Source organism: Triticum urartu, chromosome 1A (genome assembly GCF_056163025.1).
Source record: "Triticum urartu cultivar PI428250 chromosome 1A, HENAU_Tu73, whole genome shotgun sequence".
NCBI classification, from domain to species: Eukaryota; Viridiplantae; Streptophyta; class Magnoliopsida; order Poales; family Poaceae; genus Triticum; species Triticum urartu.
In genome coordinates this window covers 545,722,185-545,848,493 of record NC_141873.1, presented here as the reverse complement: position 1 = coordinate 545,848,493, position 126,309 = coordinate 545,722,185, and the positions used below count along the sequence as shown (strand labels likewise).

General features: G+C 44.8%; 6 protein-coding genes, 1 long non-coding RNA gene and 1 pseudogene across 12 annotated transcripts; 5 read left to right on the top strand and 3 right to left on the bottom strand.

The window, feature by feature from the left end:
- Positions 1–19,623: 19,623 nt before the first annotated feature.
- Positions 19,624–20,678, top strand: LOC125538403 (NDR1/HIN1-like protein 10). Its single transcript, XM_048701660.2, has one exon. It carries the CDS (start codon positions 19,757–19,759, stop codon positions 20,378–20,380), a length of 624 nt encoding a protein of 207 aa, XP_048557617.1. The 5' UTR covers positions 19,624–19,756; the 3' UTR covers positions 20,381–20,678.
- Positions 20,679–26,057: 5,379 nt separating this feature from the next.
- On the top strand, positions 26,058–29,673 carry LOC125528228 (nucleolar protein 56). The gene is made up of 8 exons (XM_048692727.2): positions 26,058–26,361; positions 26,459–26,673; positions 27,081–27,238; positions 27,987–28,174; positions 28,258–28,510; positions 28,680–28,828; positions 28,913–29,062; positions 29,166–29,673. Exons 1-8 carry the CDS (start codon positions 26,157–26,159, stop codon positions 29,492–29,494), a joined length of 1,647 nt encoding a protein of 548 aa, XP_048548684.2. The 5' UTR covers positions 26,058–26,156; the 3' UTR covers positions 29,495–29,673.
- Positions 29,674–31,378: 1,705 nt separating this feature from the next.
- LOC125528237 (pre-rRNA-processing protein ESF2) lies at positions 31,379–44,399 on the top strand. Of its 3 annotated transcripts, none has more exons than XM_048692743.2 (8): positions 31,379–31,678; positions 31,918–32,209; positions 32,845–32,896; positions 33,134–33,201; positions 33,428–33,517; positions 33,605–33,735; positions 40,158–40,236; positions 43,911–44,048. In XM_048692743.2, coding segments are annotated over exons 2-8 (687 nt in total). In that variant the 5' UTR covers positions 31,379–31,678; positions 31,918–31,944; the 3' UTR covers positions 43,913–44,048. The 3 variants fall into 3 exon arrangements, with proteins under 3 accessions (XP_048548700.1, XP_048548707.1, XP_048548693.1); XM_048692736.2 differs by lacking the exon at positions 40,158–40,236 and adding an exon at positions 44,140–44,399 and having other exon boundaries at positions 31,386–31,678; XM_048692750.2 differs by lacking the exons at positions 40,158–40,236; positions 43,911–44,048 and adding an exon at positions 44,140–44,399 and having other exon boundaries at positions 31,380–31,678.
- LOC147992471 (uncharacterized) lies at positions 35,783–39,770 on the bottom strand. Of its 2 annotated transcripts, none has more exons than XR_015609275.1 (2): positions 39,435–39,770; positions 35,783–35,919 (listed from the first exon to the last, which is right to left on the bottom strand). XR_015609275.1 is itself a non-coding variant. In XM_087530545.1 (2 exons), the coding sequence occupies exon 1, from the start codon at positions 36,901–36,903 to the stop codon at positions 36,016–36,018; it is 888 nt and encodes a 295-aa protein (XP_087386671.1). In that variant the 3' UTR covers positions 35,784–35,919; positions 36,010–36,015. The 2 variants fall into 2 exon arrangements, 1 of the variants encoding a protein (XP_087386671.1); XM_087530545.1 differs by lacking the exon at positions 39,435–39,770 and adding an exon at positions 36,010–36,903 and having other exon boundaries at positions 35,784–35,919.
- On the bottom strand, positions 41,727–42,753 carry LOC147992470 (uncharacterized). Of its 2 annotated transcripts, none has more exons than XR_015609276.1 (3): positions 42,617–42,753; positions 42,077–42,152; positions 41,727–41,758 (listed from the first exon to the last, which is right to left on the bottom strand). It is a non-coding gene; the product is annotated as an uncharacterized LOC147992470 (long non-coding RNA). The 2 variants fall into 2 exon arrangements; XR_015609277.1 differs by having other exon boundaries at positions 41,732–41,761.
- A 133-nt stretch (positions 44,400–44,532) lies between the features above and the next one.
- LOC125528216 (disease resistance protein RGA2-like) lies at positions 44,533–51,920 on the top strand (annotated as a pseudogene). Its single transcript, XR_015609273.1, has 3 exons — positions 44,533–45,482; positions 45,720–45,881; positions 46,057–51,920. The product of XR_015609273.1 is annotated as a disease resistance protein RGA2-like (transcript).
- Positions 51,921–85,948: 34,028 nt separating this feature from the next.
- Positions 85,949–86,724, bottom strand: LOC147992469 (uncharacterized). Its single transcript, XM_087539031.1, has 2 exons — positions 86,011–86,724; positions 85,949–85,957 (listed from the first exon to the last, which is right to left on the bottom strand). The coding sequence occupies exons 1-2, from the start codon at positions 86,722–86,724 to the stop codon at positions 85,949–85,951; spliced, it is 723 nt and encodes a 240-aa protein (XP_087395157.1).
- A 2,149-nt stretch (positions 86,725–88,873) lies between these two features.
- LOC147992468 (uncharacterized) lies at positions 88,874–89,843 on the top strand. Its single transcript, XM_087539030.1, has 3 exons — positions 88,874–88,975; positions 89,059–89,261; positions 89,354–89,843. Exons 1-3 carry the CDS (start codon positions 88,874–88,876, stop codon positions 89,841–89,843), a joined length of 795 nt encoding a protein of 264 aa, XP_087395156.1.
- Positions 89,844–126,309: the final 36,466 nt, after the last annotated feature.

The following is a 126,309-nucleotide window of genomic DNA, read 5'->3' as shown; positions in this document are numbered from 1 at the left end:
AGTCCTCCCAAAAGTAACTTGCGGTGAGCTGGGAGCGCACCAAGCGCGCTCTCAGCCGCCACCACGTATCATGCTCTCGGCGCTTCATTTGGATTTTTACGCCTTTTCAGTTTTTAGATGATTTTTTATTTTTTTTTCAGCTTCTCGCCCCCTTCCCCCCTCCCTCGCGTTTTTTCTTAGCTTTTGGAAAAAAGAATTAAAAAATTATGAAAAATGCATTTTCTTTTTTATTTTCCTTCTACGAAAGGCACGGCTTTACTTCTGCTGGAGGCACGGATAAATGCGTTTTCATTTTTTTTCTTTGAAGAGAGGTATAGATTTACTTCTCGTGCGGGCACTGATCTGCTTCCGTGATCATGCCTCTTGAAAAGGGAAAAACACTTTTTTTTTCCTTTTTTCCTTCCACGAGAGGCATGGATTTACTTTCGCGAGAGGCACGGGTTTACTTCTCATGGAGGCACGGCCGTGCTTCTCGGGAAAGGGGGAAAAGTGTATTTTCATTTTTTGTTATTCCGCGAGAGGCACGGATTTACTTCTCATGGAGGCACAGATTTACTTCGGCAATACGTACGGTCGTAACTCTCAGAAAGGGAAAAATGTGCTTCCGGTTTGGGGTTTTTCATTCGATTTTTTCGTGATTTTTGTTTGTCGAAACCTATCAACATGGGATCTAGTTTTGAAGACCTCGACGTGAGGAATCCAATAATGAAAACGGTTCAAAATTCGGACACGCGATTTGAAAGATAAAACGTTTGAATAGACGAATCTAGAAAAAACGAAAACTCCTAGGTTGCGACAAGTGATGCACATGCAGCGTGATACTTGTCGCAACCTGAAAAGGTGGGAGTGACCTTTGCAAAGAGTTCTTTTTAATTAGTGATTTCGAATATATTGGCATTGACTGAGGCCTAGATGGTTGTTTGGACGGGATCCAATTTAATGTCGTGAAAGGGTAGGTGGAAACAACTAAGGTGTGTTTGGGCACCTTATAAAAATATTTCTTTGTGAAAAAGTATTTCTTCGAGAGGTGGGCTTGGAAACACTACAAATTAACCAGCGAATTGACGTAAAAATATTTCTCTGTAGAAAATAAAAAATCGGTTGAACTGTGCACGGGTGGTGTGGTGCGCTTGCTATGCAGAAATATCTCTACTATTAAAGAAGAGTTGATAGTCCGGTGCGCATGATTTATTTTTGCCTCTCCTCCCACCCCTCCCACTGTTGCTACCATGTCCCACTGGTTTACTAGTTTTCTCTCTGTTACCTATTGATCTCGCACCACATGAGTCACAAATCTTCCTCATATCTCTTCGGAAGCTAATTCCCTTCCACCTAGGGTTTCTACAGACTGAGGTTAAGCAGCTGCCGCTCGATTCCTTCTCCGCCTAGGGTTTCCATGCACGTTCCTAGCGTCATCACTCATCTTCCTTATCCGTCACAACCGCAGCCACAACCGAGTCTCCACCCCTTTCCCAGATTCCCTCCCTCCATACTCCGGCCCTTGTCATCCAACAAATATTTTCTAGATGATCTATAGGAGGGGGAACAATTGAAGTAATCCTTTCTATCTCGTTTACACAAGGTAAAAGTTTAGAATGGTGTTGTTTAGTAAACTTAGAGAAATTAAAGGAAACATCATATCCTCCAAAATTAACATAAACTTTTTCCTTTTGCCAATCGACAATAGCGCCACAAGTATTCAAGTAAGGCCTACCAAAGATAATGGGAAAAAATTATCCTGATCAGATCCAAGTATTAAGAAATATGTAGGATACTTAGTGTTACCACACAAAACTTCAACACTCTAAGAATTCCCACATGTGGAATACTATATATATCTGCCAGTTTAATAGACAATCCTTTTCTTCTGTTGAGCACGGTGAAATATATCCAACAATTTCTTGATAAAGAGATAAATGAATAACACTTATACCTCCAATATCACACAAAACATGATAACAATGATTACCAATCTTAATAGAAATAACAGGCGCACCAACAAAATTAAGAAGACTTCTATGCATAATAATATGAGTAGCTTCTTCACATAGATAACATGCCCATTAAGTCCATCAATTAACAAGTATTTAATCATAGCTATTTGAGGTTGTATTTCAATTTGATCATAAGTTTTATTAGACTTATCTTTACTTTTATTAGCCATTGTACTTTCAAATCACACTCTTTAATCCTAACAGTGAACAGAGGTTTATCAATGTAAACAAAAGGTAACATAGGATTAATAGTGTGAACAAGAATATGTTCCTCGGCTATAACATTCTCTTTAAATATCCTTAAAAGGATCATGATACGTTTCCCACTTTTCTTTATGAACATCAATCTAAGCAGCAAAAAATTATATAGTGATAAATATTTCAAAATCGCTTGCCCCGTGCGCAGCGTGTTTCGGCATCGATCCTGGCGGCTCCCCGTCCCTGATGACCTAGTGGTCGTCGGTGGGTGAGGGCCACCGGGATCCTCATGCGGATCTATGTAGCAGTAGGCTTTAGATGTAGGTTCTAGTAGCTAGTGTTTCCCCGTCAGTTCTATCGGCTCCGGCGGTTATGACGGCGGAGGTGAATACCTCTGATCTTCTTCCGGCACGCTGATCTTCTACGTTGCTGGTAATGGATCTAGGATTTTTTGTTTTTGTCGCCCGGTTCCTCTTGGATCTGGGTGAACGATTTGGTGTTCTGGGCGGTGGCGTTGAGGAAGTGACAATGGCCAAGTTTATGACGGCGCAAGTAATATGTATGGTGAGTTTAATGGTTTGCAAGCTAAAATTATGAGTGAGAACCATTCAGCATATTATATACATTGTTTTGCTCATAAACTCAACCTGGTTGTTGTGGCTATTACAAAAAAGATATTCGACGTAGGAGATTTCTTTGATATGGTTTCAGTTTTGCTGAATGTCGTGGGAGCATCTTGCAAGAGAAAAGACCAACTTCGTGAGCATCATCAAGAAGAAGTGAGGAAAGCAATTGGTTGTGGAGAGATCTCTACAGGAACGGGACTAAATCAAGAACTATCACTTCAGAGACCAGGTGGCACTCGATGGAACTCCCATTATAAAACATTGTTGGGTTTGTCAAAGATGTTCTCGTCGGTGGTTAAAGTTCTAGAATATGTTGAGAAAGATGGCATAGATACTGGAAAGAGGCGTCAAGCTAGAGGTTTTCTCAAATATTTCCAGACTTTTGATTCTGCATTTTTCTTACATATGATGATGATGATATTAGCTTTAACAAATGGACTGTCAAAAACCTTACAGAGAAAGGATAAAGACATTGTAAATGCTATTTCAGATGTGGAATCGACTAAACGGGAGTTAGAAAAGCTCAGAACCAATGAAGGGTGGGATTCTCTTATGAGGAAGGTATACTGTTTCTGTGAGAAACATGACATTCCAGTACTGGACATGGAAGATGCCTATGTTAACCTAAAGAAGCCAAGACAAAAGACCGGTATTAACAATGAACATTATTACTGCGTTGACTGTTTCTTTGCTGTTCTAGATTTGTTAGGAGAAGAGTTTAATGACAGATTTAATGAGGTAAATTCTGAGTTGCTTCTATGCATGTCTGCTTTGAGCCCAAGTGATTTATTTTGTCGTTTTGACAAGGCGAAGTTGCTGAAATTAGCTAAGCATTATCCTGATGACTTTAATCACAAAGATATGGTGACTCTTGAGCATGAACTTGGTCTCTACATAGATAATATACTCCATGATACAAGGTTTTCTAGCTTGGAAAAAATAGGTGATCTAGCTAAGGGCCAGTTCTTTTGGTGGCTTCCAAAATAAGCTGCAATAAGCTGCCCCCTACCTAGGTTATTCTAGAAGCTGAACCAAACTTATTTTTTTAGAAGCCTAGTAGTTAAGACTTGACTAGTAGGCTTTTAAAAAGAAAATTTTGGTTGGGCTTCTAGAATAAGCTGGGTAGGGGGCAGCTTATTCTGGAAGCCCAAAAAAGCTAGCAAAAGAACTGGCCCTAAACTGATGGTGGATACAAGGAAGCACCTCTCCTATCCTTTGGTATATCGGCTTTTGAAGCTAGCTTTGACTCTTCCTGTTGCCACTTCCACTGTTGAGAGATGTTTTTCAGCTATGAAGATTGTGAAGAATGCTTTGCGTAACAAAATTGGTGATGATTATTTGAGCCATAGCCTAATTTGCTTTGTGGAAAAGGGACTGCTGGACGAAATTACTAATGAAGTGATTGTTGATCGTTTTCATAAGATGAAAGATCGTCGTGGGAAGAACGAAATGAAATGATCCAATGCCATACACCTTTTGTGTGTTTACCATCTCCATTTGTATTTTAATGGCTAATACTAATATGTGTTTTTTCTTTGCAGATAACGGCATTTATATTAGAAATGAATATTCTCTTTTGCAAAGCATGAACTATTGGGATATGAAGTCTTTTTGTAGGCTCTGATCACCTTAGTGTTAACTTGTTGTGTTACTATTGTCTATTGGATAATGTATCTTTTTTCGAACTTGGATGAAATATGTTATTACTTGCAAGAAAATTGCTAAATATAACATATTTACATGTTTATAAGCCTATGTGTAAACATGTTCGAGAGTTTTCTATCGTTGTGTGCCCCCAGTCGGTTTTTCTCCTGGGTCCGCCCCTTATCCTCGTGATGGATTCCAGCAGAATCCCGCGTGCTTCGGACAGCTTGACGAGGGCGCGGAGAAGGCTTGGGAGCACGCGCTTGCCGTCGGTCAGTGCTCCGCCCAGCGCCGCCGCCTCCCTGACGTGGCGGAGGTTGAGCACCCGCCAGTCGTGGTGCTCGACGAGGTGGAGCAGGACCTCCAGCGCCGTCAGAGCGTGTCGGAGGCAGTCGACGCGGAGGAGCACGGCGTCCCGCCCGGGCGCGTCCACGTCCTGGGCGATCTCCGCGAGGTCGGAGAGGAGGGTCAGCATCTTCGCCCGTGAGCTCTCGACTCCCTTCCCCCTCTCTCTCTGCCTGGGATCTCGATCCAAGGGGATCCGCCCGATTCGCCGCCGCCGCCGCCCGCCGCCTCGCTCGAATCGAGGTGGGGAAAGGTGGAAACGTGTTGGGTAACGTAGTAATTTCAAAAAAATTCCTAGGCACACGCAAGATCATGGTGATGCATAGCAACGAGAGGGGAGAGTGTGATCTACGTACCCTTGTAGACCGACAGCGGAAGCGTTAGCACAATGCGGTTGATGTAGTCGTACGTCTTCACGGCCCGACCGATCAAGCACCGAAACTACGGCACCTCCGAGTTTTAGCACACGTTCAGCCCGATGACGATCCCCGGACTCCGATCCAGCAAAGTGTCGGGGAAGAGTTCCGTCAGCACGACGGCGTGGTGACGATCTTGATGTACTACCGTCGCAGGGCTTCGCCTAAGCACCGCTACAATATAATCGAGGACTATGGTGGAAGGGGGCACCGCACACGGCTAAGAATATGATCACGTGGATCAACTTGTGTCTATGGGGTGCCCCCTGCCTCCGTATATAAAGGATCAAAGGGGGGGGGTGCGGCCGGCCAGGAGGAGGGCGCGCCAGGAGGAGTCCTACTCCCACCGGGAGTAGGATTCCCCCCTTTCCTAGTTGGAATAGGATTCACGAAGTGGGGAAAGAGGAGAGAGAGAAGGAAGGGGGGGGGGCGCCGCCCCCCTCTCCTTGTCCTATTCGGACTAGGGGGGGAGGGGCGCGCGGTCCAGCCCTGGCCACCTCTCCTCTCTTCCACTAAGGCCCACTAAGGCCCATATATCTCCCGAGGGGTTCCGATAACCTCCCGGTACTCTGGTAAAATCCCAATTTCACCCGGAACACTTCCGATATCCAAATATAGGCTTCCAATATATCAATCTTTATGTCTCAACCATTTCGAGACTCCTCGTCATGTCCGTGATCACATCCGGGACTCCGAACAAACTTCGGTACATCAAAATGCATAAACTCATAATATAACTGTCATCAAAACCTTAAGCGTGCGGACCCTACGGGTTCGAGAACAATGTAGACATGACCGAGACACGTCTCCGGTCAATAACCAATAGCGGAACCTGGATGCTCATATTGGCTCCCACATATTCTACGAAGATCTTTATCGGTCAGACCGCATAACAACATACGTTGTTCCCTTTGTCATCGGTATGTTACTTGCCCGAGATTCGATCGTCGGTATCTCAATACCTAGTTCAATCTCGTTACCGGCAAGTCTCTTTACTCGTTTCATAATACATCATCTTGCAACTAACTCATTAGTTGTAATGCTTGCAAGGCTTATGTGATGTGCATTACCGAGAGGGCCCAGAGATACCTCTCCGACATTCGGAGTGACAAATCCTAATATCGGAATACGCCAACCCAACATGTACCTTTGGAGACACCTGTACAACACCTTTATAATCACCCATTTACGTTGTGATGTTTGGTAGCACACAAAGTGTTCCTCCGGCAAACGGGAGTTGCATAATCTCATAGTCATAGGAACATGTATAAGTCATGAAGAAAGCAATAGCAACATACTAAACAATCGGGTGCTAAGCTAATGGAATGGGTCATGTCAATCAGATCATTCACCTAATGATGTGATCCCATTAATCAAATAACAACTCTTTGTCCATGGTTAGGAAACATAACCATCTTTGATTAACGAGCTAGTCAAGTAGAGGCATACTAGTGACACTCTGTTTGTCTATGTATTCACACATGTATTATGTTTCCGGTTAATACAATTCTAGCATGAATAATAAACATTTATCATGATATAAGGAAATAAATAATAACTTTATTATTGCCTCTAGGGCATATTTCCTTCAGTCTCCCACTTGCACTAGAGTCAATAATCTAGATTACACAATAATGATTCTAACACCCATGGAGCCTTGGTGCTGATCATGTTTTGCTCGTGGAAGAGGCTTAGTCAACGGGTCTGCAACATTCAGATCCGTATGTATCTTGCAAATCTCTATGTCTCCCACCTGGACTAGATCCCGGATGGAATTGAAGCGTCTCTTGATGTGCTTGGTTCTCTTGTGAAATCTGGATTCCTTTGCCAAGCAATTGCACCAGTATTGTCACAAAAGATTTTCATTGGACCCGATGCACTAGGTATGACACCTAGATCGGATATGAACTCCTTCATCCAGACTCCTTCATTTGCTGCTTCCGAAGCAGCTATGTACTCCGCTTCACATGTAGATCCCGCCACAACGCTTTGTTTAGAACTGCACCAACTGACAGCTCCACCGTTTAATGTAAACACGTATCCGGTTTGCGATATAGAATTGTCCGTATCAGTGTCAAAGCTTGCATCAACGTAACATTTTACGATGAGCTCTTTGTCACCTCCATATATGAGAAACATATCCTTAGTCCTTTTCAGGTATTTCAGGATGTTCTTGACCGTTGTCCAGTGATCCACTCCTGGATCACTTTGGTACCTCCCTGCTAGACTAATAGCAAGGCACACATCAGGTCTGGTACACAACATTGCATACATGATAGAGCCTATGGCTGAAGCATAGGGAACATCTTTCATTTTCTCTCTATCTTCTGCAGTGGTCGGGCATTGAGTCTTACTCAACTTCACACCTTGTAACACAGGCAAGAACCCTTTCTTTGCTTGATCTATCTTGAACTTCTTCAAAACTTTGTCAAGGTATGTGCTTTGTGAAAGTCCAATTAAGCGTCTTGATCTATCTCTATAGATCTTAATGCCTAATATGTAAGCAGCTTCACCGAGGTCTTTCATTGAAAAACTCTTATTCAAGTATCCCTTTATGCTATCCAGAAATTCTATATCATTTCCAATTAGTAATATGTCATCCACATATAATATCAGAAATGCTACAGAGCTCCCACTCACTTTCTTGTAAATACAGACTTCTCCAAAAGTCTGTATAAAACCAAATGCTTTGATCACACTATCAAAGCGTTTATTCCAACTCCGAGATGCTTGCACCAGTCCATATATGGATCGCTGGAGCTTGCACACTTTGTTAGCTCCCTTCGGATCGACAAAACCTTCTGGTTGCATCATATACAACTCTTCTTCCAGAAATCCATTCAGGAATGCAGTTTTGACATACATCTGCCAAATTTCATAATCATAAAATGCGGCAATTGCTAACATGATTCGTACATACTTAAGCATCACTACGGGTGAGAAGGTCTCATTGTAGTCAATCCCTTGAACTTGCCGAAAACCTTTTGCGACAAGTCGAGCTTTGTAGACAGTAATATTACCGTCAGCGTCAGTCTTTTTCTTGAAGATCCATTTATTCTCAATTGCTTGCCGATCATGGGGCAAGTCAACCAAAGTCCATACTTTGTTCTCATACATGGATCCCATCTCAGATTTCATGGCTTCAAGCCATTTTGCGGAATCTGGGCTCACCATCGCTTCTTCATAGTTCGTAGGTTCATCATGATCTAGTAGCATGACTTCCAGAACAGGATTACCGTACCACTCTGGCGCGGATCTCACTCTGGTTGATCTACGAGGTTCAGTAGTATCTTGTTCTGAAGTTTCATGATCATCATCATTAGCTTCCTCACTAACTGGTGTAGTTGTCACAGAAACAGGTTTCTGTGATGTACTACTTTCCAATAAGGGAGTAGGTACAGTTACCTCGTCAAGTTCTACTTTCCTCCCACTCACTTCTTTCGAGAGAAACTCCTTCTCCACAAAGTTTCTGAATTTAGCAACAAAAGTCTTGCCTTCAGATCTGTGATAGAAGGTGTATCCAATAGTTTCCTTTGGATATCCTATGAAGACACATTTCTCCGATTTGGGTTCGAGCTTATCAGGTTGAAGCTTTTTCACATAAGCATTGCAGCCCCATACTTTCAGAAACGACAACTTTGGTTTCTTGCCAAACCATAGTTCATAAGGCGTCGTCTCAACGGATTTTGATGGTGCCCTATTTAACGTGAATGCGGCCGTCTCTAGAGCATATCCCCAAAACGATAGTGGTAAATCAGTAAGAGACATCATAGATCGCACCATATCTAGTAAAGTACGATTACGACGTTCGGACACACCATTACGCTGTGGTGTTCCGGGTGGCGTGAGTTGCGAAACTATTCCACATTGTTTCAAATGTACACCAAACTCGTAACTCAAATATTCTCCTCCACGATCAGATCGTAGGAATTTTATTTTCTTGTTACGATGATTTTCAACTTCACTCTGAAATTCTTTGAACTTTTCAAACGTTTAAGACTTATGTTTCATTAAGTAGACATACCCATATCTGCTTAAGTCATCTGTGAAGGTGAGAAAATAACGATATCTGCCACGAGCCTCAATATTCATCGGACCACATACATCTGTATGTATGATTTCCAATAAATCCGTTGCTCTCTCCATAGTACCGGAGAACAGTGTTTTTGTCATCTTACCCATAAGGCACGGTTCGCAAGTACCAAGTGATTCATAATCAAGTGGTTTCAAAAGCCCATCAGTATGGAGTTTCTTCATGCGCTTTATACCGATATGACCTAAACGGCAGTGCCACAAATAAGTTGCACTATCATTATCAACTCTGCATCTTTTGGCTTCAACACTATGAATATGTGTGTCACTACTATCGAGATTCAATAAGAATAGACCACTCTTTAAGGGTGCATGACCATAAAAGATATTACTCATATAAATAGAACAACCATTATTCTCAGATTTAAATGAATAACCGTCTCGCATCAAACAAGATCCAGATATAATGTTCATGCTTAACGCTGGCACCAAATAACAATTATTTAGGTCTAATATTAATCCCGAAGGTAGATGTAGAGGTAGCGTGCCGACTGCGATCACATCGACTTTGGAACTGTTTCCCACGCGCATCGTCACCTCGTCCTTAGCCAATCTTCGCTTAATCCGTAGTCCCTGTTTTGAGTTGCAAATATTAGCAATAGAACCAGTATCAAATACCCAGGTGCTACTGCGAGCATTAGTAAGGTACACATCAATAACATGTATATCACATATACCTTTGTTCACCTTGCCATCCTTCTTATCCGCCAAATACTTGGGGCAGTTCCGCTTCCAGTGACCAGTCTGCTTGCAGTAGAAGCACTCAGTTTCAGGCTTAGGTCCAGGTTTGGGTTTCTTCTCTTGAGTGGCAACTTGCTTGCTGTTCTTTTTTAAGTTCCCCTTCTTCTTTCCTTTGCCCTTTTTCTTGAAACTAGTGGTCTTGTTGACCATCAACACTTGATGCTCCTTCTTGATTTCTACCTCCGCAGCTTTCAGCATTGCGAAGAGCTCGGGAATAGTCTTATTCATCCCTTGCATATTATAGTTCATCACGAAGCTCTTGTAGCTTGGTGGCAGTGATTAGAGAATTCTGTCAATGACGCAATCATCTGGAAGATTAACTCCTAATTGAATCAAGTGATTATTATACCCAGACATTTTGAGTATATGCTCACTGACAGAACTGTTCTCCTCCATCTTGCAGCTATAGAACTTATTGGAGACTTCATATCTCTCAATCCGGGCATTTGCTTGAAATATTAACTTCAACTCCTGGAACATCTCATATGCTCCATGATGTTCAAAACGTCGTTGAAGTCCCGATTCTAAGCCGTAAAGCATGGCACACTGAACTATCGATTAGTCATCAGCTTTGCTCTGCCAGACGTTCATAACATCTGGTGTTGCTCCAGCAGCAGGCCTGGCACCCAGCGGTGCTTCCAGGATGTAATTCTTCTATGCAGCAATGAGGATAATCCTCAAGTTACGGACCCAGTCCGTGTAATTGCTACCATCATCTTTCAACTTTGCTTTCTCAAGGAACGCATTAAAATTCAACGAAACAACAGCACGAGCCATCTATCTACAATCAAGCATAAACAAGCAAGATACTATCAGGTACTAAGTTTCATGATAAATTTAGGTTCAATTAATTTACTTAAAGAACTCCCACTTAGATAGACATCCCTCTAATCCTCTAAGTGATTACGTGATCCAAATCAACTAAACCATGTCCGATCATCACGTGAGATGGAGTAGTTTCATTGGTGAACATCACTATGTTGACCATATCTACTATATGATTCACGCTCGACCTTTCGGTCTCCGTTTTCCGAGGCCATATCTGTATATGCTTGGCTCGTCAAGTATAACCTGAGTATTCCGCGTGTGCAACTGTTTTGCACCCGTTGTATTTGAACGTAGAGCCTATCACACCCGATCATCACGTGGTGTCTCAGCACGAAGAACTTTCGCAACGGTGCATACTCAGGGAGAACACTTCTTGATAATTAGTGAGAGATCATCTTATAATGCTACCGTCAATCAAAGCAAGATAAGATGCATAAAAGATAAACATCACATGCAATCAATATAAGTGATATGATATGGCCATCATCATCTTGTGCTTGTGATCTCCACCTTCGAAGCACTGTCGTGATCACCATCGTCACCGGCGCGACACCTTGATCTCCATCGTAGAATCGTTGTCGTCTAGCCAATCTTATGCTTCCACGACTATCGCTACCGCTTAGTGATAAAGTAAAGCATTACAGCGCGATTGCATTGCATACAATAAAGCGACAACCATATGGCTCCTGCCAGTTGCCGATAACTCGGTTACAAAACATGATCATCTCATACAATAAAATTTAGCATCATGTCTTGACCATATCACATCACAACATGCCCTGCAAAAACAAGTTAGACGTCCTCTACTTTGTTGTTGCAAGTTTTACGTGGCTGCTACGGGCTTAAGCAAGAACCAATCTTACCTACGCATCAAAACCACAACGATAGTTTGTCAAGTTGGTGTTGTTTTAACCTTCGCAAGGACCGGGCGTAGCCACACTCGGTTCAACTAAAGTTGGAGAAACTGTCACCCGCAAGCCACCTATGTGCAAAGCACGTCGGGAGAACCGGTCTCGCGTAAGCGTACGCGTAATGTCGGTCCGGGCCGCTTCGTCCAACAATACCGCCGAACTAAAGTATGACATGCTGGTAAGCAGTATGACTTATATCGCCCACAACTCACTTGTGTTCTACTCGTGCATATAACATCAACATATAAAACCTAGGCTCGGATACCACTGTTGGGGAACATAGTAATTTCAAAAAAATTCCTACGCACACGCAAGATCATGGTGATGCATAGCAACGAGAGGGGAGAGTGTGATCTACGTACCCTTGTAGACCGACAGCGGAAGCGTTAGCACAACGCGGTTGATGTAGTCGTACGTCTTCACGGCCCGACCGATCAAGCACCGAAACTACGGCACCTCCGAGTTTTGGCACACGTTCAGCCCGATGACGATCCCCGGACTCCGATCCAGCAAAGTGTCGGGGAAGAGTTCCGTCAGCACGACGGCGTGGTGACGATCTTGATGTACTACTGTCGCAGGGCTTCGCCTAAGCACCGCTACAATATAATCGAGGACTATGGTGGAAGGGGGCACCGCACACGGCTAAGAATATGATCACGTGGATCAACTTGTGTCTATGGGGTGCCCCCTGCCTCCGTATATAAAGTATCAAAGGGGGGGTGCGGCCGGCCAGGAGGAGGGCGCGCCAGGAGGAGTCCTACTCCCATCGGGAGTAGGATTCCCCCCCTTTCCTAGTTGGAATAGGATTCGCGAAGTGGGGAAAGAGGAGAGAGAGAAGGAAGGGGGGAGCGCCGCCCCCCTCTCCTTGTCCTATTCGGACTAGGGGGGGAGGGGCGCGCGGCCCAGCCCTGGCCACCTCTCCTCTCTCCCACTAAGGCCCACTAAGGCCCATATATCTCCCGGGGGGTTCCGGTAACCTCCCGGTACTCCGGTAAAATCCCGATTTCACCCGGAACACTTCCGATATCCAAATATAGGCTTCCAATATATCAATCTTTATGTCTCGACCATTTAGAGACTCCTCGTCATGTCCGTGATCACATTCGGGACTCCGAACAAACTTCGGTACATCAAAATGCATAAACTCATAATATAACTGTCATCAAAACCTTAAGCGTGCGGACCCTACGGGTTCGAGAACAATGTAGACATGACCGAGACACGTATCCGGTCAATAACCAATAGCGGAACCTGGATGCTCATATTGGCTCCCACATATTCTACGAAGATCTTTATCGGTCAGACCGCATAACAACATATGTTGTTCCCTTTGTCATCGGTATGTTACTTGCCCGAGATTTGATCATCGGTATCTCAATACCTAGTTCAATCTCGTTACCGGCAAGTCTCTTTACTCATTTCATAATACATCATCTTGCAACTAACTCATTAGTTGCAATGCTTGCAAGGCTTATGTGATGTGCATTACCGAGAGGGCCCAGAGATACCTCTCCGACATTCGGATTGACAAATCCTAATATCGAAATACGCCAACCCAACATGTACCTTTGGAGACACCTGTAGAGCACCTTTATAATCACCCATTTACGTTGTGATGTTTGGTAGCACACAAAGTGTTCCTCCGGCAAATGGGAGTTGCATAATCTCATAGTCATAGGAACATGTATAAGTCATGAAGAAAGCAATAGCAACATACTAAACGATCGGGTGCTAAGCTAATGGAATGGGTCATGTCAATCAGATCATTCACCTAATGATGTGATCCCGTTAATCAAATAACAACTCTTTGTCCATGGTTAGAAAACATAACCATCTTTGATTAACGAGCTAGTCAAGTAGAGGCATACTAGTGACACTCTGTTTGTCTATGTATTCACACATGTATTATGTTTCCGGTTAATACAATTCTAGCATGAATAATAAACATTTATCATGATATAAGGAAATAAATAATAACTTTATTATTGCCTCTAGGGCATATTTCCTTCAAAACGCTTGCGACCCAATTGACAATTCTACCCCCAGGACAAATTTCGAACGAAGCAACCACTATGCTCCCGAATACCCTCCGCGTCTATAGCTGGCCAAATGGGCCGGTTTTTTCAGGCCGACCCGTGAGCACGCCGGCACGGCTCGCCTTGGGCCAGGCACGACACGGGCTAAACGGGCCGGGCCCGGCACGCGGCACACCCTGGGCCGTGCCCGGGCCTGGAGGCTGGGCACCCGAGCCGGCACGGCACGGCCCGATTAAGTTTTTTTATATACATCTATATATGGCCCAACATGTAAAAATAGACTAAAAATGCTCAGTGCGTCAAATAATAGGCTGAAAATATGCGGCCCACCATGCTAAACGGGCCAACGTGCCGGCCCGTTTACTAACTGGGCCGTGCCTGGGCCTGGGGCGCAGCACGTGGGCCGGCACGGCCCGTATAGTAATCGTACCCTGGCGAGCCGTGCCGGGCCAGGCACGATTAGGATGGGCCGGGCAGTGCCATGCCGGGCCGGCCCGTTTGGCCAGGTATGTCCGCGTCTATGAGCCAACCCTGGGTTACATTTAACGTGCTAAATACCGAGTTATATTCATTTTCTTTCGAAACACTGCTCAAGCGCAATGGTCACAACGATACCACTGTTAAATCCGTGGACGGCTTACCTTTAAAAAAAGAAAATCACTCTCTCCTTTTTCTTTTCACTTAGCAACCTAGTACAGATTCCCCCCCTCCATCTTTACATCTTAAACGACTTTTCTCCTTCTTAATTTCTCTCTCCTTTTAGTAACATTTTTTCCTTCCTCTTGTCTATATTAACACCATTTTGTAAGTTTATCAAAACCGAAACTATGACCATCGGTCGACTGCACCCCCTCGCCCCCCTCCACGCACACACACATACTTTGTGGACATAGTCGGGTGCCACCTCCATGTGCAGCTCATTGTATTTATTTAGTTCTTGATGATTTTGGAAAGAAGATTCAGATGCATTGTCAACAATTACAGAGGGCTAGAAAATTGCTACGTACTCTCTCTCTCTCTCCAATTCATATTAATTGTCGCTGATTTAATAGGTCATAGGGAGTACATATATTTGGTTCTTACTTTATTGAGAGAATCCACAAATGGGAAGGATTTAATCAGACCATCAGTGACAATATTTGCTACACCTATTTGACTTTTGGTTGTCTACATGAGCACAAGGGCACACTGATCACCGCGGTTAGTTCCGTCTCCCACGAACTAGGAGAAAAAGGCAACCGCTTGCCCCATGCGTAGCGCATTCCGGCATCGATCCTGGTGGCTCCCTGTCCCTGATGACCTAGTGGTTGTTGGTGGGTGAGGGCCACCGGGATCCTCGTGTAGATCTTTGTAGCAGTAGGCTTTAGGTGTAGGTTCTAGTAGCTAGTGTTTCCTCATCAGTTCTATCGGACTGGCAGTTACGACGGGGGCGGTGAATACCTCTGATCTTCTCCTGACATGGTGATCCTCTCCGTTGGTGGTAATGGATCTAGGATTTTTCGTTTTTGCTGCCCGGTTCCTCTTGGATCTGGGTGAACGACTTGGTGTTCTGGGCGGTGGCGTTGAGGTAGCGGCAGCAGCGCCGTTGTGGAATAATTTTCCTCTAGTCCGCTCCTTCCTAGGTGATGCCTGCTTCGACTTAGCCAGGGTGTCTGGACGAGATGAGTTTAGGTGTCTGACAGCATCCACTACTCCATCAGACCGTGGTGTTGTCGATGTTCAGGAGATGCTTGTTCAGGTGCAAGGTTTGTGCTTGATAGAGGGAAGACCTTATTCGCCTCTCCAATGATGTTGGCCGAGCAAACAAGATCTGCGGTCTAAGGAACAGGGGGGAAACCCCGCCCGACGCGCCACATCGACATTAGCTTTACCATTCATCGCACGCCACTTCTTCGGCTCATAAAGCTACTTCAGCGATGGTGTTTCCTGTTGGGGAACGTTGCAGAAAACAAAAATTTTCCTACGGTTTCATCAAGATCCATCTATGAGTTCATCTAGCAACGAGTGATCGGATTGCATCTACATACCTTTGTAGATCACGCGCGGAAGCGTTCAAAGAACGGGGATGAGGAAGTCGTACTCGACGTGATCCAAATCACCGGAGATCCTAGCGCCGAACGGATGGCACCTCCGTGTTCAACACACGTACGGTCAGCGTGACGTCTCCTCCTTCTTGATCCAGCAAGGGGGAAGGAGAGGTTGATGAAGATCCAGCAGCACGAGGGCGTGGTGGTGGATGCAGGGGGTCACCGTAGCAGGGCTTCGTCGTTATACTGCGAGAGGGAGAGGTGTAGCAGGGGAGAGGGAGGCGCCAAGACTCAAGGGTGTGGCTGCCCCCTCCCCCCCTTTATATAGGCCCCCTAGGGGGTGCGTTGGCCCTAGGAGATGGAATCTCCTAGGGGGGGGGGGCGGCGGCCAAGGGGTGGAGTGCCCCCCAAGCCAGGTGGGGCGCCCCCCCACCCTAGGGTTCCCAACCCTAGGCGCATGGGGTGGGCCAAGGGGGCGCACCAGCCCACTATGGGCTGGTTCCCCTCCCCACTTTGGCCCATGGGGCCCTCCGGGATGGGTGGCCCCACCCGGTGGACCCCCGGGACCCTTCCGGTGGTCCCGGTACAATACCGGTGACCCCCGAAACTCTCCCGATGGCCGAAACTGCACTTCCTATATATAATTCTTCACCTCCGGACCATTCCGGAACTCCTCGTGACGTCCAAGATCTCATCCGGGACTCCGAACAACTTTCGGTTTACTGCATATTCATATCTCTACAATCCTAGCGTCACCGAACCTTAAGTGTGTAGACCCTACGGGTTCGGGAGACATGTAGACATGACCGAGATGGCTCTCCGGTCAATAACCAACAGCGGGATCTGGATACCCATGTTGGCTCCCACATGCTCCTCGATGATCTTATCGGATGAACCACGATGTCGAGGATTCAAGTAACCTCGTATACAATTCCCTTTGTCAATCGGTACGTTACTTGCCCGAGATTCGATCGTCGGTATCCCAATACCTCGTTCAATCTCGTTACCGGCAAGTCACTTTACTCGTACCGTAATGCATGATCCCGTGACCAGACACTTGGTCACTTTGAGCTCATTATGATGATGCATTACCGAGTGGGCCCAGAGATACATTTCCGTCATACGGAGTGACAAATCCCAGTCTTGATCCGTGTCAACCCAACAGACACTTTCGGAGATACCCGTAGTATACCTTTATAGTCACCCAGTTACGTTGTGACGTTTGGTACACCCAGAGCACTCCTACGGTATCCGGGAGTTACACGATCTCATGGTCTAAGGAAAAGATACTTGACATTGGAAAAACTCTAGCAAACGAACTATACGATCTTGTACTATGTTTAGAATTGGGTCTTGTCCATCACATCATTCTCCTAATGATGTGATCCGTTATCAATGACATCCCCATGTCCATAGCCAGGAAACCATGACTATCTGTTGATCAACGAGCTAGTCAACTAGAGGCTCACTAGGGACACATTGTGGTCTATATATTCACACATGTATTACGATTTCCGGATAATACAATTATAGCATGAATAATAGACAATTATCATGAACAAGGAAATATAATAATCATTTTATTATTGCCTCTAGGGCATATTTCCAACACTTGGTCCTAGATTCAATTGCTCCTCACTTTGTTCTCTTCCGGAGGTCGCCCTAGCGATGACGATGAACGGTGGTGGGCAACGGTATGGCTATGCACAGAGGCCCCAACAAGTTCAGGTTACCTCTGATTTTCTTTGGGTTATGTGTCCTTCCTGGATATTTCTTTTCAGTCCAATGTGAGTTGTATTTGCTTTATTATGTTTAATGGAAATGCAGCAAATTAAAAAAAGGGCAGACTAATCAATATGTTCACTTCGACAGATAAGAGGGTTAGTGGATATAATTCTACAAAAGAAGGGAATATTGTTCCAGGAATTGTTTTGGATAGCCGTAGGTTTTGCGAATAATGCCTTTGGAGCACAGACACATTGAGCCCGACTTTTGAAGTTAAAAAATGGATTCTACGGTATGAAAGTTTCCAAAAAAAACGTGTACATGCAGGTATATTAGTGTACTATAACTGTAAATTTTCATCCATATACATGCTTGCATGTGAGACAAAAAAAACAACTACATGCAAAAAATTAGGTTTGTTTTTTGTTAATTTTGGGGCCGGATTTTCTATTGTGTAGCGTACAGTACAATGTATTATTGAACAAAAATTAAGGTGTACTTAGGCCAAAAAGAAAACGAAATTTTTAAGCACCATTTTTGAGTGGTTAAGAAAAATGTACCCCAATCACTTGTTGAAAAAATCTTCAGATTCAACGATTTATCGTTCGAATTATAGCTACTCATGAGGTGGCTGATAAGATTATGTCTTATCTTCACCGTTTATCGTTTGGATCGATTTATCACCTTGACAAGCGATTTATCAGGAATATACCGATAAATTCGGGCCTCTTCCTAACATTATGTTTGAAAAAACTATGTTTGTTTGTGTCTTGTGGACCTTTTTATGCAATATGTACTATCGTGCTATTTTGTTTGTCACTAGAAAAAGGCTTATCCCCAATATCTCTACTAGTGGCGCACCATGTTGGTGGTGCGCCACTGCTATATAGCAGTGGCGCATCAAAATTAGGTGCGCCATTGCTATGTTTTTACTAATGGCGCACCACATGAATAGTGCGCCATTGCTATTTGTTTCGGTGCGCCATTGCTATGTCTGATGGTGGTGTGCCTGCGTGTGTGTGAGGTTAGTAATGGCGCACCAGCCTCACACACACAAACACCCCCTGAATTGCCTTTTAGGTTTAAAAAAAATAAAAGAAAATGATAAAAGATTCAAAAAAAGTTCAAAAAAATAGATGCCCATGTGTTATGTGTTCTTGTTGTTAGGAAAATTAACAAACATGGATTTTGAAATTTTTTTTTGCAAAAGGCCGCCGTGTTTCGGTAAAATGGCCGTAACTTTTGCATACGACCTCCGATGAAAAAGTTTTTTATATGAAAAATTATCTACTCAAAAAGTTACATCCAAATTCAACCGAGGGAATCCTGTTGAAGATTTTTAGAATCCCCAAAAACCTAACCGAATAAAAGATACAGGGCTTTTAAGATCTGGAGGCAAAAAATTTCGAAAAAAATGCAAAAAATAAATAAATTAGCAATGGCGCACTAGTGCATGGTGCGCCACTGCTATTTTTCCGCCTTCACAATTCAAAAAAAATTGAAAAATAATAATGGAGCAGCAGGCAATCCTCGATGCCCTCCAATCGGAGGCAAAGGCGGAGGCCAACCGCCGTATCCTCCAGGTGGATCAGGAAGCAGAAGTCAACGAGATGCTTGCCGATATGGTCGAGTGCTCCTACGCTCCCGTCTACCCGGTGCCCACCACAGAGATCCAACGGCGCCGAAGCGCAGTTGAGGCTAGTGTAATTTGCGCAGTACGCAGAATATTTTTTTCTTGTGCATGCTTTGTATAGATTTTGGGGTCGGGTGAAATATGAGATACTCGGATGCATAGTAAAAAATATGAGGTGTGACCGGTAACTGCCCACAGACTGCCAGTGTAGCTCTTATATCAGCGTTTTGTTTGAAAGGGACATATGTGGGCCCTTTTGTTATGGCAAGACGAGCGACACACATGTCGGATGCTCTGCTCCCACTCCACCAGAGTGTGAATGACAAAAGCAAATTCACATGGCAGTTGAGCTGTTTGCAAATGCTATACACGATCACACGGACGGACCACGTAGATACTTTGCTTGCTTCCACCCCCATCCAGAGATCCTGCCCACAGGCTCCTGATAAACACCCACCTCCTCTAGAGTCGGCATATGGCAGCAAACTCCTGATAAACACCACCTCCACCGAGAAGAAAAGCCTCCGGCCGGCGGCAACAATGTGCGGCCGCGACGACGACTGCTACCTGACGAGGGATGAAGTCAAGTACCTCTTCATCTGCTTCGGCGTCGTCGCGGTCGTGGTCCTCCTCGCCGTCCTCCTGGCCGCCTTCGTCTACCTCCGCCACGTCACCATCACCGTGGAGGACGCCTCGCTCACCAGGTTCGACCTGCTCACCTCCCCGGTGACGGGGATCGCCTACAACCTCTCGCTCACCCTCAAGGTCCGCAACCCCAACTGGGCGATGAGCATGAAGAACGTGGAGCCGTTCGTCGCCGCCTACAGGTTCGACGGCCAGCAGTTCGACCGCGTGCAGGTCGCCGCCACGGGCGACAAGCACCCCGCCGGCGCCACCAGGGTGTACCACCTCACCTCCTCCTCCCAAGGCGCCTTCGTGTCGCTGGGCAGCGCCGGCGAGCAGGAGTACAAGAAGGAGAGCAAGACGGGGACGTTCGACGTGGAGGTGGCGCTGTCCCGCAAGGTGAGCTACACGGCGCGCTACACCAAGTGCAAGATCGAGGCCGTCTGCCCGCTCAAGCTGCAGCTCGTCAAGCCCGACGCCACCACCGTCGTCTTCCAGAAGGTGACGTGCAAGCTACACAAGGCCGAGAAGAACTGCTAGCTAGCTAGCGTATATATGCATGGATATTGATCATGTTCGTGGTTTGTGTGGCCACGATCATCATTAATTACTTTTATTATTCCATCATCATTTGCACGTTTGTTTGGACTTCAAGTGTGTGTGTGTGTGTGTGTGTGTGTGTGTGGTGTTTTTCTTCCCATTCTTTCACGCCCATCACGTCGGTTTCGATTTGAAGTGTGTGTGCTGGGGTTTTTTCATTAATTATTTGTTGTGTAAGATGTAATAATAATATTTTCGATGCTATCTTCCTGATGTAAAAAGAACAGGTTTGATGTTGTTTCTTGGTTGTAAGGGAAAAAGATTTGATGCTAGCTTTTTGTTGGTTCAACATTCAAGGGGGGAAAAGGTTTGATGCTATCTTCTCATGAGCATCCACACTGCTTGTGAGGGAGGCTAGACGGGTGTACACGCAACGTGTATGCCGCGGCCCGTGGGTCGCATCTAAGCAATTAATGTTCAGCATTCAATTAATGTTCAGCATTCAGTTGTATCTTTGCATGGCATACAAACAAAGAGCAAGTTTTTTTTTGTGAAAAGGAGGATGACCCCCCGCCTCTGTATCTGAGAGATGCATGCGGCCATTTTAATAATTATTCTCGAGGACCTTATAAAATAAAACAATAGTATGCCTGAATCCGTCATCTTGTCAACATCTGCCGCTACTCCTATCCAAATGATGAAGGGCTGCAAGTTGGGTCACATACCCAGACTTCTCACCTAAGCCTGACACCTAAAGCCGGAGGCCCAGACCGAGCCATCTGCCAGGTCCGGGGCTCAAACCGGTCCGACGCACTCACATGTGTCGTCGCTGCCGTCTTCCGCTGGTTCATCTTCAGAGCAGATTGAGGTGACAACCTTGACAGGTCCTCCGCCATCGACACCATGACGCCAAATGACGACCTCCGCCCATGCGAGCCTTGCCAGGTCCCCGCCATTGACGCCACCACTACGTCAGCCGACAACCTCCACCTACACAAGTCCATCTCCAAGCAACGGACATAAATCCATGCTAGAATAGGGCCACACCACCGTCGTCGCCCACCACCCACAAGCGCCACCCAACCCCAAGGTTCCCAAAACGGCATCTTCAAGAAGGGAACGACGCCGTGAGCGCCGCCGCTGCCCAACAAAGTTAGGGCTTTCGCCCGGAAGACCTAGGGGAAGGTTAAGTGAGGAGATCAGTCCATACCGACGCCTCCAAGGAGGGGAACGACGCCCTCTGGCGTCGCCGTCGGCATGGCCGGTCTCATGTTGCCGACAATGAACACACACACAAAATAGACAAAGGTACAGGGATGTGGCTCTTCTCTTTATTATTTCGATCTCACAATGAGCATAATCCTACCCCATCATATAGAGCCAGCGGACATGTCCGAGTAGAAGTCCACAAACCTTTGCTTGAGAAAGGTGAAAGCTAACCAGCCTGACTAGGCCGGCCCATTAAGTTCTACCACAGGACGAAAAAGATAGCAGAAAAAAGAAACGCGCCGACCCCGTATTTGAACCATAGACCAACTATGTACTAATACGTGCTCCTAGCCACTCCAGCTAACCAATATTGTTGTTAACAGAGCAGTGCATAGCTTAAAGAACTAACCATAGATGTAGTAGCGAACCGGAAGTAGCTATTGTAGCGAATCTGAATTACTTACTGGGATGAATGTTATTTTAATGTATATTTTGAAAAGGTACCAACATTTCTTGAGTTCCTGGAGGAAAAACCGGAGACCGGAACACTTTTTGAATATGTGAACAAAAAAAACTAAAAACTTTTATTGTTTTTGGAAAAAATAATTCATTTTTTGAATTTGTAAACAAATTACTAAATTCTGAACAAATGTTGAAACCGTGAACATTTTTTGAATTTGAAAAAAATATTTGATAAGTGGAACATTTCATGATATGTGGAACAAAATTTTGAAACCGCGGACATTTTTAAAAATTGTGAAAAAAAACTTTAAAATGGAACATTTCATGAAATTCCGAACAATTTTCAATAACGAACATTTTCTAAAATTCTTGAACATTTTTTGAATCTCTGACTAAAATTTGTAATCACGAACAAAAGAACATTACTTGAAATTCCGAACAAAAATTTGAAATCACGAACATTTTATGAAATGTGAACGTTTTTTATTTTCAGACAAAAATTTGAAACCAAAACATACAAGCACATTTTTTCAAAAATGAAAAAAAATTCAACTTGTGAACAAAAAATAATAAACATATTTTGAAATTCCTGAACATTTTTTCAACTTGTAAAAAAGTTTAAAGACAGGAAGATTGCTTGAAATTATTATATATTTTTATACTAGAACATTTTTTAATTTATGAATAACAATTAAAAGATAAATATTTCTTGAAAATATGAACAAAATTTGAAAATTTCGAAAAACATATTGAAAGGAAAATCAACTTGAAAAAGGAAAAGGAAAAAAGAAAAGAAAAAGTAAAAAACGAAAAATTAATAAAAAAATAAAAACCAAAACAAAAAAGGGAAACCAAAACAAAAATCGTTCAGCAATAAACCAGGATCCGTGTATATGCTAAACAGGTAACATGGGCCGGCCCACTGCGATCGCTCCATCTATTGCTAGTTGCAAACATCGACATCTTGACACAATGTGCGTCATTTAGGGAATTCCGTCGCTAACATCACGTAGACCGGAGCCCTATGCCCTGGGTCTCACATGGCTGTGCCACCAATGTAAGCATTATTGGTCTGGGAGCAGAAAGAGCTTATGCCCTGCCCCCTTCGAAAGCAAAGTCAAAGAATCAGTTGCGTAGCAGCAGCACATGAGTAGCACTTGCTGAAGAAAACCATTGGCAAGCTCCAATAAAACAAGCTTTGTATTGCTCAAATGTATTCACGGTTATTTCAAATGTCCAGTAACTGGTTGATTGTTTCTACATTTACTTGTGTGTACAACATGTTGGGGGTGAAAATTCTATCGCGGAGGATTTAGCTCGATTCCCAAATGGTGACACCATCATAGGTGCAGAGCTTTGTGTACTTCTCCCCGACACCCGAACTTCTGGCGACTACTGTCGTGGCAATGCCTGGGTCTGACCTGTCCTCGGTTGCGTACAGTGCAATTGAGTGACCGATCAAGTCGATAACTTACAGTTTCTCTTTTGATCCTAAAAACTTGGCTTCCCCGTTCTCTCCAGCTTCTAGCGTTCCCATGTGAGTAATTTTTTTTACCGGAACCGGTACCTATCGGTGAGACATCCGCCGTTGATGTTGTTTTGGAGATTCGAGCCCTTTTTTGATGCGTGAGTGACAGAATTGAAATACACGGAATACATGTGGGTCCTTTGCATGCTATTGTCAGCTTTTGTCAGGAAAGAGAAAAAATGTTCATAGAAGGCCGGTTGCATGCATTTTAAAATATTCCCTCTCTCTCCACTAAAAAACTTCCATTTAATTTCATTGTGAATTTTTGGATGATAGATATCTTTTGAACGAAAACTTCAATTTAATTTTTGGATGATATATATTTGAATTCATGACAAGAAGACTTTCAGAATAAGATCAATTATGGATACATTTGAACTAGTTTCGCTGATCTCAAAAAACATATTTCACTCAAACTGAAAAAACATATTTCAGTCATCTCCAAAAAACATTCCAGCCGATTCAAAGTAACATTTGACCCAATTAAAAAATACGATCTCACTCATTTCAAATGGCAGAATTCATGCATTTAAAAAAATTCACACACATTTTAAAACTGATTTCATTGCTTTAAAATACTGATGTACTTGTTTCATATAACCGATTTCACTTGCTTTAAAACATGCATGTTTATAAATTGATTTCGCTCATTTAAGATTATAATTTCACTCATTTAAAAATACAATTTCACTCAAAAACTAACTTCACTCGCTTCATTCATTTAAGAATATAATTTCACTCATTCCAAAAACTGGATCTCAATCATTAAGAGACTGGTTTCACCTGTTTCGCAAGAAAAAATATTTCAATCATTTGAAATAATTGATTTTAATCATGTCAAAAACCGATCTAAATTATTTCAAAAAAGCACTTGCTTCATTAAACATATTTCACTCATTATAAAAGAGTTCAAAAACAATTGAATTTTGTTGTGTTTGAAATAACTGGTTTAAAAATTCTAAATAACAAGGTTCACGTATTTTACATTGAAATATGTGTCATGTGTATCAAAAACAGATTTCACTTTTTTCACTTGTGAAATGCCGGATGTCTTACTTATAAAACGAGTGAAATGATTTACTTATTTCAGAGAACTGATTTCACTTATTTGAAAAAAATATCTTTGAAAAAAAACAATTTCAGTAGTTTCAAACAAGACTTCACTCACTTTAAAAAAATTGAGACAGTCAACTCCAATTTTTTTTAAATAACCAGTGTTTCATTTTTGAAATAGCAAGTTTCACATATTTCACACTGAAAAAGGTTTCATATACACGAATTGTTTTTTCATAAAAGTGATTTCAATCATAGCAGTAGCTGATTTCAATAATCTAAATATGTAAATATGAAATGCGTGAAATTAAAATTTTAATATGATTGAGATAGCAAAAATGAAACTAGTTTAAACATATTCAAGATTGGTCTTGTTCTAAAGAATATATGTTCAGGAATTGAAATATATAAAAAATTCAATAATAGAGCATTACTGTTAAAAATATTGGCCATCTAAAATTTATGAAATACTACAATTTAAACACGTATAAAAAATATGCAATATTGGTTATGTTTTAAAGATCTTGTTGCCAGAGTTTCAAATATATATAAAGTCTAAAAAGTTTAGTTTTGGTAAAAAAAAATAAGTTGTCTAAATTTACAAAGCCAAATAAAATGAATGGGTTTTGGGTGCGGAGAGAGGACGGAAAATTGGGACCCAAGCATGCATGCGGCATGCACTTCTCTGACGTAGGTAGTTGTTTTTGTGTGAGAAAAGTTTGAGAGACCGGCATGGCAGTTGATGTGACTTCTTAAAATTGCTATACAAGAGGGGATTTGCACAATACAGAGATATACAAATGTGGTACCGATGAGCTGGCTGCACCTTATTGGATGGGTGGGCACTGGTAGAGGCTAAATTAACTGTTTTGACCCTTTGATCAAACTTTAAGACAATTTGACCCGTTTGTACTTTTTTTATCTGGCCATTTTACTGTCGCCATCGTGTTTGGCACTAGGGTAGACGGGCTACCATAGATTTTGTTGGGTTATTGTTTCTTCCGCAGTGTGGTTGGGATTCCCATAAGTATAAGGGTGAAGTAGCAGCCCATCAACAAGTATTTGTCTCAGCTAGGAATCAAGATTGTCAATACAGAACGAGTCACCTAACAAACAAAGTGCGCGGCATCTGCGCACAAAACACGCTTGTCCCCAACGCATCAGGATTGTAGCCTCTTGTCGTGCTAGTCACAAGATTAAAACCAATTGATAGGAAGGTAAAACGGTAACAATAACAGAGAAGGGTGTATCGTGTGCATAGCAGTTTCACAGTACAAATGGTGATAATTTTATTTTTATGTTAGATGTTAGAATAGCAAAAGGAGGGGAAGAGAATTGTGCAACCGGCGCTGATCCAATCGAACGGCCCAGACTTCCCAGCGTAGCGTCAACGGAAACCCCACCATAAGTAAGGCCCCGGCGAAGCCCACATCCCTTGGCCTAAACCCTAGCCTCTTCCCCGCCTCCGCCCCCGCCTCCGCCTCCCAAACCCCTCGGCCGCCGCCGGCGAAGCGCGCGGGCGAGATGGCGCTCTACCTGCTCTTCGAGTCGGCGTCGGGGTACGCGCTCTTCCACGCCCACGGCATCGACGAGATCGGCCAGAGCGTGGACGCCGTCCGCTCCACCGTGCTCGACCTCAAGCGCTTCAGCAAGGCCGTCAAGCTCGCCGGCTTCACCCCCTTCCTCTCCGCCGTCGACGCCCTCAACCAGTGCAACGCCATCTCCGAAGGTACCGTGCCCCCTCCTCTCCCGGTGGAACCCTCGTGTCAAATCTCCCTGCTTTATTATGACCCCCGTGACGAGCGAATGCTCCTTTGGTGGCCCAGGGATCATGACCGACGAGCTGAGGAACTTCCTGGAGCTCAACCTGCCCAAGGTCAAGGAGGGGAAGAAGGCCAAGTTCAGGGTCGGCGTCATGGAGCCCAAGGTCGGCTCCCACATCACCGAGGCCACCGGAATCCCCTGCGAGTCCAACGACTATGTCCAGGAACTGCTCCGCGCCGTGCGGCTGCACTTCGATCAGTTCATTGACCAACTCAAGGTGATGGATTTTTGCATTTGCGTCTGTCTAGTTTCCATGTTTTACATTTTCCCGTAATAAAGATTCAACTGTCAGACATGGGTCGTAAAGCTGTCTAGTAGGATAAATCAAATCACATTGTGGTCTGGCCTGGGTTGTGGCTGGTGTATTTGATTTTAGAGGATTGTGCAGCAGTGGGAAAAGTTTAATGTTTTGGTGGTATGAACTACAGTATGATTTTGCATCAAGTCGGCGCAGAGAGTTGGACAATTACCACCTTATGCTTGACATATCATTTTTACTAATTAAGTTTACCTAGATCATACAGTGCATTGTCTGTAGTTTCACAAATTGGTTTTATTCCATCACTGCTCTTGTTCCATATATACTTGTTTGTAAACTTTGTTCTGTTTGTTTTTTTATTGCAGCCATCTGACCTGGAGAAGGCCCAGTTGGGTCTGGGGCATAGCTATAGCAGGGCAAAGGTCAAGTTCAATGTGAATCGCGTGGATAACATGGTGATTCAAGCCATCTTTCTGTTGGATACACTCGATAAGGATGTCAATTCCTTCTCCATGAGAGTGAGGTTGGTTCCTCATCTTATTCTTAACTTGCTTAATTTATTAACCAGTATCTGGTTCTTTGGTTTGGCTGTCGCGATGAGACTTGGATTATCTCAAAAAGAAAAGTTGATGGCGACATACAAGTCCTGAGAAAGTTCTAGGTATAGGCACTAGAGTTGACATTTGTTCATTACTTTTCCAGTTTAGCTGTCGGTATATGCTGGTTATGCCACCATTTCTGATTGCAGGAGTTAAAAAAACAGCTGAAATTTGATTAATGTCGTTTGTATGCCTCTTCTTTTGTAACCAGTTTTTCTTTTACATCAGTGGCATCAATCATATTTTGTCTATATGCTATATTTCAAACCCTAAGCCCAAGTCTCTGGTTTTACCATGCGCATTCAATTGCGTATTGTGAGTCTTGACAAATCTCCTCAATTCACGTGATCAAATACATCTTCCTGTGTTTATGTTAGTTGCATGTCCAGTCATGTCACTTTCGGGCTTACAGTGACATACGTGCTGTGTACACTGTACTATCTTACAGTATATCCCATGGTAGTGAAAGATCATTTTAACTTATCAACTGTGCAGTATATCCTGCACTATGTATGCTTTTTTTGGGGGGCAACACTGTATGCTTTTGGTGGGTGTAATGACAAATTTCTTTTTCTTTTTACCCTTGTTGGCGCTGTAACTAGTTTTAAACATTTGTCACTGTAGTTGTGTTAGTTGCATGGGTGTATTAATTGTTGCATAACCATGATGCAGGGAGTGGTATGGATGGCATTTTCCTGAGCTGGTCAAAATTGTGAATGACAACTACCTTTATGCTAAGCTTGCCAAGTTTGTAGTAAACAAATCTGATTTGTCAGAGAAAGACATTCCAGCTTTAGCAGATCTGATTGGAGATGAGGACAAGGCAAAAGAAATTGTTGAAGCAGCAAAGGCATCTATGGGTAACAACCATCTCCACAATTGGTATTGCTTCTCAGTAGTTGCCATGGTTGCTTAGTTTACGTATTCTTCTTTTTATTTTCAGGCCAGGACCTTTCACCAGTTGATTTGATCAATGTCCAACAGTTTGCTCAAAGGGTCATGAATCTATCTGAGTACCGTAAAAATCTCTATGAGTATCTGGTGACAAAGATGAATGATATTGCACCTAATCTGACGTCATTGATTGGTGAAATGGTTGGAGCTCGGTTAATCTCTCATGCTGGCAGTCTTTCAAATCTTGCAAAATGCCCTGCCTCCACTCTCCAGATACTAGGTGCTGAGAAGGCGCTCTTCAGGTAATTGTGACTGACTGGACTGCCTATGCATTCCCACACCCTATTTCCAAGCTGTGCTTTCTTATTTGTAGTTGCCCTTCTACTCAAGTACTAACTGTTTCGTCAAGTATTCAGACTTTGTCCTCTATGCTTCTGAAATATTGTGATTGATTTCCTAATTTTACCGCAGAGCTCTTAAAACACGTGGAAACACACCGAAGTATGGCCTCATATTCCACTCATCTTTTATTGGCCGTGCATCGACCAAGAACAAGGGAAGAATGGCTAGATACCTGGCAAACAAATGCTCAATTGCTTCACGCATTGACTGTTATTCAGGTTAGTTGAAGGACTTTGTTTGCAAAGGTTAAACATCCTGACTGCCTTTTCTGTTTGTTTTCCTCACTGGTTTATGAATTCCAGATATGAGTAGCTCCATTTTCGGTGAGAAACTGCGTGAACAAGTCGAGGAGAGATTAGACTTTTATGACAAGGGTGTTGCACCACGCAAGAACCTTGATGTAATGAAAGCTGCAATTGAGGAGGGTATGACCAACACAGTCTCAGAGGAGGGTAAGGGTACTTGTCTTTATATATTGGTCTCTCAATAACTTAATTTCAAGTCTTTTTGTACATGTGTATATTTACACCTTGCCCTGAACATTTCTTTTCGCAGATAAGGAGAAGGAGAACGGTGACACGACTGCCAAGAAAAGTAAGAAAAAGAAGTCCAAATCTGAGGCTGACGGTGACGCCATGGATCTTGATAAGCCTGCCAACACGGCGGCAGCAGAAGAAGGGACAGAGAAGAAGAAAAAGAAAAAGAAGCACAAGCTAGAGGAGCCCCAGGATCAAGAGATGGCAGCCAATGTCGATGGCGAGCAAGACGAGACTCCCAAGAAAAAGAAAAAGAAGAACCGTGATGCTGCAGAGTCTGTTGAGCCTAAGACGGCCACAGAAGGGAAAAAGAAAAAAAAGAAGTCCAAAACCGAGGCCAATGATTAGACGACTAGAACCTCTTTGTTGTGCTTAATGAAATCAAACATCTAGTATACTGTATAATTTATGTGCAACCATGGACCTAATCGGGTCTCGACTATTGAATCTTTCATCATCCTGTGGTGGTGCTGATCACATTTTGAGGTCTATAATGTGGAAGAGCGTGGATTGAGGAGGCTGTTCAACTATTTTGCAGTTTGGAGCATGTTTTGCGATTCATGTTTCATGTACTAGTAAGTAGGCCCTGTTGCAGCACTAGAGTAGTTTGGTCTTGCATTTCTTGATTAGCAAGCACGTGGGATGTTTTGATTCTTCAGGGTCTGTTATTGCTTGGTTTGGTCAAATCTTATTTCCGAGTTATTTCTCTCTGCACTTGCACACATTTTGAGGTCTATTATCTAGAATCGAGGAGCCTGTTCAGCTAGCGAGTAGCCCTGTTGCACCAGAGTCTGCTTTTCATTTTTTGAACAAGATGTATTAAAGACATTACTGTTGCCTTGAGCTACATACACTTACTAACATAGATCTTGGCATCCTGCCTGCCTCTTGTTGGTTAGGGGTTACTCATGATTGTGCATGTGATTTCTGAAAACATATTGTCATAATATGAATGCTAAGGCCTTGTTTGGATTACCGCTGTAGTTTCAGATACCTCTGTAGAAAAAAAATACAGACCTCTGTCCATTGTTTTGTTTCCGACTGAAAATCTGCTAGTGGCCGGTAAGTTACTCGTGTAAATAAAATAAATAATAGTGGCCGGTAAGTTACTCGTGTAAAATAAATACGTCTGTATTTGATTACACTGATTCCAAGCGCGGCCTAATGGCACTGGAGTTACAAAATCACTTGAGTTGCAAAGGTAATCGACTGAGTGGTTTTGCTCTTGCTGTTGGTTGCCCCTTTAGTCTGGACTGGACTGAAATGCTGGGTTGCTGGTGTACTGAAATGCTGTGTTTGCTCCTTCTGCCTTTTCTCCATTCCTTCCTTCTTGACACCGTCTTCGCTCTTGCTACTCTTACTCCACTTCCTCCAGGACCTGCTCCACTTGATGAACCACCCCGAGCCTCCTGAACCATGCCGCGACGGCTCTTGGCCGATCGCGACGCCCTAGCCAACACACAATCCATTCGTAAGGTCACATTGACGATAAACCTAATGCAATTCAGAAGTCGAGCCATTTCTAGTTCAATGTGGAGTAAAGAGTTGAGATGAGAAACTCATTCACAGATTATAAACATGAAACTCGGTAAACAAGATGCGAGTAAAGTAAGAGCATGTTCATCCTGCAATTAGAAAGAAAATAAATATCACACAAAATCTTAGGCAATGGTGGTGCCAAAAAATAGCACAGAAACATGCAGAGAGAGAGAGAGAGAGAGAGCATTTCAGTTTCTCAAGTATTGCTGCATCACGCCCGTGCAAGCAGAAGAGGGCTCTATCCGCTGACGAGATCGAATCCCCACCGTCCGTGGGTGATAGATCCGATCGAGCGGCCAGGATGCCCATCCAATCAGAGGTTGAGCAGCCTGCCGTGCAATTTTTTTGAGCAGCCCCGGCCCAGCTTCGAAGAAACAAGAAGCAGGACTCGATTGCCCTCCCGAAGTGCAACCTCTAAGGCTTTAGGAATTTCATAGAAATTCTCTAGAGGATAGGATTTTTATAGGATTTTTTTAGACCCCTTTGGTTTATAGAAATGGATTTCTATTTCTACATAGGATTAGTTTCTATCCTCCGCATTTTATAGGAAAATAAAAAAAAGTTTAGACTCAATGAAAAAATTCCTTTGATGTTAATCAAATGACATCTTGTTTCCTATTCCTACTCATAGGATTTGAGATACATATTATCTCATTTCATACAAGATTCCTATTCCTATAATAATCTTATCCTGTGAACCCAAACAGGCCTAACCGTTTAGCCTGGCCCGAACAGAGCTCGCTCAACCCTAGCTGCGGCGCCGCCAGCCCGCCGACGCGCCGCCGCCTGCCCGCCGTCGCGCCGTCACGCCGCCGCTGCCGCCCCGTCGCATCTCGGCCTCACGCCGCAGGTTTCCGTCCACCACCGCCCGCAGTCGCCGTGCAGTCAAATCCCGCATTTGCGGCCACTGCCGTTGGTCGCCGCCGGCAGCCGGACGACCTGCTCCGTCCACCCTCCAGCAATATCCACGCCAGAGCCTCCCCCCAGCTCAAGGTGAGCAGCCTCCTCCCCCTACTGCACTACTCCGGCCCCTACTGCACCACTTGGATTTTGTTAGGTTCAGCAGCGTGGCCAGATGCAATTTCTGAATGACGCAAGATAGAATTCCTTGTGTGTTGCCAGTTCAGTCAGAAGTTCATCATACCTTTCGCTACAAGTTTATTAAATGTTACGGTTTGGCGTCTGTATTTATGGACTGAGGTGTGGCCGGCCTCGATTTTTGATCCGCGCAGTCTCCGTTAACCCGCCGACCGCCACCCATGGCAGAGACCACCGAGAACGAGTACCACACTGATGAAGAGGAAGACCTGGTCGGAGAGGAGGAAGGAGGCACCGGGATCGAAGGCGAGGAGGGTGGAGGCGCCGGAGAGAAGAGGAAGCGGCCTCTGAACAAGAGTCTGGGTGGCTTCAGCAAGCGTGGGGTGTGCTACCTCAGCCGCGTCCCTCCCCACATGAACCCGTCGCACGTCCGACAAATCTTCTCCAAGTACGGCGAGGTGCAGAGGATCTACCTCGTACCCGAAGGTAATCCCCCGTCATGAACTGACTGAATTGGTGGCTGCGTTTTTTATGTCCAATTTGTGATGATACGGTGCCAAAGCTAAGCAGCGTTCATTTGAGGAACACAAATAAGCTGAAAGCCCTACTTTTTTATTCATGCGAATACGCAAAGGGCAATGCAGCGATGTTAGCCAGCCTATAAAAAACAAAGAGAACAAACCATATTTATCTGATCTTCAAGTCTCCCTTGTGGATGATCGAGGGAGATGCGTGTAATCCCGCGCAGAGTTTCTGCTGCATATAACATGCCTCAACGCGTGTAACAAGCCTGTATTTCGGTAGCAGAAGGCTGTTCATGGAGTTCTAGGTTTGTTTGTCTTGCTTGTATTTGTGAAAACATTCTTCATTTCTTCTAGGGGAAGGGGAAAATTCAAGTAGAAAACATGTCATCGAATGATAATCATGTTTTGCATGCTGATTGCACATGTTGCTGCGGCAGTATACTGTGCAGCGACAGCGAGTTGTTTTTCCTGTCCCTCGTGGTTATACGTCTTAGAATGTGAAGTGCTCTACTGCTCTTTATAATGCTCACCATATTTGTAAATGAAAAGAACCCAACTTCTTAACTGTCATCTACTAATGTCATCTCTTTCCTCCAGGTCAAGGTCATCGCAAGCATAGTAACGTAAAAGCGAAGGCTTACTCCGAAGGGTATGTTGTCAAAATACACAGATGAGCTGCTTTGTAGAGACTTGCTAGATCCCATTTTTCGGTTTTATGCTGAAAGTCAAACATGGAGCAATACTTACCATTGTCTACTTATTGCATTTCTGGAGTAGTCATGTAAAGATGTGGTAGATGATGCGTAGTATTTCACAATTTTGACATATTTTTATTGTTGTATTTGTTACTTGTATGGCCTTAATAATGTTCCTAAAATCTTTCTAGGTGGGTTGAGTTTGCAAAGAAAAGTGTCGCCAAGAGGGTGGCTAATCTGCTTAATGGTGAACAAATAGGTTTGTTCTCGGCTCTATGTTTCATGTGTTTTATTCTTTCTATGTTACCGTTGATTTACATTAGATATACTGAACATGGATGATATGTTCTTCCTTTTTACTGCTCAACCCTCAAACCCCTCAAATTTTTGGCCTCAAAAGGATTGCTTTTGTCGGCTCTGTCATGTTTGAAGAGCTATACAATGTGTGCTAGAGAGCTCAATTATTCTTGTATGTATTTTATTAGGTGGGAAGAAGAGGTCATCATTTTATTATGACATCTGGAACATAAAGTATCTCAGGAAGTTCAAATGGGATGATCTGGTTGGTGAAATAGGTATGCCTAAAGTACAAAACTGTAAAGTAGCTATAAACTTGTCAGTAATGTGAACTCACGTAGTCTAATCCTTGTAGTTTAATGCAGCTGAGAAGACTCATATCAGGGAACAGAAATTAACATTGGAGATAACAGCTGCGAAGAAACAACGTGATCATTATCTCTCTAATGCTGAAAAGTCTCGTACACAGAAATTTATTCGTGAGCGCATAGAAAAGGTATGCTGTATTGTTTAACATACCTCTGCTAGCATAATTCACGCTGGGGATTTTCTTTCTGTCCTGTGCCATCTTTATTTATGACTAGTAAGATGCCCGTGCTACGCTACGGGATAAAAAAAAAGGTTAACTTAAGTTATAGTTACGATCCCATACGCTGCTGCTGACAAAATAAAAAAAAATACAGTCATTGATCAAAGTAATGATGTGTTGTTGATAGATACATAAATATCAAGCACAATCAAAAATATGGTTTGCAATCCACAAACCCATGCGTCCAAGCCAAACAGTTTCTTCTCCATCTCCGCCTCACTGAAAGACTTGTTGTACTCCACATTGAGTTTTATCATTGCTCGCTCTATCCTATATCAAGTTGATAGAGACCATGCGGCAGATAGAAAATCTGTTCACACACATGTGGCAACAACGGCGACACTGAATCCAAATCGGTCAACTTCACGACTGACCAGCTTTATCTCCGAATCCAAATTGGTCTGATTTCAAGTCCTCTTTGCTTCACTTGGACGCCACCTCCATCCCATACACCATTTCCAGCTAGAAATGGTAACAAATCAAGCACCTCATTTAAACCTGGCCTTAATATCAATAATGGAATAACATGATGCGACATATTGATATTTGTCCCCACAACTCAGTGCAATGGAAGTGCGACTGGCACCGACCCGTGCGTTGCCACGGGAAAACGTTTTAGAGGTGACACCATTCCAAGAGAGATAAAGCTCAAATGGATTTGAATATTTCGCTTATGTTTGTTAGCGAAAACATTTTGATTACAGTTTTAGCATACAAATATTTACTTACGAAGTAAACTTGAAATAAATAAAAAGAGGCCTGCATTTCTAGATGATGAATGAAAAAGATTGTAAACATATGTGTTCTCAGTCATGTATGCAAGATAGAAATAAAGCATGAATAAACAAACTTCGGCTAAAACATTACAACTACAAGGACACACATCATGACAATTTTCCAAATACAATGTGCCATAATGTCTTATTTTGTTTATTTGCCACTATTTCTTCATTCTTGAAACCAATCATCTCATGAATCATACAGGCCTCGACACAAGAACCGCATCATCAAAAAGTTGCATCATGGAAAATCAACAAAGAGCATAATCAATTGTTATTAAGCTTAGAGATGTATGTACAAGAATATGACAGAAGTAGCACTATCTCTCCCTGCCACAAAGTAGAGTATCTTCCATCTAAAAAACATAAGCGCTACATAGCTTATATGTGCAACAAGTATCTCCCCTCACTGTAAAAAAACAGAGTATTTAACTTTGCTACAAAGCAGCTCGTGAAGCACAGAAAATTAGTCTAACTTTCAGCCTCTGCTTCGCCTTCTCAGTGCACCGCACACCTCCAGTCCACTGACCTCTACCAATGCGGCTCTCGTCTATTTTAGTCTCCAGCAAGCACTGTTTAATAGCAAAATTATCAATGACCATGTTTTACAGTATGAAACATAGACACATATATATTGGTAATACACAACAAAGTATATACACGTTTTTCCCATTTATCAGATAGGTGCCTTGTATTATGTTACATCTTACAAAGAAATGCTCAATGTATAGGAAGCCACTGGAGGCGACGCCCCTAGAAGGCATTCATTGTTCTAATCATTAGATTATTTCTTAAATAAACAAACTTTCATCCTCTTCTACATTATATAAAGCAAGATTTGACTGTAACAAGATGAAAAGACAAAGCTACCTACTGCCTGCTACTTGAGCAAAACATAAAAAATATCTTCCAGCCAGGAACTCTGTTTAGTAAGATCAGGATCTTCTGGCTATTTTTTTAACATAATATTTCAGTCATCTTAAATTTGTTTCTCATACTGATGCTGATGCTTATTATAACTACTTTCCTTGGTGAGAAACACATTTTTTTAAATACCATCTGGCATAGAAGATCAAGCATATCACTCTAGGTTAGTTCTGTATGATGCAAGGTGTTGTAATGTTTACACTACACACACATGTAAAGGAAGAAATAATTTGTAGTGCTTATCTCATAGCGAGAAGGTACATTTGTTGTGCACATGTAAATGTCTGACGTGAGGAAGCTGACATTTACAAAATAAAAAATATCATGAACACTAAAGCAAGTATCCAAGTTGCCATTTTGAAAGTCCACTGCCCAAACTTCAGACCTGTAGATGGAAAACAATTTTAGATGACTGGCCCTGGTTATAAATATTGAAATTTTAACAGACACCAAATTGTACTTGAGTGATTGATACCTTGGACTACACATTGAGAACTTCTTTGTAGACTATGTTCTTTGTAAATTTTGCAATGGAGTTGAACCGGCCTTCCTCTTCCTTACCCGGGATAGTAAGAATCTTCAGATTACTTCCAGACGTAGCTCTAGAAAGAGCAACATAGAGTTGGCCATGTGAAAATACAGGTTCAGGGAGGTATACACCAACATTTGGTATAGTTTGTCCTTGTGCCTTGTTAATGGTCATAGCAAAGCTAAGTCTAACAGGGAATTGCTTCCTCTTGAACCTAAATGGAAACATCTCGTCGTCTGACGGGCAGAGAGGAATTCGAGGAAGGAACACCCTCTTACCAGCATGCTGGCCCAGCACAATCTCAGCATCAATTGCATTCCTCATGAACCCCCGGACAACCAACCTAGTCCCATTGCACAACCCATTCGCTGGGTCAATGTTCCGTAACAATATAATAGGGCAATTAATCTTCAACTTTAGGATGTGGGGAGGTAGCCCGTTAGGTGTTAATGAATTTAAGAATTCTGCAGGATAGTAGTTGTGTGGATCATCCTCAGCCCGATCAAAACTGTGGTATACCATCTCCTCCCCAGGAAATCTCTCAATCATCCTCATGTTGATCTTGTCAATGTACTCATTCCGAGTTGACAAAATTGCTCGAGATGTTATGTAGTTTGGATCTGAGATGTTTTCATCTTGCAGCATCGGGAACACACTTTCAATAAGCTTGTCAATATCAGAGGCGTCATCACCGGTGTTTGGTATGCAAATCTCATCTGGAAGTCGTATGTAACCATCATCCACCGTATCTTTGGTGCCATTCCCAACACGCAGAAGATAATCAGCAAACCATGGATCAACCTGAGCCCTCATATTACGGACCAGTCTTAGTTGTCTCATACTATTCCAAAGATAAGACTTACGTAGGGTCGCATCAGTTATCTGTGACCTTGTTCCCTTACGAACAACAGGAAGCACTTGTCTAAAGTCTCCCCCAAACACAACCGTCTTTCCACCAAACGGCAGGTCAGGTTGACCCATGATGTCCCTCATGCTATTGTCCAGGGCCTCGACTGCCTGGCGCTTTGTCATGGAGGCCTCATCCCAAATTATGAGGGACGCCCTCATAAGAAGCTTAGTTATCCCACTTTGCTTGGCGAAACTACAAACCCCACCGTCTTCAATGTTTAGTGGTATTTTAAACCTCGAGTGTGCAGTCCTCCCTCCAGCCAAGATGGATGCAGCAACACCTGACGTCGGTGTTGCAACAGCTATCTGACCCTCACCACGTACTTTTGCAAGTAGAGCTTTGTACAGATATGTTTTTCCTGTGCCTCCTGGTCCATCGACAAAGAACACACCTCCCTGGCCACTATTAATTGTCGCAAGTATCTCATCATATGCATATCTCTGTTCTGGGTTTAGAAAAGATGACAAGCCAATGTGTTCTGGGTCCACCTCGATCGTGGACTCCTCTATGATCTCCCTAGCCTCATTATCTGGGGCATCATATGAGTCGTCAATTTCTGGAAGAGGGAATGACGATATGTCCTTCCCCATCGATTGTAGCATGGTTTTTATATCTAACAGAGCCATCTGCTCAACTTCATGGGGGGACATGTGGGTTAGTCGATAGTCTTCTGTCATAGCTTCCAAGTGCCGGTCCCATAGGCCACGCACATCGCTGGGCTCACAAAAGACCAATATAGTAGCAAATAGCCTCCGAAGGAAAGATGGCATATGAAAAACCTCAGCCTCATTAAGACACTCGTCGATACTATTGTCAGACTCGATAAGGCCCCTATTTTCAGCAGCTTCACGGAATGTTGGGAAAACAATACCATTCACTGTCCTTAGGTCTTGGAAGGATGTAGCACCCGTGACATGATTTAGAAGCACTCTAAGATAATACCTCTCCCCTTCAGCTGGATGTGCAGACACAATTCTCCCAATCTGCGTGTGTTTAGCCCTCCTTTTCCAATACTTGCTACCTGACACCCAAACAAAAGACGCAGGGAAATCCTTATATAAGATTCCTCGAGCCAACTCATATTTCTTGTTTGCCTCAAAATACTCGGTTAACATGGTCTTGGAAGCTCCTTCTTGAGAGAGGACATCATTCAGATTTGCGCCCGTTGGAAACGACACCATGTGCATATTAGGGAGGTGGAGTTGTAGTTGTTTAACAAATGGAAATATCTCACTAAGGTCAAAACCATAGATCCTCCATAATGCTTCTGGTGGAGTAACCCACCTGGAATCTCTGTATTGCTTTATTTCATCAATGCTCCCATCATTATCCACCTCGTCGATAGAAACAGATGCTCGATCATGCCCCTTGTATATGTACTTAAAGAGGTACTTTACAGCTTTTATGCTTGAGCAAACCTCGACATTGATGTGGCAATTATACCTTCTTAGTAGGTAAGGATTGTATGGAACAACCCACCTATTGTCTAATTCTTCACCTCGTACCTTTGCACGACGTCCATCATCTCTCCTCCTGTATATGGGATATGAGTCCTTTCCCTGAAGAGTTGACGCATTAAATGGCCGTGGATAGTAGTTCTTGCAACTGCCATTTTGCATGCACACATTTTTGGGGTTTAGGACTCCACAAGGGCCATGCATCATATGCTTGACGACCATCTTGTACAACTCAGGGTACTTGAATTTGTCTGGCAATTCAGCAGATATGATACAATCATATTGCTCTGGGCATGTTAGCTTGTACCTCCCCTCCATGATTAGGAGGAAATGAGCATGTGGTAGACCCCTTTTCTGGAACTCGACAACATATGCATATGCTGCTACCTTGCCGAGCATGTGCTTTTTGAAAAGTTGTATCTTGAGGTCTTCCAACTTTGCTCTAAATACTCGTACAACAAGATCAGGGCGATCCTGTGGGGTTTGTCCAGGCTCCAAGGCACCAATTATCTCATCCCAATTCGGGTTGCAAGTCATGGTTAAAAAGATATCTGGTTTCCCATACTTCTGCACCAAGGCCATGGCATCAAGGTATCTTCGTCTCCTATCTCTTCTTCCCCCAATAAATGATGTAGGAAGTACAATCCATTTGCCCACAGCATCCGCACGGTTTTCCCCAGCTTGAAGGCTATCAACAACACCTTGGTATAGATCAGAGCGTATTTGTTTCTGGTGATTTCTTATATAGTCTAACCTAGAGGTTTCAACCTTGATGTACATGTCGACCACATATTGTTGGAACAGTCGTTTACCGTATAGCATGGTGTTAAATACACCACGACGTATTTGAAACTTGTAACAATAGTAGTCTCTGACCGAGACACATAATCGACTACTTGTACATGTACCTACGGAAATGGGAGGTAACAGAAAGAACTGATTAAGAAAATAAGTACACTGGGGATAATAAAAAAATGAATAAATGCTAATTTCATTATATGTACCTGGTTTCTTTCGACCACTGCGGCGGGATTGAAGTATCTCATTCAAGCTGACACTGTTCTTTGGGATCTCAGGATGCCAACCAATCTCCCCTCTTGGGAAGAACAAAGGGTAAGACAATGGATCATAGCATCCATAATATGGTTGGATGCTATATCTCTTGTTGTCATTACCAAATAGGACAATGCTACGGTCAAAATGCTTACATAGTTCATTACCCTCAACCCAAATAGCTGCAACCTCTGATGATATAGGCAAGTTATATCTCCGTTGGTCCAACCTCATGTCGGTGTTCAGTTCAATACGATAATCCTCAAGGTCATCGACTCCACCTAGATTCCTGAATGTTTCAGAATAAGGATTATCCTTAAGGATGTTGACAAGCCTTCGAATGACATCTCGGTCTAGGTTCGGGGAGCGCCGAAACCTATGTTGTAGACTCGGGTCATCATCGTAGAAGTATAACTCTAGATGCTTAGGTCCATCTTGTGTTGGACCAAATGAGAAGATGTTGTGGTAAATCTGACCATGGGCTCGGAATGTATAGACTCCTGACCTCATGTTTGTGTATCTATTGTCAAGACTGACTCCAAGAGTGGTGAATGAAAAGTGGCCATTGAAGTAGCGAATGTTATCCCTAAAATGCACAGCATCACTATCTGAACTTGTGTACAACATCTGAAGTTCCAAGGGTGGTTCTGACTGTGCTAACTTAATTTTTCCAGACTGGCAACAAAATCCATTTGTCTCATACTGGAACCTCTTTGCGCCGCAATGCTTGCAATCAGGCTTTGGCACCAGCGTGTGAGTACTTTTTGGTATATTCTGGTAAACACAGTCATATGGGTCAGGAACAATGTTGTCTGTTGTAAAAGCATCTACCATGTCATCGCAATCTTCAGTGTTCCCTGTACACACATGAGATGAATTGTGTTATATATAGGTATTGCATTTTCTGTGCTATACATATGTAGGGAAATAAGACATCCATGGAATTTTTAATACCTCACCCAGCAAATGCGAAGTACTCATCATCTTCTTCTTCGGTCATATGAGAAAAATCATCATCCACATTAAAGCTTTCCGTTGGGGAACCTGGGCATATGGAGTCATCAGGGGCCAATGATGAACTGTCCATTGATGTAGATGTTGGACATTGCACCGATGTGAGTTCCTTGCACTGGACAGTATTAGCGTCACCTAAATGTAATTTGAGGAATGAAGTTACTACATAGTTTGAGTAGTGTGTGTTATAGTAGTAGAGAAAAGGAAGGCATCAGCACCACAATCATACCTTTGCTAGTGAAAACTATGTGATCATCTTCCATTCCTTCAGGTATGCTTTCTAGATTACCTGCTATTTCAATGACTGTAAAAATGCATGCTCAACTTTGACAAAATTGGCAAATAAAGGAATGTGTATGTGAGAATTACCTTGAATTGTAGAAAAAGTTTGAGTCAGTGTACTTGGGTAACTAAAGGCATAAGAGCTTGATGATGCATGTCCCAGCAATGAACCTGTAGGGCAATTTGATACAATGGAATCCATGCATGGGGTATCTCGTCTAGATGCATAACTTGCATTACGTTGAGCTAGAAGTGCCCGCCGCTCTTCCGGTGGCAGGCTTTGCCGACGCGCTCGTTGGCGTGCATTTCTTTCTTGCCTCTCCTCTAGTGTCAAACTTTGCCTACGTGCTCGCTGGCTTGCATTTCTCTCTTCAAGTGTCATACGTTGTCGTTTCTCTCTTCGTGCATTAATCTCTTCCTTCTCCTTAGGTGTCAAATTTTGCCGACGTGCTCTAACACGTTCTCGCCTTGCTTGGATTTGCTCTGGTGTACGGCTAGCATATCTTATTGCTTCACGTGCACGCTTTCGCCCTACAGAATTTACACGAGAAATTAATTAAGTGGGTAAACGGAATTATATAAGCAAACACTTCCGCCCTATAGATTTACCTTTTGAGCTTTCTCCTCGCTCCAATCCGTCGATTGATGTGAGCATACCAGTATAAGTAGGAAAAATCACCGTCGCTGATTGGTTTGTCACTTCATCATCTGAAGATGAGTAACTTAAATTTGTCGCATCCGTTGGTTCACGTATAAATAAACCTGTTCGAGCACATGGCATGCCATTGGAGCAAGTTCTGTTGGGCTTGCTACTGCTGTCGACCACTGTGTTATTACAAGTTGGACGGTAAATGGTTAGGTATAAATAAGAAATATACAAGCAGATTGTTTTGCCAAACAGTAAGGTACAGGAACCAACCTTTTTGTTTTCCTTTAGCACTTTGTTGGCATGAGAGCTGTAACATTTGGGGTGTAATAGCTGCTAGTTTCCCCCAAAAAACAGAAGTGGAGGTTAGAAAAAATTGAATCGAAAGCTAGTAGGAACACTATATGCAATCTAATAAGACAACTATTCTTTGCCAGAAGTCAAAAGAAACATTCCTTAACCGAAGGGCAGTTCATCATCATTAGATACGAAATTGCACACTGGATGAATTTGATAATCATTAGGTAAGCAACATGAATAAAAACAAATGTTATGCAGAGGTGTGGCAGCCAAAAAGTACAAGCCAAAGCATAATAGAATACAACAGTAAACCAATGAATTCCAGTGATCAAGTATGAATTTGGTCCTGACCTTTTAATTTTCAGCTTCACACCCAAATCCAAGTGTTTCTCCAGGAACTTCTAGGCTTATCAAATTTCTTCTGGACCTGCCATGTAAATAATCATTTTTTTTCAAAAATTTCAGTGATTTAGTTGGTGAAAACCAAACCCAAGGACAGTTGGAGCTGAAGTGAGTATCTCTATGCATACATATGACTGACTAAGTCATGTGATTTTATATGAAGGGAAATATAACAAACCTAGCAACATCAGTTTCTCTCTGACCAACTCATATAAAATAAGCTGATCCACCTAGAACTAAGATGCAGATCTTTTAATTCTTTTAATAGGAAACAGACCAACTTGGAGGTCAAAGCCCCAACGATCAGTATGCATAAAAACTTAAAATAACAAATAAAAAACATGTTATACAACCATACAGTGATCTGCAAATTCTTGTTTTGATGTTAACTTCACAAATAAAAGAGGCATCATCATCTAATAGTAGTATGTGCAGATACTCATCTATTGCAATCATTACTAAATCTTGGTATTGCATAACACAACATACCTTGGTCCTTGGCGAAGCAAATTAGAAGGCGATGGGCAGTAAATCGACCTCCTCACAATCTGTCGATTTGAAGATATGAGAGCTTGACCACCGTGTTGCTTCTTGGGATGTAGTTCGAGCAGTGTGAGTCTCATCTGCCTGCTCACTTGTATTTATATTGGGCTGAAAGGGTGGTTTCTAGACAGTTCGACCAGGCGCGCGCATTTGGGTGACGAAAATTTGAATTTGGGAGGCGGCAGGGTGGGAACGATGAGGTCTGGGAAAGACAGGCGGTAGCCGACCATAGCACCAGAACAGGCAGTGGAGTGCGTCGGCGGGGAGAAGTAGCATTAGGTGGCGGTGCCGCCGCCGCCGAGGATCAGCAGCCTGTAGCCGGCGACGTATTTGTGGAGGTCAGAGTTAGAGAAGGGGGAGAGCGGAGAAGACGGCGATGAGGAGAGGGGGCGGGGGGTGGGCGAGCGGGCTTCTGCAGCAGGGGGGAGGAGCCAGAAGAAGCCTCGGGGCACGGACGGCGCCGCCGGCGTACTTGCGGAGTTCAGCATCGGGGAGGAGGCGGAGGGGATGGGGAAGAGGAGGAAGAGGTGGTGGTGATGCTGGGTGGGGGCCCTGAGCTGGCAATGTAGTCAGATGCGCCGGCGAAGGGACGGCGCCGCCGGCGTGCCTGCCGAGGCCGGCGTGGGAGGATACGGAGGAGGGGGCGGAGGCGATGGCAAGGAGGAGGGGGAAGTGGTGGTGCTGCTGTGCGGCGGCACTTCTCTGGAAGAGAAGGAGGCGGGAGAGGCGCCTGCGGAGGGACGGCGCCGCCGGTGTGCCTGCAGAGGTCGGCAACGGAGGAGATGGAGAAGGGGGGGGGGGGGAGGGGTTGTGGTGGCCGGTGGAGTTGAGGGAGGCATGAGAGGCTCCGAGGCGGACGGCACCGCCGGCGGCCACCACGCCATATCGGCTCCGACGCTGCCGGTGCTACTGGTTGGATGAGGTTGGGGGAGAGCCGGGGGATAGGCTTGAAGAGAGAGACAAGGGCATATTTGCAAATATGTAACAGAATAGTGGGTGTCTTTGTAAAATTGCCATGGGTTGCTTCGTGGACGTTGGATATGAATCGAACGATTGTGAATCAAAGTTGGCAGGCACACCATCATCACCAATTGTGGTTTTTATAAGAGTAGAGATCACCAGACAAAACATTTCAGTTACAAGCTAGCCCGAACACCGGATATTTTCTCCCTCATTTTGCCGTTCACTGCAAGTTTCATTACTAAAATCTCTATATACGTTGGTGACATCCTTGAAACAGAAGCAAAAGACTGAAGGAAAAGAATCCAATGATGTTGGTGAGACGAATAACGATTGTCCAATTCCTCGACAGAATAGAGCAGTTGAGGATAGAGGCCCTAATAAAAAGGCAAAGCTCTCAAAAAATATTCTGGCCGGAGTAAGTAGTGTGCAGCCCTCTGGCAGTTTATCTGGTGGTGCTTTTTATCTTAGCTAGCTAGTCATTTGACCTGCTTTCGTCGCACTTGCAGGTATTCGGTGGTTCATCATGATCGATTTTGATTCCTGGTGGATTGGAGCATTGCAAACTGAATGTTCTAGCACAAGATCATTGCTGTCTTCACCATCTGCTCCGCCTTTGTAGATTAGGCTGTCGTTTTTTGTAATGGAGGGTGAATGGTTTGGTCGTTTGGTGACTGTGGATTGCCAAACATGTATTGCTTCTGCTGTTAATACTGGGATGGATGTACACTGTTGTTAATTTGAAACAGTAAAGTAATATTACCCTGTATTGTATTGGCCATGTGACTGTTCGTTCTGTTGTGATTCTCATGGCGTGTTACAGTTTGCTCTGTAACTAGGGTGGCTCGAAGAACTTGTTCATTGGTGCGAGCCCAGCGTCCCTCCAGCATCTCACCGCGTCCACTATTCTGCTGAGAACTTGGGCAGAGCTGCATCTTGTTCCTGTGTTATTAAAGATCTTCCCATTCCTCTATTTCCAAAGCATCCAGGTGACCAGGAGTCTGGTGGCCTTCCAAGTTCTTCGCTCAGGAGGTGGCGACGCACCCTCATTGTCATTGGAGTCATATACTCCCTCTGTAAACTAATATAAGAGTGTTTAGATCACTACTTTAGTGATCTAAATGCTCTTATATTAGTTTACGGAGGGAATATTATTCTTGCTCGTAGCTTTTGGAACCGAAATGAAGGCACACGGAAAGTGCGAAAGGCCAGTGCTGGAGAATAAAATTGGAGAAGCAGGTAACCTTACCTAACCCACCATTTCACTGAACTTTCTTTGATTTTGACGTGCTAACAGCGGGCCTATCACAATGAGAGGGTAGTTTCTCTGAGGCTACATGGTACTTCGCAAGCGCAAGAGATTCTAACTGGTGAAGCCTCTGCGGCTAACACAAACAGGGTTGTTTCTTCTATTCACTGAGTGCTGAGAGATATCTATGTCAGCATGTTTGTTGGCGAGTAATTCTATAACATGAACGGGCTGTCAGTTGTTTATATTTTGGCGGTACAGCCTAGGCTACTTACACATAATTCATAGATTAATTAGCCTACTTGCACATGTTTTATTGATTAATGAGCTATGGAAGAGTGGTTACAGTTTAGTTTTTCAGAGAGTCCAACTCAGCGAAACTTAATTATACCGGATTAGATCTGGGGTTATCTTCCTGACCTGCTGCTTTTGGAGACTTCTGCGGCACATTTGCAATAGCATCTCTGCGAACCTTGCACCCGCCCTCATTCATTTGCAATAGCATCCCCGGCAACCTTGCATCTGCCTTCCTCGCTGCGCCACTCCAATAACTCTGCTTCAAAGGTCGATCATCCAACTCTGCTTCTGAGGTCGATCATCCGTGTAAGCTTCAAGACCATCCCTTTGATGTTTTCACATGTTTTTTTCTTTTTGGAGAAGGAAGCCTTTTATTGATTCTTTGCAGAAGTATCTAGGCGATATTTTCACTTGTTAGTTTTGCATCTAGAAATACTACTGTCCGCACAAAAGATGGGAAAAAATATATCTTATAATGAGTTATCAAGAGTGTTACAGTTTAGTTTTTGAGAGACTCCAACTCAGCTCAACTTAATTATACAGGATCAGAGCTGGGGTTACCTTGCTGACCTGCTCTTTGAAGACTTCTGCGTCTCGTTTGCAATAGCAAAACACTAGCTCGAACCTGCATCTCCGGCAACTTTGCATCTGCCTTCCTCGACACGTTGTGCTCTGACAAGTCTGCTTCCAAGCTCCATCATCCGTGTAAGCTTCTAGATCATAGCTCTGACGTTTTCACTTGATAGTTTTGCTCTATTTTCCTCTAGATATACTTCTGTCGGCACAAAAGAAGAATGAAAAGAAATCTGTATTTTTGGCTGTGCTCCTTTTCTTCCTTTCAGCGGTCTGCTAATTTATCTCGTCGTTCCAATTTCTGCAGGTTTTTCATCCACTGCTGCCTTCACGACCTGTTTGGCCCTCCAGAAGCACTTCCATTACTCGATATCATTTCCTCAGATCACCCCATTATACCAAAAAAAAAACAGTCCACTTCTATTGCGCGTTTTTCATTTCGTCATATCACTCCTGCACCCCACCATCCAAGTTACCCCCCCCCCCCCCCCCCAAAACAAAAAAAAAGGAAAATCTGTCTCCGGAGTTCTTTTACCCTGTTTCCCATCGTTTGGCAGTTAAAATCTTCCAAAGTTTCCTCCATTTCGTGTCTTATACACTACACCTAAGATCCGTACATTGTCAAAATCAGCCCAAAAACATCCCAAACAGACTGCAACTCCATGACGGTGGCGGTGATGGCTGTCTTACAAATGGTGGCATCGCCGATCCTGAAGAAGCTCCTCACTGATACTTCGACGTACCTCGGGGTTGACATGGCGAGTGAGCTCCATGACCTTGAGACCACCATCATGCCACAGTTCGAATTGATGATTGATGTGGCTAACAAGAACAACCACAGGGCTAAGCTGGACAAATGGATCCAAGAGCTCAAACAAGCCTTCTTCAGCGCAGAAGACTTGCTGGATGATTATGAGTATAACCGCCTTGAGAGCAAAGCGAAGAGCGGGAAGGATCCCTTGCCACGACATGCCTGTACCACCAGCACTATTATGAAGCCTGTGCATTTTGTGTCCAACCGGTTGTCAAATATGTCCTCCAACAACAGGAAGCTAATTCGCCAACTGAAGGAACTGAAGGCCATTCTGGCAAAAGGCAAGGAGTTCCGTGATCTTGTTTGCTTACCAGCTGGCAACACTGCAGAGGGCCCTGTTGTACAAGCAGCCGTTGTTCCTCAGGTCACATCAATTCCACCTCCGAATGTAATAGGTCGTGACAAGGATCGCGACAATATAATAAACCTTCTTACCAAGCAGGTTGGTATTGAGTCTAGTTCAGCTACATATTCGGGTTTGGCTATTATTGGAGCAGGAGGCATGGGAAAATCCACCTTGGCACAATATGTTTACAATGACGAGAGGGTAAAAGAACATTTTGATGTCAGGATGTGGGTGTGCATCTCACGCAGACTTGATGTCGAACGTCATACACGGGAGATTATTGAGTCTGTGGTGGAGGGCGAATGCCCACGTCTTGGTAATCTTGATCCTCTCCAGTGCAAATTAAGGGGCTTGCTGCAAAACTCAAAGAAATTCCTGCTTGTATTGGATGATGTTTGGTTTGAAGAATCTGGCAATGAGATGGAATGGGAGCAACTCCTGCGTCCATTAGTTTCTGAGCAGACTGGAAGCAAAGTTTTGGTGACTTCTCGATCGAATATACTTCCAGCTTCTCTTTACTGTAACAAGATTGTTCCTTTGGAAAAGATGGAAGACGCCGAGTTCTTGACACTCTTCAAAAATCATGCCTTTTCTGGAGAAGAAATCGGAAATTGTAGGCTACGTCAGAAGCTAGAAGAGATTGCAGAGAAGATTGCCAATAGACTGGGACGATCTCCTTTAGCAGCAAAAACAGTGGGTTTACAGTTGAGCAGGACAAAGGATACCACTTCATGGAATTATGCTCTAAAGACGGACAACTTAAATGATCCCGGGAGAGCTCTGTTGTGGAGTTATGATAAGTTAGATCCACGTCTGCAGAGATGCTTTCTATATTGCAGCTTATATCCAAAAGGCTATCGCTATAACATGAGGGAGTTGGTTCATCTGTGGATTGCAGAGGGATTTATTGATTCGTGCAACGAGAACAAAAGAGTGGAAGATATTGGAAAAGATTACTTCAGTGAGTTGGTCTCTGTTTCATTCTTTCAATCAGTTACCGAGATAAACTCTACTACATCCTATGTTATGCATGATCTTATTCATGACTTGACACAGTCACTCTCTATAGAGCATTGTTTCACATTGGAAGATGATAAGATGGCAGAAATACCAAGCACTGTTCGACACTTATCTGTTCGTGTTGAGAGTATGATACAGCATAAGCAAAGCATTTGCAAGCTACATCATTTACGTACTATTATCTGCATTGATCCAATTATAGATGATGTAAGTGATGTTTTTAGTCAGATACTGCGGAATTCGAAGTTGCGTGTACTATATTTGTCAGTCTTCAACAGTGGCAAGTTGCCAGAATCAATAGGTGAGCAGAAGCATCTTAGGTATTTAAACATGGTCAATACGTGGATTTCTGAATTGCCAAGATCATTATTTACCCTTTACCACTTACAGTTCCTTAAGTTCAGTCCCAAAGTTGAGAATTTGCCTGAAAATCTCTGCAATTTAAGTAAGCTGTGGTATCTTGAAAGGCACAGTTTGTATGGTAATAGAATAAAAGATCCATACAACAATGCTCTGCCTCAAGTTCCTAACATAGGCAAGCTTACTTTGCTCCAAGAACTTAGTTATTTTTCTGTGCAAAAGCAGAAGGGATATGAGTTGTGGCAGCTGAGGGAGATGAACGGCCGGTGGTGGCTCTTTAAATGTTACACATCTTGAGAATGTCACAATGGATGAAGTTTTGGAGTCAAACCTACACCAGAAAACTCATCTGGAAAGCTTGCAGCTTGGCTGGAGTTATATGGATGACATAAATGTAGAGGACAGTTTACACCTGAAGATTCTGGAAGGCCTGATGCCACCGCCTCAACTTAGGGACCTCGCAATTGAAGGTTACAGATCTGCAAAATATCCAGGTTGGTTTCTTGAGGATTCACATTTTGAGAATTTGGAAAACTTTGTGCTTGTTAATTGCACTGCGTTAGAAAGCCTACCAACCAATGCAGAACTCTTCAGGAATTGCTGCTCACTTCGCCTCAAGAATGTGCCAAACCTAAAGACATTACCTTGTCTTCCAGCAGGTCTTAAAACGTTATCAATTGCAAAGTGTCCACTGCTTATATTTGTTTCCAGCGTTGAACCAGAACAGCATGATCAGTGGGAGGACATTATGAATACAGACCAATTGGTATCAAACCTTTCTTTGATCGTGAGTGGGTTTCAGGTATCAGACACACGGGACATAGTATCATTGGAATTTTCATCTTTGGAGCAGTTGATGGCATTGATGGATGCGGATATGTCACATCTTGAAAACATTAGAAGTGTTATAGAAAGAAAGGAATTTGTGATAAAGGATAGCATCAATGCATGGATATGTTGCCACAAAGAGAGGATGAGACTCATTTATGGAAGGAACATTGGGCTGCCTCTGGTTCCAACATCAGAACTAACCCAGCTTGAACTTTCTTCATGCAATATTACAGATGGGGCATTAGCTGTTTGCCTTAATGGTCTCACTTCACTGGAAATTTTGCGCTTAAATGAGATCATGACTTTGACTACACTTCCGTCTCAAGAGGTCCTCCAACATTTGACAAACCTAACAGAGCTGGATATCAAGTCTTGCTGGTGTCTCAGGTCATTAGGGGGTTTATGAGCAGCTACCTCTCTTTTGGAAGTCTGTTTAATTTCCTGCCCTTCTCTAGACTTGACAGATGGAACAGATGAACTGCCGTTATCTCTTAAGAATCTATATATATACTGGTGCGTGCTTGCAGCTAATTTCTTCAGTAGTGGCCTGCCGCACCTGACAAACCTTGGCATGGTTGGCTGCAGAAGCTCTGCATCCTTGTCGATTGGTCATCTGACCTCCCTTGTATCATTAAGACTACGAGATCTCCAGGATCTGTGTTCTCTTGAAGGACTTCCTTCCCTGCAACTTCACGACTTAGAGTTGAAAGATGTCCCGAAGCTCAACGCCAAGTGCATGTCACAGTTTCGGGTGCAGAAAGCACTTACTGTTAGCAGCCCTGTGATACTCAACCACATGCTCGGCGCTACAGGTTTTACAGTTCCAGAATTTCTCTCCCTTCAAGGATGCAAGGAGACATCCCTTTCATTCGAAGAATCTGCAAATTTCTCATCCGTGCAGCACCTGATATTATATGAATGTGAAATGAGGTCCTTGCCAGGAAATCTCAAGTGCCTGACCAGTCTGATACGACTTGATATCGGCTACTGTCCCAACATATCATTTTTACCTGATCTGCCATCCTCCCTCCAACGTATATCTGTTTGGTATTGTGAGCACTTGAAGAAGAGTTGCCAAGCACCTGATGGAGAAAGCTGGCCAAAGATTGCGAGTATCCGTTGCAAGGAATTCATATGAACTATGATTTCAGATTGAAAGTGCATTATATCGACTAGAGGGGGGGGGTGTGAATAGGCGATTTTTATGAAAGTCTTCAAAACGTGAAGGTTATGAAGACAAACAGTAGAGATATGCCTATCACTATGCAGCGGAAGTTAGATTACACTAGGCAAGCCATGGTCAAGTGTTCAATAGAGTGAAAGCACAATGACAAGTAGCTGCGGTGTAATAAGGATCAGGTAGGAAGAAGTTATGAAGCCAATCAAATCATACAGTTACGTTGTGAAGACAAGAGATAGAGCAAGCATGCAATGGCTTCACAATGAGTACCAGTAAGTAAAAGGAAGTGAAGATGAAACCAGTGACTCGTTGAAGACAATGATTTGTTGGACCAGTTCCAGTTGCTGTGACAACTGTACGTCTGGTTGGAGCGGCTAGGTATTTAAACCAAAAGACACACAGTCCCGGACACCCAGTCCTGAACACGCAGCTCAGGACACCCAGTCCTCACCGTAATCTCCTTGAGCTAAGGTCACACAGACCTCGCCCAATCACTCTGGTAAGTCTTCAAGGTAGACTCCAAAACCTTCACAGACTTCGTTCACCGGCAATCCACAATTTCTCTTGGATGCTCAGAACGCGACACCTAACCGTCTGGAGGATGCACAGTCCTCAAGTGTAATAAGTCTTCAGATCACTCAGACAAGAAGACTTAAGTGATGCCCAATTTACTCTGGCTCTGGGTGGTTAGGGCTTTTCTCCTCGCTAGGAATTTTCTCTCAAAGGCTTCGAGGTGGGTTGCTCTCAAACGACAAAAGCCGTGCACTGAAATCTGAGCAGCCAACCGTTTGTGGTTGTAGGGGGTGGACTATTTATAGCCACTGGGCAACCCAACCTAATTTGTCCGAAATGACCCTGGGTCACTAAGGAACTGACACGTGTTCCAACGGTCAGATTTTGAACTCACACGGCAACTTTACTTGGGCTACAAGTAAAGCTGACTTGTCCGACTCTGGACAAGATTTGCTCTCATAGTCTTCGCTCGAAGACATAGGATTTTGAATTAGGCATCACTTCAGTCATTTTGACTGGTTCTCTTGGACCCCACTTAATAGTACGGTGGTTCCTGTGACTCAACACAAATGAAAAAGAACTACGAAAGATCTAAGTCTTCGAGTTCCATTGGCTTCACGTAGTGTCTTCTCTTGTCATAGTATTCAATGTGAATATCTTCATATACCACCATTGTCTTCAATGTCTTCGTACATTTTGGGGGTCATCTCTGGTAGTAAACCGAATCAATGAGAGACTTCTACCTGTGTTATCCTGCAATTCTCACAAACACATTAGTTCCTCAACTAGGTTTGTCGTCAATACTCCAAAACCAACTAGGGGTGGCACTAGATGCACTTACAATCTCCCCCTTTTTGGTGATTGATGACAAACTAGTTGAAGTTTTCAACGGGGAATATAATTTGTGAAATTGTAAAGGAATTGTCTTCATAAACTACAAGGGCTCCCCCTGAAGATGTGCATATAAGTAATTTGCTTCTTGAATGCAAATGCACATGGCAGGTTGTACTTGTGGAGACCCACTTCAACTTATGATGACAATCCACTATGCATGTAAAAGTATATGAAGATAATGACATGCATAATGAAAAATGGACGTCTGCAGAATGATCTAAGTGCGGAATTTATCGTCGCACATGCGGAATTTATCTTCGCAAAACAAAGTGGCAAACAAGTAGCAGACGACCATCGAGTCTAAGTGTTACAACTCAAAGAAGCAAATGTAGCAGAACGGGAGTTGTAAGCACGAAGCAAAATGTAGCAAAATATAAGGCACCCACCCATATTGACCCGCTTGAAGACTATAAACATCATATGCTTCTCCCCCTTTTGTCAGTGATGACCAAAAAGGTTTGAAGACATAGAGTTTTTCTACGCGTTCCCATGCGCAGCAGGGTCGTTGGAGTTGTTTGGCGGTGCTGAAGAGCTTGGTGCCGAGTCGACGCGCGCTGAAGGAGGTGGTGGTGATGTAGCGTCGTCTTCTTCCTTGATTATCCGTGCAGTCACCGTGGCAGCAGATGAAGAGAACTCTGAGTTTTCAAGTGACGGAGTTCCGCCTAGCACAGCCCTTCTGGGAGGTGTGGAGTCAAACTTGAATCGCTCTCTGAAGCCATCCTCATGAAGATCAGCTTCAGAGCACAGCATTGTGAGTCCTTTCCAGGTGCGGCGACAAGTTTCATGTGCAACGAATGCATTCTTGGTGGCAAGATTTCTGATGCGATTGACATCCACCAAGAGGCTTTTCATTTGTCTCTTCAACCAGTCGTGATGCCTATCCTGCTTTTGATGAAGGGCCACAAGAAGCTCTCGGTCAGTGAGAGTACGAGCACGCTTCTTGGGTCTTTGAGCAGGTGTGCTGTCAGTGGCTTCAGTTGATGCAGGGTGTGGTGCACGTGTAGTGCCAGCCAACGGATACACCCTTGAGATGGCTTCAACACCTTCAACATTCTGAGTGAAGCTCTGGTGTTCTGCATTCTGAAGACACAGAGGTTGCTTGGCAGGCTCAGGATATATGTCTTCAGCAGAGGTATCCACATTTGGCAAGAAAATCTGATGGTTGCGGGCTGAGGGCTGATATGAAATCGCAGAGTGAAGCTTGATCAGCCTCATTACCCAAGGAGCATAGAACTTCAAACCAAATAAATCTGAGCCTGATGCTGCAAATTGGCGTATGAAGAAATCCTGCGCATTGAACCATTTGCCATGAAGGATATAGAATATCAGAGTCTTCATTGCACCCTCAATCTTGGCATGTGGAGAGTGTCCCTTAATGGGCCAGAGAGTCCGCCGGATGATGTGATATATGGTTCTGGGCAGGTACTCAAGGTCTTCAACGAAGAACTCTGTTGGATAAGGTGCATCGTGGGGCAATGGCTTCATCATTGAGAGCATCTGACTCATATTTGGTTCAGGCCTCTGGAGTATGCTCTCAATAGCTTCAGCATGTAGTTGACAGCCTTCCTCGTAGAATTCGCCAGGAGTGGGCAGGCCGGTGAGCTCAATGATATCAAATGCATTGGCTTCGTGATGGACATTGCCGGTCATCCACTCCAGGACCCAAGTCTTCGGATCTCTGTTGTATCCTTTGATGTGGAGGGTGGCATAGAATTGTAGTAGAAGCTCTTCATTCCAGTGCTCCTCATCAGTCACAAACTGCAGCAGACCCACTTGCTTAAAGCAATCCAAAGCTTCCTCTAAACAGGGCAGACCAGCAATGGCTTCAACATCAAGGCGCTTGTGCGGGAAGATGCAACCTTGGTTGTATAGGATGCATGAATAGTAGCTGCGCTGAGGATAGCTCCAGAACCTATCTGATACAATCCTTTTCCTTGAATAGGGGTTCTTGGAGCTGTTGAAGAACGTATTATCTGCCTTGAAGCTATTGATGTTAAAGGAACCAGGTGTTGATGCAGGACCTAGGAACCTTGGCAGTCTTGGGATTGGCGTCTGGACTTGAGGCCTGTGCTCAACATGGTAATCAAATTGAGGACCTGCAGCAGACTCAGGAACAGACGTGTCTGGATCAGTAGCTTCACTGTCTTCTGAAGCTTTTGGTGGGGAGGGCTCCACATTGGCTTCAGTGTTGGTTGTGGCAGCCGCAACATTTTCAGCCTCCACTTATGTAGTTGGAGGGACAGACTCAGGCACGTTCTCCTGGAGAACTGCTTCTTATTGGATCGGGGGAGTTGGATCTTGTGGTACTTCTTCATTGTCTTCGGCTGATGCAGCCGGAATGTCGTCAGCAGATTCTTGAGGCCTTGGACCTTTGCGAAGCCTGCGAAATGCAGACGACGCTTGTGGAGTTGGAGTGGGCTGGACCTCAGATTCTTCTTCCACTTGTGGGCGATCCTCCCATGACGCATCTTGTGCAATTGGCGTCAGAGGACAACCAATGCTGATGAGTTCGCTTGTTTCAAGCTGAGGAAGGGCTGCATCATCTTGTACATTGTCCTGGTGACCAATGTCTTTAGCAGCGATGGGGTCGGCTGCTGGAATATCTTCAGCTTCAGAAGCCTCGGCTCATGAACTGTCAGCTGACGATATGCGTCAGGATAGATGACAGAGAGGGGTTCAACCATCAAGGGCTCTGTGGGAGCAGCCCAAGCTTTCTTGATCTTGCGCTTCTTCTTGGTGGGGTCAGAAGGAGAGGCTTCAGCATGTTTTCTCTTCCTTGCTTCAGCCTCAGCATTCCGTGTCTTCTTGAGCTCTGAAGCGGTTGACCGGCTCTTTGGCTTCGAGCCAGTCGTTGCGGTTGGGAAGACAATCGGAACAGCTTCTTGCCTTGGTGTTTCTTGTTCAGCCATAGTAGGCTTCTTCTTCTTCTTCGCGGCCATCCTGGGGTCGATGCCGGGACGCCCAAGTGCCTTGCGCTTCTCAGCCTCGTTATAGGCTTGCACACAGCGATCAGCCGGAGTCTTCATTCACTCCCGCGAACCCTGAGCTTCTGCACGCTTCTTCAGAAAGTTTTCCTTTAGCTCGTGCAACATGATCTTGAAGTTCTTGACTTCTTGCACGCTGAGGGTGGCCATGTGCTTCTTGAACTGAGCCTTTTCAAAATCAATTTTCTGCTTCAATTCAACAATGCGTTGAGCAATTGCAAGTTCTGAAGCAATAGCGCCTTGGAAGGCGACGCTGAGGCCTATGGGCAGCTGCAGATCTTCGAAGCTTATGTTTGGTGAGGCAAACCATTCATCGATGAAGTTGTGGATGATGGCGACATCAAAGAGAGGCAGATTGTTGAAGATTTCAGCTTCTTTGCTCTTGATGAGCTGCTCAAGAGCGTCATCTCCAAGATCTTCATCGCTTGACAGATCAATGGTTTCACTGCGCAGAATGGCAGCAGCTGTGAGCTCTTTGCCGGTGTGTGGCTGAGGCACCTTGGCCTTCTGAGGCTTGGAGACGCGAGATACGTCTTCAGACTGCACACTGTCTTCAGGAGGTGCAGTTGCCAATGGCTTCGCCTTGATGTTTTTGGTGAATGGGCCGGCTTTGAAACTTTTGGCTTCTTGGACTGCTTTAGCTTCGGTACAGCAGGCACTTCATCAGACTCAGAGTCAGCAGGAGGGTCATTCACGGCAGTCCCTTGGACTAAGATGCGGGTGATGAGGCCCTCAAGATTTGCATACAGACCGATGATATTGGGTTCTGCGTCGCGTGTGCCATCTGCCCTTGGTGCGGAGGGACCAGGGTTGAAGTCTAACCCCAACTTCTTCTTGTTTTGCTTCGCTGAGTTCTGGGCAAACTGGAAGTTGCGCTTGAACAGATTGTCGTCACGACACCAGAGTAGTGACGACGGATGTGCTTCAGCTGGCTGTGGTCCACGGACCATGCATGGGTAGAAGCCTTGAGCAATGGCTTCATCTCTGGATCTGGGTACGAGATTTTTGTATAGGACGTCTCCCCAAGGTCTCTTGATGGCGTTTTTCTCAGCATACTCCTGGGTGACGAAGCGGTATTGAAACCATTGCTCTGCCCAGTAGCGTCGAATCCATTGGATTCGGGTCTTGCACTGACCATAATTCTCTTCAGGATCTGTTTTGTACATCTCTGCCAGTTCATCAGGCAGATCTTTGGATGTTCCACCACGACGCTGTCTGCCTCCCTTCCTTGCTGCTGTTTCTGAAGCCATAAACCTTAACTTGGAAGGCTTCAGAACGTTCAAAGGCTTCAAAGGCTTCCTTTTGCTGGACCAACAGGAACTGGCTTCAGGAGAATTTATGTGATGCTGTAACAACTCTGCAAATGAATGCAGACTATGAGAACCAAAAGATTCTCCCACGGACATGTACCTGTGACAGCATTAAGGCGCGAGGGAAGGGGAAGAGGTCATATGCATTCTCAGAAGATTTTGAAGATAAATCGGTTTTAGAAGACATTGACCTCATCGTACGAAGACATTCACTCATAGAAAAGAAGTTGGTTCCAGATTTGTACGAACCCACAGATCAGTACAAGTGAGGAATCTAACTACTTCATGAAGCACAAGTGAATATACTAGGCATGTTATGAGATGCAGATTGAGAGAGATCTAACTTGTGTGAATAGAAACTTCTTATGGCAGAAAGTGACAGAACCATAGGATCAAAAGGGGCTGTAAAAAGAAGATTTATTTACCACACTTGGAACTGTTAGACGAAGTGGGAGATGAGGCCGAGCAGTTCAATCCTCCGTGCCCTAACTTGGCGACGAAAGACACCTACGGCGACGGCGGAGAGGACGATGTCCGCAGTCGGTGTGAAAACGGCGTCGGAGAGGTTGCGGCAGTGAAGCGCTTCGTCGCCGGCGTCGTCTAGAGCTAGCGGTGGCGCTAGGGTTCGTGCGAGGGAGGAAGAAGGAGATAATGACCGCGGTGAGTGTGTATTTATAGTTACAGGGGCGGCACTGCGCTATTACACAGGTGCCCCTGGCGATTCGCATCTGAACAGCACGTGGCCATCATGCGGAATCTCGGGGGCAGTTCCACATCCCACGCACGCCTGGATTGTCGGGTGGTCGTTCCTACTTCTCCGGATTTCTTGTGGATGAATGAGCATTGAAAACGGTTTTAAAGGTTGTCTCTGTGTCTTCTGCTGACAAGGACGCAGAGAAGACATTCGACAGTTTCAATAGAATGCATATGACTTGGAGAGATAGAATTTGAGATAGAAAGCATAGAGAGATAAGGGTCCGATCACATTCACTTAGTTCAAAAGATTCAAACAAGAAGACATAGCTATAAGTGAATGCTGTAGAGGACAGAACACTAGTATCTATATAATCAGCGTAGTGAAGATAATCATGAAGACATGTTGAGATTGAAGTCAAACCAAATGTGAAGACATTGCAAGGTAACGCCATGAGTGAAACACTTCAAAATAGAACGTTCGGTGGTGGCGTTACCCACCGTATAGGAAGTATTAGATCCAGACATGGCGCACAATTATCGTGGCGCTCCGAAGTCAAATTCCATATTAATGTATTCACCCTTAGAATGTATGTCTTCATTGATTGAAGATATACGTTACTTCGTGTGTTGCACATCTAAGTCATCAATATGCATAAGTGTTAGGATGTGTGCCTGATCACAGGACATTTGAGGATTCCAAGATATTTAGCTCACACCGTAACTTGCAAAATCTCTTCTTATCCAAGGGCTTGGTGAAGATATCTGCCAGTTGCTCTTCAGTGTTGACGTGTATGATATCAATATCTCCTTCACAACATGATCTCTGAGAAAGTGATGACGAATTTCAATGTGCTTTGTCTTCGAGTGCTGAACTGGGTTGTTGGCGATCTTGATGGCGCTTTCGTTGTCGCAGTAGAGTGGCACTTGCTTCAGATGAATGCCATAGTCCTTGAGTGTTTGCTTCATCCACAGAAGCTGAGCGCAGCAAAATCCAGCAGCAATATATTCAGATTCAGCAGTGGAGAGGGATACACAGTTCTGCTTCTTTGAAGACCAACATACAAGTGATCGTCCCAGAAAATGACATGTGCCTGATGTAGACTTCCGATCAACCTTGTCACCAGCATAATCAGCATCCGAGAATCCAACCAGATCAAATTCTGAGCCCTTTGGATACCATAATCCTAGAGTTGGGGTGTGAGCCAAATATCGAAGAATTCGCTTCACTGCTAAGTGATGCGACTCCTTTGGTGCCGCTTGAAATCGAGCACACATGCAAACACTAAGCATAATATCTGGCCTAGATGCACATAAATAAAGCAAAGAACCAATCATGGAGCGGTATACCTTTTGATCGAATTCTTTACCATTATCGTCGGGACCCAGATGATGTTTGGCTGGCATTGGTGTTGTGAAGCCTTTGCAGTCTTGCATACCAAACTTCTTCAGGCACTCTTTGAGATACTTCTCTTGAGATATGAAGATGCCGTTGCGTTGTTGCCGTATTTGAAGACCGAGGAAAAACTTCAGCTCCCCCATCATAGACATCTGATATTGCTCTTGCATCATATAGCCAAACTCTTCACTGTACTTCTGATTGGTGCAGCCGAAGATAATGTCATCCACATATATTTGGCACACAAACAGTTCACCATCATATGTCTTCGTGAAGAGAGTGGGATCTAGGGAACCAGGTATGAAGCCTTTGCTCTTCAGGAAGTATTTGAGTGTGTCATACCAGGCCCGAGGGGCTTGTTTGAGACCATACAGTGCCTTGTTGAGCTTGTATACCATGTCAGGATGTTTTGGATCTTTAAACCCAGGTGGTTGTGCAACATACACTTCTTCTTCAATCTTGCCATTGAGAAAGGCACTCTTCACATCCATTTGATACAGAAGTATGTTGTGATGATTTGCATAGGCCAGCAGTATACGTATGGCTTCAAGTCTAGCCACAGGAGCAAATGTTTCATCGAAGTCAATGCCTTCCACTTGAGTATATCCTTGAGCAACGAGGCGAGCTTTGTTTCTGACGACTTGACCATGCTCATCTTGCTTGTTGCGGTATATCCATTTGGTGCCTGTTATATTGTGCTTCCGTGGATCAGGACGCTTAACCAGTTCCCAAACATTGTTCAGCTCAAATTGTTGAAGCTCTTCTTGCATTGCTTGAATCCATTCAGGTTCCATAAAGACTTCTTCAACTTTCTTGGGTTCTGAAATTGAGACGAATGCGAAGTGCCCATAGAAATTTGCCAGTTGAGTTGCCCTTGAACGAGTGAGTGGACCAGGTGCATTGATGCTGTCAATTATTCTGTCAATCTGCACTTCATTGGCAACACAAGGATGTACAGGGCGAAGACTTTGCTCTTGCTGATCTGTGTTGTCGTTGGGAGGAATGTCTTCAGGCTGAGCATTGTCTTCATGTGGATCAGGTGCTGAGATGATAAGTTCTTCTTCAGGATGAGCTTCAGAAGGTATAATCTTTCCAGTTCCCATAAGCTTGATTGATTCACTGGCTGGAACTTCATCTAGCACATTTGGCAGTTGCTCTCTTTGTGAACCATTGGTTTCATCGAACCGCACATCCACTGTTTCAACCACTTTGTAGTGAAAGAGATTGAAGACTCTGTAGGAGTGCGAATCCTTTCCATATCTGAGCATAAAACCCTCATGTGCTTTTGGTGCAAATTTTGAGGTATGGTGTGGGTCCTTAATCCAGCATCTTGCGCCAAATACTCTGAAGTAACTGACATTTGGCTTCTTGCCAGTTAGTAGTTCATAAGGTGTCTTGTTCAGAAGCTTGTGAAGATAAACGCGGTTGATTGTATGGCATGCAGTGTCAATAGCTTCAGTCCAGAATTTTCTTGGAGTCTTGTATTCATCTAGCATCGTTCTGGCCATCTCAATGAGTGTTCTGTTCTTGCGTTCGATGACGCCATTCTGCTGTGGCGTGTACGGAGCTGAGAATTCATGTGTGATGCCCAAGGTATCAAGATACGTATCAAGGTCAGTGTTCTTGAATTCAGTGCCATTGTCACTTCTGATGTGCTTTATCTTGGCGCCATAATTGTTCATAACTTGATTGGCGAAGCGTCTGAAGACATCCTGCACTTCAGTCTTGTAAAGGATTATGTGCACCCAAGTATATCTAGAGTAATCATCAACAATGACAAAGCCATAGAGGCAAGCAGTAGTGGAAAAAGTTGAGTAGTGAGTGGGACCAAAAATATCCATGTGAAGCAGTTCGAAGGGTCGAGTAGTGGTCATGATTGTCTTCGAGGGATGTTTTGCCCTCGTCATCTTCCCTGCTTCACAGGCACCGCATAAGTGGTCTTTCTTGAACTTGATGCCCTCGATGCCTATGACATGCTTCTTCTTCGCAAGGGTGTGGAGGTTCCTCATCCCAGCATGCCCAAGCCTCCGATGCCAAAGCCAGCATTCTGAAGCTTTTGCAAGAAGACATACTGCAAGCTGTGGCCCTGCTGAGAAATCTACCACATACAAATCATCTTTTCGATACCCTTCAAACACTAGAGACTTGTCAGATTCCATTAGTACCAGGCAACGATATTTTCCAAATATTATGACCATGTTCAAATCGCAAAGCATTGAGACAAACATTAAGTTGAAGCCAAGAGATTCAACAAGCATGACTTTATCCATGTGTTGATCCTTTGAGATTGCAACTCTACCTAGACCCAATACCTTACTTTTACCAGTGTCAGGAAATGTGATGTGGCTCTTGCCGGATGGACGTAAGGTTGAGTCCATAAGAAGGCTTCTTTTGCCGGTCATGTGATTTGTACATCCACTGTCAATAATCCATTCTGAAGACTCTGAAGACGCTGGTGTCGTACCCTACAGTGCAGTTAGGGGGATAGGCTTCACGAAGAGAATTGTGAAGCAAAAACATTTGACGAACCAGTGGGTTATGAAAACTTAGATCCAAATTAGGACTAATAGGGAGAGTAGCATGCGATTCAGGAACGAAATACATAGTGATGCCATTAGGGCATTTTATCTTGCGCCCTGCAAGATTTTTAAGGTCCCCAGCAATAGCGTCAGAAGATTTTGGTTTTCTGCTGGAGACCTTTCCCTGCAAAAGAGAGTTAAGCTTTCTTAACCACCCACATCTTTAAGGGTGGCTTAGAAGCAATAAGTCTAAGTGCAGCATCTGAGAATTTTGGCTTTGGAGCCCTAGCAAACAGTCTAGCAGGAGGACAATAGTACTCATAAGAATAGGCAGAATAGTTCTTGGTCATATGAACATGACGGTTTGATGAACCGCTCTCATATTCATATGCCTGAGTATGGTTTCCCTGCAAAACATTTGCGTTAGTGCGACTCAGGTGAGTTCTCTGTCTGTATGAAGCCTTTGGGCTGAGGTTTGTCTTCTTCATGTGAGGTGTCATGAAGACATTCACAGGAAGATTTTCCAGACACGTTTTCGGAACCCAGATCTTCTTCATAGGCGATCCATTCCTGCAGTTAGTACCAATGTACCTGGCAAACACTTCACCATTCTGATTCTTAAACAGTTTATAGTTTGCATCAAAGGATTCATCAATGATAATGGGGTTAGCACAAGTGAAGCCAGATAGATTGGATGGATCTGCCGAGGATTCCTTTGCAGCAACCCATGTGGTTTTGGGGTACTGCTCAGGTTTCCAGTAAGAGCCATCTGCATTTATTTTCCTTATGAACCCAACACCCTCTTTCCTAGGGTTCCGGTTCAGAATCTGCTTCTTAAGGACATCACATAATGTCTGATGCCCTTTAAGACTTTTGTACATCCCTGTTTCAAGCAATGTCTTCAACCTAGCATTCTCATCAGCAATAGCAGTGGTATCCTCAGCAGAGGGGTTAGTTACCATTTCAACAGTTGAAGATATTGCAACAGCAGTAGCAGTGGAACATTCAGCAACAGAAGTAGCATTATCACGCTCAATGCATTTAAGGCATGGTGGTTCAAATTCTTCCTGAGCGGAACTGATCTGTTCGGCGCGAAGTGACTCGTTTTCCTTTTGAAGATCTTCATGATCCGCTCTCAACTTCTCAAGTTCTTGCTTCCTTTGAAGATAATCATAGGAAAGTTTTTAATGAGTAGTTGAGAGAGTCTCAAGACGATCTTCAAGTTCCTGATACTTAACGTGAAGATTTTTTATGTCTTCAATTAAGGATTCAGATCGAGTCATTTCAGCACCCAACAGATCATCGCTTCTGTCTAACAGTTTTTGAATATGTTCCATGGCCTTTTGTTGTTCAGTTGCAATTTTAGCAAGTGTTTTGTAGCTGGGTTTTGAATCACAATCAGAGTCATCGTCACTGGATGTTTGATAGTGAGTAGTGCGTTTGTTTACCTTGGCACCGCATGCCATGAAGCAGTAGGTAGGAGCGGAGTCGTCCTTGTCATTTGCATCGGTGTCGGTGATGAAGTCATTGTCTTCAGTGTTGAAGATGGACTTGGCGACGTATGCTGTAGCCAGACTTGCAATGCCAGAACCAGACTCCTCCTCAGACTCTATCTCTGCCTCCTCAGAAGCGGACTCTTTCTCTGAATCCATTTCCTTGCCAACAAACGCACGTGCCTTGCCAGATGAGCTCTTCTTGTGTGATGAAGACTTTGAGGAAGACTTGGAAGAAGACTTTGAGTATTTCTTCTTCTTCTTGTCGTCAGAGTCATATTCCTTGCTCTTCTTCTTCCTTCTGTTCTCATTGTCCCACTGTGGACACTCAGAGATGAGTGTCCAGTTTTCTTGCACTTGTGGCATGTTTTCTTCTTGTAGTCATGAGCAGAAGCTTCATCATTCCTTGAGCTTGATCGTGAAGACTTTCTGAAGCCTTTCTTCTTGGTGAATTTTTGGAACTTCTTCACTAGCATTGCAAGTTCCCTTCCAATGTCTTCAGGATCATCAGAACTGCTGTCAGATTCTTCTTCAGATGAGGAAACAGCTTTTGCCTTCAAGGCACGAGTTCGCCCATAGTTTGGACCGTAGATATCTCTTTTCTCAGAAAGCTGAAACTCATGTGTGTTGAGCCTCTCAAGTATGTCAGACGGATCGAGTGTCTTGAAATCAGGACGTTCTTGAATCATCAGGGCTAGGATGTCAAACGAACTATCAAGTGATCTCAGCAGCGTCTTGACGATTTCATGTTTGGTGATCTCAGTAGCGCCGAGGGCTTGAAGCTCATTTGTGATGTCAGTGAGCCGATCAAATGTGTGCTGGACATTCTCATTGTCATTTCGCTTGAAGCGGTTGAAGAGGTTGCGAAGAACGCTGATTCTCTGATCTCTCTGGGTTGAGATGCCTTCATTGACCTTGGAGAGCCAGTCCCAGACCAGCTTGAATGTCTTCAAAGCACTCACACGGCCATATTGTCCTTTGGTCAGATGACCACAGATGATATTCTTGGCAGTAGAGTCCAGTTGAGTGAACTTCTTGACATCAGCAGCAGTGACACCTTCTCCAGCCTTGGGAACGCCGTTCTCGACGACATACCATAGGTCGACGTCAATGGCTTCAAGATGCATGCGCATCTTATTCTTCCAGTAGGGATATTCAGTTCCATCGAAGACGGGGCACGCATCGGAGACTTTGATTATCCCTGCAGTTGACATAGCTAAAACTCCAGGTGGTTAAACCGAATCACACAGAACAAGGGAGCACCTTGCTCTGATACCAATTAAAAGTGCGTTATATCAACTAGAGGGGGGGTGAATAGGCGATTTTTATGAAAGTCTTCAAAACGTGAAGGTTATGAAGGCAAACAGTAGAGATATGCCTATCACTATGCAGCGGAAGTTAGATTACACTAGGCAAGCCATGGTCAAGTGTTCAATAGAGTGAAAGCACAATGACAAGTAGCTGCGGTGTAATAAGGATCAGGTAGGAAGAAGTTATGAAGCCAATCAAATCATACAGTTACGTTGTGAAGACAAGAGATAGAGCAAGCATGCAATGGCTTCACAATGAGTACCAGTAAGTAAAAGGAAGTGAAGATGAAACCAGTGACTCGTTGAAGACAATGATTTGTTGGACCAGTTCCAGTTGCTGTGACAACTGTACGTCTGGTTGGAGCGGCTAGGTATTTAAACCAAAAGACACACAGTCCCGGACACCCAGTCCTGAACACGCAGCTCAGGACACCCAGTCCTCACCGTAATCTCCTTGAGCTAAGGTCACACAGACCTCGCCCAATCACTCTGATAAGTCTTCAAGGTGGACTCCGAAACCTTCACAGACTTCGTTCACCGGCAATCCACAATTTCTCTTGGATGCTCAGAACGCGACGCCTAACCGTCTGGAGGATGCACAGTCCTCAAGTGTAATAAGTCTTCAGATCACTCAGACAAGAAGACTTAAGTGATGCCCAATTTACTCTGGCTCTGGGTGGTTAGGGCTTTTCTCCTCGCTAGGAATTTTCTCTCAAAGGCTTCGAGGTGGGTTGCTCTCAAACGACAAAAGCCGTGCACTGAAATCTGAGCAGCCAACCGTTTGTGGTTGTAGGGGGTGGACTATTTATAGCCACTGGGCAACCCAACCTGATTTGTCCGAAATGACCCTGGGTCACTAAGGAACTGACACGTGTTCCAACGGTCAGATTTTGAACTCACACGGCAACTTTACTTGGGCTACAAGTAAAGCTGACTTGTCCGACTCTGGACAAGATTTGCTCTCATAGTCTTTGCTCGAAGACATAGGATTTTGAATTAGGCATCACTCCAGTCATTCTGACTGGTTCTCTTGGACCCCACTTAATAGTACGGTGGTTCCTGTGACTCAACACAAATGAAAAAGAACTACGAAAGATCTAAGTCTTCGAGTTCCATTGGCTTCACGTAGTGTCTTCTCTTGTCATAGTATTCAATGTGAATATCTTCATATACCACCATTGTCTTCAATGTCTTCGTACATTTTTGGGGGTCATCTCTGGTAGTAAACCGAATCAATGAGGGACTTCTACCTGTGTTATCCTGCAATTCTTACAAACACATTAGTCCCTCAACTAGGTTTGTCGTCAATACTCCAAAACCAACTAGGGGTGGCACTAGATACACTTACACAGATCCACAACTACAAATAAATGGAAAGGTAGTATACTGGTACTCTCTCAGAAAACCTTTTGTGGACATTATCTTATGATATTTTGATCATTGAAATACTTTGTTCATTCATTTCATTGTATCTTTCATTTGTTTAATTTGGTTGCAGGCTGGGAATACAGAAGCCTCGTTTACACAATTGTTATCAAATCTTCCTTTGATATCAAGTGAGGGTTCAGTATCAAAAACAAGTGACATAATAGCATCGGAATTTTCATCTCTGGAGCAGTTGATGGTATTGATGGATGTAGATATGTCAGGTGTTGAAAACATTAGAAGTGTTATAGAAAGAGAGGAATTTGTGATAGAGGATAGCATCAATGCATGGATATGTTGCCACAAGGAGAGGATGAGACTCATTTATGGAAGAAGCATCGGGCTGCCTCTGGTTCCACCATCACAACTTACCCAACTTCATCTTTATTCATGCAGTATTACAGATGGGGCATTAGTTGTTTGCCTTAATACTCTCACTTCTCTGAGAATGCTGACCTTAGATAAGATCATGACTTTGACTACACTTCCATCTCAAGAGGTCCTCCAACATTTGACAGAGCTTCGCTACCTGTGCATCGAGTCTTGCTGGTGTCTCAGGTCATTAGGGGGTTTACGAGCTGCTACCTCTCTTTTGGATGTCAGATTTTACTCCTGCCCTTCTCTAGACTTGGCACGTGGAGCAGATGAAATGCCATTATCACTTACGATGCTCATTACATCCCGGTGCGTGGTTGGAGCTAATTTCTTCAGTAGTGGTCTACCGCACCTGAGATCTTGACATGGGTGGCTGTGGAGGCCTTGCATCCTTGTCAATTGGTCATCTGACCTCCCTTGCATCATTAAGACTAGTAGATCTCCCTGATCTGTGCTTTATTGAAGGACTGTCTTTCCTGCAACTTCACAGCGTATATTTAAAAGATGTCCCGAAGCTCAAAGCGAAGTGCATCTCACAGTTTCGGGTGCAGAAATCACTCAGTGTTAGCAGTCCTGTGATACTCAACCACATGCTCTCGGCTAAAGGTTTTACAGTTCCAGAATTCCTCAATCTTATTAATTGCAAGGAGCCATCTGTTTCATTCGAAGAATCTGCAAATTTCTCATCCCTGCGGTACCTGTCATTATATAGTAGTGAAATGAGGTCCCTGCCAATAAATCTGAAGTGTCTGTCCAGTCTGACAAAGCTTGGTATCTACGGGTGCCCCAACATATCATCTTTACCTGATCTACCATCCTCCCTTCAACATATATGTGTTCGGCGTTGTGAGCGCTTGAAGGAGAGCTGCCAAACACCCGATGGAGAAAGCTGGCCAAAGATTGCGAGTATCCGCTGCAAGGAAATCGAATGAACTGTGATTTCAGATTCACAGCTATAAATAAATGCAAAGGTAAATGGCATACATCACTCTCACAGAAAACCTTTTGTAAACATTAATTTATGATATTTTGGTCATTCATTTCATTGTATCCTTGAGTAATTTAATTCGGATGCAGGCTGGGAGAATGAAGCTTCGTTTTCCAACAGTCTCAAGATCCAGTGACCTCGTCTCCACTGCCTTCAGGAGTCGAGTGTTGGACTGCCTCAAGTTCACTTACACTTGAACTCTCTCCGCGCTGTGGCTGGTGCGGACCCCTTGGCTCCTTTCTACCTCGACTGTAGCATGCATCGCTCTTCCACTCTTGACGGCCCCACTGCTGTGCTGAGACACGTGTGTCTAAGTTTGAATCTTGTTCTATGTGGTTATGTTTTGTTATCCTGTCTTGGAGTGTGGTACTTTTGAGTTTGCTTGATGCTGGACTGCTGGTCATAAATATTACTCCTATTTCTTATGTGCTGAGATGTACTTCGATATCTCACGACCTCTGAAGGGCTAAGCTCCACAACTCTGTACAATATTGTAGCTGAACTTCTGCATTATGTTTGGAGTTTGCTGAAGGTCTGATGTGAAGCAAATCTGAACACTACTAGCAGTTACACGCCCTCACGGCAGGCCTTAACTTCTCGTCAAGTTGTAGCAGTCACCATGTGAATCATTTGATCCTGCGGTCATTCTGGAGACAGGGAGAAGTAACTACATAGGTCTAAAAGATTTTTTTTAGAGATGATGGTTTAGGGTGCACTGACTATTAATCTTGACAGCATGTGTTCTGGGAAAAAATTTAACCACAAGGGCCCAAGGTGCACAAGCAAATCCAGCACTGTAGAAAACCGCACCACAGTGGAAAATGTCTAACTCTGATGTCTGAACTAGATCGGCCAGATGGGTGCAGTTCAGTAGTACCAGTTCGACTTGGGGAACGGGAGTAATGGGGAAAGCGCAGGAGTGGCAGTAGAGCACCAGGCCGCGGGTCTACGCCGGAGCAGCTCCGCCGCGGCTGCGTACCCCGAGCTCCGGTGTGCGCCGTCTAGCTGCACGGCTGCGACCAGGACCTGCGATCCAACAACACAGGCTCAAAATCAGGGAGATTAGGGCGTCAATTGATCGGGGGAAAAATAGAGGAACGAGAAGGAATTCAGGGAATTCAGTAGCGGGCATCAATCCTCGCTCGTCGGCCACTCCATTGAGCAGAGGCCGAGAGGGGCCTGGGCAAAGGAGCAGGAGGGAGCAGAGGAGGTTGAGGAAGAAAGAAGCCTGTGTGAGCGTAGCAGCTCGGTGCACATATACATAGGGAAAAAAAAAAACTTCAGGCCCATACGAGATAGCACGAGGATTTTAGTCGTGGTACCTTTCCCTCAAAAAAATAAATAGTAGTGGTACCTTTCAAACGAATTCCATAGCGAAATCACTCATTTCATAGGGGTATTCAATTCAAAATAAATAAATTCATAGGGGTTTTGGATTATTCGGATAGGGATTTTGGCCACCCATATGTCGAACACGCTTAGCGCGCTAACCCAAATCCATAAAACCATACGCAATGTTGATTAACACATAGCACACATACATCGAATCATCACATAAGAGCACATACCACAAACAACGTTCCATACAAGCACAAAAGGACACATCAATTCTAGTAGTTCATAGGATATGATCGTGGCCACCTTGACCTTGCCCATGTCATCTCTGAGGTGGCGACAGTACATCTCAAAGACGACGTAGGGGATCATTATCCGGGGGCGTCAGAGTCGGCGGAGGAGCTAGCGGAGGAGGGGAGCCCGAAGAGACGCCGGGCAGTGTGGGCCTACTCCACGGTGAGGCAACGGGCTTTGGCAGCGGTGCCGGGTTGCTCATCTGCCAGCCACTCCGGTGCCTCAATGCCCTGTTGCGATGTTCGCATTCTTGTGGTAGTGGCAGCGGGTGTCCATCTCCGTGCTGGTCAAGGAACGACACAAGTCGTCGTGAAGTAACAACTCTTTGTTTGACTCAGAGTGCAGGGAGCGGCGCGGACCTCGACGAGCTACCCGCAGACATGACCGAAGCAACTGGATCCTACCCGAGACGCTTGCTTGGCACGGCAAGTTGGTCGTGCCTTGGACTTAGGGAGCCACTATGGGCTCGGAGGACTGGGGGCCAACACCTAGTGCCGGTAGGGAGTTCTTGCCGGTTGTGACGATCCAGGGCTGGAAGATCCCTGCTAGGTCACCAGGGGCGACATAGACATCTGCGAGCTGCAACGGTCGATCGAATAGCTGCAAGAGCATTGTTGGGTCATCGCGGAGGCCACGAAGCTCGACGACCGCCCATTTCCATCCGGGAACGGTGGATGGCTACGCGGGCAGAGAACTCCTTGACGTAGTCTGCCGCGAGGGTGTCTCGGTCAATGGGATCTGCCTCAGATCTGGATTCGCTGCCGGAACCGAACATGATGGCGAGGGACGGCCGGAATGACACCGGAGTGGAGCGAGAGTATAGGACAGATCTAGGAGCAGAGGAGATAGAGTGAGTTAGGGGTCCAGGGTGGGGTGGCGGTGAGGTTTTATGGGGTCATGGTGGGCTGGTCTGACTTGGACGCGTCCAAAAGTATCCAGCCACTGCCATTTCCGCCCCACATATGGGCTTAGTAATGGGGGTGTCATATTGCTCGGACATATGGACTGAAAGTGAAGGGTTCAGTTGCAGAATGTTTTTCTGTCCAGGCCCCCTCCGGGCAGTACGCTGGGACAAATGTAGAGCTGGCGAGGTGAATGGGTGTCCGCTTAGAGATGCTCTTACGAGGTGAGTAGAAGGACATGGAGTTTTGGATGCACCCGGATGAATAGCGAAAAGGATAAAAAATATCATTTAAAAATAAACATTAGTGAGTGTTTTCATGTATGTAAAGTTTCATGAAGCACAACATTTGTATTGCTCTGGCCAAAAAAGTGATGCCCCTAAATTGCTATTTTTGAAAGCATTTTGGAACACTATTCCTAGACCTTCAAAAATGTCATTCCATCACGAAGCAGTCCTTGTTGCCAAAAAAACTTGAGTACTTTTTGATTTTTTTGGACTTAAAGTTAATATATCACTAGTGCAGAACCGAGCAATAGCATCGGTTCGTAAGGCCCTTTAGTGTCGGTTTGGTAACCGGCGCTAAAATGTAGGCACTAAAGGCCCCCTCCCCTTTAGTACCGGTTCAGCACAAACCGGTGCTAAAGGGCAACCACGTGGCACGAGCCAGCTTCGGGGCAGGGAGCCCTTTAGTACCGGTTGGTGTCACCAACCGGTATTAAAATGTTTGGGGGGTTTTGGGTTTATGATTTCTTTTTCATTTAATTTTGTGTTTTCCATTTAATTCTTTTTCGTTTGCTGGTATTTTACGATACTACATATTGTACACGTTATGCATATATATAAATAGAATTTCTAGTAGAACGACTGATCATAATATATATATATATATATATATATATATCATCGAATGTCTCACAACCACCATTAATTAATTCACACATATATACACACACATGTGTATACACACACACACACACACACACAATTTCTCCTAATTGGTGCCTTCGGAGCCAGTAGCATTAGCCTAGCTAATTGGTGCCTTCGGAGCACGATAACAATTGGAAGTGGTTCATGGGGGCGGTAGCGGGTAATAGTATTCTCCTTTGGGATCTATGACCTGGTCGAGCAAAAATCCCGCTATTTCCTCTTGAATTGCTTCTATGCGGTCCTGTGCTAGGAGCTTGTCCCGCACCTCTTTGAACTGTTAAGAAGGAGATCAATATGCATGTGTATTAGTTGTGTGACTAGATATCGATAATGGTGTAAAAGTTGTGAATAGTGTTCTGACAATCGATATCGTACCCACTCCTGTCTTTGAGATTTGCTCCTTTGGACGCCATCATGCGAATGTTCTCGCAAACGTAGTATGCACATAGATCATTCCCCGGCGCCTGCTTCAGGGCCTTTACGAGAATGGAATTTTGATCAGATAATAATTAATCAAGCATGAGTATTAAAGAGATGACAGCTAGGTAGTACTCCCTCCGTAAACTAATATAAGAGTGTTTAGATCACTACTTTAGTGATCTAAATGCTCTTATATTAGTTTACAGAGGGAGTACTACTTAATTACTTACCTTGGGTCGATACCATTTCAGACTTTGTTTCCATGGGCATGGAGTGACCCTGATGAACTTTGCCCAAGCCCTGCCTGCCGACAAAGAAAATGAATAAATGGGTTATTAAATAGTTGTTATCAGGAAATGACGAACTAATAAAATAGGCCGAGATATAGTTAATAATGATTGAAATTACCTGTTGACTATCCCCTTCACGATGCCGTAGTCACTTGCTTTCTTAAGTAGCGAGTCTAGTACTTCAACTGTTCCTTGATCAACTTTAATGATTAACAAGATCCAGTGAAATCTGCATGCACACACATTTGCATGTCTTAATTAAGCGGGCATATGTAAGCAAAAACATGTAGCTACAGCTAGTAGGGAAAAACAGAATTTGTAGTACAAGACAGTGTGACTCACTGGAAGTTGTAAGGAAGTAGTATATCTTCATTGTATTTGAGTTCCTTGAAGAACTGTAGCATGCTTTCCTCTACACATTTTGCGTGATATGGATCTATTTTCCATGTGTATTCATTAATGGTATTTGGATCAATGAACCCAATGCCATAGCGTCCACCTTTTTTCATTTCATAAATCTTCATCCTGCATAATACCACAGAAAGAATATAGTGAGGATAATTACAGGTAATGATTGATCAAAATGATCAGCTAGCTTGAGACTTAAATTACAGAAAGAAATCACTTACAGACAATAGCAACCGATGATAGATTTGTCGAGTGCGTCTTTATTGTATAGCTGAAAAAGTTCTGAATACTCAACGGTCACAGCTTTCTTATGGTAGTAATGCTCCTCGTTGACATTCACCATGACGGACTCTTGATTGGAAATCTTGGTAATGTCCATGTACCATTGATGCAATGCATACATTCTCGTTGGGAGCTTATTGACCTCCTCTGGCTCGACCAAAGGTTGGCCCCGGGCATATTTCCGTTTTATTTCCTCCTCTCTAGTCGGAGACATGGGCTCGATATCGAGGAGTTGTCCAACAGTGATCCCGATCGATTCAGCCTGCGCAATATGCTCCTCGGTTATTACGACATCGCCCAGCCCGGGAACGTTAACGGTTTGCCCACAATAATATTGGACGCGCCTACTCTCATGTGTTGTTGGCATAACAAGCGGGGGGATTGATTGTGCCGCCTGTTCTCCCAGCTGGGGAACGGTTTTACCGCTCCTTTTGCCAGCTGATTTGCTCGAGCTCGAGCTCGCCTCTTTCTGTAGACGTGCTCGATTTAACTTCTTGATGTGGCACTCATAGTCTGAGTCAACAGGCTTGGGAGCTGGTGGTCTAGCCATACGAATGAAGTGGTCAATCTTTTCCACAGGCACTTTCTCCCTTGGCGACGGTGGCGGTTTCGGTGCAAAATGGGCTTCCACCTCGGCCTTCGATATGGCTACGTTTTCCTCCTCGGACTTGTCGTAAGGCCTCTACGGAAGAGGCGCGAGGCTTCTTGGACCATATTGAAATCACTTGCCTCCGCCTGTACCTGCAGTACTACCTCGACTTGTACCGCTACGCACCATAGCTGAGGCGTCTCTCTTTCGTGATTGCTGAGGCGGCGAAGACGGCTGACGTGGCTGAGTTGGAGGAGGAGGAGTGGCCTGAAGCTGTGCCGGACTTGGAGGAGGAGTTGCTTGAAGCTGTACCGGACTTGGAGGAGGAGTGGCCTGACTCTTTGCCGGACTTGGAGGAGGAGTGGCCTGAAGTTGTGCCGGACTTGGAGGAGGAGTGGCCTGACGCGTTGGTGGACTTGGAGGAGCGGGAGTATGCTGACTCGGTGGCGGACTGCGACGAGGAGTCGGATGACGCGGTGTTGGTGGCCTTGGAAAGATGATGCAATCCTTTCTCCATAGGATGATACGATGGTTGGCCTCTCCTAGTGTGTGCTCATCGTCACCTCCAGGAATGTCAAGCTCTAGCCCCGAATATTGATCCACCACCTCATCAACCACCACCTCCAGGAATGTGCACGCATAAGCTCGGCGTTCTCTCTGTTGGGCTCGAACAACCCGGATCGAGCCTCTTCTATTGCAACAAGTAGCTTATCTTCGGCTCCGTCCAGACATGCCTTCTTGGAAACTTTGCCTGTCTTCGGGTCTAACTCTCCCCCATGCGCATAGAACCAAGTCCTGCACCTGGGGGGCCAGCTCAATGTTTCTGGAGTGACACCTGCATCCAGCATCTCTTTCTCAGACTTATCCCACTTAGGCAATCCCACCGCATAGCCACCTGGCCCCAGCTTATGGAACTTATCCTTTTTTGCGGCATTGGCCTTGTTTATTCTCGACCGTTCCTTAGATAATTCAGAATCCTTGAATTTCACGAAATCGTCCCAACGAGCACTTTGCTTCTCTAGTACTCCCTCGAATACTAGAGTCTTGCTTCCTCCATTGACGTACTTGGCCCATTCACGAATCTTGTGGTTCTTAAATGCAACCGCCATCTTCCTAAGAGCATGGTCCTTGACTTTGTCCACATCTGCTTTTGTGAAATGATCTGGTAGGGTGAAATGTTCCATGAGCGTTTTCCAAAGCAAATGTTTTTGTCTGTCGTCGACAAAAGTAACTCCTGGACATGGCTTTGATGGCTCTCTCCATTCTTGAAGGGAGATCGGGAGTAGGTCCTTCACAAGAACTCCGCACTGACGAACGAACTTGTCCGCGATCTTCTTAGGCGCGAATGGTTCGCCATTAGGTTTGATTGCCTCGATATTGTACTTTACGCCCTCCTTCAACTTTTTGCTCGGGCCTCGTTTCGTCCTGTTGCCTCGATATTGTACTTTGTGTTCTACTCGTGCATAGAAACTACGCATAGACCTAGCTCATGATGCCACTGTTGGGGAACGTTGCAGAAAACAAAATTTTTCCTAAGGTTTCACCAAGATCCATCTAGGAGTTCATCTAGCAACGAGTGATTAGATGCATCTACGTACCTTGTAGATCGCGAGCGGAAGCGTTCAAAGAACGGGGATGATGTAGTCGAACACGACGTGATTCAAATCACCGATGATCTTAGCACCGAACGGACGGTGCCTCCGCGTTCAACACACGTACGGAACGGATGACGTCTCCTCCTTTCTTGATCCAGCAAGGGGGGAAGAGAGGTTGATGAAGATCCAGCAACACGACGGCGTGGTGGTGGATGCAGGGCGTCACAGTAGCAGGGCTTCGCCTATACTGCGAGAGAGAGACGTAACGGGGAGAGAGGAAGCACCAAAGGCTGAGGTATGAAATCCCTCCTCTCCCCCACTATATATAGGAGGGCCAAGGGGGGGTGGTGCGCAGCCTAGGAGATCCAATCTCCTAGGTGCGGCGGCCAGGGGAGGGTTTCCCTTCCCCCCAAGGCACCTCGGGGTGCCTTCCACCACTTGGACTCCGTGGTGGAAACCCTAGGCGCATGGGCCTAGTAGGGCTGGTGCCCTTGGCCCATATAGGCCAAGGCGCACCCCCTACAGCCCATGTGGCCCCCCCCGGGACAGGTGGCCCCACCCGGTGGGCCCCCGGGACCCCTCCGGTGGTCCCGGTACAATACCGATAACCCCGAAACTTGTCCCGATGGCCGAAACAGCACTTCCTATATATAATTCTTTACCTCCGGACCATTCCGGAACTCCTCGTGACGTCCGGGATCTCATCCGGGACTCCGAACAACATTCGGATTACTTCATATACATATCTTCATAACCCTAGCGTCACCGAACCTTAAGTGTGTAGACCCTACGGGTTCGGGAGACAAGCAGACATGACCGAGACGACTCTCCGGTCAATAACCAACAGCGGGATCTGGATACCCATGATGGCTCCCACATGCTCCACGATGATCTCATCGGATGAACCACGATGTCGAGGATTAATCAACCCCGTATACAATTCCCTTTGTCAATCGGTATGTTACTTGCCCGAGACTCGATCGTCGGTATCCCAATACCTTGTTCAATCTCGTTACCGGCAAGTCACTTTACTCGTACCGTAACGCATGATCCCGTGACCAACCACTTGGTCACCTTGAGCTCATAATGATGATGCATTACCGAGTGGTCCCAGTGATACCTCTCCGTTATATGGAGTGACAAATCCCAGTCTCGATCCGTGTCAACCCAACAGACACTTTCGGAGATACCTGTAATGCACCTTTATAGTCACCCAGTTACGTTGTGACGTTTGATACACCCAAAGCACTCCTACGGTATCCGGGAGTTACATGATCTCATGGTCAAAGGAAAAGATACTTGACATTGGAAAAGCTCTAGCAAACGAACTACACGATCTTTGTGCTATGCTTAGGATTGGGTCTTGTCCATCACATCATTCTCCTAATGATGTGATCCCGTTATCAATGACATCCAATGTCCATAGCCAGGAAACCATGACTATCTGTTGATCAACGAGCTAGTCAACTAGAGGCTTACCAGGGACATATTATGGTCTATGTATTCACACGTGTATTACGATTTCCGGATAATACAGTTATAGCATGAATAAAGACAATTATCATGAACAAATAAATATAATAATAATACTTTTATTATTGCCTCTAGGGCATATTTCCAACAGTCTCCCACTTGCACTAGAGTCAATAATCTAGTTACATTATGATGAATCGAACACCCATGGAATTCTGGTGTTGATCATGTTTTGCCCTAGGGAGAGGTTTAGTCAACGGATCCGCTACATTCAGGTCCGTATGTACTTTACAAATCTCTATGTCTCCATTTTGAACATTTTCACGAATGGAGTTGAAGCGACGCTTGATGTGCCTTGTCTTCTTGTGAAACCTGGGCTCCTTGGCAAGTGCAATAGCTCCAGTGTTGTCACAAAAGAGTTTGATTGGCCCCGACGCATTGGGTATGACTCCTAGGTCAGTGATGAACTCCTTCACCCATATTGCTTCATGTGCTGCCTCCGAGGCTGCCATGTAATCCGCTTCACATGTAGATCCCGCCACGACGCTCTGTTTGTAGCTGCACCAGCTCACTGCTCCACCATTCAACATATACACGTATCCGGTTTGTGACTTAGAGTCATCCAGATCTGTGTCGAAGCTAGCGTCGACGTAACCCTTTACGACGAGCTCTTCGTCACCTCCATAAACGAGAAACATGTCCTTTGTCCTTTTCAGGTACTTCAGGATATTCTTGACCGCTGTCCAGTGTTCCTTGCCGGGATTACTTTGGTACCTTCCTACCAAACTTACGGCAAGGTTTACATCAGGTCTGGTACACAACATGGCATACATAATAGAACCTATGGCTGAGGCATAGGGGATGATACTCATCTCTTCTATCTCTTCTGCCGTGGTCGGGCATTGAGCTGAACTCAATCTCACACCTTGCAAAACAGGCAAGAACCCTTTCTTGGAGTGATCCATTTTGAACTTCTTCAAAATCTTATCAAGGTATGTGCTTTGTGAAAGACCTATGAGGCGTCTTGATCTATCTCTATAGATCTTGATGCCTAATATATAAGCAGCTTCTCCAAGGTCCTTCATTGAAAAACTCTTATTCAAGTAGGCCTTGATGCTGTCCAAGAGTTCTAAATCATTTCCCATCAAAAGTATGTCATCTACATATAGTATGAGAAATGCTACAGAGCTCCCACTCACTTTCTTGTAAACGCAGGCTTCTCCATAAGTCTGCGTAAACCCAAACGCTTTGATCATCTCATCAAAGCGAATGTTCCAACTCCGAGATGCTTGCACCAGCCCATAAATCGAGCGTTGGAGCTTGCACACCTTGTCAGCATTCTTAGGATCGCCAAAACCTTCCGGCTGCATCATATACAACTCTTCCTTAAGGAAACCATTAAGGAATGCCGTTTTGACGTCCATTTGCCATATTTCATAATCATAGAATGCGGCAATCGCTAACATGATTCGGACGGACTTCAGCTTCGCTACCGGTGAGAAAGTCTCATCGTAGTCAACCCCTTGAACTTGTCGATAACCCTTAGCGACAAGCCGAGCTTTATAGATGGTCACATTACCATCCGCGTCTGTCTTCTTCTTAAAGATCCATTTATTTTCTATGGCTCGCCGTTCAACGGGCAAGTCAGTCAAAGTCCATACTTCGTTTTCATACATGGATCCTATCTCGGATTTCATGGCTTCCAGCCATTTTCGGAATCCGGGCCCGCCATCGCTTCTTCATAGTTCGTAGGTTCACTGTTGTCTAACAACATGATTTCCAAGACAGGGTTGCCGTACCACTCTGGTGCGGAACGTGTCCTTGTGGACCTTCGAATTTCAGTAGGAGCTTGATCAGAAGTATCTTGATCATCATCAATAACTTCCTCTCTAGTCGGTGCAGGCACCTCAGGAACATTTTCTTGAGTTGCGCCATTTACCGGTTCAAGAGGCAATACTTCATCAAGTTCTACTTTCCTCCCACTTACTTCTTTCGAGAGAAACTCTTTCTCTAGAAAGGACCCATTCTTGGCAACAAAGATCTTGCCTTCGGATCTGAGGTAGAAGGTATACCCATAAGTTTCTTTAGGGTATCCTATGAAGACGCATTTTTCCGACTTGGGTTCGAGCTTTTCAGGCTGAAGTTTCTTGACATAAGCATCGCATCCCCAAACTTTTAGAAATGACAGCTTAGGTTTCTTCCCAAACCATAATTCATACGGTGTCGTCTCAACGGATTTCGACGGAGCCCTATTTAAAGTGAATGCGGCAGTCTCTAAAGCATAGCCCCAAAAAGATAGCGGTAAATCGGCAAGAGACATCATAGATCGCACCATATCTAATAGAGTGCGATTACGACGTTCGGACACACCGTTACGCTGAGGTGTTCCAGGCGGCGTGAGTTGTGAAACTATTCCACATTTTCTTAAGTGTGTGCCAAATTCGTGACTCAAGTATTCTCCTCCACGATCTGATCGTAGAAACTTGATTTTCCTGTCACGTTGATTCTCAACCTCACTCTGAAATTCTTTGAACTTTTCAAAGGTTTCAGATTTGTGTTTCATTAAGTAGACATACCCATATCTACTCAAGTCATCAGTGAGGGTGAGAACATAACGATAGCCTCCGCGAGCCTCAACACTCATTGGACCGCACACATCAGTATGTATGATTTCCAATAAGTTGGTTGCTCGCTCCATTGTTCCTGAGAACGGAGTCTTGGTCATTTTTCCCATGAGGCATGGTTCGCACGTGTCAAATGATTCATAATCAAGAGACTCTAAGAGTCCATCTGCATGGAGCTTCTTCATGCGTTTGACACCTATGTGACCAAGGCGGCAGTGCCACAAGTATGTGGGACTATCATTATCAACCTTACATCTTTTGGTACTCACACTATGAACATGTGTAGTAATACGCTCGAGATTCATTAAGAATAAACCATTGACTATCGGAGCATGACCATAAAACATATCTCTCATATAAATAGAACAACCATTATTCTCGGATTTAAATGAGTAGCCATCTCGTATTAAACGAGATCCTGATACAATGTTCATGCTCAGACATGGCACTAAATAACAATTATTGAGGTTTATAACTAATCCCGTAGGTAAATGTAGAGGTAGCGTGCCGACGACGATCTCATCGACCTTGGAACCATTCCCGACGCGCATCGTCACCTCGTCCCTTTCCAGTTTCCGTTTATTTCGCAGCTCCTGTGGTGAGTTACAAATATGAGCAACGGCACCGGTATCAAATACCCAGGAGTTACTACGAGTACTGGTAAGGTACACATCAATTACATGTATATCAAATATACCTTTGGTGTTGCCGGCCTTCTTGTCCGCTAAGTATTTGGGGCAGTTCCGCTTCCAGTGACCCTTCCCTTTGCAATAAAAGCACTCTGTCTCAGGCTTGGGTCCATTCTTTGACTTCTTCCCGACAGCTTGCTTGCCGGGCGCAGCAACTTCCTTGCCGTCCTTCTTGAAGTTCTTTTTACCCTTGCCCTTCTTGAACTTAGTGGTTTTATTCATCATCAACACTTGATGTTCCTTCCTGACTTCTACCTCTGCTGATTTCAGCATAGCAAATACTTCAGGAATGGTCTTTACCATCCCCTGCATATTGAAGTTCATCACAAAGCTCTTGTAGCTTGGTGGAAGCGACTGGAGGATTCTGTCAATGACCGCGTCATCCGGGAGATTAACTCCCAGCTGAGTCAAGCGGTTATGTAACCCAGACATAGTGAGTATGTGCTCACTGACAGAACTATTTTCCTCCATCTTACAGCTGAAGAACTTATCGGAGACTTCATATCTCTCGATCCGGGCATGAGCTTGAAAAACCATTTTTAGCTCTTCAAACATCTCATATGCTCCATGTCTCTCAAAACGCTTTTGGAGCCCCGGTTCTAAGCTGTAAAGCATGCCGCACTGAACGAGGGAGTAGTCATCAGTACGTGTCTGCCAAGCGTTCATAGCGTCTTGGTTCTGTGGGACGGGTGGATCACCTAGCGGTGCTTGTAGGACATAATCTTTCTTGGCAGCTATGAGGATGATCCTCAGGTTCCGGACCCAGTCCGTATAGTTGCTGCCATCGTCTTTCAGCTTGGTTTTCTCTAGGAACGCGTTGAAATTGAATACAACGTTGGCCATTTGATCTACAAGACATATTGTAAAGATTTTAGACTAAGTTCATGATAATTAAGTTCATCTAATCAAATTATTAATGAACTCCCACTCAGATTAGACATCCCTCTAGTCATCTAAGTGTTACACGATCCAAGTCAACTAAGCCGTGTCCGATTAACACGTGAGACGGACTAGTCATCGTCGGTGAACATCTCCATGTTGATCGTATCTTCCATACGACTCGTGTTCGACCTTTCGCTCTCTGTGTTCCGAGGCCATGTCTTCACATGCTAGGCTCGTCAAGTTAACCCTAAGTGTTTTTGCATGTGTAAAACTTCTTACACCCGTTGTATGTGAACGAAAGGATCTATCACACCCGATTAACACGTGGTGCTTCGAAGCGACGAACTGTAGCAACGGTGCACAGTTAGGGGAGAACACTTCTTGAAATTGTTGTAAGGGATCATATTATTTACTACCGTCGTTTTAAGTAAACAAGATGCAAAACATGATAAACATCACATGTAATCAAATAATAATAGTGACATGATATGGCCAATATCACATAGCTCCTTTGATCTCCATCTTGGGGCTCCATGATCATCCTTGTAGATCGTCATACTCATCGACATGTAAGTCGTGATTCCTTGTACAAGAACATGATCAATCTCATACATCACATATATCATTCATCACATCCTTTTGGCCATATCACATCACATAGCATACCCTTGCAAAAACAAGTTAGACGTCCTCTAATTGTTGTTTGCATGTTTTACGTGGCTGCTATGGGTTTCTAGCAAGAACGTTTCTTACCTACGCAATGACCACAACGTGATATGCCAATTGCTATTTACCCTTCATAAGGACCCTTTTCATCGAATCCGATCCGACTAAAGTAGGAGAGACAGACACCCGCTAGCCACCTTATGCAACTAGTGCATGTCAGTCGGTGGAACCTGTCTCACGTAAGAGTACGTGTAAGGTCGGTCCGGGCCGCTTCATCCCACGATGCCGCCGAATCAAGATAAGACTAGTAACGGCAAGCATATTGAACAAAATCAACGCCCACAACTACTTTGTGTTCTACTCGTGCAAGAGAACTACGCATAGACCTAGCTCATGATGCCACTGTTGGGGAACGTTGCAGAAAACAAAAATTTTCCTACGGTTTCACCAAGATCCATCTAGGAGTTCATCTAGCAACAAGTGATTAGATGCATCTACGTACCTTGTAGATCGCGAGCGGAAGCGTTCAAAGAACGGGGATGATGTAGTCGAACACGACGTGATTCAAATCACCGATGATCTTAGCACCGAATGGACGGTGCCTCCGCGTTCAACACACGTACGGAACGGATGATGTCTCCTCCTTTCTTGATCCAGCAAGGGGGGAAGAGAGGTTGATGAAGATCCAGCAACACGACGGCGTGGTGGTGGATGCAGGGCGTCACAGTAGCAGGGCTTCGCCTATACTGCGAGAGAGAGACGTAACGGGGAGAGAGGAAGCACCAAAGGCTGAGGTATGAAATCCCTCCTCTCCCCCACTATATATAGGAGGGCCAAGGGGGGGTGGTGCGCAGCCTAGGAGATCCAATCTCCTAGGTGCGGCGGCCAGGGGAGGGTTTCCCTTCCCCCCAAGGCACCTCGGGGTGCCTTCCACCACTTGGACTCCTCCGTGGTGGAAACCCTAGGCGCATGGGCCTAGTAGGGCTGGTGCCCTTGGCCCATATAGGCCAAGGCGCACCCCCTACAGCCCATGTGGCCCCCCCCGGGACAGGTGGCCCCACCCGGTGGGCCCCCGGGACCCCTCCGGTGGTCCCGGTACAATACCGATAACCCCGAAACTTGTCCCGATGGCCGAAACAACACTTCCTATATATAATTCTTTACCTCCGGACCATTCCGGAACTCCTCGTGATGTCCGGGATCTCATCCGGGACTCCGAACAACATTCGGATTACTTCATATACATATCTTCATAACCCTAGCGTCACCGAACCTTAAGTGTGTAGACCCTACGGGTTCGGGAGACAAGCAGACATGACCGAGACGACTCTCCGGTCAATAACCAATAGCGGGATCTGGATACCCATGATGGCTCCCACATGCTCCACGATGATCTCATCGGATGAACCACGATGTCGAGGATTAATCAACCCCGTATACAATTCCCTTTGTCAATCGGTATGTTACTTGCCCGAGACTCGATCGTCGGTATCCCAATACCTTGTTCAATCTCGTTACCGGCAAGTCACTTTACTCGTACCGTAACGCATGATCCCGTGACCAACCACTTGGTCACCTTGAGCTCATAATGATGATGCATTACCGAGTGGGCCCAGTGATACCTCTCCATTATATGGAGTGACAAATCCCAGTCTCGATCTGTGTCAACCCAACAGACACTTTCGGAGATACCTGTAATGCACCTTTATAGTCACCCAGTTACGTTGTGACGTTTGATACACCCAAAGCACTCCTACGGTATCCGGGAGTTACACGATCTCATGGTCAAAGGAAAAGATACTTGACATTGGAAAAGCTCTAGCAAACGAACTACACGATCTTTGTGCTATGCTTAGGATTGGGTCTTGTCCATCACATCATTCTCCTAATGATGTGATCCCGTTATCAATGACATCCAATGTCCATAGCCACGAAACCATGACTATCTGTTGATCAACGAGCTAGTCAACTAGAGGCTTACCAGGGACATATTATGGTCTATGTATTCACACGTGTATTACGATTTCCGGATAATACAGTTATAGCATGAATAAAGACAATTATCATGAACAAAGAAATATAATAATAATACTTTTATTATTGCCTCTAGGCATATTTCCAACACTCCGCACTGACGAACGAACTTGTCCGCGATCTTCTTAGGCGCGAATGGTTCGCCATTAGGTTTGATTGCCTCGATATTGTACTTTACGCCCTCCTTCAACTTTTTGCTCGGGCCTCGTTTCGTCCTGTTGCCTGAAGATTTGCTCGATCCGGATGGCTGAAAGAAGAAAGATCGATTCGTTAATATATCTTCAAGTCATTTAAAACATGTGATGATCACCAGATGCCTGCTTATATAAATATATATACCTCGTCGGTCTTTGTTGTTTCAAGATCAACATTTTCTTCGTCATATTCATAGTTCACGACTTCATCAATTCGGTCATCGCGATCGAATATCATATCACCCTCCCCGGTGTTGTTTAGATATTCGGAGCCGTCATAATCTTCTTCATTCTGATCATCATCTGGCCCGCGAGGATTGCGTATGATATTGAACAGGGCCTTTTCTCCCTCTCTGCCGGTATTGTCCGCCATAGGCTTTGTTTAACTAATCCAAAAGAAATATATTCAAATTACAATGCATGGATGCAATCAATTAATAAGGAAAAACTGAATCAATCATAATACATAATAAGCATCATCGAATATAATCTCGAATACGTCGTCTCGAATAATAGATATAATCTCGAATACATCATCTCGAATAATAGATATAATCTCGAATACACCGTCTCGAATAATAGATATAATCTCGAATACATCGTCTCGAATAATATATAATCTCGAATACATCGTCTCGAATATTATATATCGAGTACATCACTGGCTAGGTAGCTAATAAAGATCGAATACCACAGAAGAATCTAGGACACTCGCGGTTCCTTCAGCGCGGGCGGTGGACACCCAAAGAGAAGGAACCCTCACAGGATCATAGCTGAAGTGAGATCCCTGAAGAAACTGCCAGGTATTGGAGAACCTGCCGCCCTCTAACGCAACCATGTAGCGATGGACATGCTCGTCCTCCTCCCTGACACGGCGACGTACCTCCTCCGGCGGGGCCGGCTCCCTCCGCACCGAAACTGGCCCACGCGAACGCCACCAAGCGAGATCAGGGTCGACGACGGGACCCGGGGCCGGGTTCCTCATCAAGCGGCGCGCCCCTCCAGGCAGCACCTCCCAGTGCCAGCCCGGCGGAGCCCAGTCCCGGACATGGGTCAGCCGGACGTCGTCGCGGATGGGTCGACGGCAAGGATGCGGGCCGGGCATCGTCCAGAACAAATACTAGTTATATGCCCGCAAAAAGTAACATTTTTTTAATGATTGGATTTTGATAACTAAAATTTCTAACATTTCTATATAACTAACATTCCTATAAAATTTCTAACAATGCTATATAACTAACATTTCTATAACATTTCTAATATTTCTATAACTAAAAAACAGAAAAAAAATTATAACATTTCTATATATATAACTAACATTTGTATAACATTTCTAATATTTCTATAACTAAAAAACAGAAAAATTTCTAACTTTTTTATAACTAATTCTATAACTAAAAAACAGAAAAATTTCTAACAATTCTAACTATTCTATAACTATTTCTATAACTAAAAAACAGAAAATTTTCTAACAATTCTAACTATTTCTATAACTAAAAAACAGAAAAATTTCTAACATTTCTATAACATTTCTAAAATTTCTATAACTAACTATGTGTGTGTGTGTGCTCACCAGCGAGGCGAGAGGCGACGGGGGGCGGCGACGGCGACGGCGACGGGCGCGGCGACGACGGGGATGGCGACGACGGGGACATGGACGGGGCAGCGACGACGGGGACGGGCCGGGGCGGCGACGACGGGGACGGGGACGACGCGGGACGGGCCGGGACGGCGCGGCGGTGACGACGGGGACGGGGGCGGCGACAAGGGTTATGGAGACGGAGGCGGCGGGTGACGGGGCAGAGGAGAAGAAGCAGAGGAGAAACTGAAATTTTTGAAGTGTTTAGTTATGTAGGATGGACCTTTAGTACCGGTTGGAGCCACCAACCGGTACTAAAGGTCTGTTTTGGCCAGGCCAAGCGGCGGGAACCGCACCCCCTTTAGTGCCGGGTGGTGGCTCCAACTGGTACTAAAGGCCCCCCCTTTAGTACTGGTTGGTTCTACCACCCGGCACTAAAGGGGTGCGCTGGCGCAGGTGCGGTGCGAAATGTTTAGTCCCACCTCGCTAGTCGAGGGGCGTCCGCACTGGTTTATAAGCCCCAGTGCGGTAGCTCCCTCGAGCTCCTCTCCAAAGCAGGCCTACTGGGCCTAAATGTTCTGTGCTGCCATGTGGGTCTACTGGGCCTTTGCGGGCCTGCATCCTGGCCCAACAACAGGTTGGGTTTCTAATCGTATGCAGGCTGCTGTGGCGCAGTAGGTGGGCTTTTTTTTTCTTATTTTTTTTCTTTATTTATTTTTGTTTGAGTTGTTTTTTTGCTGTATTTAGAGTTTCTTTGTGAATATTTTTGCTTTAGGTACAAAAAATTACAAACTTTCTGTTAGTACCGGTAGTTTACAAATTTGAATAGCTTAAATTTTGATTTATTTAAAATTTGTGTGAATCACTAGTTTGTGAATAACTTAACTTTGAGAATAGATTTTTTAGTGATTCTTTTTTTTTATGTTTAATATTAGTGTGTTTTATCATTATATTCAATTTGATAATGCTTAGGTTATTTAAAAAAATGAAATGCCTTTTGTAATGGATGAGTTTTTGTCTGAAACCCTGTAGTGTGCTTCAGTGAGAGAATGTCCGTCATATACGTAGCAAATTCTTGTGTTCATCCATATACGGAGCCACCAAGGCGGAATTCTGTAGAACTGTGTAGTGTGCTTTAGTGAGAGAATGTCCGTCCATACATATTATTTGTTCCCCTCCTAGCGTGCCTTTTCCATCCAGTCTGCCCTTATGCCGCGATTCAGGAACACCAATCGGCTTAAGGTCAGGAATAAAGTCAATACAAAACTCAATGACCTCCTCATTTTCATGGCCCTTGGAGATGCTTTCTTCTGGCCTAGCACGGTTATGAACATATTTCTTTAATACTCCCATAAACCTCTGAAAGGGGAACATATTGTGTAGAAATACATGACCCAAAACGTTAATCTCTTTACATAGGTGAACTAGGATGTGCGTCATGATGTTGAAAAAGGATGGTGGGAACACCAACTCGAAACTAACAAGACATTGCACCAAATCATTCTCTAACCTTGGTATGATTTCTGGATCGATTACCTTCTGAGAGATTGCATTGAGAAATGCACATAGCTTCACAATGGCTAATCGAACGTTTTCCGGTAGAAGCCCCCTCAATGCAACCGGAAGCAGTTGCGTCATAATCACGTGGCAGTCATGAGACTTTAGGTTCTGGAACTTTTTCTCTGCCATGTTTATTATTCCCTTTATATTCGACGAGAAGCCAGACGATACCTTAATACTAAGCAGGCATTCAAAGAAGATTTCCTTCTTTTCTTTGGTAAGAGCGTAGCTTGCATGACCCTGATGTATGCCGTCTTTTCCGTGCATACGTTGCTGGTCCTCCCGTGCCTCAGGTGTATCTTTTGTCTTCCCATACACGCCCAAGAAGCCAAGCAGGGTCACACAAAGATTCTTCGTCACGTGCATCACGTCGATTGCGGAGCGGACCTCTAGGTCTTTCCAATAGGGTAGGTCCCAAAATATAGATTTCTTCTTCCATATGGGTGCGCGTCCGTCAGCGTCATTCAGAACAGGTTGTCCACCAGGACCCTTTCCAAAGACCACCTTTAAATCCTTGACCATATCATGTACATCAGCACCAGTACGGTGGCGAGGCTTCGTCCGGTGATCCGCCTCACCTTTGAAATGCTTGCCTTTCTTTCTTACGGGATGCCTGCTCGGAAGAAATGGACGATGTCCCAGGTACACATTCTTCTTACAATTAGCCAAATATATACTGTCGGTATCGTCCAAACAGTGCGTGCATGCGCGGTATCCCTTGTTTGTCTGTCCTGAAAGGTTACTGAGAGCAGGCCAATCATTGATGGTCACGAACAGCAACGCCTTTAGGTCAAATTCTTCCCCCATGTGCTCATCCCACGCACGTACACATGTTCCATTCCACAGTTGTAAGAGTTCTTCAACTAATGGCCTTAGGTACACATCAATGTCGTTGCCGGGTTGCTTAGGGCCTTGGATGAGCACTGGCATCATAATGAACTTCTGCTTCATGCACAACCAAGGAGGAAGGTTATACAAACATAGAGTCACAGGCCAGGTGCTATGGTTGCTGCTTTGCTCCCCAAAAGGATTAATGGCATCTGCGCTTAGACCAAACCATACGTTCCTTGCGTCATCTGCAAACTCCTTCCCGTACTTTCTTTCGATTTTTCTCCACTGCGACCCATCAGCGGGTACTCTCAACTTTCCGTCTTTCTTACGGTCTTCTCTGTGCCATCGCATCGCCTTGGCATGCTCTTTGTTTTGGAACAAACGTTTCAACCATGGTATTATAGGAGCATACCACATCACCTTGGCAGGAATCTTCTTCCTGGGGCGCTCGCCCTCGACATCACCAGGGTCATCGCGGCTGATCTTATAGCGCAATGCACCGCATACCGGGCAATCGTTCAAATCCTCGTACTCACGGCGGTAGAGGATGCAACCATTAGGGCATACATGTATATTCTGCACCTCTAACCCTAAAGGGCAGACAGCCTTCTTTGCTTGGTACGTACACTCGGGCAATTCGTTATCCTTTGGAAGCATATCCTTTATCATTACCAGCAACTTTTCAAATCCCTTGTCAGATACACCATTCTCTTCCTTCCATTGCAGCAATTCCAGTGTGGTGCCCAACTTTTTCTTATCACCTTCGCAATTCGGGTACAACAATTTTTTGTGATCCTCTAACATGCGCTGCAACTTCTTCTTCTCCAAATCACTTGCGCAGTTTCTCTTTGCATCGGCAATGGCCCGACCTAGATCATCAACGGGCTCATCCGATGCCTCTTCTTCAGCTTCTTCCCGCATTGCCGGCTCAGCTTCTTCCCGCATTACCGGCTCAGCTTCTTTCATCATTGTTGTATCATCGTATTCAGGGAACCATGGCCAGGATAGCTGTCGTCGTCCTTTTCTTCTTCATTGTCTTCCATCATAACCCCTCTTTCTCCATGCTTGGTCCAAACATTATAGTGGGGCATGAAACCGGACTAAAACAGGTGGACGTGAATGGTTCTTGACGTAGAGTAATTGCGACCATTCTTATAGTCAGCACATGGACAATGCATAAAATCATCCGCTCGCTTGTTTGCCTCAGTCGCAAGCAGAAAAGTACGCACGCCATTAATGAACTCAGGAGAGCATCGGTTATCGTACATCCATTGCCGGCTCATCTTCAATACACAGCACCGAAAACATCAAATTAATACAATACATAAAGTTCATACATAAAGAGCATACAACACTTCAATGCAATAAACAAATAACTCTCTAGCTAAAGAATTTAAATGCGACAACAAATGCGATCAAGATCGCAACTAAGGTAACAATTGATCCAACAGCATAATGATACCAAGCCTCACTATGAATGGCATATTTTCTAATCTTTCTAATCTTCAAGTGCATTTTCTTCATCTTAATCTTGTGATCAGCGACGACATCGGCAACATGCAACTCCAATTCCATCTTCTCCCCCTCAATTCTTTTCAATTTTTTCTTCAAATCCTCGTTTTCTCTTTCAACTAAATTTAACCTCTCAACAATAGGGTCGGTTGGAATTTCGGGTTCAACTACCTCCTACATAGAAATATCTATGTCAACTTGATGGGCATAATTTTTCATAAACACGAAATGCAATGAATAGTTTTAAAAGAGAATATACCACATCCGAATCATAACCCGGACAAGGGCCGACGGGGACGGATATCAAAACCATGGCACTATGCATAACAAACAACGTATGGGTAAGATAATTATACGAGTAACTATATATCCAAATCACACAAACATCAATTTTTTATATAAAACTTCATGAACAAGAGGCTCACCACAAGGTGGTGCCGGCGACGGGACGTTGCGAGCGATCGACGGTGGTTACGACGGAGATTTAGAAGGTACTAAGTAAACCACACCTACATATGCAAAACTAAGTGTTATTTTTGACCTCAAATTGCATATAAATCAAATACTAGCACATATATATAATTCCACCCAAATTACTAAACTCAAAAATCAATCACTATATAAATCATTGCACGAGCTAATCTAGCAATGAGAGATGAAAGGAAAGAGTTGCTAACCTTTGTGATCATTTGAATGGATGGGGGCCTTCAAATCTTGGGCAAAATGTGTGATGAGCTTGAGAGGAAGAGGGAAAAGAACAGAGAGGGGAGGGGAAAGGGGAAGAACAGAGCGAGCTCGGGTGGACGAAGGGTCTATGTAGGACGACCTTTAGTACCGGTTCGTGATACGACCCGGTACTAAAGGTGCTGGAGGGGCCCCGGACTGACAACATCCTGCCACCACTCACTTTAGTACCGGTTCGTGGCACGAACCGGTGCTAAAGGTTCGCCACGAACCGGTACTAATGAGAGCGGCCCGGCTAGCCGTTGGAACCGGCACTAATGTACACATTAGTGCCGGCTCAAATTCAAACCGGAACTAATGTACTTCACGTTTGACCCTTTTTCTACTAGTGTATTGAATACTACTATATTGAAAGAAGTGCGCCTAGCAAGCTTTTGCATTAGCTAATTAGTTAATATATTGAAATTGTTATAACAAAAGAGAATTATAGCTTCTTTTGCGGGAAAAAGAGAGAATTAGCCAGCTGCCGGTCGTGACCAAGTCCACAACTATTAGACGGATCAACTGAGAACCCGATGCAAAAGCTTGGTACCCGCACAGTGTGCGAAACAGCTTGCATGCAGCTTAATTAAGCACCAACAATATAAACATAGGTGGAGTCGACAACTTTATAGCACGTAACGAAATGAAACAAGGAATCAACCTTGTACAGGACCGTCGTCGAAATAACCCTAGCTACCTCGTATGCACACACATCATATATACGTATACATAAGGTTCTATATAGAGCATCAAAAGCCTTGATTAACCTCGTTAGGAAAACCTAAACATTTTGTTTTTGCCAGGGGTTAGGAAATTAGAGCTGAGAGAGTAGAGTCGACATCTTCTGGCTAGAGCGATGGGGATGACGAAAGGGATGGTGGCGGCGTGCGCCGCGGTGGGCGTCCTCGGCCTCGTCACGGTCATCTTCGGCATCGCCGGCGCGGCCTCGGCGGCAAAGGTTAGACGACAAAACGCTCACACATCTCCATTGATTCTTGGTTTGCATGCCTGCGCGCCAACCGTGTGTCCATGGGCATGCAGTCATTCGTTACGAACAACGACGGACTGTGGTGCGACTACAATGGCTCGCCGGCGGTGGGCTGCGGGGTCCTGGCTATGCTGCTGGCGCTGACGACGCAGATCGTGGCCACCGCCGCCACCGGCTGCTGCGGCTGCTGCCGGTCGTGGGGCATCCCCGGCGAGGCCAAGCGCATCGTCGCCGTCGTCTTGTCCAGCGTCTCATGGTACCCCGTGCATGCTTCGCAGTTCGCACCTGTTGATTGGTTGATGGTTTACATACATGCATACATGACATGCGTGTATATCAAATTTGCAGGGTCCTTTCCATCATCGTGGTGATACTGTTCATGGTGGGGGCCATCGTGAGCTCACCCGGAGGCCTGCCGACCGACGACGACGGGAAATGCGTCCCGCCGGGCACCGGACCGTTCGTGGCGGCCACGGTCATGTTCGTCATATCGATGGTCTGTCAGATCGCCTCGTACATCCTGCTGCAGGCCACATCGGTTGCAGGCTCTACGAAGTCGCCGCTCGCGCAGGAGTCGGGGATCGCCATGGGACAGCCGGCGGCGGCGGTGCCTGCGAGTAATGCTGAACAGAAGGCAGCTGCCGCCGGTGACCTTCCTCCCTCGGCGCCTACCGCAGCTGCCGCCGGTGAACTTCCTCCTTCGGCGCCTACTGCAGCTGCCGCCGGTGACCTACCTCTTCCGGTGTCTACTGCGTCGTCAGAAGCCAATGTTGACCCTCCTCCTTCGGCGCCTGCCATGTCGCCCAAGGCCAGTGCTGACCCCACAAGCCATGTTTGAAGCTCATCTATCATTTTCTTGTTTTTTGAAGAAAAGTCGCTTGGATACTTAATATCTTGTATCACTTTATTTATTTTATAATAACACATTTGCATAACTGCATTTGCCACCTTTGTTTTCTAGGTGTTGCGAAAGTTTTGTTATCTCTAACTTTTTTTCTTCTAAATCTAGAGCTTGATTGATTACTTAGCAGGAATAAAAGAAGAGTTAAATTCAACACTACAAATAGTTCAACGTGACATGAACTGATGTCCATCATATGACAACCCGAAAGCACCGATTTCAAATTCAATAGTGCAATAATAATAAGAGTGATATGCAAAGTATTCGAGGTGTATCAACTAAGTCTTAAAAGTTCTAAATGCAAATTTGGGTTCTAATTGTAGAAAGCGATTCACCGAGGGTCCTGTGCGCATCTGATAAGTACACGTGGCAAGTTGATTTGCATCAGGTAGACAACATTTTACATCAGGATCATGGGTTGGTTCACCACTGCTCCGTTCTTTTACCATGGTTTGGCAGCCTCCCCCATCTGATTACATCAGGATCAACCTTGATATGCCAGTTTTGTGGAGAGCATTGGTGTCGCGAGCATGGGTTTATTGTTAGGATTTTCTTCGACGATGTGTCATCATCTTCGTGGAATTTCATTGAGTGGCATTCCAGTGTGAATGAAGCCGAGCTTGGGGCTTGCCTGGTCGGTCTCTACGTTGGACTGATTGTGCTTTTATTGCTTTCTTCCTTGCAAGTGAAAAACTTGACAGGCCCCCTTTTGTTGATTTGAAGAAGAAGGCTCTAACCATTTCCAGGCTGCTTCAGAATTTTGAAGTTTTTAAAATTAACCGCCTGACCAATGGGATGGCGCATGAGATTGTGAAGTATAGTTTTGATACTAGATCGGATGGTGTTCTTCGTAATAGTTTTTCGCCCTCCATGGTGTATGCTCTAACAAATGGTTGTAATAACCTTTTAAGTAACTAATGAATGTGGGTGTTTAAAAAACAATTAGGATTTAGACATGCATTCTTAAACATTTAGGACCTAGTTGACACACCATGAATACATTTTAGGATCTATGGTGTATTTTACTCTAATCATAATTATGGTTGCAAAGGGAGTGATGCACTAGTCCTTAGATCGGCCATGCTCGTAGCACACCAGTTATGATTCTTCTTGTTCATGATAATCAACAACTAAAGGTATTTGCTCAGTTGGTTCGACAAGCCATACATATAGGAACCTCATTGCCTTAGGTGGTCCTGCTGGCATCACCAGTTATCAACCTCCCAAAATTCAACGAGTCAACAAAACTAAGATTAATTTAAAATTGATTGATGAGTTTGACCTAACACTTCAACGTTACAAATATCTAGGTACCAACTAAAATTACCAATTTTTCATAATTTTTGTTGAAATTTTGAACCCTCCAATCCATTGCGGGTTACAAATATCTAGGTACTAACTAAAATTACCAGTTTTTCATAAATTTTGTTGAAAATTTGAACCCACCAATCCATTGCGGGTGAACCGACCAAAAAATAGTGCATAATTGAAGTGAATAGAACCTCATCCAACCATGAATGTTGTGTCACACAACACTTTCCCTTATCCCCTCACCTACTCTTATTTCTTCTATAAAGCATTGAAGCAAGAGAAAACATATGAATGCAATGACGGTCGTCACCGTGTCTACTTTGATTCCGCAAGCTCATCACGTGCCCAAACCAACTACATCTTTAACCATGTTTATTTATGAATGTTCCAGGACTTTCGAGTCCGTTCATCATCCTATATAGAGTGCTCAAGTGCCATAGTTGTCCTTCTTTTTGCGGTTGCCATAGTTGTCCTTTTAGAGAGGAGTTCCTACTACAATCAAACTATAGTTGCATTATTATGTGAAAAACCCCTTCGGTGCCCGGGCTCAAATGAGCCGGTGAACAGTACATCAATTAAAAATAGAAAAAATAAAAAAATCTGAATTTCTTTTTTAAGCAAGATGTTCATGCGTGTGATGTTCGTGCAAAATTTGATGAAGTTTGGACATTCGAGGAGCGCGCGGCAAAAAAGACAAATTCGGGCATGGCCAATGCTATTTTCAAATGTTTCTCACAGACCTGAATTTTTTTTGCCACGAGCTACTCGAATGACCAAACTTCACGAAATTTGGCACGAGTATCACGCATCCGAGCATCCACTATTAGGGAAAAGACTAGCAGCAGCGCGAGTTTTAGGTACATTAGTAGTGCGGGGACGGCGCTACAGCTAACACTTAGCAGCAGCGCGTGGGCGCCTGCGCTACTGGTATACAAGTGTAGCAGCAGCGCGCTTCGTGCAAGCTCACTATTGCTAATAGCTCTAGCGTGCTTGGGCTGGACACGCTACTGCTACTGTCACGTTGCTGCTAACTTTCTCCACTCGCTACTGCTAATTTTAGTACTTTTTGTTTTTTTCTGCATAATTGTTTTGTATTTGAATAGGCTTTATACAAGAATCTTTAGCAGATACAAATGTCATCATGATACACATACAAATAGCTGCGAGACCACAAATGTAATCATAGCATATACATACAAATAGTCTCATCATAATCATCATCCAACACAAAGTGGTATCTCGTCATCATCTCGAAAATAGCGATACAAGTCTCGATTACTTGCAACTACATCGTCATCCATCTAAACAATGATATACGCGAGAAGAGCTATCACTTTGAGTGAGAGCAGAACTATGCAGTACATGAGTTCGTATCCCTCTCTCGCATTAGCGTGAACCTAAACTAACTACTACCTGTCGCTCGGAAACCGGAAACCGGTACACCTGGGCCTGACACTCCAGCCACTCGTCGTATATATACTCCTGGCGTAGCACTTCTTCGCCATCGATGATCTATGCACCTGCATCGTCACATGAGTCGATGATATGCAACATATATAGTTGAGCAACAGAAAGAGACAGACTTGGCAAAAATAGAAGCAACATATCATAAGCATAAATAACAAAGTTGATCGTACCCAAAATGCCCTAACTAGAGTGATCGTCGCTAGTCGAGGAGGACGGTTTAATTACATCACAAATAAAGTTTCGTCGTGCATAACTCAAAGTTTCGTCATACAAAAAGTATGGACTGAACGGACACATTATCATATATCGACAATCACTCCAACATGTCGTGCCACCCATCCAAGTCAGGGAGATAGTTCCCGAGCCTAGTGAAAGGCTTCAGGTCAAGACGCTGAGAGGCTACCCGTGTTCGGATGTCTTCCCGCGAAATTTTTCCTTCTTCGTAGAACATCCCTGTTTTTCCGACGACCTCCTTCATGATGATTTGGGAAAGTTCGCGCTGGATGTGATAGAATTCGGCTCGAAGTCGATGATCCTCGATATCTCCTACGTTTTTTTCCCATTGCAGAATATGGGCATCGCTGGATGTAGGTGACATGCGAAGGTTCTGGTGATCCCGTTTGTACTCCAGCATGTGGTGTAGGACATAGAATCCATCATTAAGAGAACCACTCGGTTGCTGGATGCAACAGAAGTCGGTCTTATGGCCGAAGGCGAGCCTGCCGCCCCTTCTCTTCTTGTCCGTGACCTCTCCACCCCGTGCTTCGTAGTAAAACATAGCACCGTCGAGAACATCCTGGATGTGGGTGTAATCCTTTTTGTGAATGTTTTTAGACGAGTCCAAGTAAAGAGCGTGGGAGTATCGGGGGTAGAGGATGATGAGGACGGCGTGCCCGCAGCTGCGCAAAATAGTACACCTCAAATTAATTAGCCTCCACCATGCAAATGAATGATTGAAATCGAAGGAAGGATATCTGTGCAGATGACTTATAGGGGATGATAAGGCACAAGAATCGCCTCCTTGTCCTTATTGGCGAGCATGAAATTGACGATGTATTCCCTTGCGTATTCACGGTGCTTTGTGCAGACTCCCAAGAAGCTCTCGCGCATGAAGTACGGGTCGACGACACAGATATGAGGTATCTGCTGAACCCCGATGATGTAGTTCATGTGCAAGGCATAAAGGCGGACAAACGTAAAATCCAGCTTCTTCACATGGAACATGTCGAATATGTAATCGAATCAAAGGAAGAACTTATCCGCGGGGAAGAAGTCGATGTACGATGATGTCTACTACACAACCTTCTTCTTGTAGACGTTGTTGGGCCTCCAAGTGCAGAGGTTTGTAGGACAGTAGCAAATTTCCCTCAAGTGGATGACCTAAGGTTTATCAATCGATAGGAGGCGTAGGATGAAGATGGTCTCTCTCAAGCAACCCTGCAACCAAATAACAAAGAGTCTCTTGTGTCCCCAACACACCCAATACAATGGTAAATTGTATAGGTGCACTAGTTCGGTGAAGAGATGGTGATACAAGTGGTATATGGATAGTAGATATGGGTATTTGTAATCTGAAAATATAAAAACAGCAAGGTAGCAAATGATAAAAGTGAGCATAAACGGTATTGCAATGCTAGGAAATAAGGCCTAGGGTTCATACTTTCACTAGTGCAAGTTCTCTCAACAATAATAACATAATTGGAACATATAACTATCCCTCAACATGCAACAAAGAGTCACTCCAAAGTCACTAATAGCGGAGAACAAACGAAGAGATTATGGTAGGGTATGAAACCACCTCAAAGTTATTATTTCCAATCAATCCGTTGGGCTATTCCTATAGGTGTCAAAAACAGCCCTAGAGTTCGTACTAGAATAACACCTTAAGACACAAATCAACCAAAACCCTAATGTCACCTAGATACTCCAATGTCACTTCAAGTATCCGTGGGTATGATTATACGATATGCATCACACAATCTCAGATTCATCTATTCAACCAACACATAGAACCTCAAATAGTGCCCCAAAGTTTCTACCGGAGAATCACGACAAAAACGTGTGACAACCCCTATGCATAGGTTCATGGGCGGAACCCGCAAGTTGATCACCAAAATATACATCAAGTGAATCACGTGAAATCCCATTGTCACCACAGATACGCACGACAAGACATACATCAAGTGTTCTAAAATCTTTAAAGACTCAATCCGATAAGATAACTTCAAAGGGGAAATTCCATTGGGAAGACGTGGGGAAAGTCTTGTTGAACTTGCTATAAAAACAGAAACTTTAGCGCTCACGAGAACTGCTGTCATTTTTATTTGGAAAGTGTTATTTAGTTAATTATTTTTGCAGATGATTAATAGATAAATTCCTCACGTATAGCAACTTATTTTAGATTTTTTTTGTTCCAGATCTTGCTCTAGCTACAGATTACTACATACTGTTCTGTTTTTGACAGGTTCTGTTTTTCGTGTGTTGTTTGTTTATTTTGATGAATCTATGGCCAGTAAAATAGTTTATAAACCATAGAGAAGTTGGAATACAGTAGGTTTAACACCAAGATAAATAAAGAATGAGTTCATTACAGTACCTTGAAGTAGTCTTTTGTTTTCTTTCACTAACAGAGCTCATGAGATTTTCTACTTTGAGTTTTGTGTTGTGAAGTTTTCAAGTTTTGGGTAAAGATTTGATGGATTATGGAACAAGGAGTGGCAAGAGCCTAAGCTTGGGGATGCCCATGGCACCCCCAAGATAATCTAAGGACACCTAAAAGCCAAAGCTTGGGGATGCCCCGGAAGGCATCCCCTCTTCCGTCTACTTCTATCGGTAACTTTACTTGGAGCTATACTTTTATTCGCCACATGATATGTGTTTTGCTTGGAGCGTCGTGTATGATTTAAGTCTTTACTTTTTAGTTTACCACAATCATCCTTGCTGTACACACCTTTTGAGAGAGCCATACATGATTTGGAATTTGTTAGAATACCCTATGTGCTTCACTTATATGTTTTGAGTTATATAGTTTTGCTCTAGTACTTCACTTATATCTTTCAGAGCACGGTGGTGGATTTGTTTTATAGAAACTGTTGATCTCTCATGCTTCACTTAGATTATTTTGAGAGTCTTAATAGCATGGTAATTTGCTTAAAATCCTAATATGCTAGGTATTCAAGAATAATAAAATTTTCTTATGAGTGTTTTGAATACTAAGATAAGTTTGATGCTTGATGATTGTTTTGAGATATGGAGGTAATAATATCAAAGTCGTGCTAGTTGAGTAGTTGTGAAATTGATAAATTCTTGTGTTGAAGTTTGCAAGTCCCGTAGCATGCACGTATGGTAAACGTTATGTAACAAATTTGAAACATGAGGTCTTATTTGATTGTCCTCCTTATGAGTGGCGGTCGGGGATGAGCGATGGTCTTTTCCTACCAATCTATCCCCCTAGGAGCATGCGCATAGTGCCGAGGTTTTTGATGACTTGTAGATTTTTGCAATAAGTATGTGAGTCCTTTATGACTAATGTTGAGTCCATGGATTATATGCACTCTTACCCTTCCATCCTTGCTAGCCTCTTCGGTACCGTGCATTGCCCTTTCTCACATTGAGAGTTGGCGCAAACTTCGCCGGTGCATCCAAACCCCGTGATATGATACGCTCTTTCACACATAAACCTCCTTATATCTTCCTCAAAACAGCCACCATACCTACCTATTATGGCATTTCCATAGCCATTCCGAGATATATTGCCATGCAACTTCCCACCATTCCGTTCATCATGACACATTCATTATTGTCATATTGCTTAGCATGATCATGTAGTTGACATAGTATTTGTGGCAAAGCCACTGTTCATAATTCTTTCATACATGTCACTCTTGGTCCATTGCATATCTCGCTACACCGCCGGAGGCATTCATATAGAGTCATCTTTTGTCCTAGTATCGGGTTGTAATCATTGAGTTGTAAATAAATAGAAGTGTGATGATCATCATTTTCTAGAGCATTGTCCCAAGTGAGAAATAAAAAAAGAGAAAGGCTATAAAAAAAGAAGGCCCAAAAAAGAGAAAGGCCATATAAAAAAAGAGAAGGCCCAAAAAAATGAGAGAAAAAGAGAGAAGGGACAATGTTACTATCCTTTTCCACACTTGTGCTTCAAAGTAGCACCGTAATCTTCATGATAGAGAGTTTCTTGTTTTGTTACTTTCATATACTAGTGGGAATTTTCATTATAGAACTTGGCTTTTATATTCCAACAATGGGCCTCCTCAAGTGCCCTAGGTCTTCGTGAGCAAGCAAGTTGGATGCACACCCACTAGTTTCTTTTGTTGAGCCTTCATACATTTATAGCTCTAGTGCATCCGTTGCATGGCAATCCCTACTCCTTGCATTAACATCAATCGGTGGGCATCTCCATAGCCCATTGATTAGCCTCGTTGATGTGAGACTTTCTCCTTTTTTGTCTTATCCACATAACCCCCCTCATTATATTCTATTCCACCCATAGTGCTATGTCCATGGCTCGCGCTCATATATTGCGTGAAAGTTTATAGGTTTGAGATTACTAAAGTATGAAACAATTGCTTGGCTTGTCATCGGGGTTGTGCATGATGAGAGCATTCTTGTGTGACGAAAATGAAGCATGACTAAACTATATGATTTTGTAGGGATGAACTTTCTTTGACCATGTTATTTTGAGAAGACATAATTGCTTTGTTACTATGCTTGAAGTATTATTATTTTTATGTCAATATGAACTTTTGTCTTGAATCTTTCGGATCTGAATATTCATACCACAATTAAGAAGAATTACATTAAAATTATGCCAAGTAGCACTCCGCATCAAAAATTCTGTTTTTATCATTTACCTACTCGAGGACGAGCAGGAATTAGGCTTGGGGATGCTTGATACGTCTCCAATGTATCTATAATTTTTGATTGCTCCATGCTATATTATCTACTGTTTTGGACATTATTGGGCTTTATTATCCACTTTTATATTATTTTTGGGACTAACCTATTAACCGGAGGCCCAACCCAGAATTGCTGTTTTTTTGCCTGTTTTAGGGTTTCGAAGAAAAGGAATATCAAACGGAGTCCAAACGGAATGAAACCTTCGGGAACATGATTTTCTCAACGAACAAGACCCAGGAGACTTGGACCCTATGTCAAGACACAAAAGAGGAAGCCACGAGGTAGGGGCGCGCCTACCCCCACCAGGCGCGCCCTCCACCCTCATGGGCCCCCTGTTGCTCCACCGACGTACTCCTTCCTCCTATATATACCTACGTACCCCCAAACGATCAGATACGGAGCCAAAACCCTAATTCCACCGCCGCAACTTTCTGTATCCACGAGATCCCATCTTGGGGCCTGTTCCGGAGCTCCGCCGGAGGGGGCATCGATCATGGAGGGCTTCTACATCAACACCATAGCCCCTCTGATGAAGTGTGAGTAGTTCACCTCAGACCTACAGGTCCATAGTTATTAGCTAGATGGCTTCTTCTCTCTTTTTGGATCTCAATCCAAAGTTCTCCCCCTCTCTTGTGGAGATCTATTCGATGTAATCTTCTTTTTGTGGTGTGTTTGTTTTTTCTGACCAGAAACAGTAGGAGTACCTCCCACTGTGTTATATATTAATGTAGGTTAGTGAAACTGTACATTGTAGTTACAAACCATCCTCCTTTGGGGGATGGGAAGTGTTGGGGAACATAGCAGAATTTTAAATTTTTCTACGCATCACCAAGATCAATCTATGGAGTCATCTAGCAAAAAGGGAGAGAGGAGTGCATCTACATACCCTTGTAGATCACGCGCGGAAGCGTTCAAGAGAACGGGGTTGATGGAGTCGTACTCGACGTGATCCAAATCACCGATGACCAAGTGCCGAACGGATAGCACCTCCGCGTTCAACACACGTACGGTTGGGAAGACGTCTCCTCCTTCTTGATCCAGCAAGGGGGAAGGAGAGGTTGATGAAGATCCAGCAGCACGACGGCGTGGTGGTGGATGCAGCAGGATCCCGGCAGGGCTTCGCCAAGCGCAAGCGGGAAGGAGAGGTATTACGGAGGGAGAGGGAGGCGCCAAGAGCAAGGGGTGCAGCTGCCCTACCTCCCCCCTCTTTATATAGGGGCCTTGGGGGGCGCCGGCCCTAGGAGATGGATCTCCAAGGGGGCGACGGCCAAGGGGTGGCTTCCCCCCCAAGCCAAGTGGGGGGTGCCCCCACCCTTGGGGTTTCCCAACCCTAGGCGCAGGGGAGGCCCAAGGGGGGCGCACCAGCCCACTAGGGGCTGGTTACCCACCCAACTCAGCCCATGGGGCCCTCCGGGATGGGTGGCCCCACCCGGTGGACCCTTGGGACCCTTCTGGTGGTCCCGGTACAATACCGGTGACCCCCGAAACCTTTCCGATGGCTGAAACCGGACTTCCTATATATAAATCTTTACCTCCGGACCATTCTGGAACTCCTCGTGACGTCTGGGATCTCTTACGGGACTCCGAACAACTTTTGGGTTACTGCATACTAATATCTCTACAACCCTAGCGTCACCGAACCTTAAGTGTGTAGACCCTACGGGTTCGGGAGACATGCAGACATGACCGAGATGCCTCTCCAGTCAATAACCAACAGCGGGATCTGGATACCCATGTTGGCTCCCACATGCTCCACGATGATCTCATCGGATGAACCACGATGTCGAGGATTCAATCAATCTGTATACAATTCCCTTTGTGAATCGGTACGTTACTTGCCCGAGACTCGATCATCGGTATCCCAATACCTTGTTCAATCTCGTTACCGGCAAGTCACTTTACTCGTACCGTAATGCATGATCCCATGATCAACCACTTGGTCACATTGAGCTCATTATGATGATGCATTACCGAGTGGGCCCAGAGATACCTCTCCGTCATACGGAGTGACAAATCCCAGTCTCGATTCGTGCCAACCCAACAGATACTTTCGGAGATACCTGTAGTGTACCTTTATAGTCACCCAGTTACGTTGTGACGTTTGGCACACCCAAAGCACTCCTACGGTATCCGGGAGTTGCACAATCTCATGGTCTAAGGAAATGATACTTGACATTCGGAAAAGCTACAGCAAACGAACTACACGATCTTTGAGCTATGCTTAGGATTGGGTCTTGTCCATCACATCATTCTCCTAATGATGTGATCCCGTTATCAATGACATCCAATGTCCATAGTCAGGAAACCATGACTATCTTTTGATCAACGAGCTAGTCAACGAGAGGCTCACTAGGGACGTGTTGTGGTCTATGTATTCACACATGTATTACGATTTCTGGATAACACAATTATAGCATGAATAATAGACAATTATCATGAACAAAGAAATATAATAATAACCATTTTATTATTGCCTCTAGGGCATATTTCCAACAGTCTCCCACTTGCACTAGAGTCAATATTCTAGTTACGTTGTGATGAATCGAACACCCATGCAGATCTGGTGTTGATCATGTTTTGCTCTAGGGAGAGGTTTAGTCAATGGATCTGCCACATTCAGGTCCGTATGTACTTTACAAATCTCTATGTCTCCATTCTGAACACTTTCACGAATGGAGTTGAAGCGACGCTTGATATGCCTGGTCTTCCTGTGAAACCTGGGCTCCTTGGCAAGGGCAATAGCTCCAGTGTTGTCACAGAAGAGAGTCATCGGGCCCGACTCATTGGATATGACTCCTAGGTCGGTAATGAACTCCTTCACCCAGACTGCTTCTTGTGCTGCCTCCGAGGCTGCCATGTACTCCGCTTCACATGTAGATCCCGCCACAACGCTCTGCTTGCAACTGCACCAGCTTACTGCCCCACCATTCAAAATATACATGTATCCGGTTTGTGACTTAGAGTCATCCAGATCTGTGTCGAAGCTAGCATTGACGTAACCCTTTACGATGAGCTCTTCGTCACCTCCATAAACGAGAAACATATCCTTGGTCCTTTTCAGGTACTTCAGGATATTCTTGACCGATGTCCAGTGTTCCATGCTGGGATTACTTTGGTACCTTCCTACCAAACTTACGGCAAGGTTTACATCAGGTCTGGTACACAGCATAGCATACATGATAGACCCTATGGCCGAGGCATAGGGGACGACACTCTTCTTTTCTCTATCTTCTGCCGTGGTCGGGTATTGAGCCATGCTCAATCTCGTACCTTGCAATACAGGCAAGAACCCTTCTTTGACTGATCCATTTTGAACTTCTTCAATATCTTGTCAAGGTACGTACTCTGTGAAAGACCAATGAGGCGTCTCGATCTATCTCTATAGATCTTGATGCCTAATATATAAGCAGCTTCTCCAAGGTCCTTCATTGAAAAACACTTGTTCAAGTAGGCCTTTATGCTTTCCAAGAATTCTATATCATTTCCCATCAACAGTATGTCATCCACATACAATATGAGAAATGCTACAGAGCTCCCACTCACTTTCTTGTAAATGCAGGCTTCTCCATAAGTCTGCGTAAACCCAAACACTTTGATCATCTCATCAAAACGAATGTTCCAACTCCGAGATGCTTGCACCAGCCCATAAATCGAGCGTTGGAGCTTGCACACCTTGTCAGCATTCTTAGGATTGACAAAACCTTCCGGTTGCATCATATACAATTCTTCCTTAAGGAAACCATTAAGGAATGCTGTTTTGACGTCCATTTGCCATATCTCATAATCATAGAATGCGGCAATTGCTAACATGATTCGGACGGACTTCAGCTTCGCTACGGGTGAGAAAGTCTCATCGTAGTCAACCCCTTGAACTTGTCGATAACCCTTAGCGGCAAGCCGAGCTTTATAGATGGTCACATTACCATCCGCGCCTGTCTTCTTCTTAAAGATCCATTTATTTTCTATGGCTCACCGATCATCGGGCAAGTCAGTCAAAGTCCATACTTCATTTTCATACATGGATCCTATCTCGGATTTCATGGCTTCCAGCCATTTGTCGGAATCCGGGCCCGCCATTGCTTCTTCATAGTTCGAAGGTTCACCGTTGTCTAACAGCATGATTTCCAAGACAGGGTTGTTGTACCAATCTGGTGTGGAACGTGTCCTCGTGGACCTACGAAGTTCAGTAGCAGCTTGATCTGAAGTTTCATGATCATCATCATCAACTTCCTCTCTAGTCAGTGCAGGCACTTCAGGAACATTTTCTTGAGCTGCGCCACTTACCGGTTCAAGAGGTAATACTTCATCAAGTTCTACTTTCCTCCCACTTATTTCTTTCGAGAGAAACTCTTTCTCTAGAAAGGACCCATTCTTGGCAACAAAGATCTTGCCTTCAGATCTGAGGTAGAAGGTATACCTAATAGTTTCTTTAGGGTATCCTATGAAGATGCATTTTTCTGATTTGGGTTCGAGCTTTTCAGGTTGAAGTTTCTTGACATAGGCATCGCATCCCCAAACTTTTAGAAACGACAGCTTAGGTTTCTTCCCAAACCATAATTCATACGGTGTCGTCTCAACGGATTTCGACGGAGCCCTATTTAAAGTGAATGCGGCAGTCTCTAAAGCATAGCCCCAAAATGACAGCGGTAAATCGGTAAGAGACATCATAGACCGTACCATATCTAATAGAGTGCGCTTACGACGTTCGGACACACCATTACGCTGAGGTGTTCCAGGCGGCGTGAGTTGTGAAACTATTCCACATTTTCTTAAGTGTGTGCCAAATTCGTGACTCAATTATTCTCCCCCACGATCTGATCGCAAGAACTTGATTTTCCTGTCACATTGATTCTCAACCTCGCTCTGAAATTCCTTGAACTTTTCAAAAGTCTCAGACTTGTGTTTCATTAAGTAGACATACCCATATCTACTCAAGTCATCAGTGAGGGTGAGAACATAACGATAGCCACCGCGAGCCTCAACACTCATTGGACCGCATACATCAGTATGTATGATTTCCAATAAGTTGGTTGCTCGCTCCATTGTTCCTGAGAACGGAGTCTTGGTCATTTTACCCATGAGGCATGGTTCGCACGTGTCAAGTGATTCGTAATCAAGAGACTCTAAAAGTCCATCTGCATGGAGCTTCTTCATGCGTTTGACACCTATGTGACCAAGGCGACAGTGCCACAAGTATGTGGGACTATCATTATCAACCTTACGTCTTTTGGTATTCACACTATGAATATGTGTAACATTACGCTCGAGATTCATTAAGAATAAACCATTCACCAACGGAGCATGACCATAAAACATATCTCTCATATAAATAGAACAACCATTATTCTCGGATTTAAATGAGTAGCCATCTCGAATTAAACGAGATCCTGATACAATGTTCATGCTCAAAGCTGGCACTAAATAACAATTATTGAGGTTTAAAACTAATCCCGTAGGTAAATGTAGAGGCAGCGTGCCGAAGGCGATCACATCGACCTTGGAACCATTCCCGACGCGCATCGTCACCTCGTCCTTCGCCAGTCTCCATTTATTCCGCAGCTCCTGCTTTGAGTTACAAATGTGAGCAACCGCACCGGTATCAAATACCCAGGAGCTACTACGAGTGCTGGTAAGGTACACATCAATTACATGTATATCACATATACCTTTAGTGTTGCCGGCCTTCTTGTCCGCTAAGTATTTGGGGCAGTTCCGCTTCCAGTGACCACTTCCCTTGCAATAAAAACACTCAGTCTCAGGCTTGGGTCCATTCTTTGGCTTCTTCCCGGCAGCTTGCTTACCGGGCGCGGCAACTCCCTTGCCGTCCTTCTTGAAGTTCTTTTTACCCTTGCCTTTCTTGAACTTAGTGGTTTTATTCACCATCAACACTTGATGTTCATTTTTGATTTCCACCTCCGCTGATTTCAGCATTGAATATACCTCAGGAATGGTCTTTTCCATCCCCTGCATGTTGAAGTTTGTCACAAAGCTCTTGTAGCTTGGTGGAAGCGACTGAAGGATTCTGTCAATGACCGTGTCATCTGGGAGATTAACTCCCAGCTGAGTCAAGCGGTTATGCAACCCAGACATTCTAAGTATGTGCTCACTGACAGAACTATTTTCCTCCATCTTACAGCTGAAGAACTTGTCGGAGACTTCATATCTCTTGACCTGGGCATGAGCTTGAAAAACCATTTTCAGCTCTTCGAACATCTCATATGCTCCGTGTCTCTCGAAACGCTTTTGGAGCCCCGGTTCTAAGCTGTAAAGCATGCCACACTGAACGAGGGAGTAATCATCAGCACGTGACTGCCAAGCGTTCATAACGTCTTGGTTCTCTGGGACAGGTGCGTCACCTAGCGGTGCTTCTAGGACATAATCTTTCTTGGCAGCTATGAGGATGATCCTCAGGTTCCGGACCCAGTCCGTATAGTTGCTGCCATCGTCTTTCAGCTTGGTTTTCTCTAGGAACGCGTTGAAGTTGAGGACAACATGGGCCATTTGATCTACAAGACATATTGTAAAGATTTTAGACTAAGTTCATGATAATTAAGTTCATCTAATCAAATTATTCAATGAACTCCCACTCAGATAGACATCCCTCCAGTCATCTAAGTGAAACATGATCCGAGTTAACTAGGCCGTGTCCGATCATCACGTGAGACGGACTAGCCAACATCGGTGAACATCTTCATGTTGATCGTATCTTCTATACGACTCATGCTCGACCTTTCGGTCTTCGGTGTTCCGAGGCCATGTCTGTGATGGGGAACGTAGCAGAAATTCAAAATTTTCTACGCATCACCAAGATCAATCTATGGAGAAATCTAGCAATGAGGGGAAGGAGAGTGCATCTACATACCCTTGTAGATCGCTAAGCGGAAGCGTTGCAAGAACGCGGATGATGGAGTCGTACTCGTAGCGATTCAGATCGCGGTTGATTCCGATCTAAGTGCCGAACGGACGGCACCTCCGCGTTCAACACACGTACAGCCCGGGGACGTCTCCTCCTTCTTGATCCAGCAAGGGGAGAGGAGAAGTTGAGGGAGAGCTCCGTCAGCACGACGGCGTGGTGGTGGTGGAGCTCGTGGTTCTCCGGCAGGGCTTCGCCAAGCACCATGGAGGAGGAGGAGAAGGTAGGAGGAGGGAGGGCTGTGCCAGGTAAGAGGTCGCGGCTGCCCTCCCACTCCTCCACTATATATAGGGGCAAGGGGAGAGGGGGAGGCGCCCTAGGGTTTCCCCTAGGGGGCGGCGGCTAGGCAGATTGGATCTCCCTAGGGAAAATCCTAGGGAGACTTGCCCCCCAAGCCAAGCAGGTGGAGGCTTGCCTCCCAAGCCAGGTGGAGGCGCCCCACCTCCCCAAGTAACGTGGGAAAGGGTGTGGGGGGCGCACCAACCCTTAGTGGGCTGGTTTGCCCCTTCCCCTTTGGCCCATGAGGCCCTCCAACACTTGCCGGGGCTCCCGAAACACCTTTCGGTCATGCTGGCCATAGCCTGGTACCTCCGGAACACTTCCGGATTCCAATATCCTTCGTCCAATATATCAATCTTCACCGCCGGACCATTCCGGAGTTCCTCGTCATGTCCGGGATCTCATCCGGGACTCCGAACAACCTTCGATAACCACTTACTATTTCCCATAACAACTCTAGCGTCACCAAACCTTAAGTGTGTAGACCCTACGGGTTCGGGAACCATGCAGACATGACCGAGACACCTCTTCGGCCAATAACCAATAGCGGGATCTGGATACCCATATTGCCTCCCACATGTTCCACGATGATCTCATCGGATGAACCACGATGTCAAGGATTCAATCAATCCCGTATTCAATTCCCTTTGTCTACCGGTATAGTACTTGCCCGAGATTCGATCGTCGGTATCTCGATACCTTGTTCAATCTCGTTACCGGCAAGTCCCTTTACTCGTTCCGTAACACATCATCCCGTGATCAACTCCTTGATCACATTGTGCACATTATGATGATGTCCTACCGAGTGGGCCCAGAGATACCTCTCCGTCACACGGAGTGACAAATCCCAGTCTCGATTCGTGCCAACCCAACAGACACTTTCGGAGATACCCGTAGTGCACCTTTATAGCCACCCAGTTACGTTGTGACGTTTGGCACACCCAAAGTATTCCTACGGTGTCTGGGAGTTGCACAATCTCATGGTCTAAGGAAATGATACTTGACATTAGAAAAGCTTTAGCATACGAACTACACGATCTTGTGCTAGGCTTAGGATTGGGTCTTGTCCATCACATCATTCTCCTAATGATGTGATCCCGTTATCAACGACATCCAATGTCCATGGTCAGGAAATCGTAACCATCTATTGATCAACGAGCTAGTCAACTAGAGGCTTACTAGGGACATGGTGTTGTCTATGTATCCACACATGTATCTGAGTTTCCTATCAATACAATTCTTGCATGGATAATAAACGATTATCATGAATAAGGAAATATAATAATAACTACTTTATTATTGCCTCTAGGGCATATTTCCAACAGTCTCCCACTTGCACTAGAGTCAATGATCCAGTTCACATCGCTATGTGATTAAGACTCAAGGTCACATCCCTATGTGACTAACACCCAAAGAGTTTACTAGAGTCAATAATCTAGTTCACATTACCATGTGATTAACACTCAATGAGTTCTGGGTTTGATCATGTTATGCTTGTGAGAGATGTTATAGTCAACGGGTCTGAATCTTTCAGATCCGTGTGTGTTTTACAAATCTCTATGTCATCTCCTAGATGCAGCTACCACGCTCTATTTGGAGCTATTCCAAATAACTGTTCTACTATACGAATCCAGTTTACTACTCAGAATAATCTGGATTAGTGTCAAAGTTTGCATCGGCGTAACCCTTTACGACGAACTCTTTTACCACCTCCATAATCGAGAAAATTCCTTAGTCCACTAGTTACTAAGGATAACTTTGACTGTTGTCCTGTGATCCATTCTTGGATCACTCTTGCACCCCTTGACTGACTCATGGCAAGGCACACTTCAGGTGCGGTACACAGCATAGCATACTGTAGAGCCTACGTCTAAAGCATAGGGGACGACCTTCGTCCTTTCTCTCTATTCTGCCGCGGTCAGGTTTCGAGTCTTACTCAATGTTCATACCTTATAACACAGCCAAGAACTCCTTCTTTGCCGATCCATTTTGAACTTCTTCAAAATCTTGTCACGGTATGTATTCATTTGAAATTTCTATTAAGCGTTTTGATCTATCCTTATAGATCTTAATGCTCAATACTCAAGTAGCCTAATCCAGGTTTTCCATTGAAAAACACTTTTCAAATAACTCGCATGCTTCCCAGAAATTCTACATCATTTCCGATCAACAATATGTCAACAACATATACTCATCAGAAATTCTATAGTGCTCCCACTCACTTCTTTGGAAATACAAGTTTCCCATAAACTTTGTATAAACCCAAAATCTTTGATCATCATCAAAGCGTATATTCCAACTCCGAGATGCTTACTCCAGTCCTTAGAAGGATTGATGGAGCTTCGCATGCTTGTTAGCATCTTTCAGGATTGTTAAAACCTTCTGGTTGTATCACATACAACCTTTCCTCAAGAAAATCGTGAGGAAACAATGTTTTGACATCCTATCTGCAAGATTTCACAAATAATGCAGTGACTGCTAATATAATTCCAACAGACTCTTAGCATCGCTACGAGTGAGAAAGTCTCCCCGTAGTCAACTCCTTGAACTTGTCGGGAAACATCTTAATGACAAGTCAAGCTTTCTTAATGGTGACATTTACCATCATTGTCCGTCTTCCTTTTAAAATCCATCTGTACTCAACAGCCTCATGACCATCGAGCCGTTCTGCCAAAGTCTACACTTTGTTTTCATACATGGATCCTCTCTCGGATTTTATGGCCTCGAGCCATTCATCGGAATCCGGGCCCACCATCGCTTCTCCAAAGCTCGTAGGTTCATTGTTGTCTAGCAACATGACTTCCAAGACAAGATTACGTACCACTCTGAAGTAGTACGCATCCTTGTCATCCTACGAGGTTTGGGAGTGACTTGATCCGAAGTCTCATGATCACTATCATAAGCTTCCACTTCAATTGGTGTAGGTGCCACAGGAACAACTCTTTGTGCCCTGCTATACACTAGTTGAAGTGACGGTTCAATAACCTCATCAAGTGTCCACCATCCTCCCACTCAATTCTTTCGAGAGAAACTTTTCCGCGAGAAAGGACCCGATTCTAGAAACAATCCCTATTGCTTTCGGATCTGTTTTAGGTATTCTATGAAGATGCATTCATCCGCTTTGGGTTCAAGCTTATCAGCCTGAAACTTTTCACATAAGCGTCGTAGCCCCAAACTTTTAAGAAATGACAGCTTAGGTTTCTCTAAACCATATGTTGTCGTCTCAACGGAATTGTGTGGTGCCCTATTTAAAGTGAATGCGATTGTCTCTAATGCCTAACCCATAAACTATCGTGGTAATTCGATAAGAGACATCATGGTATGCATCATATCCAATAGGGTGCAGTTATGATGTTCGGACACACCATCACACTATGGTGTTCCAGGCGGTACTAGTCGTGAAACAATTTCCACAATGTCTCAATTGTGTACCAAACTCGCAACTCAGATATTCATCTCTATGATCATATCATAGATATTTTATCCTCTTGTCACGACGATCTTCAACTTCATTCTGAAATTACTTGAACCATTCAATAATTCAGACTTGTGTTTCATCAAGTAAACATACTCAGTATCTACTCAAATCATCTGTGAAGTAAGAGCATAACGATATCCACTGCGTGCCTCAGCACTCATTGGACTGCACACATCAAAATGTGTTACTTCCAACAAGTTGCTTTCTTGTTCCATTTTACTGAAACCGAAGCTTTCAGTCATCTTGCCCATGTGGTATGATTTGCATGTCTCAAGAGATTCAAAATCAAGTGAGTCCAAACGGTCCATCTGCATGGAGTTTCTTCATGCGTATATACCAACAGACATGGTTCACATGTCTCAATCTTTTCAGAAATGAGTGAGTCCAAAGATCCATCAACATGGAGCTTCTTCATGCGTTTTATACCAATATGACTTACATGGCAGTGCCACAAGTAGGTGGTACTATCATTACTATCTTATATCTTTTGGCATGAACATGTGTATCACTATGATCGAGATTCAATAAACCATTCATTTTAGGTGCAAGGCCATTGAAGGTATTATTCAAATAACAGAGTAACTATTATTCTCCTTAAATGAATGACCGTATTGCGATAGACATAATCCAATCATGTCTATGCTCAACGCAAACACCAAATAACAATTATTTAGGTCTAACACCAATCTCGATGGTAGAGGGAGTATGCGATGCTTGATCACATCAAGCTTGGAAACACTTCCAACACATATCGTCATCTCACCTTTAGCTAGTCTCCGTTTATTCCGTAGCTTTTACTTAGCAACCGAACCGGTATCTAATACCCTGGTGCTACTAGGAGTACTAGTAAAGTACGCATTAACATAATGTATATCCAATATACTTCTATCGACCTTGCCAGCCTTCTCATCTACCAAGTATCTAGGGTAATTCTGCTCCAGTGGCTGTTCCCCTTATTACAGAAGCACTTAGTCTCGGGCTTGGGGTTCAACTTTGGGTTTCTTCACTTGAGCAACAACTGACTTGTCATTTCATGAAGTATCCCTTTCTTGCCCTTGCCCTTCTTGAAACTAGTGGTTTTTAACTAACCATCAACAATTGATGCTCCTAGTTGACTTCTACTTTCGCGGTGTCAAGCATCGCGAATATCTCAAGGATCATCATATCTATCCCTGATATGTTATAGTTCATCACGAAGCTCTAGCAGCTTGGTGGCAATGACTTTGGAGAAACATCACTATCTTATCTGGAAGATCAACTCCCACTCAATTCAAGTGATTGTTGTACTCAGACAAGCTGAGCACAAGCTCAACGATTGAGCTTTTCTCCCTTAGTTTGCAGGCTAAGAAAATCGTCGGAGGTCTTATACCTCTTGACGTGGGCACGAGCCTGAAATCCCAATTTCAGCACTCGAAACATCTCATATGTTCCGCGACATTTCAAAAATGTCTTCGGTGCCTCAATTCTAAACCATTTAACATTACCGAACTATCATGTAGTCATCAAAACGTGTATGTCAGATGTTCGCAACATCCACAGACCACGTTCAAGGTCCAGCACACCGAGCGGTGCATTAAGGACATAAGCCTTCTAGTGTCTGCATAATTGCTACTATCAACTTTCAACTATATTTTCTCTAGGAACGTATCTAAAACAGTAGAACTAAAGCGCGAGCTACGACATAATTTGCAAAAACCTTTTGACTATGTTCAGGATAAACAAGTTCATCTTATGAACTCCCACTTAGATAGACATCCCTCTAGTCATCTAAGTGATTACATGATCCGAATCAACTAGGCCGTGTCCGATCATCACGTGAGACGGACTAGTCATCATCGGTGAACATCTTCATGTTGATCGTATCTACCATACGACTCATGCTTGACCTTTCGGTCTCTTGTGTTCCGAGGCCATGTCTGTACATGCTAGACTCGTCAAGTCAACCTAAGTGTTTCGCGTGTGTAAATCTGGCTTACACCCGTTGTATGTGAACGTAAGAATCTATCACATCCGATCATCACGTGGTGCTTCGAAACGACGAACTTTTGCAACGGTGCACAGTTAGGGGGAACACTTTCTTGAAATTTTAATGAGGGATCATCTTATTTACTACCGTCGTTCTAAGCAAATAAGATGTATAAACATGATAAACATCACATGCAATCAAATAGTGACATGATATGGCCATTATCATTTTGCTCCTTTTGATCTCCATCTTCGGGGCTCCATGATCATCATCGTCACCGGCATGACACCATGATCTCCATCATCATGATCTCCATCATCGTGTCTCCATGAAGTTGTCTCGCCAACTATTACTTCTACTACTATGGCTAACGGTTTAGCAATGAAGTAAAGTAATTACATGGCGTTATTCAGTGACACGCAGGTCATACAATAAATAAAGACAACTCCTATGGCTCCTGCCGGTTGTCATACTCATCGACATGCAAGTCGTGATTCCTATTACAAGAACATGATCAATCTCATACATCACATATCATTCATCACATTCTTTTTGGCCATATCACATCACATAGCATACCCTGCAAAAACAAGTTAGACGTCCTCTAATTGTTGTTGCATGTTTTACGTGGCTGCTATGGGTTTCGAGCAAGAACGCATCTTACCTAAGCAAAAGCCACAACGGTGATATGCCAATTGCTATTTACCCTTCATAAGGACCCTCTTCATCGAATCCGATCCGACTAAGGTGGGAGAGACAGACACCCGCTAGCCACCTTATGCATCAAGTGCATGTCAGTCGGTGGAACCTGTCTCACGTAAGAGTATGTGTAAGGTCGGTCCGGGCCGCTTCATCCCACAATGCCGCCGAATCAAGATAAGACTAGTAACGGCAAGCAAATTGAACAAATCATCGCCCACAACTACTTTGTGTTCTACTCGTGCATAGAATCTATGCATAGACCTAGCTCATGATGCCACTGATGGGGAACGTAGCAGAAATTCAAAATTTTCTACGCATCACCAAGATCAATCTATGGAGAAATCTAGAAATGAGGGGAAGGAGAGTGCATCTACATACCCTTGTAGATCGCTAAGCGGAAGCGTTGCAAGAACGCGGATGATGGAGTCGTACTCGTAGCGATTCAGATCGCGGTTGATTCCGATATAAGTGCCGAACGGACGGCACCTCCACGTTCAACACACGTACAGCCCGGGGACGTCTCCTCCTTCTTGATCCAGCAAGGGGAGAGGAGAAGTTGAGGGAGAGCTCCGTCAGCACGATGGCGTGGTGGTGGTGGAGCTCGTGGTTCTCCGGCAGGGCTTCGCCAAGCACCATGTGTGACACTCCAAAAATTTTAATTGGTTTTCATCAAAAACTTTGATGGATTTTTTAAAAGAGGGCATTTAAAATTTCTTTTCCAGAAATCCTTCCTCTTAAAAAACTTCCTTTTCTTTGGCAAGGATTTTATTTTTCTTCAAACTATGGTGTTTGATCTTTTGAAACTTCTTCTCTGTTGGTTCCCTCTCAAATTATTTTGGGAGTTTAATCTTTTTCTTTTAAAGAGAAACTCTATGAAAATTTGGGATTTTCATATCTTGGAAACCACCCATGACTTTGTATTTTACCCATGTGGTAAAACCCCTCCAAAACCTCCCCTCCTCCTTGTAATCAACCTAAGTTCTCTGTCCCAACTAATCCAAGCAAGTTTTGGATTTCATTCTAATTATTTTTCCCCTCAAATCATTTCTGCAAATTATTTGGAGCCTGAGAGATTTTCAAAGCAAGTACCCTTTTGCATTTGAGTTTTGACCTCAAACCAACTCTCCTGGATAGTCCTTTGTACCCACAACCCAGAACCATCTTGATCCACTCCTCCTCTTTTCAAATTTTTCAAATTTCAGTCTCTGCAAGTTTGGACCAGATTTGCCAAATTTGGTGAAATTCATATCTACACTTCTCCAAAAATTCCACCAAAATTCAGGCAGCCTACTGGAGCAATGAGTAGCCACTCCACCAAAAATCAGCTCAAGGAAAAATCCCCAGAGGCCAAATTCATTCTTTCGAACACCTTGCATGCACTGTTGCTGTTCATATTCAGAAATATTCAGATTCAGTGTCGTTTTCGTTCGTCAGTTTCAATCACGCGTAGACAGTGCCCTTGGCACGTTCCTCGCCGCCTCTTCCTCCTGTCTGGAGCACCACACGCACGCTTGGCGCCTTCCCGGCGTCGGCGGCGCCCTGGCCCGCCTGCGCCGGCGTGTCTTGCGGCGGCCGAACCACCGTAGCGACCGACAGGAAGCAGAACGGCAGCTCAACACCGTTCGGCGCCGCCCAACGCTCCCTGGCTCTCCGCGTGGCCTCATGCACGCCAGCGCACCCCCGCTGCACCGTCGCCGTGGCCCGACAGCACTGGACGCGCTCTCTGCCGCCAACGGACCCGCGCCGTCCCGTTCCGACCAAAGCCTGCCCTAAGCTTCTAATCCAAGTCCGGTTAGCGTCTGAATGGAACCAGTAGACCTCCACGATGACGCCCAACTCCCTAATCTCCCCCGACCAAGCACTGCGCCACCGTAACCATCGCCGGAGATCCACGTTCACGGCCACCGCCTCGGATCGCCTATAAAAGGAGACCCAAGCTCGCCCTCGAGCACGCACAACCACTGCACCCCACAAACACCCCGCCAGGCCACTGGAGGAGCCTCGAGGTCTCCTCCCCCGACTCCGGCCGCCTCGTTCTGCCTCGGCCTCCATCTTGATTCACTCCGGTGAGAACTCCTCCGCCACCCTACTCTCGCCCGTAACCTCGTACCACCTCCAGAGGTCTAACCCCCTCCCCAATTTGATCTTCACAGCTCTCTCCGACGAAGTCCGCAACCACCCGAACCGCCGTCCGCCGGAGCAAGGCTCGCCGTCGACGTGGTGCTCGCCGACCGCCACCACCACCACCAACCGACGCGGAAGGGCGCCCTGAACACGGAGGTACTCTCCGATCTCCCTGCCTCGCCGTGGATCGCCGCCGGCGACCACCGCAGCTCTCGGGCGCCGACGAGCTTCGTCCCCCGTTTGAAAGTTTAAACCTGACGAGTGGGACCCGCCCGTCAGCCTCTCAGATCTTTTTAAACGAATCGTTTTCTGAAAACGCCTTCGGGCAAAATACGCTTTCCCCTCTGGGCTGGCGTATTCAAGACTGGAACGTTTTCTGTTTTTATAAGCTAGCCCCTGGAAACTTTCTGTTTCATTACAGATGAGTCCCTGGACAAAAACCTTTATAACTTTTAAACAGAATAGTATTTTTGATTGATTCTTTTTCCGTCCTCTTTAAAATTTTGTCTATTTTTTATCAGATTTATTTGAAAAATATTTGGAATACTTTTTGTGCACCTCGTGGTATTTACGATAGCGCATATATTTTCTTTATACCGTAGATACCGAAGGAGGTGACGGAACCGCAAACTTCACCGAGCTAGGCTCCGACTACTCCGAACCAGGCAAGCACGTTTGAACTTTTGATATGATGAGTGTCTTGGCATGTTTTGCATTTAGTTAGTCTCATGGCATGTTGTTGAGCATACCGATGAACGTTGTTTCCATGCATTGTTGAGGTAAGTGAGTTCGATGATCCATAAGTGGATGGATGTGAGTATGAATGGCCATGTGTTGGCATGAGGATGGGAAAGATGGCAGTGTTGTAGCATGCCAGTCTTATGCCAGGCTATATGACTACAGTGTCAAACCGTATCGGTCCAGTTCCTCCCATTTCCTTCCCTGTACTACCACATGTTTTCCGCAAGGAGTATGGCTTAGTAAGTTGCAAACCGCTTTCCTGGTACACACCAAAAGGAGAGGCCGGGATGATGGTTCCATGGCCCTGGATTAAAGCCAGTCATCCGGTCAGGGGGCATGGGTGTTTCCGGTTGGGACCGAGAGGGGGGCACCCCTTAGAGCACGCGTATATAAATTTGATCCCATGCTATTCGAGATTGTGATCTCCCCGTCTCAAAAGTTTTTCTTGGACGATGTCTAGGGTGAGTCCTGGCATCGAGAGGTAGGATGGGTGTGTACTGGTTAGCTGTGTTTTCTTCCGAAAAACCGTAAACGGAACTAGTCCTTCGTGACTACGGAAATCCGTTGGCTGTGGGAAAATTTTTGTACAAACTCTGCAGAGTCATACATTCCCTTGAATCATCTATTCCATGTCCAAATTCGTATTATCTTGTTCTAACGGTGTCAGTTTGATGACAGAGACTCCGGTGAATCCCATGAGTGCTAAGTCCGGTTAAATGTTTAATTATGTGGATGGACTAACCCGTTTATTATCATGAAATGAATATTTATTATGAGCAATATTTCCTTGTGAATAAAAGCCCTTTCTGCGATGTCGCTCAGACGTCCGACTGTGGCATTGTTATTATTTACTTTCAATAAAAGCCCTTTCTGTGATGTCGCCCCGACGTCCGACTGTGGCACTTCTTTTAAAGCCCTTTATGTGGTGTCGCTCAGACGCCCGACTGTGGCATTTCTTTTAAAGCCCTTTATGTGGCGTCGCTCAGACGCCCGACTGTGGCATTTCTTTTAAAGCCCTTTATGTGGCGTCGCTCAAACGCCTGACTGTGGCATTTCTTTTAAAGCCCTTTATGTGGCGTCGCTCAGACGCCCGACTGTGGCATTTCTTTTAAAGCCCTTTATGTGGCGTCGCTCAGACACCCGACTGTGGCATTTCTTTTAAAGCCCTTTATGTGGCGTCGCTCAGACGCCCGACTGTGGCATTTCTTTTAAGCCCTTTATGTGGTGTCGCCTAGACGCCCGACTGCGGCGTGATTTATTTATTTATCTTCCTATCGAGGTGTCGCTTTCGACCCTGATTGGATTTACAGTTATTTTGTTGGGTTTTCGAGCGGACTACTGCCGACTCCCTTTTTACCTGTCTTATTTTTACGAAATTAATGTGCCACTGTTAAAAGTTAAACATGACGCATCCATGCATGCATTTGTTATATCTTACGTCCGAATTGTCTTGCGAGTACTTTCAAAGTACTCACCTGGCTTGTTGATTTGGCCAGATGCTAACGAAGGCGATCTCATGGATGAAGATTTTGATAGCGAGTCCAACGCCTAGAGGAATCCCAGTCAGTCTCGTACGACCCTGGGTTTGGTCACTGTATCATATCCGCTTCCGCTACCAAATAAATTCATCGAGCCTCACCTCGACGCTCGATGAGATGCCAGTTTTAGAGTCTTGTATCTCTCTCCCCGCTGTGTTTTTCCACCACCGCCCTATCCTCGAGTCAGTAGTATGCCTCCACACCACTGTGTCATGTCTGCCATTATGTATAATTATTGGCGTGCTTGTAATAATTTGGTTGAGCAACCGTAGTTCGACCCTGTAATATATTTTATGCTACTGGCTTATTGTATCAAGAATTTGTCTACCGGTAAGGAGAATTTTTCTCATACTGGACTCAAAAGATTGGTTTCTCAATAAATATTTTTATTGGAAAACCGGTCGTGACAAGCTTGGTACCAGAGCCAGGCTGACTGTAGGAAGCCACTAGGAGCGATCGCTAATTGGTTATTAGCATGATTGAGCCTTTTCATATTTTCTTGATTGTAGTCATTTTCTGTCAGTCAGCATAAATTTATGATCTGACCATGCAGAATTTTTGCCTACTTTTGTAGATGGCCGACAACAGCTGCGAGTCTCAGACCTTCGCCAACGTGCCCGATGGGTTCGTCAAACTTCTTTCCTTCATCGTTCAGGTCGCGATGGGGCCATCTGTGCGCCCAGTCTTCACACTCTGCCAGCACCGAGTCAACGACAGTCTGACCATGCACTAGGCCGTGGTGCAGTTCAAGGGAAGGCGTGGTGAGTTACGCCGGTTCCGGTTCTTGGGAAGAGCCATGCCTACGGAGAGGCATGCTATGCAGATGGCAGCCCGCGAGGCGATAGCTCGTCTCAGGGATATCCTCCCCGTGATGAAGACTCGTCGTTACCGTTATCTTCCATGCCATGTGCCTTACACCTGTCACTACGCATTCTCCTGCCCCAGAAGAGAACGAGACGAGGCTTTTGAGATGCTCATTGAGTATCTCCGGGCCCTGGAGGCAGCCTTCGACAACCTGGTGGACGACTTCGTGGCTGCCCGCATGGACTCAGTTCATGGCTGTGCTGCCAACAGGAGGGAGCTCCTACCCACCGCACCACCACTGACTTTTGTCTCGTCCTCAGCATCTCATGCACCTACTCGTCGCCTGCCTTCTACCGAAGAATTCAACCAAGTCATTGCGCCCACTCCCGCGCGCACTGCACCACCCTGCGCGCCCACTCCTGTTCGTGTTGTTCAGCCCCTGGCGCCCGCTCCGTCCACCCAGCGCAACTCTACTCGTATGGAGCCTATCAGTGAGGAGGAAGTCGAGTCTCCAGCCTCGCTACGTGTGACACTCCAAAAATTTTAATTGCTTTTCATCAAAAGCTTTGTTAAATTTTTATTAAAAGAAGGCATTTAAAAATTTCTTTTCCAGAAAACCTTCCTCTCAAAAACTTCCTTTTCTTTGGCAAGGATTTTATTTTTTCAAAACTATGGTGTTTGATCTTTTGAAACTTCTTCTCTGTTGGTTTCCTCTCAAATTATTTTGGGAGTTTAATCTTTTTCTTTTAAAGAAACTCTATGAAAATTTGGGATTTTCATATCTTGGAAACCACCCATGACTTGGTATTTTTTTTGCCCATGTGCTAAAACCCCTCCAAAACCTCCCCTCCTCCTTGTAATCAACCTAAGATCTCTGTCGCAACTCATCCAAGAAAATTTTGGATTTTATTCTAATTATTTTTCCCCTCAAATCATTTCTGAAAATTATTTGGAGCCTGAGTGATTTTCAAAGCAAGTACCCTTTTGCTTTTGAGTTTTTACCTCAAACCAACTCTCCTGGATAGTTCTTTGAACCCACAACCCAGAACCATCTTGATCCACTCCTCCCCTTTTCAAAATTTTCAAAATTCAGTCTCTGCAAGTTTGGACCAGATTTGCCAAATTTGGTGAAATTCATATCTACACTTCTCCAAAAATTCCACAAAAATTCAGGCGACCTACTGGAGCAATGAGTAGCCACTCCACCAAAAATCAGCTCAGGGAAAAATCACCAGAGGCCAAATTCATTCTGTCGAACACCTTGCATGCACTGTTGCTGTTCAAAATTAAGAAAGATTCAGAGTTCAGTGTCGATCTTCGACAGAGGTTCAGTCACATGCCCACAGTGCCCTTGGCACGTTCCTCGCCGCCTCTTCCTCCTGTCTGGAGCATCCCGCACGCGCGCTTGGCGTCTTCCCGGTGTCGGTGGCGCCCCTGGCCGCCCGCGCCGGCGTGTCTTGCGGCGGCCGAAACCCCGTTTCAGCCGACAGGGAACAAGAACGGCGGCTCAACGCCGTTCCGCGCCGCCCTTTGCTCCCTGACTCTACGCGTGGCCCATGCATGCCAGCACACGCCCGTGGCACCGTCACCGTGGCCCGGCAAGCACGGGACGTGCTCCCTGCCGCCGACGGGCCCGCGCCGCCCCGTTCTGTCGAGCTCGCCCTAAGCATCAAATCCCAGCCGGGTTAGCACCTAAATGGAGCCAGTGGACCTCCGTGATGGCGCCCAACTCCCTAAGCACCCCCGACCAAGCTCTGCGCCGCCGTAATCTTCACCGGAGACCCCCGTTCACGGCCACCGCCTCGGACCGCCTATATAAAGGGCCCCCGAGCTCACCCTCGTGCACGCATCATCACTACACCTCACCAACGCCCCGCCAGGCCACCAGGAGGACCTCGAGGAGGTCTCCTCCCCTAGCTCCGGCCGCCCCGATCCGCCTCGGCCTCCACCTCGATTCACTCCGGTGAGGCCGTCTCCAGCGCCGAAACCCCGTCGGTTACTCCCTCTAGCTACCAGAAGCCTAACCCCCTCCTCAATTTGATCACTGCAGCTCTCTCCGACGAGCCCCTCGATCACCCGAGCCGCCGTCCGCCGGAGCAAGGCTCGCCGCCGACGTGGTACTCGCCGGCGACCACCACCACCACCAACCGCGGAAGGGTGCCCTGAACACGGAGGTACCCTCTGATCTCCCTGCCTCGCCGTGGATCGCCGCCGGCGACCACCGCGGCTCTCGGGCGCCGACGAGCTTCGTCCCCCCCCCCTCTTGAAAGTTTAAACCTGACGAGTGGGACCCCACCATCAGCCTCTCTGCCCTCTCTATTGAATCGTTTTTTGGAAGCGCCTTCGGGCAAAATGCCCTTTCCCCTATGGGCTGGCGTATTCTATACGGGAACGTTTTCTGTTTTATGAGCTAGCCCCTGGGAACTTTCTGTTTCATTATAGATGAGTCCCTAGACAAAAACCTTTATAACTTTTAAACAGAATAATATTTTTGATTGATTCTTTTTCTGTTCTCTTCAGATTTTTGTATAGTTTTTATCATATTTATTTGAAAAAATTTTGGAATACTTTTTGTGCACCTCGTGGTATTTACGATAGCACATATATTTTCTTTATACCGTAGATACCGAAGGAGGTGACGGGACCGCAAACTTCACCGAGCTAGGCTCCGACTACTCCGAACCAGGCAAGCATGTTTGAAATTTTGATATGATGAGTGTCTTGGCATGTTTTGCATTTTTGTTAGTCTCATGGCATGTTGAAGAGCATACCGATGAACGTTATTTCCATGCATTGATGAGGTAAGTGAGTTCGATGATCCATACGTGGATGGATGTGAGTATGGATGGCCATGTGTTGGCATGAGGATGGGTAAGATGGCAGTGTTGTAGCATGCCAGTCTTATGCCAGACCATATGACTACAGTGTCAAACCGTATCGATCCAATTCCTCCTTTTTCCTTCCCTGTACTACCACATGTTTTCCGCAAGGAATACGGCTTAGTAAGTTGCAAACCACTTTCCTGGTACACACCAAAAAGGAGAGGCCGGGATGATGGTTCCATGGCCCTGGATTAAAGCCAGTCATCCGGTCAGGGGGCATGGGTGTTTCCGGTTGGGTCCGAGAGGGGGGCACCCCTTAGAGCGCGCGTATATAAATTTGATCCCATGCTATTCGAGATTGTGATCTCCCCGTCTCAAAAGTTTTTCTTGGACGATGTCTAGGGTGATTCCTAGCATCGAGAGGTAGGATGGGTGTGTACTGGTTAGCCGTGTTTTCTTCCGAAATACCGTAAACGGAACTAGTCCTTCGTGACTACGAAAATCCGTTGGCTGTGGGAAATTTTTGTACAACCTCTACAGAGTCATATATTCCTTGAATCATCTATTCCATGTCCAAGTTCAGTATTATCTTATCCTGACAAGTGCCAATTTTGATGACTGAGACTCCGGTGAATCGTATGAGTGCTAATTCCGGTTAAATGATTATTCCTGTGGATGGACTAACCCGTTTATTTTCATGAACTGAGTGTTGATTATGAGTATTATTCACTTGTGAATAAAAGCCCTTTCTGTGATGTCGCTCAGACGTCCGACTGTGGCATTTCTTTTAAAGCCCTTTTTGTGATGTCGCTCAGACGTCCGACTGTGGCATTTCTTTTAAAGCCCTTTCTGTGATGTCGCTCAGACGTCCGACTGTGGCATTTCTTTTAAAGCCCTTTCTGTGATGTCGCTCAGACGTCCGACTGTGGCATTTCTTTTAAAGCCCTTTCTGTGATGTCGCTCAGACGTCCGACTGTGGCATTTCTTTTAAAGCCCTTTCTGTGATGTCGCTTAGACGTCCGACTGTGGCACTTCTTTTAAAACCCTTTTTGTGATGTCGCTCGGACGTCCGACTGTGGCATTTCCTTTAAAGCCCTTTCTGCGATGTCGCTCAGACGTCCGACTGTGGCATCATTTCCTTATTTTTATTTGTTCACCTTTCGAGGCGTTGCTTCAAACACCCGATCGGTTTTTATTTATGATATGTTGGGACTTCAGGCGGACTACCGCCGTTTCCCTTTTACTTACTTCGCTATGCTAATTTTTGAATATACATTGGTGAATTAATCGTGACGCTTTCATGCCTGCATTTATTATATCTCATGTCCGAACTGTCTTGCGAGTACTTTCAAAGTACTCACTGGCTTGTTGATTTGGCCAGATGCTGACGAAGGCGATCTCATGGATGAAGAGTTCGATAGCGAGTCCGACGCCTAGAGGAATCCCAGTCAGTCTCGTGCGACCCTGGATTTGGTCACTATATTATATCCGCTTCCGCTACCAAATAAATTCATCGAGCCTCACCTCGACGCTCGATGAGATGCCAGTTTTAGAGTCATGTATCCCACTCCCCGCTGTGTTTTTCCACCACCGCCCTATCCTCGAGTCAGTAGTATGCCTCCACACCACTGTGTCATGTCCGCCATTATGTATAATTATTGGCGTGCTTGTAATAATTTGGTTGAGCTGCCGTAGCTCGACCCTGTAATATATTTTATGCTACTGGCTTATTGTATCAAGAATTTGTCTACTGGTAAGGAGAATCTTTCTCATACTGGACTCAAAAGATTGATTTCTCAATAAATATTTTATTGGAAAACCGGTCGTGACAAGCTTGGTACCAGAGCCAGGCTGACTGTAGGAAGCCACTAGGTGCGATCGCTAATTAGTTATTAGCATGTTTGAGCCTTTTCATATTTTCTTGATTGTAGTCATTTTCTGTCAGTCAGCATAAATTTATGATCTGACCATGCAGAATTTTTGCCTACTTTTGTAGATGGCCGACAACAGCTGCGAGTCTCAGACCTTCGCCAACATGCCCGATGGGTTCGTCAAGCTTCTTTCCTTCATCGTTCAGGTCGCGATGGGGCCATCTGTGCGCTCAGTCTTCACACTCTGCCAGCACCGAGTCAACGACAGTCTGACCATGCACCAGGTCGCGGTGCAGTTCAAGGGAGGGCGGGGTGAGTTACGCCGCTTCCGGCTCTTGGGAAGAGCCATGCCTACGGAGAAGCATGCTATGCAGATGGCAGCCCGCGAGGCGATAGCTCGTCTCAGGGATGTCCTCCCCGTGATAAAGACTCGTCGTTACCGTTATCTTCCATGCCATGTGCCCTACACCTGTCACTACGCATTCTCCTGCCCCAGAGGAGAACGAGACGAGGCTTTTGAGATGCTTATTGAGTATCTCCGGGCCCTGGAGGCAGCCTTCGACAACCTGGTGGACGACTTCGTGGCTGCCCGCATGGACTCAGTTCATGGCTGTGCTGCCAACAGGAGGGAGCTCCTACCCACCGCACCGCCACTGACTTGGGTCTCGTCCTCAGCATCTTATGCCCCTACTCGTCGCCTACCTACCGCCGAAGAGTTCAACCAAGTTATTGCGCCCACTCCAGCGCGCACTGCACCACCCTGCGCGCCCACTCCTATTCGTGTTGCTCCGCCCCTGGCACCCGCTCCATCCACTCAGCGCAACACTACACGTATGGAGCCTATTAGCGAGGAGGAAGTCGAGTCTCCAGCCTCGCTACGCCTCACCCTCGGCAGGGCAAAGGAGGTCGTCAACATCTCCGCCTGAGTACGCTTAGCCGCCATGCATGTACTGCTTTGTATGATATGTTTATATGTACATAGGTTGTGAGAAGTAGCTTGTTGTCATGTAGGATCTGGAGAAGTGCACTAGCCTAAATAACATGTCAGGATTATGTACGCATATCCTGAGTGATGTATTGTATAATTACCGCTCGCGTGTAAGATATGTAATGAGCAGTCCTTCCCCGTGCGCAAATCGATTTGTTTTTCTTGAGTAAGCTTGGTTATTTGATTTTTATTTGCCAGCCTTATGCATTTATGGAATCGTTTTTGCGACTCTTTTCGCTTTTCTTATGGATTTTACAAAATATATCTCCAGAGTGAAAAATGTCTCGTCCTTGGACTCGCTCCATGCCAGCCCCACCAGAGGAAAATTATGATACACAACCCAGCAACGAGTTCACTCAGGGACAGTCAAGCCAACAGGGCAGTGAATCGGCACTTTCACAAATGTGCCGCCTTTATGAGCAGAGTCAGCAACAACACCGGGAAATGATGAACCAAGTCATCAACATGGGAAATCACCATGGACAGTATCAGCAGCATACCAAGTTATCTGAGCTACAGAAGACACGTCCCCAAACATTTTCTCATACTGACAAGCCTCTAGAAGCCGAGGATTGGCTTCGAGATATGGAGAGAAAATTACTTATTGCAAAATGTTGAGATCTCGAGAAAGTACTATATGCTCCGCACTATCTCACGGGAGCAGCTGCATCATGGTGGGAGAATTTTCTGCACATGCACCCCAATGAAAATGATATAACCTGGGATGATTTCAAGGAAGGTTTCCGTGGTGCACACATTCCCAAGAGTATTATGAAAATCAAGAAGAGAGAGTTCGATGACCTCAAACAAAGGAACATGACAGTGTCAGAATACAACGGTCAATTTACTCTATTGTCCCGCTATGCCAATGAAGAACGTATGACTGAAAGCAAGAAGATGGAGAAATTCCTTGACGGTCTGGCGCCCGCGCTTAAATGCCAACTGGTCGTTCACACTTTTCTAGATTTTAAGACACTAGTGGACAAAGCTATTACTCTGGAAAATGAGAGACGTAGCTTGGAGGATTTACGCAAGCGAAAAAGGGACCAGACTACTCTTGCACGCAATCATCAAAGCAGGACAGATTTTCAAAAACGTGGGACACACAAGCCTACGACAAACATCTCACGCTCAACCAAGAATTTCCATGCAAGGGACAAAGAGTTCACATATCGCCCAGGCGTTACTTGCTACGCTTGCGGAGAAGAAGGGCACTACGCCAAACAGTGCCCCAAGCCAAGGAACTCGGCCCCGAAGCCAAACAATGGTGGAAATAATTCAGCACCCAAGCGCAACAATTTCAACCCCAACAACAACCACAGGAAGGGTCATCTAAACCACGTGACCAAAGAAGAAGCACAAAATGCTCCAGATATCGTACTCGGTACGTTTCCTGTCAACACAATACCTGCAACGGTTTTGTTTGATTCTGGAGCTTCTCACTCATTCATTTCGAAAAGTTTTGCTTTGCAAAATAATTTTTCGATGTTTCCCTTGGAAAAATCCATGATCATCAAGTCCCGTGGGATTCAGCAAGTTACTCAGAGTTACTGTCAGAATGTGGTTATTGAGTTCGAAGGATTGAAATTCTACGCCAATCTTATTGTGTTGGAAAATAAAGGACTGGATGTCATCCTAGGGATGGACTGGTTAACCACCAACAAGGGTTTTATTGACTGTTTCAACCGGACCATAATTCTCACGCATCACCACGGGAAGACAATAAAAGTACCAGCCAAGGAAAGAAAAATACACCGGCAACCGAGATTGAATAAGGTGGACGTTTCTGAGTTAAGCAAGGTTCCAGTGGTATGTGAATTTCCAGATGTATTTCCCGAAGAACTACTAGGCATGCCACCAGACCGAGAAATAGAATTCAGCATTGAGCTAGCACCAGGAACCACCCCCATATACAAGAAACCATACAGAATGGCACCATCCGAATTGATTGAGTTGAAGAAACAATTAAAGGAATTACTGGACAAGGGATACATTCGAGCCAGCTCCTCACCTTGGGGATCACCAATTTTATTTGCCAAAAAGAAAGATGGAACACTGAGATTGTGCATAGACTACCGAGCACTTAACATGGTCACAGTCAAGAACAAATACCCGATGCCACGAATAAATGATTTATTTGATCAGCTCGCTCAGGCCAAGGTATTCTCAAAGATTGACTTAAGGTCAGGATATCATCAATTAAAAGTACGAACAGAAGATATCCCCAAAACAGCCTTCACCTCCAGATATGGACTATATGAGTTCACAGTTATGCCTTTTGGGCCAACTAATGCCCCTGCATATTTTGTTCACCTCATGAACAAAGTATTTATGAAGTATATGGACAAGTTCGTTGTGGTATTCATCGACGATATTCTAGTATACTCCAAGACACCAGAAGAGCACGCGGAACATCTCAGGATTGTGCTAGGAGAACTCAGAAAACATCAATTGTATGCCAAGTTCAGCAAGTGCGAATTTTGGCTAAGACAAGTAGGCTTTCTAGGCCACGTGCTGACCCAAGACGGTATCGCAGTGGACCCGGAGAAAGTCAGGGCCATACTTGACTGGAAGGCACCAGCCAGCGTGACAGACATACGAAGTTTCTTGGGAATGGCAGGATATTACCGCAGATTTATTGAAGGATTCTCCACCCTAGCCAAGCCAATGACGCAGTTACTCATGAAAGACAAGAAATTTGAATGGACAGAAGCCTGCGAGAAGAGTTTCCAAGAGTTAAAACGGAAACTAACTACAGCACCGGTATTAATTGTACCCGACATACACAAGAATTTTGAAGTGTATTGTGATGCGTCCAGAAAGGGTCTCGGATGCGTGTTGATGCAAGAAGGCAAGGTTGTCGCATACGCTTCACGACAACTCCGCAAGAATGAGGAAAATTATCCCACTCATGACTTAGAAATGGCAGCAGTTATTCATGCACTTAAGGAATGGAGGCATTTCTTGCTTGGGAATCGATGTGAAATTTACACGGACCATAAGAGTCTTAAATATATTTTCACTCAACCAGAACTAAACCTACGGCAACGACGCTGGTTGGAATTGGTAAAGGATTATGATGTTGGTATCCACTATCATCCAGGAAAAGCAAATGTAGTGGCCGATGCTCTTAGTCGGAACCCCAGCTCCGACGAAAATAGTCTGCAAAGCTTAAGGCCTGAATTCCAACAAGAATTTGCCAAACTCAACTTGTTAATGATCGCGGAAGGCACCATATCAAACTTGGAAATAAAGCCCGACCTTGTGGAGAGAATTAAAGAAGCTCAGCCCGGTCACCCCAGTATTGAAGGAATTAAAAGAAAGGTGAGTATGGGCAAGGCCTCGGAGTTCATCATAGGCGATGATGGAATATTACGGTACGAAGACAGACTCGGTGTGCCAAACATAGAAGACTTCAAACAGCAAATCCTAGCTGAAGCACACACCACTCCATATTCAATCCACCCTGGAGGAACCAAAATGTATAAGGATATTCAGGAAAGATTTTGGTGGCACGGTATGAAGAGGGACATAGCCACATTCGTTGCATGTTGCGATTCTTGTCAATGCATAAAAGCTGAACATCAGAGACCAGCCGGACTACTGCAACCAAACAAAATACCTGAGTGGAAATGGGATGAAATAGGGATGGATTTTATTGTCGGACTACCTCGGTCACGACACGGGAATGATGCCATATGGGTCATCACCGATAGATTAACCAAGGTGGCACATTTTATTCCAGTGAAGGCAACCTACAACACTCAGAAGCTTGCCAGGATTTATCTCTCCCGTATAGTTTGTCTACATGGAGTCCCGAAGACTATAATATCCGACCGAGGCACTCAATTTGTCTCGAAATTCTGGGATCATTTACAACAGGCTCTGGGAACTAAATTGGCCTTCAGTACAGCCTACCATCCCCAGACTGATGGACAGACTGAACGCGTAAACCAAATTTTAGAAGACATGCTGAGAGCATGTGTCCTCACCTATGGAACCAGTTAGGAGGAAAGTCTGCCATATGCCGAGTTCGCAGATAACAATAGCTACCAGGCCAGCCTGCGAATGGCACCTTTTGAAGCCCTATACGGACGGAGGTGTCGTACCCCGCTAAATTGGTCAGAGACCGGAGACAGCCGTATCTTCGGCCCAGACATGCTCAAAGAAGCCGAGGAAAAAGTCAAGCTAATCAGGGACCGACTCAAGACCGCTCAAAGCCGACAGAAGAGCTATTACGATCAGAAACATCGTGGGGTCAATTTTGAACCCGGTGAATTTGTGTACCTACGAGTATCACCCATGAGGGGACTGCAACGGTTTAAGATTAAAGGAAAGTTAGCACCAAGGTTCATTGGACCATTCTGCATAGTGGCACGAAAAGGCACTGTAGCCTACCAGCTAGACTTACCCGAAGACTTGTCCGACATCCACGACGTGTTCCACGTCTCTCAATTAAGGAAGTGCGTAAGCAAACCA

Coding starts and splice junctions, on each gene's coding strand:
- LOC125538403 (XM_048701660.2), top strand. CDS start 19,757: ATGTGCGGCCGCGACGACGACTGCTACCTGACGAGGGATGAAGTCAAG.
- LOC125528228 (XM_048692727.2), top strand. CDS start 26,157: ATGGCGCTCTACCTGCTCTTCGAGTCGGCGTCGGGGTACGCGCTCTTC. Junction 28,511..28,679: donor GCTGAGAAGGCGCTCTTCAG/GTAATTGTGACT, acceptor ATTTTACCGCAG/AGCTCTTAAAACACGTGGAA. Junction 29,063..29,165: donor CAACACAGTCTCAGAGGAGG/GTAAGGGTACTT, acceptor TTCTTTTCGCAG/ATAAGGAGAAGGAGAACGGT.
- LOC125528237 (XM_048692736.2), top strand. CDS start 31,945: ATGGCAGAGACCACCGAGAACGAGTACCACACTGATGAAGAGGAAGAC. Junction 32,210..32,844: donor GATCTACCTCGTACCCGAAG/GTAATCCCCCGT, acceptor TCTTTCCTCCAG/GTCAAGGTCATCGCAAGCAT. Junction 32,897..33,133: donor GCGAAGGCTTACTCCGAAGG/GTATGTTGTCAA, acceptor AAATCTTTCTAG/GTGGGTTGAGTTTGCAAAGA.
- LOC147992471 (XM_087530545.1), bottom strand. CDS start 36,903: ATGAGACAACTAAGACTGGTCCGTAATATGAGGGCTCAGGTTGATCCA.
- LOC147992469 (XM_087539031.1), bottom strand. CDS start 86,724: ATGCGGGAAGAAGCTGAGCCGGCAATGCGGGAAGAAGCTGAAGAAGAG.
- LOC147992468 (XM_087539030.1), top strand. CDS start 88,874: ATGGGGATGACGAAAGGGATGGTGGCGGCGTGCGCCGCGGTGGGCGTC. Junction 88,976..89,058: donor GCGCGGCCTCGGCGGCAAAG/GTTAGACGACAA, acceptor ATGGGCATGCAG/TCATTCGTTACGAACAACGA. Junction 89,262..89,353: donor GTCTTGTCCAGCGTCTCATG/GTACCCCGTGCA, acceptor TCAAATTTGCAG/GGTCCTTTCCATCATCGTGG.